The sequence below is a fragment of the Myiozetetes cayanensis genome, unplaced genomic scaffold (assembly GCF_022539395.1).
Source record: "Myiozetetes cayanensis isolate MyiCay16 unplaced genomic scaffold, myiCay2020 scf1, whole genome shotgun sequence".
In the NCBI taxonomy this organism is placed as follows: Eukaryota; Metazoa; Chordata; class Aves; order Passeriformes; family Tyrannidae; genus Myiozetetes; species Myiozetetes cayanensis.
In genome coordinates this window covers 146,586,114-146,708,009 of record NW_026086604.1, presented here as the reverse complement: position 1 = coordinate 146,708,009, position 121,896 = coordinate 146,586,114, and the positions used below count along the sequence as shown (strand labels likewise).

At 46.1% G+C, this 121,896-nt stretch overlaps 3 protein-coding genes across 4 annotated transcripts; 2 read left to right on the top strand and 1 right to left on the bottom strand.

Annotated features, from left to right (window-relative positions):
* The first annotated feature begins 1,650 nt into the window (after positions 1–1,650).
* Positions 1,651–91,779, top strand: OXSR1 (oxidative stress responsive kinase 1). The gene is made up of 18 exons (XM_050319421.1): positions 1,651–1,817; positions 20,646–20,758; positions 30,294–30,402; positions 42,607–42,748; positions 56,445–56,500; positions 65,676–65,785; positions 69,197–69,298; positions 71,905–72,038; positions 73,874–73,922; positions 76,548–76,613; positions 76,855–76,977; positions 81,582–81,617; positions 83,259–83,438; positions 85,924–85,997; positions 86,831–86,883; positions 87,261–87,329; positions 88,222–88,286; positions 89,128–91,779. The coding sequence occupies exons 1-18, from the start codon at positions 1,748–1,750 to the stop codon at positions 89,200–89,202; spliced, it is 1,626 nt and encodes a 541-aa protein (XP_050175378.1). The 5' UTR covers positions 1,651–1,747; the 3' UTR covers positions 89,203–91,779.
* Positions 91,780–93,166: 1,387 nt separating this feature from the next.
* Positions 93,167–100,549, top strand: LOC126642080 (solute carrier family 22 member 13-like). 2 transcript variants are annotated; one of them, XM_050319408.1, is made up of 10 exons: positions 93,167–93,557; positions 94,568–94,671; positions 95,009–95,163; positions 95,742–95,910; positions 96,240–96,360; positions 96,968–97,062; positions 97,363–97,577; positions 98,055–98,163; positions 98,314–98,520; positions 99,001–100,549. In XM_050319408.1, exons 1-10 carry the CDS (start codon positions 93,186–93,188, stop codon positions 99,041–99,043), a joined length of 1,590 nt encoding a protein of 529 aa, XP_050175365.1. In that variant the 5' UTR covers positions 93,167–93,185; the 3' UTR covers positions 99,044–100,549. The 2 variants fall into 2 exon arrangements, with proteins under 2 accessions (XP_050175365.1, XP_050175355.1); XM_050319398.1 differs by having other exon boundaries at positions 98,310–98,520.
* A 2,518-nt stretch (positions 100,550–103,067) lies between these two features.
* LOC126651021 (solute carrier family 22 member 13-like) lies at positions 103,068–112,988 on the bottom strand. Its single transcript, XM_050336533.1, has 10 exons — positions 112,611–112,988; positions 111,481–111,584; positions 110,875–111,029; positions 110,590–110,758; positions 110,128–110,248; positions 105,272–105,366; positions 104,543–104,757; positions 103,652–103,760; positions 103,299–103,509; positions 103,068–103,163 (listed from the first exon to the last, which is right to left on the bottom strand). The coding sequence occupies exons 1-10, from the start codon at positions 112,980–112,982 to the stop codon at positions 103,068–103,070; spliced, it is 1,647 nt and encodes a 548-aa protein (XP_050192490.1). The 5' UTR covers positions 112,983–112,988.
* Positions 112,989–121,896: the final 8,908 nt, after the last annotated feature.

Genomic DNA, 121,896 nt, shown 5'->3' with positions numbered 1-121,896 from the left:
CACTGGCTACCCGAGTGCGTGCTCTGGGGTAAAAGCTGTTTTTAATTGCTATGTAAACTCCTTTTATAACATGGTTATAAGATCACAGAGACAGTTCTGAGCAGTAATTAAAGCATATTTAGCAAATACTAAAAATTGCTCAGCAGGGGAATGTTTAACGCAGACAAGCAGGAAAACAAACAGGTTTTCAGTTGGAATTGCCTTATGACAGAGTTGTGGAGTGCCTGCACAGCAGCGAGTGGGATGGGGCTGTGGGGCTTCTGTAGGACACCAAAAAAAGGGTATGGGAATGAGTTATGTCCTGCATTAGTGCACAAGTGAAAACACTGTGGTCAGACCATGCCTTTGGCAGTGGCCCTCCACAAAGCCTGGTTCACCAGAGGCATCTCAGGAATTTGTCCTAATAGGCTAAAAATACATGTAACTGATGTTCTTTGACTCGCAGAAGTGCCTGACATCGAGCCACACAGGAAGAACGGTGACCAGCAGGGAAGAATGAAATCTGATACTGAGATTCCCAGTCGGTTCTCCTGATGGTTATTGTGGAGCCCGGCGACAGTGACATACTGTGTTATCTCTTTTTATGTTGGGGGAAAAAAGATAGATACTCAACCTGCAAACATTTTAAATGTATATATGTAAGTATATATATATGTATGTACGTATATGTATATATGTAAGTATATATAGATATGTATAGACACACACACACACATCAGCCTTTGTGGGTCCATGGTGCCACTCAGCCTCGTATTCCTCACTCTTTTAATCCCAGTTTGTTCTCCGCAGTGACCACCAGATGTACTCCTGAATGCATCCAGACCACAAAGGTCCAGCTACGGAGCCACGAAACCACAGGGTGAGGGTGCTGGACATCCCCACGAGGGTGCAGGGACGCATCCGCGAACGCTGGAATTGCAGCGTGGAGCAGGCAGAAGGATACACTGGAGAATAGAAAAAGATATTCTCCTCCTCCTCGGAGGCAGCGAGAAGCGCAAACCTCCTGATCCGCCACACCCCAGGGGCTATTTTTAAACACGGAATGCGCGCCTGGGCCCCGCTCCACACCCGCCCTCGGGCTCTGGATCCCCTCAGGGCAGGATCGGGCCCGAGCCCGACGCGAGGCCCCGCGGGCACAGGGACCCTGGAGACGGGCAGCGCTTGATTGACAGCCGCTCCACCAATAGGAGCGGCGGATCGGGCAGGCGGCAGCCAATCACCGCCGGCAGTGCGCCTTAAACCGCCAGCCCCTCCCGCCCCGCGCCTGAGGGAGGGGTCGCTGCGCGCCGCCGCCATCTTGTGTGTGGCATCCCCGCCCTTCCCGTCCTTAAGGACTCCTCCTCCGCCCTGCGCTTTCCATACCTCCCCCTCCCCTCAGTCGCCCGTCCCCCAAGGGCGGTGGTGGCGAACCGAGCCAACCGTGGCGTATCCGCGGTCGTGGCGGCGGGCGGGAGTGTCGCTGAGCCACGCTCAAGATGGCGGCGGGCGGCGCCCCGTCCGCGGCGGGCGGGGCGCGCGCGGGTGACGCGCGGCGCTCCGGGCATGGGCAGGTGGAGGCGGCGGCGGCGGCCGGAGTCGGGCCGGCGGTAGCGGCGGGAGAGGAGGAGGAGGAGGAGGGGGCTCGGCCGGACTTCGGCCGGGGTTCGGGGGGCGCAGCTGGGGCACCCGCGGCGCCTCCTCTCCGCTCCCTCGCCCCCTCGGGGTCGCTCCCCTTCGCGGCGTGGAGGGCGGCGGGCGCGGCGCGGCCATGGCCGAGGAGCCCAGCGCGCTGCCCTGGTCCATCAATAAAGATGACTACGAGCTGCAGGAGGTCATCGGTGAGCGGCCGGGGCGATGAGGGGGTGTTGAGGGGGTGCGCGCAGCCCCTCGCTGAGGGGAGGGGGTGTGCGGGTCTCCGCGGAGGGAAGGGGGGGGTGGCGGTCAGACCCCTCCTGAGCTCAAGGGGATCCTGTCACACACCCCGCGCCGAGGAGTGGGGCTGGGTGATCCTCCACCTCAGCTTTGAGATGGTGTGTCTGTGTGTGTGGGGGGTGTCTGTCTCCCCTGCCCCAAGGGGTCTGGGGGACCCCTGTGCTGAGGGCAGGGTCCTGTCACACACCCCCCCGCGGAGGAGTGTGACTGTGTGACCCCCCCTTCCCGCCCCTCAGCCAGGGTGTGAGGGGTCTGTCCCCCCGCCCCGAGGGCTGTGAAGGTCTGGGGGACCCCTCAGCTGAGGGAGGTCCCTGTCGCGCACCCCGACAAGGAGCGGGACTGTGTTCTGCCCCCACCTTCAGCCTCGGGAGGGTGCGAGAGGCTCTGTCCCCCTGCCCTGAGGGGTGTGAGGGTCTGGGGGGTCCTCTCTGCTGCCCTTCCTGCCGTGTGTGAGGAACCCTCGCCGGAGAACGTGGGGCTGCCCCGTCCCCAGCACAGGGTTGGGGTGGTCGCGGGGTCCCCCCCGCAGTCAGGGTGTTAATCCCTGATCCCTGCCCGCCCCTCTGGGCAGGGTTTGTGTATCATCCTGCCGGGGGGAGCGGGACGGGGTCCGTGCTGGGGTGGGGGCTCTGCTCCCCACCACGGTGTGGTTCGGGGTGTGCTGGGTGTGAGGGGGTCACCAGGAGGGAACTTCGCGGCTTGGCTCGGTCACCCCCATCATTTTGGGGCGGTCACGCCGCTCTCAGCACTTTTGGAGCTCCGCGTTGCTTCGGTCCCTGCGTGGAGGGTCTGGTAGAGCCGCCGAACGAGCCTTTTATCCTGGGATTTTGCTGCTGCTGTGCGTTTTCATTCATTGTCCTCACAGCTCGAGGCCCCAGCCCTTGCTCTCTCCATTAAATGATTTTTTTTTTTTTTTGCTCCTTCCTCACTCTCTCTTGACTTTAAACTGCCCAGTTACCAAAGGCCTCCCGCTGTACTGATTTATTGGCTGTCTCGACCATTTCGTTGGGGTGTGTTTGAGGGATATATTGCTCTGGGGCGAGTGTGTGACACATCAGAGGTGGTGCCACAGGTGACTCTAAGGTCAGTGCCTCCCGTCTCTCTTTCCGGAGGCACAGAATAAAGCAGGAGGTGGCAGGGCAGGCTCCTGGCGAAAGGCTTTTAGGAAGGAGTTTAATTTTTGGAGTAATCTCTCTAAGAGTGCTTTTATTTGAAGTTTCTAAATGACGTAGGGCTGTCATGCCCAGGCTTTCCATCTCTGCCTCGTGGGGAGGCTTGTTTTCTGTTAAGGAAGGTGGGAGAGTTTGTGAGAATGCTGTTTTAAGAGATTAAATACTTGGCATTGTTTAAAAGTAGGAAGGAACTAAAGCTGTGGAGGGGGGGAAATCCTTCTGGAAATCCCTGTTGCTCCGTGGGATCAGGCTTTGTCCTCTCCCTTTGCTTAGAGGGAGCAGCAGTGCTTTAGGAAAGAGACAAACTCTGTAAAGACAGGGAAGGTGTAATCCTGTTGACCAATCCTTTAAACCTTCTCTGGAAAACGTGCCCTGGGGAGGGAGATGTTCGGCCTCCTCGAGGAGCAGGAGATACAGGTGTGGGGAAGAAAGGGCAGAACATGCCACCCATTCACCCATTTCCTGGGGAAGGAGAACTGGATTTGTCCGTGTAGGAAATACTTCCTTTTCTATGGAGAGCCTGCAAAGGGATGCTGTGGTGGCACAAAGTGAGGATTTGGACCTGAGTACCCAAGGACAGGGAGCAAATGGAAAATCTGCCCCTTTGTAGCTGGGGAGCAGGGTGGGATGGGAACAAAAGGGAATGGAAATACACTTCTGCTCTTGGGAGAACTTGCTGCTGGAGACACGTCCCACCTCAGAGTATTAGGAGCACAGAGAGGTGTTGTCTCACTTTAACTGACAGAACTTGGGGAGGAATCAGTAAAAAGTACTTAATTTCTTCCGTATCTTTTCCCTGTCCCTCTGCAAACCGAGTTTCTGGATGTCTCCTGCTCACTGAGGGGTTGTGTTGGCATCCTGGCGGGTGATGGAGCGTACACTGAGATGTGTATATTGCAAACATATGGTTTCTCTTTTTAACTTCCCCGTCCCCCGCCCCCCCTTTACTCATTTCAAACACTGGTGTGTCTGCCAGCGGCCTGGATGGAGATGTGACGCAAGTTTCCTAGCACGTATATGATTTGTGGGACAAAATGTCACTGTGTTAACTGAGCTGGACTGCCTTGCCTCCTGCTTCATGTCTCCTGTAAACCTCAAGGGGTTTTTGGTGGGTTGTTTCTTTTTTTTTTTTTTTTGAGCTCTCTTTACTAACTAGGAGCTGTAAAGGTCTTTCAGCACAGAACAAAGAGGCATCCTAGTGTGGAAGGAGATGAACCTTGCACTGGTGCTTTTAAAGGATTTAACTTGTTTCCTGATGGAAAAAAAAATTACTCTTAAAATTTAGAGTAAATTTTGAGATTACCAGCTCAGCTGTTTTTCCACATCGGAATTAAGGAAATCCTTGTGTATTCTAATTCCTTCATTTGTGCTGATTTTGCCTGAAAATAGCCATATGTGGCTTTTATTGGATGTGGATGGTTCCATACCATCTTGGTGCAGGAATTAAAAGTGCAGGTTTTCTACCTGCAAAGAGAGCTCCTTCTGTAAAACTGCCCTTCTGATTCTGGCTAATACTGTAAAAAAAAAAGGGATTACTCAGCACTGGGGATGACTCATGCCATTAAAAGTATGGATTTAATATCTGTGTTGATTATGCCAGGTTAGTGGTAATAACTGCTGAGTAGCCTCCTTAGGCTTAAATAACTTCTAGTACACTGAATCAAGGAACCTTGATCAGGACGAGAACCTGACTTCAAGTTAAAAAAGGATAAAGTGGAGGTGGGGTAGAAGAAGCAATTTATAAAGCATTTCAGTGACAATGTACCCCCAGAACAGCCATAGTTTTGCAGGTGAATAAGACCTCTGGAGATACTCATATTTTCATGTAAAAAGCAGAATGTAATCTGTGCTGTGCTGGTGGTTGTGAAGGTGGTCAGTCTTCTGAGCGTGGATTGCATATAAATCACTGCACTCTTCTTTTTGAAGCCTGGAAAAAATTCGACCCCATGCTGCTTGTGCTGATCAGATACTCACACACGTGGGTTCCCCTGGATCTCACAATTCCTGTTGGAAATGCTGGTAGCAGTAGTGAAGTTGGTTGGAACTGGGTCATTCTCATTTTGCTACTTTTTTGGAAAGATGAGAGCTGTGCTGGCTGTGGCTGTTTGATTTAGGAGCGTCCCCTCTGCTGCAAACAGCCTGTGCCAGAAGCAGGAGATAAATTAGTGGTGGGAGTGCTCCCATGCTCGGTTCCTGTGCCCTCTCTCCCCTGACAGATTCCTTTGCAGTGAGATGAGGACGGCGCAGGCTGCATGAGCAGATGTGGTGGGAGTTTCTTATCCCCTCAGAAATCAAGCCTAAATTGAAAATTGAAGTTACCATTTACAGAATGATTAGGATTTTTAATGACTGCAGTTCGTGTGGCTTTGGAGTCGGGCTTTGCCTGTGAACACTTTGATGTTTTGGGGTTGAATATATAGGTTTCTAGCCACATTCTTCCCAAGCTCTACATGCAAGCATATGTGGCCTGTGTGGGAGAAATTTTCTTTTGCAGGTACAGAGGAACTTCTTAAAATTAAAATTTCCACTTCCCCAAATTTTGTCAAAATGTCTGTAGTCACCCATCTGGTGCTTGTGGAGTCGTCTCGCGCGCTGAGAAAGCACTGCCATTGAGAAAGAGCAGCCTGTAGGTGCTCACCAGGTACTCACGGGAGTCTGGGGATGTAAAAACCAGGCTGGAATGGGAGGCTCTTGTCCAATGATAACTTTGTAGGTTTCTTTTTTTGGAGCACGGTGTTGATTGCTACCTGTGGTGCCCCTGTGCTGGCTGCACCCAGTTTCACAGGCCTGACTATTTAAAACCCATTCAAGAAAAACGTTACCCTGTATAAAATGTAAGTGCTTGAGCTCTAAATGGAGTGTTTTTGCTTCAGTCTTGGTGCCATATGTTTTGTTTTAGCATTTCCTCGCGGATTCCCACTCCTCCCCCCAGCTTAGCTGAGCAAAATTGATTCCTACACCGTATTCCCAGTATTCAGGCTGCTTAATTCATTTGAAGACTTGCTTTGTGTGCTCATTTTTCCACTTAAAGTTGGTTGAAAATCCGTTGTTATTTTGTATTATGTTAAAGCTTATATAAAATTAATTATTAAATGTAGGTATGTTAAAAACAGTGTGAGTTGTCATTCATAGGATCTTGGACACTGAAGTGGGAGATGCTCAGTGCCAGCTTCTCAGCTTCTTGGATGTAGATGAATATACCTTGTGCGTTCCTGAGTATGAAAGAATACCCAGGCTACTCCTACATCCAGGCTACCTTTCCTTTGGATACTTGGCACATCTCATTCCTGTAGGACCTTTGATACCGTGTCCCTACTAGAACAAGGTTGAAGCGAGTCACTTTTCACCTCTAGGGAGGTGGAAGCAAAAGATGTCTAGTGGTGTGTGTGTGTCTTTGTTTAGTGCTTTTGTTGTTTGTGCCCTGATAGGAAGAAGGATAAAGCAGCAGAGTGAGGACTTACAAAGCCAAGCAGTGGTGAAGGAGCCTGGCTGGGGAAAATATATCCTTGTTAGCCTTGCCTGCTGCTTTGAGGGGAGAGGAGAGAGATCCTGCTGCTTTCAGCTATTCTGGGATATTAAGGCAAAAATCAACGTGGGGTGCTTCATGTGGAAGTAGCTCACACTTTCCTGTGGCTGGTTTCTCTGTAGCAGTTGCACCCAGGACTTTTATGTACTTGTACTGATTGCTGTTTAACACTTTCATTTCTCAATAATCCCATTTAAATAGTTTCAGTGTAATGCAAATCTCTTGGCTGGTGCCTGGACGCTTGGCTGTGCTGTGCTCCTGAGCACACCTGAGGGGTGGATGTGCTGGCTGACAAATGCAAGCCTGGGAGGCTTCTTCCTTCTGCAGCTGATGAAATCTTGAGGACAATCAGCTCTTCCCCAGAACATTTGTCTATTTAAACTTGGCAGCATCTCTCTTCTTTCCGAGTGTTAGCAGCTTGCCCACCAAGCCAGTGTCTAGAGATATAATCTTTTAATAAAAGTTGGAGCTCTCTAAAGTGATGGCAGTAACAGTGGGTCTTATTGCTAATTGTGCTAGTGAGTTGCGAAAAACTGCGTCTTGGTCGAATTTTCTTGGAAGATTTCCCCAGAAATGCACGATATCCGTTGTAAATCTCTGCAGCAGTAAATTTAGTTGTGGACATGCTAATGGAGTGCTTGTAAACTCGGTGTTATTAAACTTTCTTAATAGGGAGAGACAGACTTGAGGGCTTTGTGGGTGTAGAAGAATAGCTGTTGGAGCAGTGGAATTTGGCATTGCAAAATCTTTGAAATATCAGGATGCCGGGACTTTCCAGATGAGTTGAGCCTATTATCCTGCTCTCCCTTTAGAATCAAACAACTGAGACGTAGATATGAAGAACTTGGCTCTCAAAGTTGCTGCAGTTTCCTGTGACTTCACCTAAGGGAGTTCAGCCTTGACATTTCTAAAAAGCACGTGAAACTCTGTCTCTCTTCCTGGCAGCCACACGGGAAAGTCTCGGAGACAGGGTTAGGTCCCTGGCTGACAGGCAGTCCCGGCTCTTTATCAGAAGGTCATCATCGCTCTTGGTGTGTGAGAAGGGATGTGGTGCCTCTGGTATGCAAAATAATGGATATGCTGATAAAGGGAGCTGGGCTAAGAACAAAATCAAACTTGTCTGACTTGAGTAAGACAAGATCACTTCAACAAATGGTGTAAGTACAGCTAAATGACAGCAGGGGTACAGGTACCTGACTGAGTCCGTGGTACTGCTGCAGCATCTCTCATGTTCCTCTCGTGCATGAACATAAAATAAAGAGACTGACCTTGGTGTCGGATTCTGCCAACTGTAGGTTTGATCCCTTAGGTTGTCTGAGAGTGATGTTTGACTTAACACTGCTCATGTGTGGGGTTCTCATGATGATCATCACAGCCTGCATATTCCTTGGTTTTAACCGTATTATGTGGCCCTGTCACACAGTGCAAGAGGTATGGACTTGTGGTCTTCAAGTCTTAAAGGCTTCACAGATCCCACTCGTGAATGAAGCACAGAGTAAATTCAGAGCACTGATTCACTTTCTCACAAAATGACCATTTTACCCAAATCTTCCTTCCACCTCCCATCCATTACAGTTTTATACAGCTTTTACTGTGTGCATGTGAAACAACACCTTAAACTCTTATAACTCAGCCAAATTAAAATGCATTTTTGAGGGAATAAGAAAAGCTTTTCTGAATGAGGTTTTAATTTTCTGCTCTATCCTCTTTGTCTTGAGAGTTTGGGGTGGGGGAGAGAAAAAATTCTTGTTTTGTTTCATTTCACTGTTTCATGCTAAACTGACTTTATAGCATTCTCCCCAATGGGTAGGCAGGAAATGAGCCTATGTAAATTCATTCTAGAAAGAAAAGGCACGAGCAGCTGTTAAAGAATAGTGTGAGTTGAAATACTTCAGTGATCATTTCTTACTGTAGTAAATTCTCCTTGGGTTTTGCCAAAATTTTACTGTTTTATGGTCATGAATGGTAATTTAAGCACAAACTTTACTCTTTTTCCTGCTAGCACCTTGCTATTAATAAAGCTGTGTGGGAGGATGGTGTTCCCTTTTCATCCGTCCACAGAATTAAGTTAAAACTGTGGAGTGAAAATTTGACCTTGAGTACCCACCTCACTTCTGGTGAGATCTGAACTGAGCACGTGGCTTGTCCTGTGGTATCCTCTGCTGACTTGTTGTGTGGAAGAATTGAAGTTGTTTTTCTTCTTGGAGCAAAGTTAATTGACAAAATTTTGCAGTTCATTAGAGGGGAGAGTGTTGTCAGGTAGGAAAACGTCTAAAACAACTAGTTGTGAATGTGGAATTGTATTGAGGTGCTTGTGGTCAGGGTGTGAGATTATTGCATCTTGTGGCAATTTGTGGTATGTTTTGTAAAACTGATGTTTTCCTAAACACTGGATGAAAGCTCCATAGTTACTGTTGGACAGGTTGTGCATTTTCAATTGCAATTGGGTCTGAGTTAGTCTCTTGTTCATTTTCAGTCTTCAGGGTGATTTCCTTCAGTTCCAGGGCTTATTCCAGCTCTTCTGAAAAGAAAGCTTTGAGAACAGTGCAGAGAGTAGTGGAAAATGATGGTATTTGAAAAGTGAGAGAGTGAGTTAATGGCTGTGGGATGCGAGCACTTAGAGAATATTTTTCCTAAGAAAATTAGCTGGTTGTGCTCCAAGCTGGTACCTGTTGAGGGAAGTGGGGCAGCTGAAACTGCAGTTGGGAATTTCAGGCCATCTCCAACTTCAGGCAGGCAACACAATATTAGCTTATCTCGATGGCTTGAAAACTCGTAAATTAAAGACAACGCTTCTTGTCGTGGAGTAAACACCTTTCCTGCAAAATCTACAGGGAGGGATTTCATTATGTCAATTTTCAGAACAAAACCAGAAAGCTACTGTCACTTATTTTGCTGAGACAGTGCTCGAAAGGACTGCCAGGGTCATGGAGCTCAGTTCCGTGCTCCAGCTGATGCCAAATTGTATAATCCCTATCTGAATTAATGGACACTTGTGCTGGGAGGGGCACATGGGGGAATTACCGGCACACGTTCTATTAAACACTGGAACCTCCCTGTGACCCTGTCATCGCTCTGTGAAACAGCTGCCTAATGGATTCCCTACGACAGTGGGAACTAACAATGCCTTGTCTTCTCTAGCACGTGGCTGTGGCCCGGGGGTTTTCTTACAGTGCTCGCTGTACATTCAGGTGTATCTGCAAGGACACTTCCCCGTGAAGGCACAGGAGAGCAGCAGCTTGGTGTCCCTGCTGTTTCCAAACCTTAAAGGTGTTGACTACAAATGTCTCCGATCTGTGATTCCCTAACATCTGTCAGTGGAAATGGAGTCCTTTGGAAACCCGATGTGTTATATGTCTTCATGTCCTAGGCCACTTTTTTGTGAACCTTTCTGACTCTCACCATACAAGGTAGTCGTAAAATTTGTAGAATCATGGGATCATGAAGATTAGAACAGACTTTTAAGATCACCAGGTCCAAGCCTCACCCCAGCACTGCCGTGTTCACCACTAAACCATGTCCCAGAGTGCCACATCCACACTTTTTTTGAACGCTTTCCAGGATGGTGACTCTACCACTTCCCTGGACAGCCTGTTCCAATGCTTGACCACCCTGTCAGTGAAGAAATTCTTCCTGATAACGAACCTGAACCTCTCCTGATACAACTTGAGGCTGTTTCCTTTCATCCTCTCACTTGTTACCCAGGAGAAGAGGCCGACCCTCACCAGGCTGACACCTCCTTACAGGGAGTTGTAGAGAGTGAGAAGGTCCCCTCAGGAGCACCAGGAAAGTTGAAAGGTGAAGCTGTAAGTTCCATCCCTTCACTAAAGTAAAACTTGTCATTGTGGATGCCAAGTGCTGTCTAATAAATAACTTGGTATTAACAGCTAACAAATACCTTGGTATTGACTTCCAGTGAACTGTACTTTGCTGGAAAAAGTATCTTGAGTGTGAATCTTTTTCCTGTTGAAGGACTCACCAATGCAAATCTTATTTGAACACCTGAGGGTCTGATGGAGTGGCAGCTTGAGCACAGTTATTTGTCCAGATCCTAAGGCTCAGGATAGTTCTCATTACTCTTGGTTAAAGAATGTAATTTTGAACCAGTGGGCTAATCTTGTGTGCTGAACAGACTAATAGATGTGGAAAATATTTAGTAGATCAAGATATTCCCTGAAAAGAAAGGATAATAGCCTTCGAGAGAGGACGTATCTGATACTTAAAAGCTTATTTACCTAAAATAACCACGGTACTATCAAACATCTGCACTGTATGCAGACAGATTGTTCTATTAAGTGGAATCCCGGCCAAATAAAATATCCTCTACAGTTGACAATTACATTTGAGACAGAGTTCAGAGATAAAGGTTGGGAAGGAAGAAAGGAGAGTGCTGGCTTGGCTACTGTACCAGCACTATGTTTTGAGCCTTGGTAATACCTGATGACAGACAGCATGATATTTACATTGCTGCATATACCGTAAAGGCAACTGACAGTGATTAAAAGGGAAGGATGAACCTTCTCCGCTAAAATTGCTGTGTTTGGAAATGAGATGTTTGAGCCTGCTTTCCATCGTGTAGAATTAACACTGCATAGCTGCAGTGCCCTTTAAATTAGGCAGGGATGTTGGCACGAAATCAAATAAATATAATTGGTTTCAAACTGAAAATCTAATTTAGGCATGCTAATAGCATCTTAAGTAAATGTGGCAGGTCACGCAGGACTTGTGTAACTGGCCCTTGGAGCTTACTGTAGTTACTGGTGTGGAGAAAATGGTCTCAGAGGTGTTCCCCAAATCACCTGGGCACCTTAGGCAGCTGGAGGGTGTGTCCTTAAAGGCATCACTGAGATGTGTGCTTGTCTGGACTAACTTGGGATATCCTGGGGGCTGCAGGAGGTTGGGCACACCGCCAACAGCAACACCCTTCTGTCCATGCTTCAGTGTTTGCAGTGGAAATGTTGGGGGAGTGTCAGATGGGCTGATACTTGTCCCTGGTAATCCTTCTCTTAGCTGATACCTTCTGTGGCCAGTGGCTTCTCCTCCTGTCTTTTTTTTTCCTTGCATCTCTTTTCTGGTGTGGAGTGTGATGCTGGGGGGCTGCAGTTCTTTGTCGTAGGGAGGCAGTGGAAAGCCTGACTCAGCTGAATGTGCTGTAGGCTGGTGACTGCTGGTTAAATCACACAGCAGAGTGACCCAGTGTCAGCTTGGTCAGATATCTTACTGGCATGCTCTGCGTGGCCAACCCTATTCCTCACCCTCTGTTCTAGTCCTGGCCTGTGTTACATTGACAGGCTGATCATTTGCTCTCCAAACCTGTCACTTCCTTGCTTAGTCTGTGAGGATTCTCAACCGGAGTGTTTGCCAAAGGTGGAAGGCAGATGACGTTTTTCTGTGTTCGGGGCCTAAGAGATATCGAAAGAGTTTTGAGAGAACAATGCGGTGTGGGGTGGGGTGAAAATTTCCATAAAGCTCCCCTTCCTTTCTGCAGAAACCTTGGCATTGAGTCATTTAGATTACAGTAGCTAGATCTCCCTCCAGCTTAGAAATCAGTGTCATTTATTTATTTATAGTTTAGAGTTCAGTGGGGCCATGGGGAGATGTATCCAGCTGTGGGTGTTGCCCATCAGTTGCTGATGGCTCTGCAAATAACATTGGACTTCTTACAAGTGCCTGGATGTGGATTTGTGTTCTTCCTTCTGAGTCTGAGATGCAAGTTAAAGACTTGGGCGATAAGTCTGCAGCATCATCTGTTTCTGTGTTGATGGACCACTGGATGGGAAGCCTGTTCAAACAAGTGCTGGCAGCACTGTGGGATCTTTGCTGGCTTATCATCCCTCTCCACTGTACACAGAGCACTGGGAATCTTGAGAAGTGCATTGTCTTACATGGGCAGAAACCTCCGAGCTCTGGACACAATGTGTGGTTTTCAGTGGTATTGTCAACAGTGAGAGCTCTGTCAAGACGGTGAATAACTCACTGTCATCAAGTTTATGTGCAGTTCAAATATTTTGGCTCTATTTCTAATCAGGCAGTGGAGTTTCAGAAATATGCTTCTCCTTATTTTCTGAAATTCTTTGAACATGCTGGGCTAACACTGGAATATCAGTTGTCTGTTGGACCCTGCTGGTGCTGACATGAATTGAGCAAAGACCCAGGCTTTGGGGAAGACACGAGGGAGACTTAACAGCAGAAATCCCTCGTGTGTGAGCACTGTTTGGAATCCTTGGCCATGCAACTTGCACAGAATCACAAACTGCCTGAGCTCTGGCTGTCCTGGAATAAATGATCAGAAGTCATTGCAAAGATACACCTGCAATTTAAATGAAACAAACAGGAATTCACAAGTGAAAACTATACTTTTCCCTGTTCCTATTTCCAGTTCTCTCAGTAAAAGGCCTAGGCTGTTGCCATCAGATGTGCTGGTGCAAAATAGAAGTAATTTGTACTTACGTCTTAATTCTGTTCTTGAACATGTTACCTCCCAGTCCGTGCCCTTTCTCAGTGTGTTGTCCAGCACATGCCCTGTGTCTCAATGTACCTGCAGCCACCTTTGGCTTGAGCCCAGCTGAATGTTCACAGCCCTGGGCTGTGCTCAAGGTGAGCCTGAACGAGGCATGAACGTGCTGCATTCAGTGGGGTGAGTTGGGCTGTGCTCCAGGGTGGGGTGACATTTTGACATTGACCACATGGAAGTGTGAAGTTTTGAAGGAGTTTATTTAAAATAGGGTTGAGTTGTTCTCCTTAAAGCTTCTTCCTCGGAAATACAAGCATGGCCACTGTCTTGTAAATGTGGGAGTTCAGGTTTTACATCTGCCTGCAGGACTGCTGCACACACATGGTGAGGGTGTCTTCATGTATAGTGTGTACTTATACTGTGATGTGTAGTCAGTGGGGATTGCTGGTTTTCCTCCACCCCCCCATATAGGCTTTAAAATTGGCCCCCTCACAACTTTTCAGTTAAATCTGCTTTCGTTTTCTGGCTTTGCTTATTCTTCTCTGATTTATTTCTTCCCTGCACTGTGCTAGCAGGTATTGCTTTCCCTCTTCTTTACACAGTATCTTCCTGTCTCTGCTGTGGATCAAACACTGTATGACTGGAGTTGAGAGAAGGTGCACAAAGTTAAACCTGGCCTCTTACCACCTCTACCAGTGTTTTAAATAGGGTATTACCATCTTGTGCTGTGGATGTGCCATCCTTCATCTTGTAAAGAAATAAATGTAAAACCCTGGTTCTTCTCTCTGTGGGAAACACTATTCATAGTAAATCCGTATCGGGAATGAGTGGTGGAAAGGTGTCTGGGAGTGAGTGTGGCTGTGTTGGCACAGCTCTGGGAGCTTCCTGGGGGTAGGTGCACATGTGCACTCCCTGTGTTGCTGTGGGAGGGCAGCTCCACTCACTCCTGTGCTTTTGTAGCCTTTTTGTGTCTTGGCCATGAATTCTCTGCTGCTGCTTTAGTTTCCTGCAGATTTCCCAACCAGGCACAGAGCAAAACCAACTGAACTCTGCCCTGCTGGTATCGCTGCTGCTCGCAGTGTCTCTGACAGAGCATTCAGAGCCACCTTGCTGTTTGGGTTTGCTCTGGGCAGTGCTCGAGGCACCTGAGTGACCCTCCTGACTTGAGGCTGTAACTTCACTTCTGGCATTGTTAGCACTCTTCCTGCAGTACCAGGCTGAGTAGGTGACACTTTGCTGTGAAAGCTTTTTGCTCTCCATGGCTGAGCAGATGTTTTTGTCCCCTCTGTGGCAGTACTAGGAATACATCCGAGTCCCATTACGAATTCCCGTTGGTTTTATTGATGCTATTTGTAATTGTTATTGTGAATTGTGTCTTCCATTTTGTAGCACGAATGTGACACGTAGCGGGGAGATGGCTTGAAGAACTACGACCGTATTCAAGGACCATTAACATTGAATTACTTCACTCTTCCTGAATCGTGGGGCTTCTGCCAGCAAGACTTTGACATCCAGTGGACTCTTGTAACCAAGACCTCCTTGGGGAGTGGAGTATTCCCACCCCATACTGAGTTGGCTAGAAATCCGAGAGTAGGCGGTTTTTTGCTGGCTTGTTTTTAGAAGAGCCTCATTGTTTGCGAGAGGACTCTTCTCACCAGAAGCCTCAAATGAGGTGCAGAAAATAGAGGCATCACTTTGCCTTCGTAGCAAATGGACCAAACAATGCAAGATCAGTCAGAGTTTGCAATATGGCATTTAATTTCTAGTTTAATTAGATCTGTATCTGCCCTGTGCTCTGTAAGAACAGTTAAGAAATTCTATTCCCAGTCTTGTAGCTTCTAGTTTTATTACTGTATTGTCCTTGGAACGAGTAACCGCAGAGCAGGGCTCCCACAGCTCTTTGGCTTGAGGCTGTCAAAGAGTCGAGGCATCCAGAGATGGAGGATTCCATCCCCGTGCCTGCAGAGCAGGCATGAACACAGAGTCTGTGTTGTAGAGCTTTAAAGGTCTCCTGGGCTTTGGGGTACCTGGAACCTGACAGCCATTGCTTGGTCCAGAGCAGCCTTGCAGGGAAGTGTTTTGTGTGCATTGTTCATAAGAGGAAAACCCGGGGGCACAATTATAAACAGAGCCTGCGTCACGAGCGGCTTTCTGGCACCGCACTCCAGATAGGGGAGGATGGATTCCAGATCCCGCTTAAAAATAGAGAGGTCGTGTGTGTGCTGGGGAATGGTGGAAAGCAGAGGACAGGGTTGTGCAGAGGGCTTTGGCTGGGCATGGTCTAATGCTGAAGGAGACTTGGGAATATATGACTTGTGGGGAGAGCTGGATTTCTCCAGCCTTAGAAGAGTTGTTGCTGTCCTCAGCTATGCAGGGGGTAAAAAGCTTTACCATGTGGGTGGTCAAACACAGAAACAGCCAAAAAGGTTGCAGAAATATCTCTTGTTAAAGAAAATCCAAACTAGGCTGAGTTTGATGCTGAGGAAACTTAGCTAAGTTAGGATTTGACCCTGTTTTCATCAGGAGAGTGGGCCAGAGGCCACTGGAGGTTCCTGCAAACCTAAGTGGTTTGTAACATTCATTGGACCCTGGCAGAGCATGTTTCCTCTACAGAGGGGTTTTGATATGGCATTAGGATAAGGACTGATGCTCTATAACAGTCTTGGAGCATATCCCCCGTTGATTTTAACAGCTTTGTGAGCAACTGAGTTATCATGAAGGGAAAACTTCACATCTCCCAGGGCACCTGAAGTAGATTTAGAACTTGGGAAACACTGTTTTGTAGAGTCCTCTTTCCATATAACTACTTCAAATTGCCATTGCACGTGGTAGGAGAATTCTGTTCTAGAGCCAGGATTTGGTGTTTGTCTTGTGACCATTTGGCATGACTGTTGCCATTGCTTGAGCAGATCCTTCTGCCAAGAGGATCTCTGGCTTCAGTTGCATTTGCCTGGGAGGAGACATCGGTGCAATTCATCCCACTCTTACTTGGAGAGCTGCAATGTCCTTATGTGGCTGCAGAGATTCAGTTATCTTGGAGACAAAGTGTGTAGGAACATGCTGTGTCCTCTGGTCAGTCCCCTGTCTTTCTGCTCCTCCAATTAGCCTTGAAATAATTGGTTTCCATTAACTCTGACACAAGATCTTGGGCTTGTCTTTATTTTCAGAAATGGAAGCTTTGTGTAAGTTATGCAGCTGCAGAAGAGACGGTGTCCAGCCTCCCTTGAAGGGCTGATGCTGGGCTTTTGTGGGGGGGTTTGTCTCAGCTTAAGGAGAAGTTCAGGCTGGAGCTGTGGATGCTAAAGGTACAGGGAGCAGATCCAGGGGAGCAGAGGAGATAACCTGGAAAAATCAGGCTTCAGTAACTGAGTGCTTGGGGAGTTTTTGGTTTGCGTTGTTTTAATCCTTTCAGAGCTTGGTTTTATTTCAGAAAGAGCCATTTAATCGTAGAAACATGAAAGAAGCAGGGGTTAGAAAGGGTATGTTTTCCTCCTAAGGCGGTGTTTTCTAAAGTAGGTCGTGACCCTCTTATGCAGGAATTTTGCAGCTGCTATCCTAAGGGTTGAAACTATATATGAGAGCCTACAGAGGCGAAAGCAGGAGGTATTAAGCAGATCCTAATACCCATTTGGGGTCTCTTTCCTCCCCCTCCCAGCCTTCAACAAAACCATCTCCTGCTTTTCAGGAATAAAGCAGCAAGCATTTGGCTGTGCCCAGTTTTCATTGTTTTGCTAAGCCGTTATGCTGGAAGAGATTAACTAGGGAGCAAATTTTCTCCGAAAGCTGATCTTGAGAGAGGCGGAGGGAAGAGCCCCAGCACTGACCTTGATCAGAGTGTCTTGAGTGGGGAGTGAGCGTGAACTGAGCACAGGAACATTAACCCAGTGCTGCCCACGCTCTCGGGACTGCATTTGGCTCTGAGCACGGCAGCTCTGGGGCTGCCGAGGGAGTTGATGTGACCATCAGTGCTGCCCTGGCAGGGCACAAATTGCCCTTGGGGTTTTTTCCTCATTGAAGGTGGTTCATGGCAGCCCAGGAAATCTCCTTTCTTCCCACCATCCCCCCGTATATTTGTTACCCGCTCTTAAACTTTACAAAACTTCCTTGATGGGCCTTTTCTTTTTCTCTCTGTTGGTGTCATCATCTCTCTCTATGACTGTTTTCACTCAACAGTGTGTTCAGCATCCTTGCTACAGCTTCTCTCCTTTCCTTTTCTTGCCGTCCTGGCATTCAACAAACAAATTGTGTGGCTGCAAAGCCTGAAGTGCCCGTGTTGCCATGTTTTCTGTGCTCTTCCAAGAAGCATGGAAAGCCGCCTTTGTTTGGTCCCAGGAGCACGGCACGCCGCCGCTGCCACCAAAGAGCAGCTTGCTTGTGGCACATCGTGCTGCAGCTTGGCTTAATCCTTGCCTGATACGCTTTTGAGATTTCATTGTTTCTCTATAATTAGTGCTACAGAGGAGCTGAAAGAAATGACGAATTAGCGGGAGAGGGGGGAGTGGGGAGAGCAGGTGGTGATCGAACTAAACAGAGCTGCCAGAAAAAGTAGGAGCAGCAGGGAATTAAATGGGAGGAGTCTCGAGTTCAGATGATTCTCTGCCATGTGCCCAAAAGGATTTAGTTTGGGATTTCATTACTGTTAAAATAATGCCACACGCTCCTAACAGATCGGGTCCCTGCAGGCTGGGGCATTGTCCAAACACTTAGTGAAAAGCAGTTTTTGCCCTCAAGTCCTACTGACCATTGATCCTGCAGACTCAGGGAGTGGGAGGGAGCTGTAGCATGAGTGGTCCTGCTTTTAATTAGTCTGTATCTATTGTTTCTGGTAGTAACATCTTAAAAGAATAAAACACAAAGCTATTCCTTGTGTAGTCACTTCTATAACCCCCTGGACTTCATCTTGTGAAAGATTTGGCCTTCAGGAGTGGTATTGCAGCTCTGCCAGTCATGCTTACACCAGCTGGCTTTAACTGGCACAAAAATCCTGGGATGTCATGCTGTGGGGGGAAGCTGGAGTGTGCTGACACTGCCGAGCATCTGAGGTAGTCTTTGAGCACAGATACTGTTGTGTCAATGAGGGCTGTGCAGGCAGCTTTAGAGATGAAAATACACACTGAAACACTACCTGACGAGTGAAACAGGTTGTGTGACAGGACAGTCCTCTGAGGTGCACAGCTGTATATTCTTAACAGTGTCTGGCTTGTGTTTTCAGCCTCTATTACTATGCACCCAAACATCCAAAGAAAGAAATCATAATACTGGTGCTTTGAATGTGTCAGCAGCAACATTTCTTCTGGGATCTGACACTTTCCAAAGAAATGATACTGTGTTTGTTGTTTATTCTGACTTCCAAAAGGCGATTGCAGTAGGGAGATCAGCAGTGCTAGGAGGTGCAAACTCACTTCTGCCTTTTGCCAGCACTTCTGTGTGCTCTGCCCTCTTTGTCTTGAGTCTTTATGTGTTTTTAGTGTTTTTCCCCATCAGAGAAGCTGCAGGAAAAAGTTAGGAAAGCAGGTACTGGGTGGAGAGGAGCAGGTCAGTGCAATCCAGGATTCCCAGTGAATGGGAATACAGCTGTGCTGGGACTGCTGCTTTCCTGCTGGATTCCTGCACCTGCTGCTTGCCAGGCAAAGTGACCGCAGGGAGTGTGTGTGCAGGTTTGCTTTTGGCATGTTTGTCCCCTGCTTAATGTTGTGTATCTCAGCCCTGCTCCTCGCAGTGTGGCTAAACTCTGCTGTCAGAACCTCCCCACTTTGCTCTTTCTGAGCTCTTTGTGTTAAATATCTTCACAGACTCCTACATCATCTCCCTTCTTTCTTCAAGACCCTGCTTATAGCACTCAAACTTCATTTTCAACGTCCCCTGTAAATATTTCTGCTGCTATTGCTGTCCTTTTCTTCCACCTACGCTTTGCTTTGCTCCCTGCTCTGAAAAACCTGTGCAAGTAATAAATGACCTCAGTCTTGAACTTCTTAAAAACCCATTTGCTTTGTGAAATAGTTCAGCTTTAGCAACCCTAGCATTTTGTGTTCTGCACATTGTTGCCCTCTGGGATTAAAATGTAAACTCCTGAGTGCAGGGAATCTCTGGCAAGCTGATGCTGTTGTCCAGGGTGCACTGGCAATGCCATATAAAGTGAAGTCAAAGTCCTGTAGCTCCACTGTAGCAGGTTCTGGTTGAAGATTAGAGGAGCACTGTCCCACAATTCAAGACTTTTCAATTTATTTCAGCGTGACTTTGAATGGAGAAGTTTTTCTGTATCTTTCAAGGCTGGATTTCAAGATGTTTCCCCCACCTGGAACTTTATTTGAATTTATCTTGGTGCAAGTTGGTGTGAGAAGAATATTGAGGGTGGTTGTAGGGGGCTTCAGTAGCCTTTGTCTGAAGACGAGATTGAAAACTTTTTGCCCCCAGTTTATGTGAATGTACTAGACAAAAATCACAAAGCTTGCAGAAGTGTGCTTTACCTGAACTTCAGAATCTGGAAGTAGTTTTTACAGTGTTAAGGACAGGAGAATCTGGTAAAATAGGTGTGTTACTGCAAAATGCAGAATAGTTGTTCTTGTCTCTCTCCTCAGTCTGAATGGGCTCATGAGTTTTGCCTGGGATAATAAACAAAATAGCTGTGGGTTTATTTTTATTAACATTTTTAGGTATTGGCAGTAGGAAGCTCTTGAACTATTTTCCACCTATCCTACCCCTTTTTTATTAATTTGGATTTACTCCTTTCTAGTGAAGTGGGTAAATGTGGGGAACCAAGATGAAGGTAGAAAGTAAAGTAACAAGGTATCCTATTGATGAGACATGAATGTTGCAGCAATTTTTGGAGGCCAACAAAAATAGACTTAACATCAACTAGGTCTTAAGTCTCACTGTTGCAATCTCCTTTTGATATCAAAGGATATGATATTGCTGAGCAGTTTAAATCCAGAACTCTTATCCCTGGTTGTAGCAGTTTGAACAACTGTACATTAAAATGCGGTATTTTTTCCCTGTTGGAATTTAAATGTTCTCTGGCTGCGGTTCTCAACCCAGACAGCGAGGCGGTGTGAGAACTGGAGCTGAACCTGCTTGAATGAAACCTACCTCGTGTCTTTGCATGAAATGAGGAGAGATGAGAACAGCAATTTGTACCTAAAAATATTTGAAAAGTCTCATTAGTTTTGGTAGCAAAGACTATGGCTTGTTCTGACACTTTGGGTGAACGCATCAGGTTAAAAGTCTGTGTGACCTCAGTGGCATTGCTTTTAAAAGTACACAAGTAGAATCACTCCTCTGTTATAAGGAAGCTGGAATCTGGATGTTTGTTTTTTTTGTCTGCAGAGCTGTAACGATCCCTGGAAGGGATCATAAAGATCCACTGTTTTCCTTCGGTTTGCCCAGCACTTGGTTGTGAGTGACCAGCTGAGCTGACCCGTGGGGCTGCACAGACCTGAGTGGGGAGTGTCTGGAGAGCCTTCACTGGGTTTCCACCTGGCTCTGCTGTCTTTACTCTCTGGCATTCGCAATTTTGTTGTCTGGCCTCTCTCCCTGCCCGCTGAAGTCCGTAAGATGTTGCTGACTCTCTCTTTTTCACCCCCAGGGAGTGGAGCGACTGCGGTGGTGCAGGCGGCCTTCTGCACTCCGAAGAAGGAGAGGGTGGCCATTAAACGGATCAATCTTGAGAAGTGTCAGACGAGCATGGATGAACTCCTGGTATGCAACCAAAATTGTCTGTCTACAAAAAAAATTGTATTTCAGTTTTCTCTGAATATCTCTTTGCCGAGTGCCTTAAACAGCCTTTCTTGAGGTGGGGTGAAGGTGAGGGGACTCTGCAAGAGGCAGCTCAGTTGTCCTGGTTGTGGGCCATGGTACTTCAAATGTTAAAAAGATCAACTGTTGCAGAACTTCAGACAGTTTGTTTAGAGCTAAGCACTTTGTGTAATCCCTTTGTTTTGAATAGAGTTAATGTGCAAGTGTGAAGCTCAGCTGTACCCACCAGAGCTCTGCGGTTTGAGGGGGATTCAGAGCTGGATGCTTCCAGAAGCTTTACAATTTAAGGGAATGGCAAGAGAATGACTTTGCTTTCTTTTCCTTTCCTGCAGTTCTTTACAATTTTTTTTTCCCTTTACCTGCAAAGAGAAAAACTAAATGAATTAGCTGTTGTTCCTAATCTCTCTCTGGTACTGATGCCAGCTAAAGGGATCACTGACATATTGCAGGCTGCCATATGGAAACCTCTGTAATTCCGAGTTCAGGACAGGAGAGAGTCCTTTGGAGCTGTAGCTCTGTAATTTCCTTCTGCTGTGTGTCTCTTCTCAAGGTTATCTGAATGGAAAACAGATTCTTGCAGAGTTAGCCGTGGTAACTGAAACTGCCCTTTTCTCATCTGGCCCGGATGTTGCTGGGCTTGGTTTTCTCCTCTCCCTGCGTGTGTGACCTGTGCTTCTGCAGTGCTGCAGTTGTCACCTCACACGTGGAAGATCCCTGGATTTGAGACAGGCAGAAATGGACATTCCTGTGAACATTGAGGTGTCTCCACTAAAATGAGAAAGCTCTCTGGGGTCAAACTTTCCACAGTAAATATTGGCATAGTAAAAACTGGGGAGATGAGGCTTTGTACCATCTTCTCTTCTAAAGCAACTCTCTAGGATTTTTATAGTGCTGCCTGTCTGTCCACTTACGTCTCAACAGCTTCTGTAGTGTTAACCCCAGGCACTTGTTTTTGTGGTTGCAGTTAGAAAGTAAAACGGGCAGAATTTGGGAGTCCTGTTGAACTGCACACCTGTATGATCTTCAGCAGATCACCTGAACCATGGTTCCAGCTGCTATTTAGTGACTAATGTTATTTTTATCATTATAGGTATCCGCAAATCTGCCTTTGTAAGGAGGAAAGGCTCCATCCAAGCTGTCACATTTTCATGCTCCTGTGAAGGGTTGCGTGTAGGACTCTTAAGGTGGCCTGTGTGCAAATCCTCTTATGGCTCATGCTGATGTAGGAGTTGAAGATCTCTTCCCTTTTCACAGTTGGTCTTTTTGTCCTGATACCAACCCTTAGCACCCTTTTCAAGCCTTTTCTGTGGCTTGTCCATACTACTCTCAGCTGTATTACTGACTGCATTGTCATTATGTAGTAATTGAGATTGTCAGTCTTGGAATAATTACCAATTCTGGCTAAAAGGGTCGGGTTCAGGAAGAGATGCTGTGCAGACTTGGCATGTAATTTTATATAAGTACTTCTAATTGCATATTTTAAATCCCTGGCTGACCTGGGCCTCACAAGGATTTTTCCTGTTATGGGTAGGATTGCCGTGTCTTGCTGTTGTCAGCTCTCTGGAGCTTTCAGTTTTGTGACCAGGTCACAAAAGGACTAGAGCGAGTCCTTCTCTGGGCTTGGGTATGCAAATATCCTTGAACTTAAAGTCATGGTGGAGGGGAGAGGATGGTTCTGAGCTGCAGCAGCTTCCTGGGGCACTGGCTGCTGAGGTAGAGATGTTGTGTAAAAAGTGTTCTCCCTGGGTTTGTTTTCAACCTGTCAGTTTATTGGATGTTGATTCCCAGTGCAAGAGCCAAAAGGATGGAAGTTCTTGATTTCCCTGCTCTGTGCTCTTATCTTCACTTCTTTTTATCTTGTTACCACATTTGCTTCTTCCTTAAAGTAAATATTCTCAAGTTTTACAATCTTGTAGTCTGCCTTTGTGCCAGTTTCCTCCATTAGTTTAATTAACTTCTTTGAGCAACTACTTCTTACTGAAGGATTGTGTAGTTTTTGGGTTTTTCCCCCAAGGAAGGTAGCTGTGAATCCTTGCAGATTATAGTTGGTTACAGAAGCAAATGCAGAGAGAAAGATGAGGAGTTCATGCTGGGGTGTGTTACACCCCCTCCTTGCTTTCTCCTCTCCCCCTGAGCAGTTAAAACCTGGAGCTGGCCTTTCATTAGCTCCGTTTGCTCTGAAGGCACCTGAACACAATAGGGGAGCTTTGCTGGACTGCCTGGGGTCAGGACAGTGCTCTGGTGTTACAGCACTGCCCATTCAATGGGCAGTGTGGTAGCAAAGGCAAGATTATGCTTAAATGAGTTTTTAATTAATTTTCTACATTGCTTCAGACCTGTAGACTTCTCTTTATTCCCAAGAGGATAAAACAGTTGCTTGGGAGAGGGTAGGGAGAGCAGCAAATAGTTCTGCCGTCCTGATGAGGATGATTTGCTGCTTCTCCATCTCTTTCAGTGTCTGTGCTGCTTTGTGGTTGGCACTTCCACTGCTTAGGATGGAGGAGAAGAGGAAGGTTGATTTGGAGTGGGGTTAGGAAATGCAGAGTAAGTGGCTCTATCACCAGCTGAATGGATGAGTGGCCTTGAGCTTCCTTGAGCCTAGTGTGTTCCCAGAGGCCAGGGAATCCAGGACCACCTTCTGGCTTGTGGAAATGCCATGCTTAGAGTGATTTAAGTGGTATGACTTGACTTGTTAAAGGTATTGATCTTTATCCTTGTATTTCAACATACACTTGAACTGTGTGGGTGGTCAGGGATAACCTGCACGCTTTGCATGCCCCGTATGACATTCTAGGTTAATGAAATGGATTAACTTATTGTTGCTACAGGGTATGGAAAATGCAGGAAGGACTAATTTTTTGAGTTAAGAGCGGGCCAAGTCAAGGGCTTTCAGCTCTTCAGCTGAAGTGCTAATTGCTGTAAAGAATGTAGACAGCAGGAGTAGTGTCATGCAGAGATGTGCTTTTTTCTAGCCCATCTACTGAACTAGGTGATGTTAGCCAGGAATGTATTTCTGTGCTTGATTTTTGTATCTTTTTCCCTGTACATTTTTGAGTGCTCCCAGATCTTTCCTGCATGTGGGATTCAGCTGACAGCAAAATACAATATAACTTGTAATGATTGTTGCTCATGGGTGTGACTGGGAGTGGAGTGTAAGGAGAGGTGGTCAAATACAGTGTGGCCTACAATTCATCTTGGACTTTTTGATTCATTACTGAAGTTCCACTTCTTACTTGTCCTGCAGCCCAGGGTAGTGAACAAGCACACAGCATTTGGTGTGTGTTTGAAAACAGTCTGCCCGATTGTTTTATTTCACAGCTGCACACTGTTCAGTGCTCTGTTTTGCTCTTACTCTTCCACTGTGGGATGCTGGTTGCTTTGCTGCTGTTGCCAATCCTTGAAACACAGTAGTGTAACATCTGCCTCAAAATAACCCTACCTCCAGCTTTTTTCTTTTGTGTTTTTTTTGTTTTAAAGAATTACTAATCTAAAAGGCCCTAAATCTCCCCTTTGTCCCCCAAACTCTGCTTTACTTTCATGCAGTTAAAGCTGAGTTTTCTTTCATCTGGATGGTGGTTTTTTTCCTTCATGAGTAGTAGATGATGTGGATTGTCACCTTAGTAGTTACCAGGAATACTGAACAGCAGAGAGGAGAACATAAACTATGGGATATTTTACACTGGGAGATGTGGTGTTGCTGCTCCTGGGAAGAGATTCGAAGTTCTAATAGGACTGGGCCTGACAGGTCTACTCACAAGAGGAGTGGAGTGACAGTACTGCTCTTCCACTGCTGTGGTCAGAGGGCAGCTGGGGAGGCAGAGAGAACAAGTTGAACTGCAGTAAATCAGAAATGTCCTTTAGAATTTCATGGAATTAACCTGGGGAACTTCTGCCAAAAATACGGAGATCAAACATTGCGTGAGATTAAATAAATCAACCTATAGTTGAGAAGGTTAAATTAGATAGGATTTTAAAAAAGGATTATGAACTCCCCTGGTTTAAAGCATAAGCCAACTGTTAACTGCCCAGGCTTAGTCAGAAGTCTCCCCTCTGGGCAGATAACTGTGTAACTGCTTTTTATAGGGTTTTTACACCTTCTTTTGAAGACTTGGACAGGATATTGAGCTGCCTTTGATCTGACTGAGCAGTTCCTCGAAGTGGATTAAGCGGACTGTAAGGTTGTTGGGAACAAAGCAGCAGCCTGGTGTAGTAGTAGTACAGACCTATCATCCATGTCTGTCATCTGATGGGAATTGCCATTATAATTCCAGTTTCAGGCCTGAGGACCTTTACACTTGCTCCAGGGGAAAACCTCCCCAAGTGTCAGTGCTAGGGAATCTGATGTATAATGTGTGGCTTCTGCATGGTCATTTGATATGCCATGTTATGTGTTTCTTGCATGATGGGATTGCAGCTTTACACAAGACTTAAACCTCTGCTGGGTGCAACTTGATTGTATTGTTTTTCAAAGCAGCAACAACAGAAATAGTAATTACTGGGCTGGTTGAAGTTTTTTTTTTTGGTTGTTGTTAGTTTTGGTGTTGTTTTGTTTTATTTTAGTAAAGTTCAGTATGAACATCAGGATTAATGGTGCATGAAATCCTGAACCTAGAATGTCTTCCCTCACTGGTATTGGATGAGCATGAGATGGTGCATGTAAAGAACTTCAGTGAGTTTGCAGTTGTCTGTGGGGACTAATCACACATTTAAAGCTTTGCTGAGCTGTAAGCACTGGGTGTTGACCTGAACAACTAAGGGTCAGTGATAGGTTAGCTGGTGATGAGGGTAAAGCTGAGTCAGTCACTTGCCCATTTGCTTTGTGGCTGAAACCAATAAAAAATGGCTGTGGATGAGTTGCTACACCACAACAGTCCTAAATGTTTACTTCCCTCAGGAAGTTGTCACTAACACTGCATGAATGAGTGATGCTGAAGGGTAGCCATTGAAATGGGCAACTGCTGAATGACTTACCATGGGAGTGTTTTGTTCCCATCACCTAAGATTAATTAAAGATGAAGTCTCTTTATCCCTTTCAGAATTGTTTCTTTTCCACTATTGTTCTAGGGCTCATTTAACCCCTCTTTACTCGTGCCACTCCAGCTGTTGTAGCCACATCTTGAGGTAAGGGGTTGAATAATCCAAGGAGTGGAAGTTGGATCAGAATCTCTGATTTTAATCTTTTTACTTTTTTCCCACCTCCTTGTAAAAATGTCTCTCAAATTGATTGTGATAGAAGAACATGTTTGGGCTTTTTTTTCTTTGTTGTTATGCTTATGTTTTGAAAAAGGAATGAATTAATATTCTCAATTTTCCAACCTTTTAGCTAAACCATGAGAATTTCAATTAGAGCAAAATTTGAACAGTTATGGCTGCCTGTAGGACTGGAGCTATAAATCCTACTTTAAAAGGATGAAGAGCAGCTTTAATGCCTTATCTCTCAGCTGAAATCTCATGGTTTATGATCTTTGCCAGCCATAGTTGAAGCACTGGTGTTTTCAAGGGGTGATCACATCTGACCTCCTTTGATTTCTCGCCGGGCTGTGCTTTTCCCTCCCCAGTTCTCTTATGGTCGTGATTGCCTTCAAACAGGGCAGCCAAGCTGGCAGCTTTCTGGATTCCTCTGAAGTTGCAGGTAGCCACATGAAAGCATTCTGCTGCTGTGCTGTATCTCTTGAGTTCATGTCAACATGTAGGAAGTAAAACTAAATAAAGCACGATTTTTATCCTCGTATTTGAGAGCCAAGTGCCTTTGAAGCAAACCTCAGGGGCAGATAAACACAAGGAGCAGAAGGGGGTGGTGTGAACAGAAAACCCCATTAAGAAAGTTGAGCTGGTAGCTAAAACAGCCTTAGCTGCTCCTGTTAACTCAAACTTCAGTTCTAAGTCGGTGGGCAAATAAACCCTCTTCCAAAACAGCAGATCTCCAGAAGTATGTCTGACTTACAGGAGACTAATAGGTTTCTTATGATTCTAAATTATACTTCACAGCAGTTTTATTACTGTTTTGCAAGCCTTGAAATGTTTCTTTTATTGCCCGTAGCAGTACTGAAAACATTTGTCAGAACCCTTAGTGGAAGCCATGGAGGCATTTAGAGCTAATCCCAGTCTATTTGCTTTTGGTGTTTGACAATGCAGATATTTTTAATATCTTGCCCAGGGTGAGCGTGTAACCATTTCCAAGCCATTGCCTGTGTCTAGACATGTTGTTGTCGGTAATTCATTCTCCATAGCTGAGCAGAAAGCAGAGCACTTTATGGGAATTGGCAGGAAGGCTTTGTCTCATCACTGGAGCCATGGAGTGTGAGGGGTGTTGGATGGAAGAGCTGCCTGTCACCCACCGGATCTGCACATGGCTTGGGGGGGTCTGTGTCAAGTGACCCATGACTGTTGGCACAGAGGGAATAAAGCAACATTTCCAGCTTAAAACTCGTGTAGAGCAGCCCAAATAAATGCTGATGTTTAGCACTGGTGTAATTACAGAGGTGTGAAAACCGCTGAGATTTTTATTAGGAGTCTTCCAATAGAGTTTTGGTGCTGGGGAAAATGAGGGAAGCAGAGTTGTAGCTCAGTTATCTGGGGACAGCAGTCTTGTTAAAGGGGTGGGGAGAGGAAACCTTTGCCTGCTTTGGCTTTGTTGTGTTTGAAGAGCAGCAAGCTCTCAGAAAAGCTTTGGAAATACATTAAAGCTGTGCTTACTACCCACAGAAGGGCCGTTGCTGCATTCTATCCCCCCTGCTCCCTCTTTCTGTAGGTGTGCATTTGAGCAGAGCTGCCCAGTGATCCTTGACTGGGATTCCTGGTTCCACAGCAGCCCTTCAGCCCTTGCATTTGTGCTGCTGGAGCACAGGCTGTGCATGCACGGCAGAACTGGCTGCGTTTCAGTTATGCCAGGAAGCATTTTAACACAAATCCTGCTGGGATTTGCCACCCTCACTTAAAACAATTGTGTGTGCTGAGCCTTCAGGATGTTGGTACTCTCTTTGGGGTGAAGAGGAACCAAGCTTTGATGTAGGTGTGAGATTAGCCTAGAAAACTGCTGAAAATGAGGTGGGGGTCTGTGGGTGGGAGGAAAAGTCTGCCTGGCTGCTGCTCTTTCTGATTGGTATTAATGTAAAAACATTGAAAATCACGGGCTGTGATGCAGTTAATTATTCAGAGCTGTGCTACACTGTGTGAGAAATGGATTAATCTGCCTGTGTTACACATCCTCTGGCTGACAGAGGTGTTTAATTGCATAGATCGGGTTTGTGATTATTTATTCTCCTTCTTTGTGCACCAAAGCATATGACAGGCTTAAGCTATCTTTTAAAATTTATTTATTTTGCTAACTGAGCCTCCCAGCCTGGGGAGCAGATTGTGGTAGTGAATGAGAGAGGAAGTTCTTGAAAAATAATAAAATAGTAACTAAATATCATGGAATGCCCGAAAAAGGCCACTGTACAGGGTTGTGCAAACAGCAGAGATCTGATACAGGTCTAGATTCTGAAGTAAACTTGGTCCAGACTTTGTCTCATCACCTCCTGAATTGCAGTGGGATACACTGATATATATAAAATATTCAGTTGTGTATATTTCTTGTATTACTCTCTTGATCTTCCAGGGAGCTGCTTCAAAATATTTTGAATGGTCTAGCAAAAAAAAAAAAAGAAAGATAAAACCAGATCCTGTAGATAATTTCTGAGTGGTGGGTTTGGGGCAGGTGTGGCTGATGGGATGGATCACCAGTCCTGCCTGCTGCTTTCTGCCTCAGTTTCCTCTGGTGCCACTTGTGCACATGTGGTATTTTCTAGTTGTCAGAGAGAGAACTGTAGAAAGCCACAGAAAACCCCAAAGCTGCTGATTTATTTCCTTTTTGAAAAATGGCTTGATACAAGAGAATGTTTGCAAGGAAGGGAGCTGGAGCTGTCAGAGTAAGCAGAGGATATTGTTTTAGGCTGTATTTATTTTCACAGAGTGGTTTTTAGTCAAAGAGTATCTACATGGAGATGAATAGCCTATTCCCCACTCTTGAAATATCCTTTCCTGTTTAGAAGGATTCTTCTTTAATCTGCTTGTTGAAGTTTCCTGGAAAGCTGGTGTCTCTTCTGGGGAAGCAGAAAGAGGAACCGATTGCTTTGGATTCCTCAAATGCACCTACTCCCTGAAAAGCAGTATTAAGTGGATAAATCAACACGAGCCTGTTCCTTTGGAGCTGTGATTGCCAGCTAAAGCCTTGCCAAGGGGAAGCAGTTTGTCTTTGCGCTGTGCTCGGCCACAGGCAGAGCTTTGCACGTGAGCAGGAGAATGTGCTGCGTTTGTGGGGTGTCCTAGACACGAGTGAATTCTCCTCAGAGCTCTCTCTTGTACTTCAGTACCAGGGAGGTCTTGTGCCTAGAGGGAGGAAAGGATCAGGGTGTGAAGGACCCTTTCTCCTCTCCTTCTCCATGAGTTTGGGATTATGGGGTTAGCTAAGTCTGTGTTGTGGGGAAGAGGCTGACAGGCAGCAGGGATTGAACCTTTGAAAAGTGAGTGGCATCCATGTGTTCAGTGAAGAAATGTCTTAGCTGAGAGCTGAAGTTTGGGGTATGAGTGTCTGCTCTGGGTGATGCTGGAGGGAACAACTTGACAGGTTGGGGAACTTGGCTGAAGGTACAACCTGGCTAAAGCACAATGGCTCAGCTGGGTGCAGTGCAGGGTGCCAGGCTTGGCTTAAGGGATGGCTTTTGTCTATGGACAGCCAAGAAACTGTGAGGCTTTCTGTCCAAACTGGTGATTCGTGCTTGCATAATGAAATCAGTCAGTGCTTTCTGTGGTGGTGTTCCTGCCCAAGGAACACCTCAACCCTTAACCCATAACCAAATCTAAGACTAAGCATGGTCAAAACTCACACCAATTTAATATCTGAAATATTTCATATTGTCCTCCACCTGTAGTAGCTAATGAGTTTCTAATCTCAAAGTGATTTCCCTCTTCTTCCAGTATGACAAAGGATACAGCTGTCCTTTGTGCCTTCAGCCTGATTGAGCTAAGCCATCTGCTTTCCTGCTGGGAAGAAACATTAGGAATAAGAGGCCTTTTTTTCCCAGAGGCAGATATTTCCTTTCCTGATCCAGATGACAGTCTTCAACAGATTAAGCATCTGTTTTGTAATGTCTTAATGAAAAGAGAAGTCAACAGGAACTTCTTAGGTCAGAGATGCGTGAATTCTTGGGAATATTCTGTTGTGGCTGCATGCAGGTGTTTTGGTTGCCACCACTTTGTTGTCCTTGACAAGGGCTTCTTGGTGAGTTTCTTCTTCCTTCTGGACAGGCAGGCAGAGCACCCTAAAATACCTTTGGAGTCTGAGTGTTTAGAGTATGTCTGGATTTCCTTTGTTGAGCTTCTAGGTATCCTTTTCCTTTGCACCCTCTTTGTGGCTTGAGGAAGATGAAGATAACTTCTGTGCCCGAGGGGTAATAATCACTGGGTCCAACTGCTAATGCTTTATTTTTCTCTACAGAAAGAAATTCAAGCCATGAGTCAGTGCCATCACCCCAACATTGTATCTTACTACACATCGTTCGTGGTGAAAGATGAGCTTTGGCTGGTGATGAAGTTACTTAGTGGAGGTGAGTGGTGCAATTTCTTTATGCTAAAAGGCAACGTAAAAACCTGTCTTCCTGTAGTACCCTTTCCCTTATTTACCTCCTGAGCTTCCCACTTGTGAATTAAGACATTTCACAGACTCATAGAGTTTAGGTTGGAAAAGACCTCTAAGATCATCAAGTCCAACCATTAACCCAGTACTCCCAAGGCCATCACTAAACTGCATCCATAAGTGCCACATCTACATGTCTTTTAAATACCTTCAGGGATGGGGACTCCTGCAGACTGCCTGGGCAGCCTGTTCCAATGTTTAACAACACTTTCCATGAAGAAATTTTTCCTAATATGCATCTAAACCTCCACTGTGCAACTTGGGGCCGTTTCCTCTTGCTCTATTGCTGGTTACCTGGGAGAAGAGCCTGACCTCCACCTGGCTACAACCTCCTTTTAGGTAGTTGTAGAGAGTGGGGTCTCTCCTGAGCCTCCTTTTCTCCAGGCTAAACACCCCCAGCTCTCTCAGCTGCTCCTCATCAGACTTGTGCTCCAGACCTTTTCCAGCTCCACTACCCTTCTCTGGACCTGCTCCAGCACCTCAATGTCTTTCTTCTTGAGAGGGGCCCAGAACTGCACACAGGACTGGAGGTGCCTCACTCAGTGCTGAGTACAGGGGAAGAATCACTTCCCTGCTCCTGCTGGCCACATATTCCTGATACAAGCCAGGATGCCACTGGCCTTCTTGGCCAGCTGGGCACACCTGGCTCATGCTCAGTTACTGTCAACCAGCACTCCCAGGTCCTTTCCCACTGGGCAGCTTTCCAGCCACTCTTTCCCAGCCTGTAGCAGTGCCTGGGGTTGTTGTGACCCAAGGGAAGGACCTGACACTTGGCTTTGTTGAACCTCACACCATTGGCCTCAACCCATCTCTGCAGCCTGTCCAGATTCCTCTGTAGAGTCTTCCTACTCTCCAGTAGATCAGTGCTCCCACCCAACTTTGTGTCATCTGCAAACTGACTGAGGGTGCACCTGATCCCCTTGTCCAGATCATGGATGAAGGTGTTAAACAGGACTGGCCCTGATGATGAGCCCTGAGGGACACACTGGTGACAGGTTGCCAACTGGATGTAGCACCATTCACCACCACTCTTTGACCTTGTCCACCCAGCCTTTTTTTACCCAGCCAGTTTCTCTGGCAGATGCTGTGGGCAATGGTGTCAAGGGCTTGACTAAAATCTAGCAGACAACATCTACAGCCTTTCCTTCATCCACAGGCCGGATCATTTTGTCATAGAAGGAGGTCAGGTTGGTCAAGCAGGACCTGCCCTTCACAAACTCACACTGGCTGGTCCTGATCCCCTGGTTGTCCTGTGTTGTCGTGTGACAGCACTCAAGGTGTTCTGCTCCATGATCGTCCCTGGCACTGAGGTCAGACTGACAGACCTGTAGTTTCCTGGATCCTCCCAGCCCTTCCTGTAGATGGGTGTCATATTTGCTAACCTCCAGTCAACTGGGATCTCCCTGGGGAGCCAGGAATGCTGGTAAATGATGGAAAGTGGCTTGGTGAGCACTTCCACCAGCTCCCTCAGTACTGCTGGGTGAATCCCATCCACACACGGTCTTGTGTGTGTCTAAAGTGGTGTAGCAGGTTGTTAACTTTGGATTTCCCCTTGGATTATCGGGGCTTCTTTCTGCTTCTCCATTCCTGTCTTCCAGCTCAGGGATATGGGTAAATATTAATAGAAGAAATAAATATTTTAAATACATAACAATATTTAACTTGAACCCATTTAGCTCAGAAGTAGCTTCTCATGTTATGTACATCACTAGTAACACTGAAATATGTGACACTGTAGCTTTTAAAAATCACTACACAGTTTACACAGAGCCAGGGAAATTTCCTCTTTCTGGGTTTATTCTCTCAGACACTGGAGAAACAGCTTTTTTTGATAGAGTTTGAAAAGTTCTTATCAGTAATATTTTATTTGATGTCATAATATTTTCCAGGATCCCTGTTTAATTTACAGTTGAGACAAGAAGTGGAATCAAGTTCTGGATAATAACACAAAGCACTGTTGCTAAATCTTAGGCCTGTGTTTAGGAAGACTTCATTTTCCTGGCATCCTAGTAAAAAGGAATTGAAAACTGAAAAAAAAAAAATCTCCTGTTTTCTTGCTTTCAAACAAAAATTTCTTGGCTTCTCTATTCTTGGCTTAAGTTTGAAAATTGTAAAATGCCAGAAGATGATGTGGAAAATTCTGGCTAAACCTGTTGGCTTTTTCCACAAGAGCTCAACAGTGCCCATAAAACATGTGTCTTTGAAGATGTTCTTTAAAGGATTTTAGCAGTTCTCTTGAGGGAAATCTCGTTTCATACCAACTTAAGTCTGTCTTAAAGGGATTTTAGTGTCTCCTGTGCTCATGTGTCAGTAAGCAATACCCTCTCTTTTCTTGGAGGGACATGTAACAGGTCATTAAAGATAGGATGGCTGGTTGTGTGTGCAAAAGAGTCCCCTGCCAGCCTACAGCAAGTTTTGGTGTGTGTATAAAAAGTGTATATATGGGAAAGTTTCCACAGCATGAGGAAATGGCATTTCAGGGGTGCTGGAGAGGCAGCAGTGTTGGGCTTGGCCTTTTCCAGGGGAGTGCACAACTCTTTGAAGAAAATGCACAGCTGCCTCAGTCATTTCACAGCAGTTTTCTCTCAGAATCAAGTCATGAAGAGGTTCATCCTTGAACCTCCAAATGCTATTTCTGTTTTTTCTCAATTTTGTGTAGTGGTGTTTTTTTTTTTTTTTTTTTGTGTGTAATGCTGGGAAAAAGTCAAACTCTATGGACCATCATTTTATTATCAAGGCACCACAGATGTAAAGACTATGCTGGAAAATTTCTGGAAAAATAATCACTGCTTCAGAACCAGCCTCCTGGAGGTGTGAATGAAGACCTGCTTCTCATTTAATATTCCCTTTGAATGGGCTTTTATGTTATACAGCCTGATAATTGACCCTTGTTCAGCTCTGGCATTCAGTGGGAGATTTCCAGTAAAGCAGTGCTAGGAAACATCACTGCTTCTTACTCTGTTGCATATGTTGGAGACCAGGGCCAGTCAATAAAAGACAGACTAGTAACTGTAATTCTTCCCCCTCCCCAACATTTCTGGGAGTCTGTTAAATTTTCTCACTTAAATCAGTCATTTGAGGGCTGGAAGAATTGCTAAAGTAAATGGAAGGAGTTTGAGAATGGCTTGACAGTTTCTAAGCAAGAGGGTACCTTGAGAGGTATTTTTCAGCTGTTTTCACTTTATACTTCTTTTAAGTCTTTGCTTGAGAAATCTCAGATCTCATAGGCAAGTTCTACAGGACAATATTAAGGATGGAGAAAGAAACTTGTGTTTGGAGCTTTCTGACTGAAGAGCTTTTTCATTCACTTTTAATGAGACTATTTTCAGTTGGCTTTAGGCTGAGTGATTTATGTAACAAGAAACACTTTTAAACTGCTTCTCATTCCTTTGAGCTTAGTCCTTATCAGTAATAAAGTGTCTCGTTTTGCTGTCATCTGTCATCCAGTGGGAAAAATAATGACCTGGGGTTTCTCAACAGGAAAAACCTTCGGGGCTGGTTTATAAATCAGAAAGCAAAGAAAACCAAACAAACCAACAACCCAACAATAAGAACAAACAAACAAACAAACCCAAACAAACAAAACCAAAAACAGAGTGCAGCCTAACTCTTTCATTCCATCTAACCACTCAGGAAGTGTGGACTGAGATTTGTACATCCCAGTGAGCGCATGTGAATATGTTTTGATGTCCATTCTGTATCTTGATTGTGGCTTTCATACTTGGGAATTTATTCTGGGTAAAAGTTCAGAATCTAATTGCTTCTTTTCCATCAGTGTATGCTGGTGTGTGCTTTCAGGCTGAAACTAGTTTTAATTTCAGCCTACTTACTCTGACCTTATTACTTTGATAAACAGCCCACAAGACAGCCCAGTCTGTAATGCAAGCCTTTTTTGTTGTTGTTGTAAGTGCAGTTTAATTTATTTTCTGGCTGCAGTCTTTTTGATGAAATCCTAATCTAGCCATACATGCAAGTGTTTCAGAAATGTCTCCAAGGGAAGATACTCTAAATCCATGGAGTGCTCTTGTCTGACAGTGCCTGGCTCCTCTGAGCAGGAAGACAGTGCACTCAAAGCTACCTTAATTACCTGACTGACACTGTCACTGGAACGGAGCTGTTTGTCTCCACAAGTGCTGTGTTGGTGGAAGATACTGTTCTCTATCTTTGGAAGTCGCCAGCAGTGAGGAGGTGACGAGCTGGGGATCAGACCAGAGCTGCTGCTGTGCATCAGAGCCCAGTCAGGCTGGCTGGAGTCGCTGCTGGGAGAGCAGTTTGTGCTGGGCAGGTTTGACACTGAAGCAGGTGTGGAGTTGCTGATGGCAGAAACGTGGCTGTGATGAGATCCAGCTGGCCCTGACAAGAGGTGCTGGTGTGTCCAGTTACTCCCTCACCCTCTTTCAGGATCTGGTGACGTGTGCCTGTGTCGGGTTTGTGAAGTGTCTGCTGTTTCTGTTCCCTTGGGTAGAAATTTCAGGCCCTTTTCTCTAATGCTGGAAGTTTTGTGGGGATCTAAGCTTAGCAGTGTCAACTTGACACCCCAGCCTTTGGGTCCGGTGTTACTCCACACTAAACTCCAACGGCTATTTCTAGACAACTGCTGACCTGCTCTTTGCCTCCCTGGCATTCCCCTGCCATGGATTTTACTCATGCCTTTTTAAAGCCAGCTGAAGCCCAGTCCTGCTCTCAAACTCCTGTGGCTTTTTAGCAGGAAGAGGAGCAGCTGTCCTTTTGTTCTTGTGCTTTTGCTGGCCGTGACCTGCTTGCTCCTCTAAATTCTCGCTGCTTTTAACAGGAGCTCTCATTTCACAGGTGACCCAGGGCTGTAGATAACTCTGTGAAACAGTTGCTGCTATGAAACAGCTGGCTCTGGTGACTTGCTACATCACCCAACAATTTTTACTGTCCTAGCCCACAGCCAATGAGACCTCCAAAATATTTTTTAAACTGTATGCAAATACTTTAAATATTGAAACATTTCCAAGTGGGGCTCTTGGATATATTCTGCCTTCTTGAAGCCTTCTAATTAAATCTGCTAAGGAGATTAGTGTATTGAAATAGTTAAACCTTTTGTTTCCCAAAAGTTTTAAAGATTATCTGTTCAACTTCTTACTTCAACCTTTGATCTCAAGTTCAGCAAGCCAGACCAAAAAGGAGGTAGGCAAGTCTTAGGTCTCCACTGGGAACACAGGACATCATGTTCCATTTCTGCTGTGTTAATCTCTGATCTGGCCTCTCCGAATTCCAGCAGTTATGATCAAAGCATAAGCCACAGGTTCTTAGAAATCCTTGTGTTTATGTTGAATTATTTTCTTAGGAGAGAGCTGTGCTGTTATTAATCCATCCTGAGGGTCTTTAGATTTATTTGTAGAAGCACAACCTAATTTCAAACAATTAAGGATGGGATAAGTCAGAACCAGGAGATGGGACTGTACATGATTACAGAATGTACATGACTGTGTGTAGATACATCACCATTCCCTCCTGTAACAAGAAAAGCATGAAAAAATAGTTTGCCTTCAAATTTTCTCCTATAAATGTTTTGATCTCAACTGCAATAGGCTGTTTTGCTCCCTTTATTGTATTATCTTGTTTTCTGCCTTGATCTTGTCATGTTTCTTTTGCATCAGTGTAGATGCTGTAGAGGGAAGGAGGCAAAAAATGGAATTTTCCTTAACTTTCTCTCAGGAGATTTAACCAGGGTTAAGAAGAAGCTTCAAAACTAGAAACCTCAGCAATCTACTTAAATGTCTTTTCATTTGTTTTGTATAACTTGTTCTTTCCTTTCCTTTGGTGTTTTCTTGCCGGATCTGTATTTCTCAGCCCCAGAAATACCGAATCCAAGCAGCTCTTCCTTTTGCATTTTCTTCATCTGTTTGCCAGAGACTGACAAGGTGCAGATTCACTTCCTGAGTGGTGACACTCAGGCTCAGCAAAACTGCTGGATAATGCAGAGATGTCTTAAAAGAAGCAGCAACAAATCTGCCAACTCCCAGTTGTCAAAGATGCAGCCTGTCCAGCATCAGTGTTCATCAGGTTTGGGGCAGATTCTGGTTATCACAAAGTTGTGTAGTAATTTCCAGCACCATTTTCCAGCCTATTTGTGCCAGGCCTTCAAATGGCAAATCAATGCAGGTACTGTTACCTGCTTTTTTTTTTTAATTAAAGTATTAAATTTTCCTGTTCTGCTTGCCAGAACAAGTTAAAGGAGGAGATTTCTTTGCATTTAACTTATCCTGTATCTTTGCTTTGTCACCTAAGTTATAATATAACATGCAAGATATGGTTCCTACAGCAACCAGCTCTGCTGTACATTTCTTTTGCCTCTGGGGACACATAAAATTCCAGCTGGAATACTCCTGCATTTATCTGTAATCTTGTTCCAAAGCAGCTTTTCTTTCTGCTCAGGTTTTCATGCCCTTCTCTGCTTCAGCCCCACGTGCTGAAACATTAAGCAGTGCCACTGAAGACTGTCATGTGGACACTTTCTTCCTCTCCTGAGGAAGAATGTCAGAAACAGGCTTCCTAAATGCCATTCCACAGGCTTGCTGCAGTAGGTGAGGTCAAAGAAACATGGAAGAGGAAGTGTTGATGTTTGTGGTGGTTTGCTGTCGAAAGTGAATCAGTGGAACAATTAGGACTTCTTGCCCCGAGGGTGCGATTACATGGAAGTTTTCTCCAGCAGCAAAGCTGGTTTAAGGAGTTCCTGGCTGTTTGGTCTCCACCCTGCCTGCAAAACTGGATTATCAGTGACTGCAGTGATCCCTTGTACAGTATGGTTTCATAAGCTGGTGCATGGGCAGAACAGGGAGCTGGTGAACTGTGGGACTCTCATTTTGCTACCATAGAAAACCCCGTGTCTTTGGAGCAGCACACAGTACAGGGTGTTCAGAGACAGTTTTACTGGGTATGTGTATGGGGTGCAAGACAGTCCATTGCAAATGGTCTGTCTGATGTCAATATACAAAAATTGAATGTCTGTCTCTTAAAAATTCAGGATGTTAATCTGCTCGTGGGTTACTTGTGTCTTCATTGTTCAGATACTGCAGTCATGGGTGGAAATCAGCTATACTTGATTCTGGAAAGTTGGAGCTAATCAGGCCTAATCAGATGTTCTCTAGCCTTGCCAAAATGGGAAAAGAGAAGTGTGGGGCTTCTTGCTCTTTACTCCTGGGAGAAACTGGAGGGAGCAGTGGGACACCTGTTCCTACTGTGCAGCTGGACAGACACCAGTCTGTCTGTCTGCAGAGCTGGTGTGGCCAGTAAGGACTCCAGAAAAAGTCACTCACTGCATGTTTGCCTTTGACCTGCAGTAGTCACAGGTGGGGCTCTATCGGGTGAGGGTAAATCTGCGTACTGGGATGTTCCTGGTGACTTGTGCTGTCATTGGGAGCTCCTGCATTGGCAGCTTTCGGAGCAAACTGGCAAACTTGTGAGTTTGAACAGAAAACCACTTACCTTTCAATTGCTGTACAGTTTGCACTGAGAGATGGTGTATTCCATGTAGATGTATTCCATGACCACTGGTGTCAGAGTAGTCATGGAAGTCAGAGTGTTTCATCACTGAGACACTTCAGTGATGAATGACAAACCATGCTAAGTGCTTTATCAGATTGCACAACATCTCACAGGCTTCCTGTTGACGTCCTGCACACTGGATATTTGATGGGCAGGAATTTGTTTATAGCTGCATTTTTTCCCCCATCCATCTCTAAATGTTGTCTCCTTGCTTTTGTCTTCTGTTGGGCTTTGAGATCAGCTGCTCATCACCAGATTTCTTTAAACATCCTTGTTAATGACAGCATTATTTATATTTATGGTTAGACTCCAGTTCTGGCCCTTTTCTCTGTGTCTTGTTTTGTCTTTTCCTGATATGCTTCCCTTCTGGGCTTGGAAGAGCTTTCCAGTCAGCTTCAGCCAGACTTAATTTCTTTTTCTGTCTCTTGCTTAAGGCTGACTGACCCTCCTGTGCTGATGAGTCTGTACTTGCTACTTGTGCATTTTTAATGAAGAAAATCATGAGGGAATTGTTGTAATCAAACCTAATGCCATGTGTGATACACACCAGAGTGCCTCATAATGTTGTCTAAAATGGTGGGTTTATTTTAGGGAGGAATCAAAGATTTTTCTTTTTTCTTTTAGAGGCATTGCAGTGGATTTGTTTTCCCCTTGAAAATCTTGTAACTGTTCTATAATACAGAGCTGGATGCCTTATTTCCAATGGGAACCTCATCTTTGGGCCACTGGATTATGGGAGACTTCTGTCTTACATGGTGAGATAGAAGAGTTTGCACATGGAGCACAAATCCATAGTGAAACTGCATTTAATCAGAGATCCAGCTGCATTCAGATGTACTCTCACTTCCCCAGTTCCTCCTCAGCTGGTTTGGAAGCTGGCTCAGGAGCTGGCAGTGCCTCCTGTCTTGCTGGTGTTTTCAAGCAGCACGGTCAGTTTGTAAAGCACATGCTCTTGTGTGGTTTAGATTGAGGTTCCAGTTCAGCTGGATTCGTTTCCAGTTAAATTTAGCTGTTATTGTATTACTGGACTGGGAACAGCCCCTCTCTGCAAAGCACTCTGGTTTTCCCCTTAGACTCAGGATGGGGCTCTGATCCACTGATCTCTTGTGGAGTTGGTGTGAGTATTTTCCTGCATCCTAAGGCAGAGGAGGCCTTACCCTGGTGACTGTGTCACACGCTTAGCTGGGACCCTTGGGAACAACTCTGCATTGAGTTTATCAGCCTGGTTCTGAAATCCAATCCTGACCCAGCAGAAGGTGTTTTTCTTAACAGCAAAGTTCCCATGACTTCTGCTTTCAAAGTACTTTCTTGTTTGGCTGTGTGTTTCTGTTTGGAGATTCCACTGCTCCATGCCAGGCTTCCTGAGCCAGAATGCTGGAAGATTTCGAACATGGCATGAAGCAGTGTTTGGAAGTGCTGCTTGGCTTCCTTCTTTGTATTCCATGGGGCTGTGCTTTATGAAGTTGCAATTTAGTTGGGAGTCAGGATCAACTCCCAAATGTATTGATTTGTGAGGTGGAAAAATCCCAGCTTCATGGGGTTGTGGTGCCAGTAGCCAAACCCTGAGCAGACAAAGTGGGGATGATCCTAATAACATTTTCTCCAACGGAAAGGTGGCTTTTGGGTTGCTTTTCTGCTGTTTCCTGCACTAAGTGTTTTGCTGATCCCTTTTTGCTGTTCTCCTTTCTGTAGACGCCTGGCAAATTCCCCCACTTCTATGAACATCTCAATGTGAAAGTGGTTTTTTAAAAAAAGTTGTGCTTAAAAAGTGGCAGGCGGGACTGGGAGCAGATATAGCCTGGGTGTGAATCAGCCCTTTCACAACCAAGGCTGGCTCTGTGCGTGCCCTCTTGTCTGTCTGCCCTCCACCCCCTTTTCTGGGTTAAATACAACCTCTGACTTGGCTAAATAGAGGATTTTTTGACCAAATGAATTTGAGCACCATATGATCTGCCTCCTCATGTTCCCTGAGCCCTTTGCAGGAGAAGGGAAGTGCTTGTGAACAAAGTCTGCTAACAGAGCTGTGGGTGGAAAGAGGACAAAATGAGTACGTGAAGAACCACATATTTTCACTGGACTTCCAAAACAAGTGACAGTTTGTTCTCCAGATAAAGGCACATTTGAGAGGAAAGACCTGAACAGTGAAAGTAGAGGGGATTTTGGTGGGTTTTTTCTTGGTGTCACAAAAAATTCCTGTCCAAAATAAGAAGCACTGAGGTTTGTAAGCATGAACTCTTTAAATATGAAAACGTGACAGGCTGAAGTCCAGGCGAGTCCTTGTGACACACAACAGAAGATCCTTCTCTCAGAACATGGAGGTGAGACTTTAGTGAAGGGGAACATGCTCTGGCATCTGGGGTTTTGCAGTTTCCTTCAGTAGAGATAATCTTGCTCTCATGGAGGAAGTCCAGCATATGTGAAAACAACCTGAATTATGTCTGGGTGAAACCTTTGGCTGATATCCGTGTCCAGACTCACTGAACATGAGTGTGCTTCTCCGCTCAGGTGGGGTAAAGGAAGGCTGAAGAATATTCTTGCATAAAATGTTGCGGGGGGGATGTTATATAACTTCATTTCTGTATTTTTTTTTCATTTTCCTTTGTTTCTTTCCTCATTTTTGTTAATATCTGCTGTGTTAAGATTGTATCCTCTTCAAATATCCTGAACCAAGCAAAGGGAAGAGAAAGCTGGAGGTGCCATTCAGGGCAGCCAGGGAGTTGATCTAACCTAACCACTTGCTGCTGACAGATGGGATTTACTCCCCCATTCACAAATGTTTCTCACTCCTTCCTACCTTCATTTTCCTCTTTGTTGACTCCAAAACCTCATCTGTTCACAGGTTATGCTCACTACCAATCAATGTCTCCCTCAGTTTATTTTTCAGTGGATTTAGTGGGTGTCTTGGTGTGCAGTGTGAGGGCTGGTGCTGGAGGGTTAGAGGAGATGGATAGTGGGAATAGTGACTCTCCTGGCTTCAGGAAGCTGTTAGATGAGCTTAGCACACACTGCTTTACACAAAGGGACACTGTACACCCAGGGAATTGTTTCCTGTGCAGTTTGAATTGTGCAAGATGAGCCTTTCCACGTGGTGTTTGTGTTCAAACGTTGCAGCCTTTTTGCTTTTGTCAGAGAATCCAAAAGGAAAATGCTTTCCCAAGTGAAAACGACCTGCATGATTGTTTTGGCCTAGAAATTCAAATAGGATAGTTAATAAAATAAATGTTAAAGGCGGAAGTGGGTTTTGTCTACCTGAACCTGAAGGATGAGAAGAAAATCGAACCAAAAACCTTCAACCTCCATTGTATTTTTCCACTTTCTTCACGCATTTACAGGGTGGAACGTGTAATTCCCCCGTTGACCAAACTCACGAGAGCAAATTTCTGTTCTTCAGATACAAAAAACTTAACGTTTTTTTGATTGTGGATTAGGAAGAATGAACTTTTCTAAACTTTTCTAGAGCTGAACTCAGCTCTTCTAAACTAGCTGAGTTCATACTGGGATGTTCTTTCCCTGTAAGCTGAGTTAGTACTGGGATGTTCTTTCCCTGTCAGCTCCCTGCTCAAAGACAAGCAAAGCTGGAATTTGTGCTGGGCAGTTTTGCCTGCTTTTCTCATTCTTTAAGAACTTCCCAGTACAGCTGACATTGCTTTGTGCCCATAGCTGTAAAAATCCTACTAGTCCCTGTTCAGTCATTAAACCACAGAAACACGAGTTTAAAGGGTCTAAATAGCACAGGCTTTGGAAAAGAGGCTTAGACATCCCATACAGGAGCAATAAAAAGTTCTGAGAAGACTGTCTTTAGTCCAGATGCAAATACAAAGAGTACAGTGCCCAGTGTATCATGGAAACAGGACCTTGCACAAGAGGCATGCAGTGAGTCGTCAGTTCTGCTTATTCCTGGGTGCAATTCAAAGAGGTGGTTTGCTCTGTAAAGTGTGGTTTGTCATGGAAGATGATGTCATTCACACCATGCTTGGGAGAGAGACTAAACATGATGCTTCTAGGGAAGGATCTAAGCCAGTCCAGTTTTGTACACAGTGAAGAAGTGACTAATTGTCAGAATTCAGCCTCATTTGTTCTCTGTTTAATGATTTCCACTTTTTTTCCTGTTAGGGTGGTGTCAGCCCTTTAACAGGTTAGATTTTTCCTGCTATTTCTCTGCCTAGGGTTTGTAGGAGCTGAGAGTTTAATTTTATCAAGCTTGTTGCCTTCGGCTTGTGAGTCCTGGCAGCCCCCTGCTTTTTCCATTTCCCCGCTCCAGCTTCTCCAGTGCTCAGCACTAAACCAGCTGTAGCATCAGGATCTACTTAAAAACCTTCCAAGAGCCCCGTGTATGTACATGTCACATTTTGGCTGTACATGTCACATATTGGCTGTTCCAATAACTTCTCAGTTACTTGTGATCACAGGGGTTCTGGAGCCCACCTTGAGGATCTGCACCCAGGTGTGCATCGTTGCCTCTGCTTTCCTGCAGCAAAGGCTTCAGCTGCTGACTTTGATCCTGAATTCCTTGGACTTGTATATTAAATGATTATAAACTACACTTAACTGGGAATCAGTTCTTCTGGTTTAAACTGAGGTGTTTAACTCTCTTCTCTAGGCTCTGTTTTGGATATTATCAAACACATCGTGGCCAAAGGAGAACACAAGACTGGTGTCCTGGATGAACCCTGTATAGCCACAATCCTTAAGGAGGTGCTGGAGGGGCTGGACTACCTGCATAAAAACGGGCAAATCCACAGGTATTTTACATTTTTCTCACCTTTGTCATAAAATGTTCTTGAGACAGAGTAGCCGAGCACACAGAATCTTATCCCACAACTTACCATGAGGACCTGAAGAGAGGAAAGTAAAGGTGGGAGCTTAATCAAAGTGCAGAGTTCAAATGTCTGTAGTCTATATACTACATCTCTATGCTATGACTAGGCCAAATTTGGGTAAACTTTGGGATACTGAAAGTTCTGACACAGAAAATCTCATTCCAAATGTCAGCAACCAACTGCAAAGTGTGGTTGTTGGAGCTGGGAAACTTCAACTGGTTTTGTTTTCTTGCTGAGCTGCAGATCACCAAGGGCACTGCATAAGCAGTGCTGAGCAGTTTAATAAAGAGCCCTTCAAGCCCTGATTTTTTTTTTTTTAAGGTTAACTGCAAGATCAACTTAATGAAATCTGAATTTGAGTGATTTCATTGAGAAAAGAAAATGGAAAAAAAATTCATGGAAAAACTTCTGTAGGCAAAGCCCAGTTAACTAATGGCCTGTGATTTGACAGATCACTGAAACGTGAGGGTTTCTGTGCTGCTCTCTTGTTTGGGAGATACTTTTAAATCGTATTTTTCTCTCCCCTACTGTCAAGGTGTGGTGTAGTTCAGTAAGAGAAGATGCTAAGTCAGTCTGTTCTGCATTAAAAAGGCTGAGATTTTCAGTACCAAATATGTGCTGAAAATAGAATATACTGCTTGTGGGTAATATTCACCATCCCAGCCACAGACTGCTGCTGGAACAGCCTCTTCTTTCTTGGGAATTTTGTGAGCTTGGCTGTCTTCTGGTACAATGCCATTACAAGCATTGCTGCTGCTGTGCTGGAGTAAGTTTCTGTCCTCTTATAGCTGCACGAGAAGAAGTTACTTTTTGCCAAAATTCTATTTATTTAGAAAACCCAGTAAGTATTTATTTGATATTTATGATCAAACTGACTGGCTTTTGTAGGTTATTTTGGTTTGAAAAAGGAAAAAAATGCAACTCATTGAGGTGGAGTTTTTTCCCCCCCTGAAAGAAGTGTCAAATTTCATTTTCCAGTCTCCATTAAAATCCTTCAACAAGAACTGTTGTCTTGATTGAAGACAGTTTTGATTTCATAGCTGGTTGCTTAACTTTTGTTTTTTAGAGGTAATACTTCAGGCAGCTCTGGGAATTCAGAGAGAAGTGATAAACCAACTTACTTGCCAAGTACTTGGTAACTTTTCCCTGTGCTATAAGTAATCGATAGAACCGTGTCCATCTGTGACTTGCAGTTGGTTTGCTTGGCTGATTTAGTTCATCTTCTGGTCTAGTGAAATTGAAATATATCTGTTAAAGCAGCAGTAACCTGTTAAATTTCAGTTTTTCTGAAGGTATCACATAACTTTTTCTGTACTGAAAAGAGTGGTGGTTCTCCATTTGGCTGGCTGGATTGGAAAAGCAAAACCAGTAAATGTGGTAAAGATTAGAGGGAATATATTCATGTGTGTGGTGTGGGGTTTTTTTACCGCTCTCAGCAAAAATACCACGTTCACAAAGTTCAAACTGCTTGGTCTGAAGAAAATGTGATTCACATTGAATCATTTGGAAGTGAACTGGACCAAACCTGCTGTGACCATTCTCATCTTGCTGGTTGAAGCATCTTGCCCATATTTAGGGAACTTCAGCAAAGAAATCAAAGCTTTGTCACTGATGCAGCAGAAGGTTGTGGTTGTGCATCAGCTGCTTTGCATGTGTTGCATCCCTGTATCTTGGGGCTGCTCCAACAATTGTGTTGTATTTTATCAGGGAAAAGCGTTTGGATTACCTCACTGTGTTGGGCACAGTGGTCTGGGGAATTTGGAGAAGTGGGATACAGAAGGAAAGTTGTGAGGTTTCCTGTCTGGGTTTTAAGTGTTGGCTGAAAGCGAGCTGACATGCCTTTGAGGGATGAAATGTTTCCTTAATGGAGTTCGTCCTGCTGTGTTCCGTTCTATCCAGATGTGCGTGTGCTGCTGAGGAAAACGCAGCTTCAAGATGTAGCACAGATGGGACCTTTCCTCATCCATAGGAATATCTGTATGGTTTTCCCATTTTGCTTAGTGCTAGGTGTCATAATATTGGTCACGCCTGATGGGAAAGGCAGGTGGAAATCTTACAGCCATGCCAGAGATGCTCCGAGAGGAAGTGTTTAAAATAACTAAACTTCAGTCCCCTGGGTCAGCTTAAAGTATCTGGCTCCAAAGGAAACCACATCAGGTGATGGCTGAACTGCTGTATCGTGTCTGCAATGTGGGGCAGCTGTGCTTGGGGTGAACTTGAGGCCAGGGCAAGATCAGCTGTGAAGGATCAAAACTGAAGGGGTTTGGCCAGACCTGGAAGATCCAACCCGAAGCAAGCAGCAGTCCAGCAGACCAAAATGTTCAGCTGGTTGCACTAAATATCCCATCTCTGTTCATGTTACACCTGGGAGAAAACAACTTGATAAAATTAGAGACGTAGTATGAGTGAGTGACTGTAATTAGCACATCCAAAGATGGACAGCCAGGCTGGTGGCAAAGCCCAAAGGGTGAATAGCAGGACCCAAATGTGATTTTGTGGGCACTCCTGACCTGAAGTGGGGCCATAAATCATTGGTGAGATCAGAGAACATATGTCTGACAGCAGAGCTGCGTGATACTTCTGAATTATTCATCGTCTTAAACGGGTAAATGAAGTTAACACATGAAAAACTGGCTTAATGAAACTCTGCTGCTGAATCTTACTCTGCATAAGCCCGCCTTGAACTTAGTGCCACTTCCAATTAAGGTTTGGGGAACTGGGTTGGTGTGGAAGTGTAAATCCCTGCTTTGGACAGGAGAGGAGTTTGACAGTATTCTCTAGAGGAGATTAGAAAGCCAAATATCTAGTGAAGGCTTAAATTATAATTCTTTTTTTGTTTACTTTCCTAATTAACAGGCAGAGCAAGTCCGAGACTTGAATAGGCACCATTGTTCAGCAACAAATGCTGAAGTCTCCCACATTTGCCCAAAGTGATGTTTTTTTTGCTTTCATCTTCTGAGGGCTGTTGGGAAGTGTCTTGAGGCCTTGCGGGAAAGACAAAGGAGAAGGCAAAATCAGTTTTATTTTCAGGAAACACTCTCTACCAAGGTGACGATTACAAATGGTGCCCATCTTCCTCCAGAATCACCACTGCCTCCGTATCACAGAGTTAGCACTCCCTGCCTTCCCTGCCACGTACCCATCCCTGGCCATCTCTCCTGTGCCAGCTGCTGCTGCTGTCCCCATTGTGGCTTCCTGCGTAGCACCGTGATCCCAATGAGGATTTGAAATCCCAGTGATCCGGCTCATGTTGAGTGAGTTAAGTACCTGGGCAGCAGCCAGTGCGCTGAGAATGGAGGAAGCCTGTGGATGAAGCTGCCCTGCAGGAATCTGCTCAGGCACATTTTTTTTTTTATGGAAGTCGAGCAAGACTGACGTGCTGTGAGGGGTCGATGCCGGGCTAATCTTGTCTGGGTGACACTCAGGGTATGTTGTACCTCTTCCCCATTTGGACTCTGATTCCTCTGTGTATTTGGGGATTAGCAGGAGTTTGATGAATGACTTAGAAATAAAACTAAAGGAAAACCAACCCAAGAGGTTTTATTGCTTAAAAAGATTTATTGGAGGGAAGTTCAAGGCTTTTTCAGGTGGCGCTCCGCATGGCAGGCTGACAAATGAATCATGCTGATTAACTGTTACAAGGTCTCTCTGTCTTTCTCCCTATTTTTATCTCAGAGCTTATCTTCTGTTCATGATTAGCTGTTGTGTAACTGAATATTTTAGTTAGTCCAGGTGAAATGATACGCTGCTCAAATATAACCAGATTCTCCTATTGCAGCACAATTAATGTGATACTTGCCCGCTTTTTTTGCGAAAACAAAAAAGCCTGGGAAGTGGTTTAGGGTTGCATGCACTTGAAATATTGGCATGGCAGCGATCCAGCTATTAGTTTGTTCGCTGCTCTACTTCTTACAGGGTGAGAGGTGCAGAAGAACATTTGATATGCTGAGTTAGATCAGCCTGTGCTGCCATACAGAATGTTTTGGGTTTTTTTTGATGACTTTTGAAAATCAAGAGTGTGGGCAGCAGGGTTCTAAGGCGGCTGTTTGAATATTGCTTTGAAGGAGACCCTGGAAACAATATTCTTGCTGTGTTTTTGTGCCATCTATATTCACTTATTGTTTGGACCTTAGGATGGTTTTGACAGAGGATCAGAGTTTGATTGTTTGCCTCTTTACCTATATTAAGAGTAAATAACTTCTGAAAAAAGGATGTGAGTGCATCACCAAGACTTGTGTGTGGGCTTTTGCAAGAGTGCTGCTCCAGTAGCGAGTTTTGTATTTAAGATGAAGGAGCTGATGGATGTATTTCAGCAGAACTTGGCTGTCCTACAGGATTCAAGCTTAATTTTCATGTAGCTGATTAATGCATTGATAGCTGTGCTGGCAGGTCTTGTGGTTAAACTGGATTCCAATATGCCTCTGATTATTTTGATGACTGAGATACTGTACTTTTTTGTTTCTGTAGCAATACTGTGGGAGAACTTCAAGCCCTTCTCTCCACACTGCTGTAATCTTCCTTTGGGGAGTGCATTTGGGAAGTGAAGTTTGGTAGGGGAGGAATGGATAATGGGTGGAGCCTTTCCACCTCTAATTGCCAGTTTGATTTTAAGTCAGGGCACTGGCAATTTGAAAGTTGGCTATTGCTCAGCTGTGGGAAGGGGAATTTTCTTATTCTGAGAGGTGTACTTTGGTCTCTTCTCTTACAGTATGGGAGGGGTAGAAATAACCTCTAGAGATGGTAGTTAAAATAAATTTTGGAGCTTTGATTTGTAAACAGTTCAGTAGTTCATAGAAATGTTACTCTTGGGTGTCTCAGTGGGAAGGAGGACAAGATGCTGCTCTGGGTTGCACTGGGTGATTTGTTGCCCCAACAAACACCTTGCTGTGAAGTGTCAAGGGCAAAAGGACCACCGGATCCTACTATCTATACAGTCAGATGGGAGGGTGTTGTGGTGGTTTGGCAAACCGACATGTTCTTCTGGTGGTTGTTTCTTCCACTGCATCATCCAGAAATTCATTGTTTAAAAAAATAAAAAAAAACCCCACTGTGGTTGTGGAGAGAAAATATGAACCAGATGTAAATCCCAAATCTGCAGACAGCCAGAAACAATAACTCCTGTGGAGACAGTTTTCCTCAAAGTGGATAAAGAACAGTCTCTGTTCTGAAGCCTAAAAACCTGGGATTTAAACCTCTGCTGGTAAATATTGTTGCTGCTGAAATCACAGGGGTGCTGGGGGCCCTGCAGCAGCTGCAGAGGACTCTGTGTGTTCGCAGGGTGATGTCTGGAGGTGTGGCTGTTGCAATCAAGTGTTTGCCCCCTCGTTTTCTCCTCAGACCCAGGTGCTGCCTCTGAACTTTGTCACTCAGTGTGCTGCACTTACTCAAAGCAACTCTGATGTAGTCCAAGGGAAAAGCTACTTTTTGGTAGAAATCCTATGCATCACATTGAAAGGAGGGGAAGTTTTTAGGTTTTTCCTCTGCTGCATGGAGATGAGAAGTGGGAAAAGTACCATGAAAAGCAGGAGGTAGAGGTTGGGGTGATCTCCAAAAGCAGTGACAGGTTTTGGTCAGTGATCCATGACTGAGTTACACACTCAACTAACGTAGTTTCCAGCAGTTCTTGAATTGTCAGGAGCATTTGGGTTCAGTGTGTTTCCAGGGGGAATAGTCATCAGCTGTTGGCAGCATTAAATGTATCAGGTGAAAATGTAACAGATTCTTTTAGCTCTCTGCTCTGCAGAAACCAAGTGCTGTTCACACGTGTGTACAACATTGTTTGTGACATCTGTCTCCTGTCACTGCATTTATCTGGTGTACATTACTGGGACAAATAGGCTGATAGAGGCTCTTGCAGCATCTACCCAGCAGCAGAGTGACTGTTTAAATAATCATGTTCATCTTCTCCACTCTGCTATATGAAGTAAATAACTCCCTTCGAAAAGGTGGCTTTGGGAATTGTCCCCTATTGTGATGCAGCAGATTTTCTGGCCTTTATAGATCCTAAAAGCTGCATTTTTGGAGATGCCTTAAGCATTTATTCAGACCACTTCATATCTTCTGCTAAAGCATGAGAAAAAAGGGTCACTTGCTAAATTTGTGTGGTAACATATTAAGCACTTGAAAATTTTGTAAGGTTGCATCAGAAGTTATTTTTCTATGTTTACTAAAGCAAATTATATCCTGCCTAGTAGAGTTCTAATAAAACTTTGATATTAAAAAGTAAAGTTGATACTTCACAAAAGAAAAAGTGAGACAAAACCCACACACATTCAGGACAACAAATAGGGAACTGCCACAGAGAAATCTATCACTTAGTGGTAGCCTGGAAAGCATCACCAGCTGAGACTGGGAGTTCAGAGAGCACTGTTTTCACTGTACACATACCCAATTTTATAACTGCTTTCTCCATTTTATAGGAATAACTGGATGAAATATGGAGATCTTTCTTCTTCCTAAGCTGATCATGCATAAAACTGTTGTTTCCTTGATTTTGGAGGAGGAAGTCGAGCTGCCAGGGCTCTGGGTGTCTCGAATTTCTCCTCCTGTGCAGATGTGGCTGAGCAGGAGCTGTGGGTGGCTTTGTAGATAGGGACGGCTCTTGGCTGCATTGGGGAATGCCTTGGACCTTGTGTGTGTACAGATATACATGCTGCTTCTCCAGAAGAGGGGTGCTTTTTGCCTTTTGGAAGTACAGACCTTTTTAAGCCACCCTATATAAATTTTTTTTGGCCCTTATTTGATCCAGGTTGGTTCTGTCTTTACTGGAATGACCTTTCATCTTTCCATCATGGCAGGGAGATGTGGGAATCACTGATGTTCCCATGTATTCTACTACCTGCTGCATCTTGTACTCCAGCTAGAGTGATGTACGTGTGGTAATTTCTGGGAAATTCCAGTTTCTGAGGACACTAGGACCATGCAGCTGGTGATGTGCATCCCTGGCACTGCCACGCGGAGCAAACCTGCCCCTTTGCGCGTTAAATCACTTGACATGAAATATTGAAACAAGACCACGTTAGAACTTGACTGTTTTCCTCTGTTACCAATGACTAAGCCAGGCCGTCCCAAAAATATCTGGGCCTCCAGGGGTAGGAACAGACCTTGTGACTCCACAGCTTGCTCTGTGTGTGTTGCTTTTCATGCAGCAGCTGTTAAAGGATCTTTGTGCCTTGTCCCCACTGCAGTCCTTAGGAAGTAGGGTCAGGAAATGGAAGGGCTGAATAGATGAATTTGTGGAAGAAATCCTGGTACATTTTTAGCTGCTGTTCACTGGTACGAAAACTTGATTTTAAAGCCTGATAGGGAGGGTCCTTTCCTTAAACAAGAGAAAAAACCCTGAAGTTCTGATAGACTAGGGACAACTTTAAAAAGTGATATGTGAAGTTGGAGATACAGGTTCTCTCTTGACTGGTGAAGGGTGTCAGAAGCCCTGGCTGATTGGCAAATCCTCCTTGCCATGAGCTGCTGTTACAGCAGTGACTTGCATTGGGGTGAATGTGTGAAGCAACAGAGTCTTTTGCTGGAGGAAGTAGTGGGGCTGTGAAGGTTGGTGTGATTAGATCATCTCCGTGTTGGGAGGTAGGGCTAAATCCAGTGTTTGTAGCACTTTATTTTCTGGCTTAAGGAGCTGATCTGTCTGAAAACTGTTTTTAAAAGTTTTCAGTTTAGCTGGAACAACTTCCCCTCAGTGATGTGCAGGTGAAGTTACTTGAGCACTGATGCTGGGCTGGCTTGGTGATGCATGGGTGGTGGAGTCCAAGGCAGGCAGGATCTGTCCTTGAAGTCACCACCCTTTAACCCTCCTTAGGCTGTAACCACGAGTGAAGTGAAGGAATTAAAGGGAGCGGAAAACATCAAAGGCAAAGTTGGCACAGGAGTGAAAAGTGCAAGTTGGGCGTAATTTGCTGAGATAAAGGGAAGTTGCAGGCGTTGAGATAACGGTGACAGACAAGGGACACAGTGAGGGATGTGACACTTCCTAACAGAGACTCACACTGGGTTAGCCCAAGGTCTGCAACTCTTTCTGTACTGCCTCAGCATCTTCCCTGCCCCCGGAGCTGTTCAGACAAGGAGGATGACAGTGAATTTCAGGCAGATCTCCTGCAGCTTTCCTTAGTGAGTCGTCCTTTGTCTGAGCTGACACAGCTACTTAACCTAAAAGAAATCCAATTCTTGTCATGGTTTCTTGGGCCCCAAACCCTCTACTTAAAGCAGCATTGGAGGGCAAAAAATTAAGAGGGATTGTACCTAGTAAGTGCATCTTGGAGCCTCTTGAAAGGTGTTTTATGATTTAGCTACAATTAAGTGCAATGGGAGATTAATTTCTCATGTAGCCCTTACTGGGGTTTCTGTTTGCCTGTATCAAGAGACAGGATGGAGTTATCTCTCCCAAGTGATCTCTCCACTACACTCAGAGTGGTCTACCTGGATCTTAAGGGTAGGGCATAGAGAAAACAAGTACTTGATGTACTCTTACAGCTCGTTTTGATGGATGCTGACAGTCCTTTCCATTGGGCTTTGTCTGCGCATGACTGTGACAGACTGTGGCTTTGCAAACAGTCACTTCTACCTGCCAAAGCCTTGCTTAAAGAAACACAAAAAGAACCTTTTCAATTCCTGGTAACATTGGATTATTCATCTAACTTTATCCAGCCATTAAAATGACAGTTCAAAAGCTTTTAAGTGTTCCTACCTGTGTAGCCCCCTTGAAGTTGTACCTTTAAAAATGCCTGTCCCATTTGAGCCCTGGGGTGGGGGGGAGTAAATCATGAGTCGCCTTGTGCTGCTGGCATTGAGCTCCTGCACCGAGGCCCTGGTCTTTCAGCACAGCCGAGCAGCTGACAGAGCAGCTCGGGGAGGAGGGAAGCAGCAGTCACTGTGCTTGCCTGCTCCTGAGCAATAAAGCGTGTCCCTGGGCTGGTCCCCTGCTGTAATTTACGGCAGCCTGGCTGCTGCCGCGGGGCCCGGCTGCCAGTGGCCACGAGGGCCTGCTGAGAGGGCTGTGGATGAGCAGGGATGAAGCAAGCTGTGGACTTGGCCCTCTCCTCCCTCTGCTTATGCCTGGCTCAGCAGGGAGGCTGGAGAGGATTATGGAAGCTGCTCTGCCAGCTCTCTGCCATTGGAAAACCTTCAAGCTCTGGGAGATGTCCCCGAGGCGGGCTCTGCAGTGAAGTACAGCACAGTAACAGCCAGTAATTGCACCTCACCCAAGAGTTTGGGACTTAAGGCTCAACTCTGTTGCATGAAAATATTGGTGCACACAGCTTTGCTGAGTTAATGTGTACAGCACTTCCAGTGTTGTCTTGAATGCCTTCTCCTGTGTTGTACTGAACTTACTGACATTTGAGGGTGTAAAAACACTGATCTGCCTGCACGCTCCAAGCCTAGTTTACATTTGGCAGCTCTAAATGGTAAAGCTCTTGCATGTCACCAGCTTTTTATATCTTGGCTTATAAGGCAAAGGGAAGAGGTGACACAGGTAACAGCGTATCATTGAAGGGAAAGGAATGTTTGATGGTAGAGAGAGGATAGTGCTCATTTGGTGCATAATGTCACAGATTGCTTCATATTTAACTGTATATAGAGATATTGTCCAGGGAGCATTTTCTGCATTACTCAGAACAACATCAACTCCAGCAATTGGTTGCATTCAGCATAAATATTTTGAGTTCTTCACTACCATTACCAGAAAATAGTAATTGTTGCATCTTGCACCTTCTCTTTTTTTAAATTAAACTTGGCAGGACCAACCGCTCCTTCCTCATGCCAAATTATGCACTGTGGAGCTCAGTCCATGAAATTTTATTGTTGCAGTTGATGTAAATTGCGTCTAATGGGCAGATGACTCACGGCTGTGCTGACAACCAGCTTTGCATCCTAAAGGCATATGCCAGCAGGTTGGAAGCATAGGCAGAATAAACAGGGTTTATCTCTGTTTTCCCTTTCTGGGATAGTTTTCTTCCCAGTGCTGGCCTGCAGAGCTCCTGGGATGCCACTCTTTGCTCAGGTCCCTTGTATTGTGGCTGCAGTGGCCTTAACAAGGCACTGTATGTTGGTGCCAAGGATTGAGGGCTATGGATGAGGGCAAATCTGATCATTAAGCAGGATTTCAAGGACTCATGTAGGTTTTTATAGTGGGAACAAGCCATCAAGATAGAGTTCCTTTGGTTGCCCGCCCCCTACCCCATTGCAAATTAATTTGTGGAGGATGTGGGAACACAGCACTCAAAACTGGGGGCCATCATCTCATTGCCTTCCTGTGCTCCCAGGTCTCCTGTAGCTGGAGGCGTGGTTGTAATGTTGTTGTCGGGATCACATTTGGTTATACAGCACATGATGCCTCTGGCCCAGCCCCACCCTGAAGGCATTAATGTGATGTAACTGGTACATTAGTGGGAAGCTAAACCAGCTTGGGATGCAGATGAGGAGGAATTTCTACCCTGCTGCAAAACCTCTCAAGGCTGATGTGAAGAATCCAGCTTTGCACTGGAGCGAGTCCAAACCCCTCTTCCCACTCTGGTTGTGAAGTACAAGGTAAATAAAAATGTAATTGTTATTTTGTGGAAGGGCTTCTGAAGGCTTTAGAAGAAGGGAAGGTGACAGCTACAGAGTGGGAATGTTCGGAACTACTGTAGCATTTGTTAAGCTACCGACAAGAAAATTTACTCCAGCCTTCTGTAACTTCATTTAAAACATGGTATAATTACTGTTTATGCTAAAGCCTAAAGCTGCTTCCTGTTTCCAGTGTAGTAATTGTGCCAGAGGCACACCATTTATTCCCAGTGTATCAGCCCAGGATATGGCCATTACCACATTAATAGGAAGTACCTTCAAATTGTTATCCTTGGCAATAACTGTATCCTGGAGTAACAAACTTCTCGCCATTCAGCGTGCGAGTTTATGAGCATCTCCTGAGGAGAATAAACAGGAAAGCACTTGCCCTCTCTCCCCTACCCTGTTGCTTTAAATGCAATTAATTAATCTTAAAGATGATTTTAGAATCTACTGCTTCGAAGATACTGCCAGTGCACCAGTATGTGCTAAAGAAAGGGGTTTGTGCTCTCGCAGTGTCATGGTGTTACGTATAGACTGAGGGCTGAGGAATGGGAAAGCTGGAAGTTGCCTCTATGGTACAGTAACTCCAAAATGGAATTGGTGTCCCCAAACATCTGGGTGCCCCATCAGTTTTGCTGCTCCAGGGTGGAGTGCCCCAGGCTGGGGTGAGTAATGGCCTTTGCAGAGGGCTGGTCACTGTGAGGAAATGCCACATGAAGTGGTGATTCAATTCTGCGGCATGACTTGGGTATTTGGCAGTGGCAGTTTCGGCCTCCTGGATTTGGGATTGTGGCAGTGACTTGTTTTAATTTCTTGAACCAGCTTTAAGCATCGTATTTACCAACTTTTGTTTTCCAACGAGAAAATACGTAAATTTTAATTAATCCAAGCTGAAGTTAAAAAGAAAAAAAGCCTCTGCATTGGTGGGGGAGGTTAAGGGACTGGAGTCCTTTGGCTCTTTTTTCCTATGGGATTCAATCTAAGTGCTTGTTTCACTACTTTTTGCATTCCAAGCCTGTCCAGCTTGCTCTGTTGTGGTGGGGTGGTTTGGTGGTATTGAATGTGTCCTGTTTTCTGGCCACTGTTGCTACACCAGTGAAACCTGATTTGAAATTTTTTTTTTTTTTTTTTTTGCCTCATCCTTAGTTTGGCTTAAAAACTTCCCTGGCACTTCCTTCACTGCTGAGTATGGCCTGCTCTGGGGGCTGAGTGAGCCACACATGCCGTTGTGCCAGAGGGGAGGTTTGGAAAGGCCCTACAATGCTGCATGGCCCAGCTTACTGGGGAAATGCTCCAGCATCCTGGGCTGCCCTGGAGTACAGATGGAAGAGGAAATTACTCTTACTCCAGTAAGAGAAATTATAACTTCAGCAGGCAACCTCAGTGCATCCTATTCCTTTTCCTATAACCTGGAACTGGCAGGCAGCTCTGAAAGGCCCTTGTGCATCCTGGCTGTTGCAGGAGAGTCAGCTACGGATAAACATTTCCAGTAGGATTGGAGAGTTTCTGAACACCCTGTGTTCCCTCTGAATTAGTGCTGGTGCGCAGGGGGATTCCTGGAGGTGGCTGTGCCTGTGCCAAGTACATTTCACACCGTGTGAGCCAGTTCCTCACCTAGGAAGCAGCAGACTTGGGCACTGCACTCCAGTGTCTCCACATGCTTATGCTGTCAGATCCCAAAGGCATCATCTGCCTAACTATTGGCAGGGAGCTTTTCCATTCCTCCCTTGTACGGACTGTGAACGTTTTGTGGGAGTGCAGGGGTCAGTCAGGTTTGGATCTCTCACGACAATTAGCTCTGCAGCTCCAGTTGTATTGAATTTCGCCAGAGGATGCTGAGGAGGGGAGCACAGCTACATGCTTAATTGGGTATTTAATCCCCTCAGGGCCTTTGTCTCTCTGAGAGTCTTCATTCAGTGCAGTGCTAATGCTGTCTGGTCTCCAATTGCTGCAGCTGTTAATTGCAGGAAGAAAACAAAATAATGCTCCTTGGACGGAAAGCAGCTCCTCAATTCTGTCATGTCACAGAATTTCAGTTTCCATATAGGTCTATCCAGCTGCTAGCAGGAGCTGTGCATTTGACAGGGCTCGAAATACTTGATTGAAGGGTCAAGGTGCTGTCAGCTGCAGTTTGCTGTTCATCTTCAGTGGGACTGTCTTATGGACTGTTTTGTTCCACTCTGTGCTGGGGGAAAGCTTTACCATGCCAATATCCTAGACTGGATATTGGGAAGAGTGTGATAAATGCTACTGCTGGAGAGGATGTGTTTAAAATTATCCTGGCCTGGAACTGGCAGTGGCCCAGCCTCCTCTTGAGAAGAGCAAAGCCAGGAAGGAGTTGATTTCCAGGGCCTGACCGGGCTTCTTTGGCCAGACCATCAAACCAGTTCTGTTCTCATGATGCACAAGGGAGGAGGGAAAAAATAGCTTTTGACTTTTTTCTCTATATGAAAGGATTTGGAATAGTTGTCAAAGGCTGTGGAGGGGAAATTTGCTTGTTTTGGTGTTGTTTTCCTCTTTTTGCTCCGGCTCGGTGTGGGTTCCAGGGCAGTGCAGGTTTAGTAGCAGTGCTGGTGAACTCAAGTGTCAACTATAAAGATGCTTCTCTTGGCTGGGTGTGGGGAGCAGCCCATGAAAACAAACTGGAAAACTTCAAAGTGTTTGGAGTGAATGTAGCATTCCCTCAAAGAGGGAGAAGTGCTGCTGTAAACCTAAAAACTTGTAGAGTTTTTTTTTGTCTAGGAAGAGGGCAGTACAAAACTTTCATAGCACATGCTAGATGTTCTTGTGTGTTCATTTTGACTTTGGTAAAAAAAAAATTCAAGGAGAGTTTTTCACTAAAGCTGAGGCTGTCACAACACTATAAATCATACAAAAACTGCTTAGTGTCTGTCTATGAAGTTACAATTGATGTTAAGACCCTACTATTTCTGCATGATTAGAGGCAGGAGGTGCTAATGCAGGAAACAAAATATAAGAAATAATAACTGTTTTGTCTATTTTTGTTGGTTGAAGGAAAGATTTAATGGCTTCCACTTATTGTTGCTTTATCTTTCTGCAGGGACGTGAAAGCAGGAAATATTCTTCTTGGAGAAGATGGCTCAGTGCAAATCGCAGGTAACTTTCCTGGTAGCTTTGAGTAAACTTTAGGCATAACTGCATGTCCACAGAAATTATTTAATGATCAAGGAGAGATCTACAAAAAACTGTTAGCCTCAAAAAGCCCCACAGTTCTTAAAGCAAACAGACAAAACCAACAACTCCAAAAACCCCAACAATAAACAAACCACAAACCAAACCAAGAATCCAACCCAGAATTCATTACATCTTATCTTAAAATACTCTTATTTGGAACAATGACAATAAGCAGGAATAAATCATTTGACTGTCAAGTGCTCAGAATCAATAGATCAGATAAAATTCTTGGCATAAACTAGTCAGATTTTTAACTCAGCAGATTTATAGGCTTGAAAGTGGAGTGCACAGACCTCACTGATTTATCGTCAGCGTGTAAGGTGGTTTTCTAAAGGACTGTGGCAAAGGGTGGATTGATTTGTCAGAAGGAAATGGGTATGTCTGATAGTAAAGGTCCCTTAGAACTTTGCCAGAAAGATCTACTGGTCACACTGCTCGTGTGGCTGTTCCCTGGTCTGCTCCAGTTGAACTGGGTGGCAGAGGGGGTATTTCACTGGCTGCCCTCACCCAGCTCACCCTGGAGTGAGCTGGAAGTCTTGGAAGCAGTCACGCAAGCTTAGGGGTAGGGTAGGGGAACCCATTAAGACAGTTGCTTTAGCTAATACAGATGTGCCTGGAGTTGTGTGTTGTAGTCAGGGCTCTTGTGAGCTGCAGCAACACAGGTGTGTTGGAACAGTCCGTGGTGTGGCTGGACGGTGTGTCTGTGGAAAAGGGTGCTGTGGGGTGTGTGTTGACCCCCCCCCCCAATCTGATATTTTCTTTCATACATGTTCCTACAGACTTCCCTCTTCAGAAACCAAGAATTACACCCCATCCTTGGAAACATTCATTAAGACAGACAAGATTTTTGGAGAGTACATTTAGAACCTGTGATATTTGTTTTTCCTCCTCTTCCCAGGGTGCTGTTTTCCTGCACTGAGTACAGTTCTTCTCCAACTGCCCTTTCTCTCAGGACTCTGTTCTTCCCGTGGATCTTGCAGTGCTTTTCCAGGCCCTGGGCCACCTCTAGCTGGAGGGCAGAGCTCATACCTGGTCCTGCCATCTTGGCAAACATCCCTGTAAATGTTTAACATTTTCAATCCTGTATTTAGTTGGGAAGAGCTGTATCTGTGGATAACAAGTCTCTTCTTTAGTTCCCTGTCCTGCTGGTGGAGGCACAGCAGTGGGTCAAGCCAGTGTGCTGGGGGTTAAGGGACAGGCAGTGACTGTTGTGTCAGGGAGAAGTGCCTGTTGCATTTTTTTTATTCCTTTGGAATATCTGTGCCTGGCTTTGCATCTTGGAATGAAAGCTGTAGATTTTCCACCAGGAAGCAGAACATGTTGCAAGGTGGTTTTTATAGGTAGCTCTCTCCTCTCTTCAAAGGACAATAATCCCTTTTACAGCACATAACACCTATTTCTGTTTAAAACCTGAAGTTGCTGTGTTTTGTTTTCCTTTTTAAGTCTTCCAGTACCCTTAATGCCTGCTGTTATATTTCTAATGAGGTGTAAATCATTAATCTGTGTGGCAGCTGATGGAACGTAGGGAGTGGCTTCTGAAGTGTTCAAAGGAGCAAACTTTTTACAGTAAAATCCTAGATTTTTTTCAATAATGGGGCTGAGATGTAACTTTTTGGATTTTTAATTGCATGGAGCTTTAGATTCCGTTTTGGGAGAGGCTGCAAATAGCTGTTATTCCGAGTGTTTCTGCCAACCTAGAGAAAGCTGCTCATGTTTCTCTTCTGCAAGGGTGCCAGGGCTTGGCTTTTTTTTATACTAAGTCTCACTGGTAATAGGTACCTGTTCGTGTATTTTTTCTGCTGAATAATTTTTAGTTGATAAGTAACTTAAAGGTTGATTGGTCTTAACTGTATGAATTCCAGAGGATTTGTTTTGTCTGTAATCTGTACATGCTCCCCTAGACTGAGCTACTGGTGGTTTGTATGTGCAACATTTAAATGATGAAATCCACCTCTCAGCCTGTCCTGTGAAAGCAGCACTGTGAGATGTGCAAAGTTCCCTCTTTACAAACCCTTCCTTTGAACGTGCAGAAGGTCCAGCTCTGTGACTTTTCATCAGCCACAGCAGGGCCACTAAACTCAACCAAGGTCAGCGAGTTCACCCAGTGGCAGGAAGCACTTTCGTTTCTGTGGAGGCAGCTGATGACTTGAAAGAAATGAAAATAAATTAATGAATAATAGAGAAGAGCCTGACCTGGTCATAACACGAGATTTTGTTTCTGTGGGAATTTCTGACACTTAAGCTTCCTTTCCTCCTGACCCAGGATGAAATAGCAAAATTTCTCGCAAATTCTTTTGGGAGGAAAAAAATGCTGGAAGCAAACCAATCCCAATAAAATGGGATTTGTTTCAGCGAGATCAAAGCACTTGCCTTTGACAATCATATTAATGCATATTATGAATAATTCTGTTGATTGAGTGCTTCAGTTCTGAGCTGAGTGGCGTCACTGCGTTCCCATGAAACAAACATGTTTAAGTTTCGTTGGAAAGTTACACCAGAAGGAAAAAACTGAAAAGATGGTCAGCTGTGGAATGAAGCCTGAGGGTCAGAGTGAATGGGGCACCTCCCTGCAAGGAGCTGGTTTGGTGTACATGAAGAATTTAAATAATGTTGCAGGGAAGAATGGCTTCCCTTCTTTTATAATGACTTCTTTCCCTCTCGCCATTCTTTAATCCAAACTCCCTGTGAACAGTTGTTAAGAAGATCTTATTCAATGTTTGGCCTTTGCAACCTTGTGTTCCTGTGTGTTTCCTACTGCTTGACACAATTCTTGCTTCTTGTCTCAGAAGAAATGTAATATTCTTAAATGTAAATGAGGAGTGTACATCTCAAACTGGAAATCCTTTGAGGAAAAGAACAAAGTTCTTTCAGGGTTTAGGAAAAAATGCTCATCCCTGTAATGGAGGAAACCTCACTGCTGGGCTGTACCTCCACAATGTATCAGTGAAGTTAATTACTGGAAACTTTCACTGTGGTAGAATTCGTGGCAGGAATTTTGCTGCAGGATTCTACAGTTCTAACCAGTGAAAATTAAAGCCTCCTTCTTTGATTTGGGCCACGCAATTCTGTTAAGGCTGAACAGAAAAAGCAACTTGATGAAAGTGTGTCAGGCATTTCTCAGGTTCTGTTTGTAACTCTGAATTGGTGGTTGTGCATCCGGTGTGAAAGCTGCTGTGGGAGCAGGTGAAGAGGTGGAGGAGAAATCTGTGAACTCGGGGGCATTTGCTGGGAGTGGGAATTCTAAAAATTCCTCTAATGGCCCGCACAAATTCCCAGCTTGAAACTCCTCCCCAAGTCTTGGGACTTGGTATTTTTACTCATGGCTCTATTTTTAACTCTGTAGCTCCTTTTGCTTTCAAAATGTGCATCCACTGAACCAAGGAGAAAATTGTCTTTAACAGACCCAGCTGACCAGCAAGAAGTAAACTGAGTTAGGTTGTTTCTATGTTAACATTTTATTCTTTTCCTTCAAGGGCACTGGCTTGGGCTTGAGGCTTGGCACGAAGTTTTCAGAGCCTGTTACAATTCAGTGTCGCTTTCTGAGTTTGAAGTGTTTTCCTGCACATTGAATTAATCTGTTTTCTGGAGAGAGCAGGACTCTTTCCCAGATACCATTGTTCTGGGCTGTGGTTGCAATGTAAATTGAGATAGCCATGTTCTTTTATGTTCCAGCCTCTCCATGGCAGTTATTTCTTTTAATCAGGGCATAAAACCTCCGTGCCCTGGCATTTATTGGCTCCCTGGAGTCTAAAAGCTGTACGGTAAAAGCACTCTTGTCAACATAAACTGCATCAGCAGCAATATTGCTGCATAGACCAGGAGATGACTTCTCGCAGTAAGCAAGGCTTAGCATTTGTCAGTTTACTTAACTTTGCAGGCCCTATAAATTATTGTGAAATTAAGTGAGCGTCTTTATAGATTGGAACCATGGCACGATATCAGCATCCTACTGAGTCAGAATACAGAATCAAGTCTTATTTTTTTCCTTGTTTTTGTCAGCTGGGATATTAAATAATGCTGTTGCCCACCCCTCTGTGATTGGATGTGATGATAGAAGAGCTGGCTGAGGGCACACATCCCTCCATGGGTGGGATTTTTTGGTTGCAGAGCATCTTCAGGATTTGAAACCAGGGAGTTATTAATGCGCACTCCGAGAGGTGCCCGGAGCGCCTGCCATGGCCCGGGATGGCCGCGCTGCCAAGCTGCTGAAGTAGATTGAGATTTCACAAAGTTGTTCAGGACTTGCTAATTGATCCTGGGCAAATTGCCCAACCCCTCTCGCTTTATCTATTTATAAAATGGGGATAGTTAAGGCCAGGCAAAACTTGTGTAACTGAATTTGTGTAACTTTCCACAAATCCATGCCAGCTTGTCACCGGTTCGCTGTGTTCCTGACTGCTCTTAATTCATTGTACGAAAATAGCGCTCTACATAAACATCGAGCTATGGTGCAGGCAGTGTCATTCCCCACTTTCCCTTAGGAAACTCTAACTTTGGGAGATTAAGTGGCTCTAAGAAGGGGCAAGGCACAAATCTAACTTGGGGGAGGGAAGTGTCGATTGCAGCCAGTGTTGTATCACGGACACCAAGATCTTCTTCTCACTTTCAGAAGAAGGGCCAGAAGTATTTTTCTCTGTGACTGGTGGAGATTTTTAGTGCCTCTCCTGCAGCAGCATGATGAGAAGTAACTTTTTTTGTGTCACTTGTACTATCTGCGTTTCCTGAAGAGATGTTGCGCTGTTTTGTTGTTGAAACCACTTCTCCAAGGGCAGTGGGTGGCTTCACCCAGCCCGGGCTTTGTCATCCTGAAGTTACTTTGTGCAGTAGGAGAACAAGTGTGTATTTACAGATCCAATACCACTGTGCATCCACATAGACTTTAAAAGGAAAGAAGATTTTGATTTTTGTCCTCCACTAACCTTCCCTTTTCTGGTGTCCAGTCACCTACTGCTTTCTCAGCAAAAAAATTGCTCTTTGCCACGGCCTTCCTCCTCTTCCTGCCAGGTTTATTCATCTTCAGTGCTCTAAAAGCCATAAGGTTTTCAGGAAAACACTTACCTACAACTGTAGATATTTTCTCCTGGAGAACAGCTGAACAAGAAGGAAAGCGAGTGGTAACAAAACCACTTAGTGCTGTCTTCTGAAATACTTTTTGTTTAAATACAGCTCTGACTGGTTTGAAGTCTGGCCTCAAGCTCTGCCAGGGGAGGTTTAGGTTAGATATTAGGAAGAAATTCTTTACAGAGAGGGTAATCAGGTATTGGAATGGGCTGCCCTGGGAGGTGGTGGATTCTCTGTCCCTGGACATGTTTCAGAAGAGACTGGATGTGGCACTCAGTGCCATGGTCTAGTAACTGTGGTGGTAGTGGGTCAAAGGTTGGACTTGATGATCTCAGAGGTCCTTTCCAACCCATCTGATTCTATGATTTGAAGTCAAGATTGGATTATTCAGTTGTTCAGCCCCTGCTGAAGTTAGGAACTGCTTGAGGGTCTGATCCAAACCCACCAGACTCTGTAGGAGCCCTTCTGGTATCAGCAGGCTTTTGTCCTGTTTCTTAGTGCACATTCCTCTTGTCTTTCCCTTCTATGTACCTTGCAGGCAGCTTCATGCAGTAGCTTTTTAGGATTAAGGTAATGTTACAATATGAGGTGGCCAAGGAGAGATGATTTTAAAAGCTGACTTCTAGATTTGGGTAAAACAATACACAGTGTGGTAGAAATTTATCTTCCTGTGCTAAAACACATTGTGATGTGGTCCTGCCAGAGCATTCTTGCATTGGTGAGTTGTTCAGATGGAGTGTTTCCTTTCAGCTTTTACATTTCTTGAGTGGCCAGAATAGTTTTCAAGTTTGATAACTTGGATACCTTAATAGCAGGAATTGTTGCCTAATGCCATCCTTTTTCAAACACTGGTCTACAACTTCGTTGCCACTGCAGAGTATCCTGTAGGGTATGTGGTTCGAAACGTGATGTTTCTACTGAAAAAGACAACATTTGCCATATTTTTTGCAGAGTCTGCATCAGCAGAATTGACATTCCCATCCTGGACTGATTTTACTGTGATATGAGAGTCTGGAGATATATATAGATATATAGATATATAGATATCTATGTTTTTCTTTTTTTTTTTTTTTTTTTAAGAAGTCTCTGGTTTATATCACTGACACAGCTCCAACAGATGAATATTTTCTACACTGCTGCAGAAAAACGATTAAAAAAAAGATCCTACCACTTTCACTCAGACATCCTGGAGATGTTATTTGCTAACAGACTGCTGGAAGTCTGCAGTATTTGGGCTCCTTTAGAATATCTGACAGTCGGTGGATCCCCAGCAGTGGTGGTTACTGGTATTGCAAGCCAGGTCCAAGCATTTCCAATTCCTCCCTGTTTCTGGTGATTCAGTCCTTTCCAGTTGTCACCATAGTGAACCAATATAAACTCTGAGCTGCCAAGAAAGCTCAGAAGTGTTTACATTTGTGCTCTTTCTTGAATTTCATGGCTTTTCCTACTTTCTAGAGTTAAATTCACTTGCAGTAACCTAGTTCTGTGTGAGAACTGAGACTGAGAATTGTACCAACTGCTCAGAAGTAAGAACTGAACCTGAACTTGTGGTTAGGATTGTATTTTATTGCTTTGGAGATATTTCTTGAGAGCAGGCACATTCTTAATAGCTGGGGCTTGGATAAAGTTAGTAAGGTGACATTTGAGAAGATGGTCTTAAAGTCATTCCTTACAGCAGAGTAGCACAGGCTGGTTGAGCCTGTTTTAGCCCACTGGAAATGAGGGAAATTGATTGGGAAAACATTGAATAAATCAACCATGTAATGAAATAAACTTTAATTCCATTTAAGCTTTTTGCTGACCTCAGATGGCAGATGTAGGGGCCCCGTTTCCATCTGGAATTTATAAACCCATGTTTGATGTGAGATGTGGTGAATATTGTTTAAAGGACTTGTGTTTTTACTGCTGGAGTGCTTTTGCTTTGAATGGCATTTCCTTTCCCCTCAAAATGACTGCATGGAAACTTGAGGTAAGATAATACATGCAAGTTCAAATACAGCACATCACAGTAAAATACTGATGGCACTTGGACAAGTTTCTGTTGGTATTATCTTATTTAAAAGAACTTTTAATTGCTCTTGTGTTTAGAACAATAGATCTTGCAAGACTTCCTGTAATAAGCAGTGAAAGACAAATAACTTGAATCTTTTAGGAAGCTCCTTCAGTTTCTGAGAAAAGCAAGGATAGTGGATACTCACATGGAAGATCTCAAAGCAAAATCAGTGTTGCTAAAAGTGTGTTTCCAGAAAAACAGGGGTTGCAGTGCTGATGGGACAGAGAATCTGTCTAGGAGTGCTGAAACTTCAAGGTTAGAAGGAAGCCAAGATGCCTCTGGGAACAGGGAAGAGAACAGGGCAGCACATCTCTAAAGCTGAATCCTAATGATATGATAGACCTTGGCTAGTTGCTGGTTTTAGCCCAGTGATTGCTGTGAAACTTCCTGCAGTGTCACCTTGCAGTTACCCATGTCCAGTAACTTCAGTGAGCACTGAGTCCCTGTCCTTGGAAGTCTCTAACTGAAGTGAGCTGGAAGCTTTCTGAGTGAGGATTTCAGTGGTGTTTCTCAAACAAGAAAGGACTCATTGCACTGCCTGTGTGATGCAGAGGGAAGCTTGGGATTGTCCTCACAGGCACAACATTCCTTGCAAATTATAAAGAGGGATCTTTTTGTTGCAGTTGATGCCTCACTATAACATCTTTAAGCCATGGAGTAACTCTGGCTCCTCTGTCTAGAGAGGGAAAGGCTTTTGCATTTACAGTTAACTGTCAGCAGAGTTGCAAGAACTTTCAAACCAGTTGTGGTCAATAATGTTCTGGTTTTACGTGAAATAGCCCTGGAATTTCAGAGACTTGCACTCTAAGCCTGTCATCAGCCTGAAAATTGACATTCAAGATTTTGATTGCTTTTAGTGTGTTTTAAAAAAAGAAATGCGTGTGGATAAAGTTGAGTTATGGAGAGTGGCCCATTGCAGGCCTGTAATTCAGTAATACATAAGCAGTGTAGTTTGGAGAAAATTAGGAAGAAATACTTACACAGTTCTGTGTTTACAGTTTCCCCATCACATGATTTTATTTTTTTTTCTCAAGTGCCATCCTCATCTGAATGACTTGATTGCCAAATCTTTTGTAATGCTCTTCTCTCAACAAACATACTGTATCCCATAGCTGTCCCTGCACACTGCTGCTACTGGTAACAGATCCTGTTTTCCATTTAATTCTGAATTGCATAAGACATCAGGGTTACCTTTCACAGCATAGTCTTCACATAAGAGTGATTTACCTTACGAAATACAATTACCAGTGAGTGCAAAGGGCATCCTCGAGCATCCTTCAGGTTGTGAAAGATGTTCCAAGTGGGGGTGATGCAGTCAGGGTGTGAACACCTGTCTGTGGGGCTTGCCTGGGATGGTTGGACTGGCTGGGGACATGTGAATTAATGCTGCTGTGTCACCAGGAACTGGTTCAAGCTCCTGTTAAAGGAGCATTTGGGCTATGGGAGATTATCAAGCAAAGTATGTTCTGGTAATAAATCATCGAGAATAAGGAGCTGACACCTCATCTGCAGTGTGCAGTTAGGGCAGTTCCATGTAATCAAGTAACCTTTTATGCACCCACCTTCCTTGCTGGGAATGTTACCAGGATGCTCAGCGAGGGTCACTTCTCATTATGAATGCATGCAAATTAAATAAACTCTGGCTGGCAGGGGCAGGTTTGTACAGCAGCAGGTCTGCTGGGGGAGCACAGGCAGGCTCTAATGTGGCCAGTGGGCTGTAATGGAAAGTGGAATTTTCCTCTCTGCCGGCCAGGGCTGAAAGCTCTGCTGTCCCCAGGAGCTGAATGGCAGTTCATGTACCAGCACTCTTTGCTAACTGTTGATCATTCGTCCTTTATTAGGAAACTCCTCATGCGTGACTGCATGGTCTGGTACTTAATAGGTGGCTGGGAATAGGAGGGGAAAGATGGGACAGCCCTTCAGTTTGCTCGGGCTGTGTTCTCAATAAATTCTTATTAAATTCTGCTTTTGTTTTCTTTTCAGACTTTGGCGTTAGCGCGTTCCTGGCCACTGGTGGTGACATTACCAGGAATAAAGTCAGGAAAACTTTTGTGGGCACACCTTGCTGGATGGCACCAGAAGTTATGGAGCAGGTGAATTGTTTTTCCTCAGTCCTCTGAGCTGATCTGCATCTGGAATTCCCTGTTATCAGCAATGGGTGTATTTGCTTCAAACTAAGATGATAATTTGGCATCCTGTAAGGTTTTCCTAAAACCACAGGATTTTCTTCAGTCTGCCTGTTGCAGACAAGCTTGTACTGGGGAATACTAATTGTTCAGTAGATTTTTGCCCAATTGCTTCTCCTCAGGCTCCTGCTAAAGGTGAGATTGAGACAGCTCAGCTGTTGCATAAAGAAGATTAACCTGCCCCTCCCTCTTGCATAAATGTGAGGTAGAATATAAATAGTTTCACATGTGGTAAATATGCACCTATACAGCTCAGTAACGTGCTCTTCTGCATTTGCAAACGTGAATTTAGGGTAGTTAATTGGGGCATGTCAAAGTGGGGAGTTATTACAGGAAAATAACATGCATAAAGTTGACTTTATTCAGGTATTTAGCTTCTCTTGGCTTGTAAGTGTGCAGGCTGTAAAGGCTGAGGAATGCTTGCATTTCCCCTTCCTCCACCGCTCTTTTGGCTCACTAAAAGATGTCTTAGTTCTTCCCCCTGGGGGTGTCACTTGTTGTCCTCCTCTGCTTCTGGACTAAACTCAGAAGCATTGTCTGTGTGACCTCTGGCGAAGACCACCTGGAAACTCTTTCCTGTAAAATATCATTGCCCATTTCTGAGCAAGATCCACAAACAAAATTACACCTCAGTCCTGACAGGGCGTTTGCAGTAGGTGTTGATGGCATTGTTGTTCAGTGCCATAGGCATTCTGAAAGCTATCCCTTATTCCCTTAAAATCAGTTTGACAGAGGGCTGGACTCAGGGTTTTTGACAGATGTGCTAAGCAGAAATATAACAGGCTATAAATGTTTTTCTATTTTTCCCTCCAATTTTTTTTTTTTAAACAAAAATATTTTGGGAAAACATTGTTTCATTAAAGTAAACCCACCTTGTTACTTTTCTTCTTGCTGTTGTTCACAATAAAATATTTTGAAGCTTAAGAGGAACTTGAACAATATCCCTGTGTATATCTATAAAATGAAATGGAGGTAAGACCGTGGTAGCACTTTAACGCATCTTTACCTATATCTAAAACTTCTTGAGGAATAGAGATAACTTTGGAGTAGCTTAAATGTATTATTGATTAAAGGCTTTTTCAGTGTTTGGCCTTTCCAGTGGCTCCCCACGGTGGCACTGATGGGCCGGTGCGTTACAGCACTGCTGCAGCATCCTCAGAGTGTAAGTCTAACACTGCAGAATAAAGACACACTTCCCAAGTCAGGATCTGTCTTTGCAAATTTGATTCTGAACTGCTTCACTGTCATATTCTTCTGGATTTTTTAATTTAATGTTGATTTAAAATTAAATGAAAAATGAGTGCTTGGGTGTTTCCAAAGCCAGATCAGAGATGTCCCTTGATATCCTGTGTGTTGTGTCCTGCAGTGCTGCAGCACTACTGATGCTGCTCCAGCCTCTTTGCAGGTGCAATCCTCAGGACAAAATGGAAAAAAATCCTAAGGAGCGAGCTGAAAAGGGGAAATAAAGGTTTCAGTGACAAAGTGGGGGCTGGTCCCCCACAAATATGTTTCCAAAGGAGGCAGGTTGTCTAGGGAGTGCAGTACCTCCATCAAGGCTGTGCACATCTAACTGGATGCAAATATCAGATGTTAAAGCAATATTTTGGATGCTGATGTGAAATCCTTCAATGTCCACTAGATCATCTTGCTGCCTTCCAGCAGGTGTCACCCTGAGCCACTAGATCCAACTGGGAAAAGGGACAAAGGGCTGCTGTAGGTTGGCCTTAGATATGTCGATATTATCAACCCAACTGCACCCGGTTTGCTTCAGCATCGTTAATTTCCTTTACCGTGTTAATACGTGATGGCCCAGCGTTGTCTTTTAATGTATGTTCACTTGACAGATTTATGGCAAACAAAAATTGATGAGAAAAATAGATGTTGATATAAACTAACTGCAGGGTGGTGACTCATGTATTGGACACATGTCAAGATGAACTGCTGCAGACAGTTTTTAACTTAATAGTTTTCAGTTGCGAGCAGGATTATGTGAAATAGTTCAAAACCCCGCACAAAGTTAAAATCCCATTGGGGAATGGGGCTTTGTACAGTGTATTGATGTGCTGCAAGAGTCACTGAAAGATACAGCTAAGAAACGTCCCAAAGTTATTCTTAAAATCTAAAAGTAGTGTGAGGGGAAAAAACCCTGCCCTTACAGCGTATTTCTTCTTGCCCTGTGCTCTTTTAAATTATACTGCATATCTGTGCTTGTGTAGTTAACTGACTTGAAACCTGTTCAAAATCATGGCACCCATAAACTGAGGCACTGCAAAAAACATTTCAGACATTTAAGCCTCATGAAAGTGATGCTTACAGTGTTGGAGGCATTAGTGCAAGATATAAATTCATGTTGCTGTGATAAGTTTCAGTTCACCTATCGTATTACATAACAAATAGTGCAGGAGGGTTTTTTGTTTGTTTGCCAAAATTAAAGATTATCCTAAAGGTAGTTTGTCGGAATGTTGTTTGGTTTCCTCACAATGAGTGTCTTTCTTAAGCTTGTTAGGTTAGCTGAGCGCAATGTCCCTGTTAGCTTTGCTCTGATTCAGTTCTCATTTTTCCATAGTCTAGTGAGAAGGAATACAAACCATCCTGAGCAACCAAAACACTTCGATTTTCGTGGCTGCTCTTGAAGTTAGTACATAATGTCTCTCCCCTGCAGCGGAGAAAGCAAGTGCCAAAATATTACCTAATAATAATGAGGAAGTAACTGCTTTGGCATATGAAATATTTTTTCCTGTGCAGGAGGGGAAGTAAATGCTATAAATTTTCCTGAACGAGCCTGTGTTTAATGTCAAGTGCAGAAGCTGCTGTTAATTAGTGGAGGGAAATATTAGTCTGCATGCAGGAGCAAGGGGCTTTCACTGAGCTGGTGTGTCCTGGAGTTGCAGGATGGAGCGTGTTTGCAGTCAGATTGATTAAGCGGCTGACTAAAAGTGTAGTGAGCTGTGTGTCCCGAGGGGTAACAGCCCATCTATTAACTATGAGAGTTTCATTACGCTGTTTAATGACTCTCTGTGTCTTTGTGTAGAAGTCAGAGCCTGGTTTAACCTAGTGCCCCTTTATGTTCTGCTCATGTAGAGGTTTACAGCAGAGCAGTCCTAGTTGTACAGTCCACAGCCACGATTTTCTTCAGACTGTCACTTCTAAAACAGCTCCTCAAGGTACAAGCAGCTGGGGGAGAGGAGGGAGAAAGCCTTCCTTCCATCTCTGTGGTGCTGGTCTCTCCAAATTTGAGGGGAACGGAAGGAAAGGGTGAAAGGATTGTAGTGTAGGACAGTAAGGGGCACAGGCTAACGTCCTCTTCGTGTTTTTCAGGTCAGAGGATACGATTTCAAGGCAGACATCTGGAGCTTTGGGATCACTGCTATCGAGCTGGCTACAGGGGCAGCTCCTTACCACAAATACCCCCCAATGAAGGTGAGCAGGTCTCCAGATACCTGAGCAAGATAAAGGATCAGTGTGTTCTGTGGGTGTTCCCAAGAATTTGGCTGGCATGTTGTGTAGAAGAGTTTGTCCTCTCAACTTGCACCTGTGGATCATGATGTTTTTGGATTTATCTGAAGTCACCTTTTAAAAGTATGCCACTTAATCAGCATTATCTAAAACTGCACAGCTTTTGCTTAGATCCTGAGTCTCACCATTACTGAGGAAAGTGCTGTGTGTTCTAATCCTGGAACCTCTGAAGGCAGCAGATGTTTTTAGGGCTATAAATAATGATCCAGAACGTGTTATCTGGCATCCATTGACACTGGGATGGTGAGCCATTCTTTTTCCTGCACTGATAATCCTTCTTGACACCTCTCAGAAATTCTCTTGATACCTCTCGTGTTCCCAGTTATCCAAAAAAATTTCTAATTTTGTTTAACACTGACACAGTCTTGTGCAGTGCAAAGTACCACATCAGTGTGAAATGGTGTGGTAGTGGCAACACTAGTGTTTTATTAAGATTGAAGTGAAGGAAATGCTTTTGCTGACACTTCAAATATCTTTGTCAAATATCTTGAACTTCAGAGTGCCCTATGGTTTGGCTAACTTTCCCTATTTTCTGACTGTGGAATGAGGAGTTAATTCCAACGTGCTGCTCTTTCAGGAGGAGTTAAGAGCTGACACCCAGCAGTTGAGGTCTGAAGCATCCTGTCCTTCTACTGAGCTTTTTCCATACCTCCTTTGTGATATCTGATGAGGCCTTGTCTCAGTCACAAAACATTAAGCCCTTTTGGCCCACCCTCTTGAAGGCCACTTTGCTTCTATTATTGGGGTGAATTCTCCCTTGGATCAAACACAAGGGGGTGGAGACCCCTTTTGGTACCCCCCCAGCTTAGGGTTACAGTCATTACCTGGGATATGAGGCCTAGGGATGTCAAGTCCCTCCATTTTTGCCATGGGGAGAGGGACTTTTTACACGGACAGGACAAGGGGGAACAGCTTTAAACTAAAAGAGGAAAGATTTAGATTAGATGTGAGGAAGAAATTCTTTCCTGTGAGGGTGATGAGGCACTGGAACAGGTTGCCCAGAGGAATTGTGGATGCTGCATCCTTGGAAGTGCTCAAGGCCAGGCTGGAAGAAGCTTGAAGCAACCTGGGCTAGTGGAAGGTGTCCCTGCCCACGTCAGGGGGGTTGGAATTAAATGAGCTTTGAAGTCCCTTCCAACCCAAACCATTCAATGATACCATGAGACAAACTTTCCTTTTCCAAGTCCTACCTGCTGGAGTGCTGTGTGAGTTGTGTGTCACCTCTTCAGGACCTGGGTGAGTCCCCTCCCACCCCACAATTACAGTAGCATTTGGAAATCCAGTAACTCCCAACTCGGAACAGGCACATCCATATATCTCTTTAAATGCCAGGATTTTGCCCAAGTTTAACTCTTACAGAATTAATTTTAAGGCTTGTCATGTCCATGCAGGGTCTGTTGTGTAGCTGAGTGGTTCAGAAACGCCATTAAAGTTCCTACAATGTCAGTGACTGTGGCAGAGCTGGGAGGAGTTGAGGGAAATGTGTTGCTGGTTTAGCTGTTGCTGCTTTCATTGATATTTTCTTCTGTGCTGTGATTATTGGCAGCATTTTTCAGCAGCTTCTGCAAGTTGGACTTCTGTTCATTGTGGTTTGAATGCCTGGGATGAAGCTTTGAATACCAACATCACCTATTTAGTATCATGTGCCATATCTACCATTTAGTTTATGGTAGATAGAACTGAGTCCCTAATTCTGTTAGGTTTGGGTTCCATTTGTGCAGCCTACAAAGAAGACTTCTCTCTTTTACTTATTGAGTGTAATTGTACTGCACTGCAGATTAATTTTGTTATGTAGCAGAATTACCCATGCATTAACTGACCCTCCAAGGAGTGCTGAAAAAAAGCAGGGAATTCTGTCATGGACTGTATAATTCCAGCTAGATTGGTGGGCTTTTGCAGCCCTAAGCAGTGTAGCTGTTGAAAGCTGTTTAAATATGCTATGTGCTGCTTCCTTTTCTAAAAATAGATATTCATCTGTATGTAGGTGACAAGTGGAAATGGAAATGAGTAATTTTCTTCCTTTCCTTCAGAATATCTAAGTGATGTGAAGGAAATAATCAGTTTGCCTTGATGGGTGCTTATGTGAGAAATGTCTTCACCTGCTGTTGCACTGGTACAGGGAAGTAAACCTTTGTGGTTTTTTGAGGTTGCCTTTCTGCCTTTACATTAATTTGATTTCTAGCTAAGAAATACCTGCAGGGAGGTGCATTGAATCAAATGCCTTGCACAACTGCTCATCTCAAAGGAGGAAAGCTGGCAGAAGTTCTGCTCTGCTTGTACCTTTAATCACACTAAACAGGCCTGAAATCACATCCCAACCTTGTGTTTGGCCCACAGGCTCCCCTGTGGGCCAGGATAATGGGATGAAAAAGAGTAACTTAAATTGCTAACACATCCTGGTGGACTCAGATGCTTGATGAAAATGCTTGTCTAAAAATACATTTTTCCCAAGATCTGTCTCTAACAAAGGCCAAGAAAAATCTCATTGCCAATAGACATAATTCTTTCAGGTTTTAATGCTGACACTACAAAATGATCCCCCATCTTTGGAAACTGGTGTGCAAGATAAGGAGATGCTGAAGAAGTATGGGAAATCATTTAGGAAGATGATTTCATCGTGCCTACAAAAAGACCCTGAAAAAAGGTAAGAAAGGGTGACACCGAAGAAAATAAAAATAAACCCCAACAGACTCACAAACCTCATTGTATTCCCTATTTTTTTGAAGTTAATGCACTCTCTGCCCCTCCAGCCTTTCAGTCACAATGAACACAGCAATCTTGCTGTGTGGCAGCAGATTCTCTTGGCTGTCCTTATTTTTATGGATAAATGTCTGGCGTGGTGCCTGGCTGGGGCACACATCCCCCATTTGGGTTAATGAGAGTTCATCCCAGTCCACTGTGTGGGCAGGGCTGTTCTCCCCTTGCCACCTCCAGCAGGTGACTGCAGTTCATGTTTTGTTCCCAGTCAGAACTGCTCTGTGTTTATAAATTAGAAATTGCAGGTTAGGCAATGTGTGTTTACTTACAAAACTGCGTAAATAAACATTTTTAAAACTTGCCAGTGCAAAGAAGGCTTTCAGCGTAGTTTTTGACTTGTTTAATTACAAGTAATATTTGGTTTGGAGGGGAAATGAGGAAAAACACTGGCAAATTTTACCAGCCTGTTTTCATCAATGCAGATTGTTTAAGTGACCTGATGACACTTTCAGCCTTCCTTGAGCAGTATCTTGACTACTCAGTGTTGTAGGAAATAGTACTGAGGGGGTGGTGTGTGTGTTGTGTCATTTTTAATACCTCTTAGGGTGTGTTTTTCCCCCCTCCTTTTCCTCCTCAGTAAGCAAACTTAATTCTGGAAAGGAAGAAGTGCTTTCATAAAATAGTAATAATGAAGACATTTTTCAGTTCCCTCTTGTGTCAGATCCAGGAGCACAGGCTTCTCATGCATCGTGTGATGCACTTGAAATGCTTAATGAATCCAGTGGAGTGCTTGATAAATGCTGATAGCTGGGGCTTTTTCACAGCATGATATTTTTTCACCTTCCTAAAGCATATCCTATCCCTGCAGGTTAGGATGTGTGCTGATCAGATTATACATAATCGCTCTGGGTCGTGGCACACCCCTTCTCTCTCCCCAAGCACCGCTAACAGCCACTGGCATCATCCTGACTCTGGGAGCAGGAGGCATATTCCATGGGTTCTCAAAGAGGAGAATTGAGTGAAGTTGCTTTTTAGTTATTGTAGGGATTCCCTTGCTATAGGATGAATGTTTTTTGTTAGAGTAGTCTGAGATGAAACAAACCCTGAGATGAATGGCCTTTGCAGGTTACTGATTAAACTCTGTTACTGTTTAAGCACCGTTTGCAGTGTGGGAAATGCTCTAAGCTGCTACTTTCTCATTTAGGCCTGAGTCTTTAGAAAACTCCTCCTAAACTGACCAAGGGATGTCTCTTACTTTCCAATATTTATTCTAAAGCCTGACTTCAAGGGGAAAATAGTTTTTAATTGTTCCTTTTCTATTAGACAAAGATTGTTCATCCTGCCTGTGTTTAATAGAACTAATTACACACATTTAATCAGGTATCTCTGAAATAGCTGTTACTTGCACACAGTGAGTGCTGCACTCCTGTGGTAGGTGATGATTCTGTGATTTCAATTTTGAGCAAATTGTTTCTGTGATCCTGTTCTTAAGTAAGAGTCTCAAGCGCAGCATCAAAAAGGAGGCAACTTCTCCCCCCAGCCCCAAGTAATTCACTGCTTTGGAACAGAATAGGCTTTGGTCAGAATACACTGAGTGTTTAAAAGACTGCTGGTGGTATAAAATTCACTTGGAATGCATTGACTAATTTTTAGGGAATTGTGCAGGAGAAGCTGATGCCCTTAAGAGATGCCATGTTACCAGAAGCTGCAGCAGCGTGGAAGACCGTTGTGTTGAAAGGGAGCACTTATAACTGTCTTTTCTGCATCTGTTTTTATTGACAGACCGACAGCTGCAGAACTCTTAAGACACAAATTTTTCACGAAAGCAAAGGTAAGGACACACTTCCTAAACTGATCTGTGCAGAGGCTGTGGAGAGGACTTTTCAGAAGCATGATAGGTGTGGTGACAGCTTTACTGGCAGGAGTGTGGGCTGTTCCACTCGGGGCCAGCATAGCTGAGTGAGTTGAATGGGTCATTGTGAAGGAACAGAATGAAACCCCTTTTCTGTACCTCCTGTCTGTGCTGTCATTAAGAGAAATTATCTAGAAATTCTTGAGCATTTAAATGTCTTTCAGTGTGCCTTTTGGGTTTGTTCTTCTCTTGTAATGGTTCCATTCTGGCTGCCTGTCCAACCATAAAGGTCTCTGTGGCAGTGAATGTAACTTATATTTTAATAAACTCTATAATTAGTCTGTATGCAAAGGGGTGAATGAGGCCCACTGTGCCAGGACTACCTAAATCTATTTCACCCTGTGTTGCCATATGGCGAGTGAGGATCCTGTGATACAAAACAGTAGGAAACTCCCATTTCTAGCCTTGAAGTGAACTGCCAGCAAGCATTATGTAATTACTGCCTGGAGATTACTGCATGTGCAACGTGCAGGGTCTTATTGAGGGAGACAGGAATAATACAAGGGAGAATTTGTATTTCCACAGGCATGAGGAAATGTTTTCTGTTTCCTTATTTTTTCTGTGGCATGTTTGTGATCAAAATGCATGGGGTTTGTAGCAGAATACAGATTAAACTGTCAAAAAGAGATTCGGTGCTTGGGATAGCACAGCTGCATCACCCATTAATCTGGGAGCTGAAAACTACTTTGCTTAAGATGCTTAAATGGAAGTGGCCACATCCAGGTATCTGTTGAGGAGCTGGATGTTCTGTTAAAGGTGACAGAAATCCAACAGGTGCAACCAAGGGGAGGTTGTACTTCCTCCTCATGAGAGGAAATGGAGAGGTAGGCACTGATCTCCTCTCTGATGACCAGTGACAGGACCCAAGGGAAGAGCATGGAGCTGCATCAGGGGAGGTTTAGATTGGGTATTAGGAAAAGGTTCTTCACCCAGAGGGTGGCTGGACGTTGGAACAGGCTCCCCAGGGCAGTAGTCATGGCACCAAGCCTGACAGAGGTCAAGAAGTCTTTGGACAACACTCTCAGGCACGTGGAGGGATTGTGGGGGCTGTCCTGTGCAGGGCCAGGAGTTGCACTCAGTGATCCCTGTGGGTCCCTTCAGTCTCAGGGTATTCTGTGATTTAATAACTCTGTGAACCAAGGAAGTCTAGAGAGTGATCCAGTTTATGAAATGTAGCAGTTTAGCTTTAGGGCATGTTTAATTGATGTCTGGGCTCTTGACAGTATTAACTGGGTTTTCACTGTCAGTGGTGGGATTTTGGGCATCTGTATGCTGGATGCAGACTTGGTATCCAAAGTGACAGGATGGCTTACACATTTGCTGACCTTTCTCCATTTGGTTCTGCGAGTTCTGGATCATGTTACACTTCACTGTATGTTAAATCTCCTTTGTGCTTTCGTTAAGCTGCCGTGGAGTAACATATTAGCATGTGTGGTGATAGAAAATTAACATTATTGTAAATGAGGCAATACTTAACCCGGCATCTGAAGTGAAAACGTGTTCCAGTTCACACTCAGGGTTCAATTACTGTCATACATCAGCCACTGCCAAACTGACAGCTGGAACATGAGGGCTGAAGAATCCGACTTCTACACGTCTGTATTGAGTCATAAATTTAAATGCATTTATGTTATGTAAAAGTATGGTTTGATAATGCTGAGAGCCACTATCAGGAATGACAGCATGTGTCTTGAGACTCCCCATCCTGTCTGCAAGCAACCACTGCAGGGGAGTTCTGGGAGCACTGCATGGCCAGAGACAACAGGGCTTTCCAGCCTCACTCGTGTGCTGTGGAATACCCAGCTAAATCCCAGTGCCAATGCCACGGTGCATACCCAGCTTGTCCTGCCTCCTCTCCAGCCAGAAGTTTGACCCTGCAGTCCAGCAGCCAGAAAATTATACTACCAGGAGCCCACATTCCAGTCTAGAGCATCTTGTTGAAAGGAAATTTTATACTTTAAAGCATCCCAGCAGTTTCCCAATATTTAATCTGTCGTGATGCTGCGTTTACTTCCTCTCTAAACATAAATGCTGTACATTTTTTCAGCCACTTTCCATCTTGCTGCCCTAATTCCTCGATCTTGTTACTCCAGCATAGAGGGAGTCCTGCGTCCCAGCCTGCCTGACATCTGAGGTTTGCCTTTGACAGTTGGACAGGCATAAATTTAGGAGTAAGATAAAGCAAAGGGGTTGGATCCAGGTGGTGTAGTATCTGCTGATGGAAGAATGCCAAATGCCTCAGCAGGGTGTCAGATGCTGCAGTATAACAAGTGTATTTCCCAGTAAATTGTAATGATATCCAACTCTTCAGTTGTTAATTCCATATCACTTTGCAAGGGGAAAGTGTCACTGCTAACTGAAAAGGTAATTTAGGATGAAACTTCATATCCTGTGGTTCAGAGTAAGGAAGGAGTTAGTATGGGGGTTTAAACATTTAAACCACTTTCTCCTAGAAATAGCTTAACAGTTACTTTATCAAAGACACTGAAGGAATCAAAAGGCACTTTCAGCAAAGCAAATGTTTGGTGTTTTTTTCTTTTGCAGAATAAAGAATTTTTGCAAGAGAAGATGTTGCAGAGAGCACCAACAATCACTGAAAGATCCAAAAAGGTACTGAAAACCTCCCGGGCTCTTGCTGTTACTGTTGTACTGTTTAGGTTTGTGTTCACATTTTTAATGATAATTAGTGTAGTACAGCAATTTCTAGACACAGAACTAGACATTTCAATAAAATACTCAGGTACTCTGGCAGGTGGTGCAACAAGAAGATGCTCTGGTGCAGTTCCTCCTAAAAAGAGACCAACTGTACAAACTGTTTGCTTGATCCAAGCCCTGTCTTTGTTCTGAGCAGGTCCGGAGGGTCCCAGGCTCCAGTGGGCGTCTTCATAAGACTGAAGATGGTGGCTGGGAATGGAGTGATGATGAACTAGATGAAGAAAGTGAGGAAGGCAGAGCAGCAATTTCACAGCTCAGGGTGAGTCCTCAAACTTCACTGTCTCGGTTTCGTTTTCCACTTGTCGTATGTCTAAATATATTTGGGAAGCACGAGGTCTGAAGTGTGATACACAACAAGTTCTAATCCCTGCCATGGAGTTTGGAGCTGAGGCAAAGAAAGCAGACTGAAGGTTGAAGAAATTGTATTGATCTCTTCTGTCATTGTTATGGGGCACAGCTGGTCTCATCCAGGGATGTTGAACATAATTGGGAATGTGAATTCTCACATTGCTCTGCTCCCAGCTCAGCATACTAATTCACTGGGGCTAGGATATTCCCTTTAAGGGTGCTGACTTTTTGAGATGCTTTCTTGTGGAAATATCAGGAGAGGTTTTGTCCTGCTGCCCTCTCCAGGATGGAGCTGAAATCAATAGGCCCTGTGCTTACGGCACACAGGGTTCTGTCCCCTCAGTTCCACTGAGATCGATTAGTCCTGATAGAAAACCATACAGCATCCCTGAAGTCACAGGAGTGATTGGTCAAGCACTTGAAAATACTCAAAAAATCACCACTTTCCCCTCTCCCAACACATGCACAAAGCCCCTCAAAGCCAGACTAATCCCCAGGAACACAGAGGAGTAATGCATAATGATCAGCTGAAAGATTGCAATTAATTTTCAGGCTGTCTTCCCCCAGCAGTCGGCAGCGTGGGTTTTGACTGTAATGGTTTGCCTGGTCCCTTTTCACTACAGCAGGTGGCTTGAAGTAAACCTTGTGTTTTAATCATCCTGTAATTGAATTAGTGAGACAGTGAAGGATTTTTAGAGGAAGCTTTTCAATGTGAAAGGGAAAAACCCAACAAAACAGTATTGGTTTGAAGCATTTATTCCTCTACAAATTTTTTCATTTCTCTTTCATTAGCCTTCCTTCTGCTAGTGTTTTGAATAGGCACTTACATATTAAATGCAGGCTTTTGCATCTTTTTAGCATCTTTTGAAATGCTTGGGTTTTTTAAAGCCACTACTGATATAGTAATTCCATTCTTTGTGACAACAATTATCGTGACTTTTTAAAGAGCTTACTGTATCCAGCTTCATATTACACAGTCAGGGAAGATCTTGGTACCAGGTGGCTACTGCTTTGATGCTTTATAAACTGAATTATTCTAAGTTCCTTTTGTAGGTTTAAATATGATCAAATTTTAGGAGGCAGCATTGTAAGAGACCCTAATTCTCTTTCAGAGATTACTTAGAACTTGTTGTATTTTGTCTCTAAGCTCAGGGTACCATGACTTAACCCTGTTTACTGTGTTTTGAACAGTACTTCCTTGTTTCATTCCTCTTAGGCAGAAAGAAGCAGAATGGCACACATGTTTACAAGCTCCTTTTCAAGCTGGTTTTTTCTTGACGCTCTGGCATATTTCCTTGTGCTGCTGTCTGTCCTCCTTGCTCTAATTTGGGCTGTGCTTGCCCTTTTTACTTGTGGGTCTCCTGTTCAGGAAACCTTTAGGGGGGTGTTGGGGTAGGAAGTCTTAACTGAGTTACCTAAATGCAGATATATATTACCATCCTGAAGGCACCCCATGTATATACACCACCAGAACTTTGGGAATCCCACATGTTACAGGATGTCAGGAAGGGCACTGTGGCATCTTAGACCTCACTGCATGTCTGCCTGGGTACTTGAATTTGATCCCTTTTTAAGCAGTTTGAAGACCTGTATCCAGACTTCCGATTTTTGCCATGAATATGGTGGTGCTGTTGAGGACTATGTTTATCCTGTGTTTTTGGCCATATTTCAAACACAGCCTGTAAATTCCACCTGTCTGTAAATCCCTCTGCAATTTTAACGAAGTTGTTGGATAGAATAACTTGTGTTAAGTGGGTGTCACCTTTTATTCCTGCCCATTGCAATAGGGGTGGAGTAGATAATCTTTAAAAGTCTTTTCCAACCCAAACCATTTTGTGACTCCGTGATTCCATCTGTACCTCTATTTTGTTGCTGTCAGCCATAAAGTAAAATGAGGCCTTGCAGACTGACTTAACTTGCCAAAATACTGAAGTACTAACGTGCATAAAAGCAGCTACATAAATGAAAGGCGTTTGTATTTTTTACTTGTTTCCACTATACAGAAAAATTAGGGTGAATTTAATGTGTACAAACATGTATTTTACAAGCCTCTTGCTAGGACTGCACCTGAAAGTAGGCAAATATTTACTATACCCAGAGCCAGAAGTATCTCTTCACTTCATTGAATATGGTGGCTTGTTGGCTCAACATTACCTTTTGGATAGAAAGACTTACTGAACTTCCTTCCTCTCTGCATTTAAAGCCTTGAATTCAAATTAAAGCAGTTGTGTTCTCCAGGCTCTTAAATCGTTCACCTCGTGTTGCCCAGTAAATCTGTGCACTGGTGAGTTGTGTGATCCCATTTCACTGCTTACTCACATCATTGATTACACAAGCAAAAATTAGTCAGAACTAACCTCCCAGGTCATCCTATTTGTGCCTTAGGTAAATGTCTTTTAATGTTTGTTTTCTTTCTGTCCATGTTTTTCATAAAATCATGGAGTTGTTAAGGTTGGAAAAGACCTCCAGGGTTGTCAAGTCCAACTGTTAACCCAGAACTACCATGTTCATCTCTAAACTCTGTCCCCAGGTGCCACATGTACATGTTTTCTGAACGCTTCCAAGGATGGTGACTCCACCACTTCCCTTGGCAGCCTGTCCCAATGTCTGGCCACCTTATCAGTGAAGAAATATTTCCTAATACCCAATTTAAACCTCCCCTGGTGTAACTTGAGGTCGTTTCCTTTGTGTTATCTCCTGTTACCTGGGAGAAGACATCGACCCTCACTTGGCTACAGCTTCCTTTCAGGCCGTTGTAGAGAACAATAAAGTCTCTTTTGATCCTCCTTTTCCCCAGGCTAAACACCCCCAGCTCCCTCAGCTGCTTCTCACAGGGCATGTGCTCCAGACCCTTCCCTAGCTCTGTTGCCCTTCTCTGGACCTGCTCCAGCACCTCACTGTCCTTCTTCTCTTGAGAGGCCCAAAACTGAACACAGGAATCAAGGTGCAGCCTCACCAGTGCCCAGCACAGGGGGACAATCACTGCCCTCATCCTGCTGGGCACACTGTTGCTGACACAGGCCAGGTGCCATTGGCTTTCTTGGGCACACAGCTGGCTCATGTTCAACCAGCTCTCAACACTGCTGTTTGTCATTTATCTGGGTTAGCTGTTAGCTGAGGGACAGGGCCAGTGTTTCCTTACTTGTCTGTACAGTGTTTAGCACACTGTGATCTCTCAGATGAGAGACATCCAGGTACTCTTGGATATGAGCTTTGTGCCTGAGAGAACAGTGCAGCAGCTGTGGCCTGCAGATGTGGAGCATGGCTGTTTCTCTGGGAGCAATGCCACGTTTTTCATCTTGCCTGGTAACTGTCAAGTCAAGGCTGAGCACATTGAGATGGATTTCAGGCTTTACCTTTCCAGCTGTATGGCTTTTTTCCTGACACTGCCTGCACACAGTCATCGTGAGGGAAATGTTCCTTCTCCTCCCATCCAGAGGGCTTTTTGCAACTTGCTATTCTGAAAATAAGACTTTTTAACCTTTTCTCATGGGAAGCTTCTTAGTAATATGTTACAGATTGTTCTGATCTGCACTTGGTAAGGTCGTGGCTTTGGTTGCTGCATAGACTGGCTCACGATAGTGGCATGATGAGACTTAATGTTCTGCTGCTGAGCTTCTACTGTCCAAATAGCAACCTGTCTGTTAGACCATTGTGTGGAGAAGGAACATCAATTTTATTAATCCCAGCGTGGACCAAACCATCCTGTGTATCTCCATATAGTAACTAGACCTGTCGGAAGCCTAAGCGTCTCTTAATTGCAGAGCTTCCCTACTTGGCAGTTCGTTACTGCTCAGGTGAAACAGCTAATGTTGTTATCTTTGTTTTACTGATAAGCAAAGGTTGGTCACGTTACTCTGCACTTTCCCCTTTGTTCCACTGATCTCTTTGTTTCACTCCTGAACTCTCTACACCTGTCAGTTCTCTGCTTTCTCTCACAAAGAGCACAGCATAATAATGCAGAGTCCAAGGGCAGGGAGAGCAGGCCAGGGATTCCTTCTATAAAGTAGTATAACCAAGGCTGATTCCCCCCTCCCACCTCACAAAGGTTTTATATATCTTAAGCAAGTTGGTTTGCAAACTACTTCTCTAAGTGTACAAAGAGGATTTGTTTTCTAGCAGAATTCTACCAGGCAGATTTGTGTGGCTTATTGTTTTCTGCCAGGCTTGGGTAGCTTAAAATGGATTTTGCCATCTTGGTGCATAAGTAATTTGATCCAATCTGAGTGATCTTCCAGAGTCCTGGATTTTGCTAATGGGTAACAATGATAGCAGCTTAGGGTGTCGTGTGCCAGTGTGGAAGCATCGACTGCAAATTCTGAAACACTGATTATGTTTCTGGCTGGTACAACATCACAACAAATTGTGTGATATTCCTTTTACTGTGCATCCTAATACACATATGTAACCTGAAACAGTTCTGTAGGTTTCTCACGTGCAGTATGGTTCTCACAAGTCCTAGTCAATAAGTTTCACTTTCATTGAAGCACTGACAGCTTTTTCTCTGTTTTTCAGTCTCCCAGAGTGAAAGAACCTGTACAGAATTCCGAGGTAAGTTCTAATAGACAGTGGCTTCCTGAAACAATGACTCCTAGTTATTGTTGGTGTTTCAAGGAACGTACTTTAATTGGGCTTTGAAAGCAATATTGTGTGAGGGAGAAGTTAGGGTATCTAGCTGAGCTCTGTTTGAAGAGCTCCCCACAAAAGGAATTCTTGGCTGTGTAATGCCAAGAGCTCTTCCTGGAGTAAGTTTGGTGTATGTCTTGTCTACTTCACTTGCTAAGGCAAAACTCTGTATATTGTAAGGTAATGAACTGGTCACAGGAATAATTTAAGCAAAACAGCTGTGTTTCCATTTCCTCTTTTGAAAAAACCCAACACAAACTCAACAGAACACAACTCTGAGATGTCTGGTTTGCGTAGTCAGATTCTCTGGTTTGGAACCAGAGAACTCAGAATCTGCTCAGAACTGTGAAAGGAATCTGTAGTAATATTTGATAGCAAACAAGGCTTCAGTTGCAATTTGTAGTCTTCCTTCAGTTCTGAACTGTTTCTTACATTAGGGATATTGGTATATCTTAATCTCTCAGTGATAGGGACTGCTTATCTTCCAGAGACTGTGCTGTGTCTGTCTTTTCCCTACCTGTGTGGAAAGATAAACAGAGCTGTCTCCTAGAAATTCGCCTTGGGTTGGGCTCTCCTGTTCTTCCTTCGTTTCCCAGAAATGCTTATAGAGGAGATCTTAAGAAAGACTATGGTTCTGGCACTGTAATTTGACATAAATTCTAAATTCAAAGAAAAAGCTGAAAACCAGGATGCCTTTGGGATGAATTTTCCCATTGTAACACATCCTTTAATATATATTGTGATCTGGAGGTCTCCTGCCAAGGTTTTCAATAATCAAGGTGATTTATATTTCTTACAACCCATCAGAGTAAGCTGGAGGGCACACTGAAGTGCCATCAAACTGACAGTTTTTTGGCTCCAGTGCCATGATCAGTTTCTCTGTTCTGAATAACAAGAGATAAAAAAGATTGAACTTTCATTTACCTCTTTTCCCCACCCTCAAATTACTTTTTTTTAATTTATCTTTTTCCCCCCAAGAGGCTAACTTAATATTTAAGTCCAATCCTAAACCTTGTCTGGTGTGTTTTGAAGAACCGTGAATTCACTTTTCATTGAATATCCAGATTGCTCTGACTCTGACTTTTCTGAATGGATCAGTTGTCGATAGTTATCTCACTGCTTTGCTAGGTTTTGTTCTCTGAAGGGAAAGACAAGTTAAAGCAGGGTTGCTCTGCTGTGACAGCATGGCTGCTTGGAACTGTAAGTAGGACTCGGATTCCGAGAAAGAGGGAAACTGGAGGATAGGGTGTTCTCATCCAACCTGGGATGCGATCTGTGTGCACCAGCCTTGCCACAGAGTGGAATGTTTGTCCAAGATCCACACTCATGCTGGTATCTTGGCTTCTTATCCTTCTTTACCGATGGGTAAAGCTTGCGAATGTCAGGACACGTTAAACCCCTTGAATGCCAACTTGGGATCAGTGTCAGCATCCTGGAGGCCTTGGAATGCCCCGGCATTGAACTTCTCTAAGTGATTATGTGGCAAACAAGCACTTCTGGGAAAGCTGGTGCTTGAGTCAGAACTCTTGAGTTCCTTTTCTCATTAAAACTCCTTTTTACTTGCAGCTCTTTCCGTCAGCTGAGCCTCCAGGTCCTTCACTCCCTGCTCCAGCACAGGCACCTACTCAACTACCTCAGGCTGCAGGACAAGCACCTGCACAACCTCAAACTGCTGTACCTCCACCTAGTCAGGCTCCTCCAGCAGCCCCAGCAGCAGCCCCAGCAGCAGCTCCAGCAGCAGCCCAGGTAAGAGCAGAAATCCTTCCTACCAGCTTTCAGGTGCACTTAGCTGTTCTGTTCCAGACATGCTAGAGTGATCTGAAACCGTGGAATTTTCTTGTCTGGAGTTGATTTAGTGCTGTAGTTTTCTGCACAAGGACAGCTAGTGCTTGCAAAAGAAGATGGTCAGTGTGGGTGTGGCAGTTTTTCATTATTCTTCTGTGGGTGAGCAGTGACTTTTTGTGCCGTTCAGGGATGAGACTGTGGCTTGAGGCGAGGTCAAAGGTAAGAAAAAAAGTCCCATTTAAGTGGTAGCTGCTTTTTCCTGGTATTTAAGGTGAAGCACAAACAGGCTCAGACTGTGTCTCAGCATCACTGGCATCTGTGGGGAAAAGTGGAGAGAAAAGTGAGAGAGAAACCAGAACCTCAGTTTTCCAAATGTCAGACTAAAATGGTCAACCCCAATCATTACTGAGACAGTTGGAACATGTCTTGTGGTTTGCTTGAGTAAAGCACTGCAGAGCTTGCTAGGCTGCTGAGTGATGGCACAGGTTTTATAAAAGACACTGATGTTCATATTTGTTGGAGTTGTTTGTTCATTTTTTGTGGGCAGAGTCTGTCACTGTTGGGGGCGGGGGGCACCATCAGCCTTTGGCAGACCCAAAGGGAAGAGACTTGGCAGTGCTGATCTGAAAAATAAATCTTAGACTTATTTCTTCCTATGTTTCATTAACTTTATTTTAAAGAATGTAGAAAGTGTCAAATAACACTGCAGTCAGCTCTGTTAGGAAGAAATTCTTTACTGAGAGAGTGGTGAGGTGATGGCGCAGGTTGCCCAGAGAGGTTGTGGCCTCTGTATCCCTGGAATTGTTCAAGACCAGATTGGAGGGGTTTGGGCTTGGAGCAGCCTGGTCTATTGGAATGTGTCCCTGCCCATGGCAAGGGGGTTGGAACTGAATGATCTTCAAGGTCCCTTTAAACCCAAACCACTCTGTGATTCTGTGTTCCCAATTACAAACCCATTAAAGACAATCCATTAGTCATTACACAAAACCAGTGGAGTTGTGGTCTGACATATTCTTGGCTACATTAGATAATGTAGCCAAGCTTTAATACTTAAATAAAGCCCTTCAGATATCTTGAAAAAGGTCCAGTGTTTAATCCCTGATTTTTTGCAACAGTTGAAACACCAGGAGCAGTGAAGGCTGGGACTTCCCTTTCAGTAAAATGAAGCAGCAGTGTTGGTCTTGGTGACAGTGTTTTGGTTTGCATTAGCAGAGTATCTTCCTCCCTGCCACTGGTGCCCAATAGCTTAGTTGTTGGTAGCTTGTCTTAAGATGAACTTCATGAACTTGTATCAGTGTGTTTTTCCTTATAGCTCTTAGTGTCACTATGCTTTTTTTATACCTCTTTATTGTCAATTTGTTCTTTACAGCTCTTCGTGTCTGTGTGTTATTCTTTATGGCTCCTCTGGTTCTTGTCACTTGCTGGTTACTGTTTTGCAGAGCTCTGGGCTTCTCCTTGAACCCTTGTTTGTTTTCAGTGACCTGGTAAAGCTTCAACAGCAATCAGGTTGTGATCAGAAGCCCTGAGCTGCATTGCTGGCCCAAGAGCACTGGGGAGCAAAATACTTGTCTTAAACAAAGGGTTATTTTTTTTTTCCTCTCATGAAAAAGCAAGTGACCTAGATAAAAAAAATCTTGGTCAAGACTTCTATGCTTAAATTATCAGCCTAGTGTTGTGTCTGTCTTGTTGCTACAGTTGTAAAATCCCTGCCTCAGAGTGTGCAGGTGACTTGTACAGTTGGGAAAGAGACCAACCCTTCTCTGTTTTGTTTCACTTTTTTCATGGATGTTGATTAACAATTAGTCCTTTACTGGAACTGTCACGAGTTCTGCAAAGATGGGCAACTCCTGCATCTTTCATACTGCTGCTGACCAATATAAAATGCTTTGATTACACATTCCAGATGTAATTATTCAGATGTAATTTAGAAGTGAGAATAGGCAGCTATAAAAATGGTTGTTAGATGCTCTTAAAGCCTTTGATTTCACCAAAAAAAAAGTAACCTAGAGTTATGCTAATCTGGCAATTAAATTATTTCCTAGGTACTCTTCACAATTATATCAGATTTTTAAATCAGCTGTTTGGGGCAGGGTTTAAAACACAGGAGGTCTTGAATACCCAAAAGCCTTTTAAAACCCAAAGTTTTAATGCAAAGCAAGCAGTCTTTTTACAGTTAGCACTTCTGTAGTCTCCTGCCCTTTTGTCATTTCTCAAAGTTTAGTAGCTTTTAATCTTTTCAAGACAATTGCAGAGACTCTCCTTGGATACTATTTAAGTGTGAAGTTCTCCCGTTTCATTAGTCCCATCTCTTTTTTCACTGTAGGTGATTCCAAGTTAAGCTAGTTAAACTTTTATTTGTATCTATAGTTGATCAAAGTTATCTCTAGTTTTAAAACCAGAACAAGGAATTATTAATCTGCTTTAAAATGATGTAATTATATTGCAGGCCCCACCTGCAGCTGCTGCAGCTCCGGTACAGGAAGACACGAAAGTCCCCATCAGCCTTGTACTAAGGTTAAGGTAAGGACACAAAACTGGCCTGTTCTGTCAAAGTGAGCCTGTGTGCAGAGGGACACTGGCAGACTTTTCTACCTCCTAACTGATAGGGTGGTGGTCATATGTTGTCTCAGCTTGGATTTCAACCACTCTTCTGAAGCCAGGACCCAGAAAAGCAGTTTATCCCAGCCACTTCAGTTTGGCAAAACCTGTAGCGTGGAAGAGGTTTTGATATTTGTTATAAACATTGCTAAACTCTAATGGGGTGGGAAGGAGGGATTAACTGGGTTCCCTAAGGGGGATCAGGGATCCAGGGGTTCTTGCCTTGTGCTTGGATCATATGGCAAAGCTTCAGATTTCAGTCAGTTCAGCTTTTACACAGTTCAAGGAGTGGATTCTGGTTTGTGTCCCTACAAATAGGCAAAATCTTTCTACACTCATTTCACACACTGACATTTCTCATTGGAGGAACGTGGCTCTCACCCCTGGAGGCATCCTCTTGGCCTGGGGCCTCTGGGCATCACCTCCCAGTCCATTCTGTAATGGGTGTGCATCTGCAGACAGTGGGTGTTTCCCTCCTCTGAAGCACGTGCTCCAAGGATATGCATCTGCTGATGGATATGAGTTGCTGAGACAGTGGAACAACGAGGCCTTACACCTGAGAGGTGGCACTTAGCTATCCTGGTTGGAGGTGGGCTGAGCTGCTTCCATATGCAAACCCAAGTGATTAGTTTCTTCCTTTGAGGGGGAAGGATGCCATGAGTTCATTTCACAAACTGATTATTCAATGACAGCACTTTCTTTTGGGCACTGATCATACAATGGCCTCTCTATATAAAATTCTCTTCTCTCCCCAGGAATTCAAAAAAAGAGCTCAATGACATTCGATTTGAATTCACCCCAGGGAGAGGTGAGCTGGTGGGACATTGCAGTGTGCGGGAAGGGGAAGTTCTGTGTTTGGTGTTGTGCAGTTGTGTGTATGGAACCCCTGTGTGAGTGTCTGTCCATGGTGCCTTCCTAAAGGGCTCCCTGTGGCTGAGCTTGGAGCTCTGCTGTTGAGAAGACCCTTCCTGTAAAACTGTTCATGGATTCCAGTGAATTCCAGTGAATTCACAGCTTAGCTCAGAGCTGTCTGACTGCACCTGGTGTGCACCCTATTATCTGTCTTTTGTAAAGAACACTTTTGCTGTCAGGTTTGTACCAGCTCCTTTAGGTTTGTGTGTGATGCCTCCATCAGCTGAGCCATCTCTGCTCTGTGGTGACGGCCCTTGGGTTTCTCCCCAACAGATACTGCGGACGGCGTGTCCCAGGAGCTCATTTCAGCAGGGCTTGTTGATGGCAGAGATCTGGTAATAGGTAATAACATGTTATTTTTTCTGCTCTAACCATTTCAGGTCCTTTTTTGCATGTTTAAAATGACCAGATTAGTGGGTGCTAGGAGAGTTTGCTGTGGCCTTGAGTCTGTACCCCAGAGTCTCTACACAACTGCTGTCAGTTCCAGTGGTGACAGTTCTGTGCCAGTACATGTGGGCAACCCCCAGTTCACAACAACATGATTTAATTGGAAACATTATGAAGCAAATGTTCCTTGTAATGCAGAATGAAGTCTAATTGATGCATTAGCTAAATCATTATCATCTGACACAGATGCATTGCCAAATCGCTGCACAAGCCTGTCCTGCTCACGGGTCCTGCTCAAGACAGGTCTGAGACTGGCCTCAGCCAGGCCTTGGGGTTTTGATTAGGGCTGGGGCGGGAAGTGCGAGGTGCACGTGCACTGGGGCAGCAGCACGAGTCGTGTGGGGGTGAACAGTTACCTCAGACAGCAGTTTGCTAAACAAACCTGTCCTTCTCTGCAGCAGTTGAGGCTTTTGAACTGTCAGCACTGCCAGTGTATTTCAGCTACAGCAAGCAAAAGTGTTCCTTATGCACAGGCAGCAGGATGTGGAAAGGCTGGTAGTGCAAAATTAACTGGATTTCCAGGTGCAGCTGGGCAGCTTAGTACTACTAATCCCACCACATCCTGGGAAAAATAAATACCTCTGAAAAAGTAGCAGCGTAATAATGGCAGCATTTTCACAGTTTACAGCTTTAGACTTAAGGAGATTGAGTCTAGTTGAGACCTAAACATTTTTTAATAATTGTAAAAATTTAAAGTTTGCTAAGAGGGCTGATGAGTTCGGGATGCTTTTCTCTAGCCTGTCCTAATATTTGCCCATTTTCTTTGTGTGTGTGTGTGTGATTTCAGTTGCAGCTAATTTGCAGAAAATTGTGGAAGAGCCCCAAGCAAACAGATCCGTCACTTTCAAACTGGTATTTATTCCTGTTCCCTAATTGAGCAAGTTGTCCCTTGCAAGGAGAAGGCATTGCATGTAGATGTCTACTGCAGGCATCTGATGTATGCACTCTAAATCCTCCTTCTCTCCCAGAGCTTCCTACTGGTTGTCTGACTGTGGGCAGTACAGGCTCCCTGCTCTCCTTCCTTACCTGGGTTAAATAAGTGTGAGATGATGTGCTAATAAAAGCATTGCTTTATCCTGGCTGATAAACGTATCAAAATGTTACAAAGGGGTGTTCTGGGGGCTTGGAATATACACTTACAGAAATATTTCAGGGCTAAGAATTGCAGGAACTCCTTTCTTGGAGGAGGAGAATGAGGAGGGTCCAGATGACATTGTTCCTGAGGAGGAAATGAGGGAATGAAGAAGAAAAAAGGAAAACAAAGAAGTGTGAGGCAAAACTGAGAGCAGATAGGCTTGGAGAGCTGAGAGAACTGCAGGTGAATCTTTGAGAGGAAATGAAATTCAGAGGTAGTTACAGTGGCTAAGGTTACTGGGAGTGAAGCAGTAAGTACCGTTACCTTTTGCTCTTTCTGTAGGGAGTTTTCACTTGTTTTGCCCCAGTTATTGCAGGTAGCCCCAGTCAGAGTAGACATTGGCAAAACTTCAGTCCCAGCCCTTTGTAACTTCAAAAAAAAAAAAAAGGCAAGAAAATGAAAGCTCTCAGTTTTAACTTCAGGCAGTGTGAGCTGCTGAATACAGTGCAAAGCTGCCCCGTGTCTCCTCCCTCCCCACACCCTGACACACCTTCTTGTGGTTTGCACTGGAGGGTAGAGCACGTGTGTTGCTATTTGGATCTCTCTTCCTTGTTTCAGGCGTCTGGCGTCGAAGGCTCGGAGATCCCCGATGATGGCAAACTTATAGGATTTGCACAGCTCAGCATCAGCTAAACAATGGTCCCAGGAGATGTTTCCCAACTGAGAACCCACATGTGCATATTCGTAATGCTTCTGTTAGCCTAAAAAAAAAAAAAACCACTACTGCCAAAGAATTGAACTACAGCCCCCTTCCTAGAAGCTTTAACATTTTCCTTAATAGGATCACAAACCTTCCTGAAATTACCGATGACGTTTACACCTTTTGTAAACAACTCTCATGTTTTTGTATCTGTCATCTCAAACATGCAGACCCAACACGTCATTGCCTGCATGTTCATTTTATTATTGCCTTACTTTAAAGAAAAATACTACTGAGTACGAAGCAGGGGGTTCCACTGCTCTGATGATCTTGCCTAAATGTTTGCTTACATGTGGTTTCATTTTTTTTTCCACTTGCTATTTTTGCACAAGTTTTAATACTGAACGGATCTTTTTTTTTTTTTGTTCTTTACCTGCTTCTCCTTCTATCTGAAACACCAATGTACATGTTGTTTGGGTCACCTGGAGTGCTGAGAAATCTGCTTCTCTTTGGCTGTGTGTTCTAAAACTGCTGGTTTGAATGCTTGCACCTGAGAAAGCAAGCTGAGTCTTAACCCACAGGAGGGAGAGCCGCCTTCCCTTGTGTTTGTGTTTTTGAGAAGTTCCTTGACTTTTGAGGTGTTAGAAGTCAGCTTCCCTTTGTAAACTGCCTTAATTTTTTTTTGTTTTTTTTACCATTTTGGTTCTCTCCACATGAGTGCCAGGCGTGGCATGAGGGCTGAACCTTTTAATTTACATTAAGCAGTCCTTCCTCAAAACTTCTTTCATCCTGCATCTTAGATGTAGTCTATTCTTGAAGCAGGCCAGTGAGGCATTGCTGCTGGTCTTTCAGATGATGAACACACAATACCCGTGGTCAGAGGGAGAGGAGATCTGTGTCACCCTGCGTTTGGAAAACATGCACTTCAGACTGTTCCTCCAGCCCAGTTCCGCCATGCCTGGCTGCGCAGCGAGTCCTCCCGAGGTGTTTTCCCAGTCCTTCGCAAAGTGGTACCCGTGGAACCGTCCCTGTCGTGTTTCACAGCAATAAAGAATCGCCAGCAGAGTGGTTGTACTGGGCAAGCGGGCGCCGGGCTGTGCCCTCCTGCACTGACGGCCTGGGCCGGCACCTCCTCGTTTGATCAGGATGTCACTGAAACCCCGTCACACACGTATTTAGCTTTTCTTTCTATGTGGTGTTGGAGTTGAGTTTCTACATGAATAATATAAATTATGCTCTGAGTTTGATAAGAGACACTTGTAATGCAATATGTGAATAATAAATAGTGTTGACTCTTTTTTTTTTTTCTTTTTTCTTTTTTTTCCTACTGTTTCACAGTTGGCCTTTGTAACTGCTCTTGGCTCTGGAGTGTTTTCTACACAGAAATTGTTAAGTCTGTAATTTACCACGCAGATGGAAACGCGTTTTGTTTCCATCAGCCACAAACAATGCAGAAACAGAGTGGAATGACTAGGTTCAATTAGGACTTTTTTTCATTTCCAAGTCTTCAGATGAACAATCTGTATTTATATCTTATTCTCTATGAGCAGCTGTGGAAGCTTCCGGAATGGTGCATGTTCTTTTTGTACCGCCCCTGTTGCTTTTAGCCTTGGGTGGATATTGGGTGTGTCCCCATGGGCTCTTTGCAGCCCCCTGGCTGGTGAGCGTGAAGGGGAGGGAGAGGAGGAAGAGGATTTGGGAGCGAGGGCATCCCAGGTTGTTGAGCAGATGCTCTCAAGAGCCCAGGAGGTGAGTGCCTGATACCAGGGAGTTGGTGATAGCTGGGTTTGGCCAAGTGCATGTGGCACCTCTGGCACTATTCCCTGTTGTGTGACACAAAGCACTCCCCACAGCATCCCCCGCCGAGCTGCTTGGCTTGGGAAGAGCAGGCTGGCACTGTGATTTTCGTGTCACCCTGTGCTCAGTATGGATTTACTGGAAACCTTTAGGATACAGAGACGAGGTAGTCGTGGTACAGTATTATTTCCCCCTCTGCCTGCATGCCATGGGGACCTCCTTGTTCATTTGTGTACTGGTGCTGAGGAAGGTAGGACTCAAACTGCTCAAATGGAACAATGCAGCATCTATTTATTGTTATTCCCCACCTTCCCAAAGCCAGGACTTAGAGAGCTTGAGCTCACACTAACCCAAGGCTCCGTAGTTCTTTAATGGAGAAAATAAGTCAGGAAGAAATGGATGGGTTTTGCTCTATAGATCTCCAGATCTTTTGGGTAGGGATCCAAAGTATTTACTTGGGCTATTACAGTGCTAGACAACTGTCTTTTCTGATGTTGTTCCAGTAAGTGCCAATGCTGTTCATAATTGTTTTCCGGTGTCATTAAGAATTTGGTTTTTGTGCAAATCTGAACCTGGAAGCAGGTGGTAATTTTAAGTTAGTTCCTACTTTTAAGGACAATGCTCTGTTAATGAAAACGGATCCTCTTCACAACTTTGGTGTATTGTAGATTATAATGAAAGATGTAAAATATTCAGGCTTTTTTTCCTTTTTTGGACTTTGTATTTTACTGCATGTCTCTAATTTTTAATCAATAAAGAACAAATTGTCCATTGCCAGGTGTTTGGTGTGTGGCTTTTATGTCACTGGGTTGGATGGTGTGTCTTGGGGAAGGGGTTTGTCCGAGAGGTGTCTGCAACCCCTTGGGCATTTCTGTTTGGGGTGGTGGGAGGTTTGACAACCCCCAGGAAGACTTGGTGGGGAAAGGGAGATAAGACCAGGCTGGATGGGGCTCTGGGTAATGTGATCTAGAGGAAGAGGGGTTGGAACTGGATGATTTTTAAGGTCCATTTCAACTCTTAACCTGGATGATTCTGTGCTCTGCAGGAGTTGTGTGCAGAAGTGGAGCCAGGAGGGCTCTTAAGATGTTGTTCTGAGGGCTTGTCTGCAGTTGAGAGATTTGCTCCAAGGTCTGCATGCCTTGTGCCAGCTGGGAATGAGCTTCCTCTGTCCAGAAACACCTCAAGGTGACACAGTCTTGTTTTAAAGTGGGATGATTTACACCCTGAGAAGCATTTGGAGCATGAACTGCATTCCCTCCTCTCCACCTCCACAATAATTGTTCTGTCTGAATTTGAGGCTTGGGGGCAGACGTGATCCAGAGGTATCTTCCTTTGTTTTCCTTCAGTATTTCTTGTTCACCTTCCACAAATTTTTAGAAGTGAAGGGAAATGTTGCCTGAGAAGTAAAAAAATCCCTAGTATTTCTCACAGGAGGTCCTTTTGGAAATTTTTCCTTAATGTATTTCCTAATACATGGAAACCTGTCTCCTCTTACGAACATCTCAAAGGGGTCCCAGGCAAATGCTGTTCCTCCATCAGGGAATGACCTGAACAGTGCTTGACTCGTGTTCTCCATTATGAGTTTAAGGCATTTGAGCTGAGATTTGTGAAACCTGCCTCAGGCAGCGTTGCCCTGTGTCAAATTTCTCCAATCCCTGTACTTCTTCAAGTCTTCCTGCATATAACCCTCACCATTCTGTGGGGTGGGCCAGAACTGGTGGGAAGGGTGGACTTGCCATGCCTGACTTGCTTGTGGTTGCACGGGGAAGTTGCAAAAATGAAGGAAAAGGCAACTTCCATCACCTGGGACCACAGTGAACTGACTGCCCTTCCTTGTCTGAGGCTCTGCCCATCCCTTTATTCCTCTGGGCTTTTGGTCCCTCTGGTCCTTGCTTTTCTAAATGGTTCAGCAAATGCAGCCTTTGCAGTCACTGTGGAGAAGAGCCTGTTCCCCTGTCAATGCCACTTGGCAGAGGGGGTGGCCCAAGTTCTCTGAAACGGGGTCTTTCTTCCCCAGCCAGCCCTGGATGTTCGTGGGTGGCAGAGGGATGATTAATATATTACATGGTGTACTTGTGGTGACAGCCTACGACTGCAGAGCTTATCTGAGGTTTAAACATTAATTCCCGCCCTCTGGGAAGTCTGTCCCAGCACTGTCCTGCTCCAGACACAGTTACCAATGTCGGGCGTCGGGGAAATTTTGAAAGCAATTGGCGATTTTGGGCCATTTCAGAAATGCCTGGTGCTGCTCACCTTGATCCCCTGCCTCAGCGTGGCTTTCCACCAGTTCTGCCAGCTTTTCATGGTTTTGGATGTGCCCCACCACTGTGACACCAGCTGGATCCTCGCTGTGGGCCCCAACCTGACGCAGGAAGAGCAGCTGAACCTCACCCTGCCCCGGGATGCGGACGGGCAGTACGAGCAGTGCTCCATGTACTCCCCAGTGGACTGGGACCTGGACTCCATCGTGGCACACGGCCTGAACACCACGCAGAAGTGCAGCAGTGGCTGGGTGTACCCCTCAGCAGAGCCACCATCCCTGCTGACCGAGGTCTGTAGTCCCTTTTTGAGGTGATGGGGACGTGGAAGGGATGGGACACCCAAACCGCTGCCCTGTCCTGCGGTTTCCCCAAAAGCTGCTGCCTGACCATGGTGCGGCTGGGCTGGGCTGGGCTGAGGTTTGCATCACATGTATTTTGGGGAAATTGGCTCCACCATCCAGCCCCGGGTGTGGTCCTCCTGGAGAGGCTGCAGGCAAAGCAGGCTGTGATAGAGGGGCCAGTGTCAGAGCCAGTGGAGAGATGAATCACTCCTAGTGCGACCTTCTGGGTTTCCCTACCCCTCTGCACACAAGGGGTAACCTTCTAACTTAAAATCATAGAATGGTTTGGCTTGGAAGGGACCTTTAAAAATCATCTAGTCCAACCCCCAGCATGGAAGCTGGTAGCTGAGGAAGAAGCTAATTTAAGATGAGGAGGGTAGATTTAGATTAGATATTAGGAAAATATTCTTTCTTGTGAGTGTGGCAAGGCACTGGCACAAGTTGCCCAGGGAAACTGTGAATGTCCCATCCCTGGAAGTGCTCAAGGCCAGATTGGATGGGGCTCTGAGCAACCTGGTCTAGTGGAAAGTGTCCCTGCCCATGGCAGGGGGTTGGAATTAGGTGATTTTTAAGGTTCCTTCCAACCCAAACCATTCTATGATTCTATGATCCCCCCTGTGTTACCCTTTCTATAGATGCCCTATGGTCACTGGCAGTTGCTGAACTGCTTGTCCCAGGAATCCTTTCTCCTCTGCGAGGGCAGGAGGCCTGGGAGGAATCAAACTGCTGGGACTTCTGTCCCCAGTCCCACCTGAAGCAAAATTTGCTAATCAGGAGGTTCCCCTGGGGAAGCCTGGACTGGGTAGGGGGGACTCCTGCAGGTCCCAGTGCCTGGGAGAGGGGCACCACTGAGTACCCCAGGGACTTGTCCCACCTCTGACTTGTCTGCCCTGTGCATACTGTGGAGATCACATCCTGGGAGGGGGAGATCCAAAAGCATCTGTTTGTCCTTTCTCCAGTTTGACCTGGTGTGTGACAGGAAGGACCTGAACGACATTGCCCAGTCCATCTACATGGTGGGGCTGTTCCTGGGATCCATGATCTTTGGGCCGCTGAGTGACAGGTGAGGAGACACAACCACCCACCCAAGGTGTGTGCAAAGCCAGCACTCTGGTCTGAGCCTCTCTGGACGCTGCACCCTGTGCATTTTGTCAGTGCTCCTCACTCACAGGGACCCTGACCAAAGTCCTCGGGTCCCATGAGGACATGGCCACATAGGGAAGGGAAGGGAAGGGAGGGGGACACAGCATGTGTGCACAGCGTCCTTCACTTCTCAACCCAGAGTGTAGTCTGAACCTTATCACCCTCCAGGATGATAAAATCACTTGCATAACCTGCTGGGCTCCTCCCCATCCCCACAGGGTCTCTGCAGATACCGACTGTGTCTTCCTTCTCCGCAGGATCGGCCGCCGGCCAGTCATTCTGATCTCCATCTTCCTCCAGGGCTTGTTTGGTCTGGCAATTGCCTTTGTGCCCCATTTCTATGTGTACATGGCCTTCAGGTGTGTCGTGGGGGCTTCAGTGTCGGGGATCACCATGACATTACTGACCTTAGGTGAGTGGGATGCCCTTGTCCCGAGGCAGACGGATGTGGCCTGTCAAGGTGCAATAGGAAATGTCTATGAAGAAATAAAAATCATCATGTGTGACTAGAAAAAACACTGCAGCAAGGACAGGTTGTGCTCTGCACTGTTTTTTGGCACTTTGGCATCTCCTCAACCCTGAGTGAGAACCACAGGGAGCATCTCTCCCCTGCCTGTGCTCAGAGGAGGGAAAAGGGACAATGTCCCAGCTCAGGAGGCCAGTGCAGAGAGAGAACCCAGTGGCTCTGGGACATGATCAATTTGGGTTCCAGCTCTGCCCCAGTCAGGGATTCTGTGGACTCTGAGATCAAAGATGTGACATATTTGAGCTTAACATCCTCCTGAAGAGGACCAGGACACTCTGGCAGTATGGAGAGGTGATGCATCCCATGTAACACTGGTGACTTGCATGTGTGACTGATGCCAGAGCTCCAGCTGCTGGTCTCTAATCCTCACCTCCAGGAGGGCTCTTCTCCAGGGGAAACACCATGTTTTTTTACAGGGGAAATCATTTATATTGATGACTCTGAGCCTTTGTTCTTCTTTGCAGCCACAGAATGGATTGGCGTCTCCTCCCGGCCTAAGGCAGTGCTTACCTCTCACTGCTGTTTCGCCATTGGACAGATGATTTTGGCTGGCTTGAGTTACGGGATTCGCAACTGGAGGCTGCTGGAGATTGCAGGATGCGCTCCTATATTTGCCTTTTTCTTCTTCATTGGGTAAGTGGGATGTGGACAGAGCTCCTGCAGTGTGAAGGGTGGGAGTGAGGAGGCAGCAGCAGCTCAGCACCAGGATGGGTCTTTCCCATCACAGTGCAGATGCTACAGGAGATTCTGCAGAGCTCAGCACATCTCCCTGGGCCACTGGACTGCTGAGAGCAGCAGCTGCTTTGCTTCATAACATCAAATGTGGCCTTTGGAGCCCAAATGTAGGGCATTTAGACCCGCCCCTCCCATGGGACGCCCACTGCTTGTGGGTGTGGTGGCAAAGGGCTGTGGGGGAGCTCCGCGGGTCAGAGCAGCGTGTGCTGAGCTCCCCTCCTCGGCAGGGTGCTCCCAGAGTCAGCTCGGTGGCTGGTGACCAAAGGCAGGATGGAGGAAGCCAAGAAGCTCCTTCAGAAGGCGGCGGCCACCAACAAGTGCAGCCTCCCGGCAGGACTCCTGGAGCAGGTACCTGTCCGGGCACAGGAACCGCTGCGTGTCCGCAGAGACTTCCCCTGCACTTGGGCTTGCACAGCCCCTGCAGCTCAGCCCAGCCCATCAGCACCTTTCCATGCCCGCTGGGGAGGAGCTGGGGATCACTGGGGGACTCCAGCTCCGGCTGCCATGGACACAGACGAGGGCAGGGAAGAGGCACAGCTTCTGCTGAGGCTCAGCCTGGAGCTTCCTGCAGTCCACTCTGGGCTGTGCAAAGGACTGAAATGCTTCCCTGGCTTTTGTCCTGGGAGGACTGCAGGAGTGTGGGTCATGAGCATGTGGTCTCTGTTTAGTCTGTGCGTTTCCATGCATAAATGCCAGAAGGGGAGTTACCTCCTGGCCCACCCCAAAGCTCCCACATTGGGGAAATGTTCCTCCTGAGGAACCTCTTGGTCACCAACCCCTTGCTGGACACCCAGAGCACAGAGGCAGGAGCCCCCCATGGGGCTGCCCTTCCTCCCAGAGCTGTGAGGGTCAGCAGCCTGACTTGCTGAGGCTTTCCATTGACTGCGGATGGAAAAGCAGCTGGCCATGGGTTACCTTTGCCTGCTTTGACTCTTTGACTTCCTTTATTTTGAAGTTGAAGCCTGAGAAACAGATCAAGTCTGGAAGTGTTCTGGATCTCTTTCGGAAGAGGCACCTCCGGAAGGTGACTTTGATCATGTCATGTGCCTGGTAAGACATTCCCTGCTCCCCTCTTTCCATACTTCAAGGTGAAGAAAAGAAGGGATTGATAGTCATTCACCTTGTGGTTTTTGAGTGTTATTGATGGTTGTTTCTGTTTCTGGCTGTTTAAGGCGCTTTGTGGTTTGTGGGATAGGTTATAGCACTTCCACCTTTGGCGGTCCCTTGGTATTCCTCTGGTTTTACATCCCCTTAGAAGTGCTGTGGCTTGGTCAAAATGTCACTGGAGATCAATATTGCATTTCCTCATGGCTAATAGATGTGCTCAGAGCCACTCTGCCTTGATTTCAGGTTTGTGAACAGCTTTGTCTACTACGGGCTGAGTCTGAATGTGACAAATTTTGGCCTGGACATCTACCTGACCCAGCTGGCCTTTGGAGCAGTGGAAATCCCAGCCCGTGTTGGTTGTATCTTCACTCTGCAGTGGTTCGGGAGGAGGAAGACCCAGACTGTTCTCCTGCTGCTGAGTGGCCTGGTGTGTCTGATCATCACTGGCATCCCTGAAGGTGAACAGCCTCATTCCCTACTGAGAGGGCACTCTCTGGGACAGGGAGCCACAGAGCCCCATCCCTTTCCTTGCTGGTGCAGGTCCTGTTCTCCCAGCCAGGCTGGATTCATTCCTCAGGGCCTGAGCTGTCCCTGGTGCCATGGCCATGTTGGACTTGGTTAATCCCCTAGGGACCATTCCAATCAGCAAACCTGAGCTTGCCAGTCATTAAAGCAGAGGGTAGAGTTGAGCCCAGTAGGCCACCTGTCAGCAGAGCTGTCCTCTGGGAAAATTAATACCTGGGGAGGTGAGATGTTGGATGCAGAGTGTGCTGAAGGTGCCACTAGGCCCGAGCTGCTCAGTCCATGCTCAGGCACTGTCGGAGGTGATGGTGCCTGCAGGTGACACGGTTGTCACTGTGCATCCCCATGGCCAGCTGTGAGCGGTGCTGAGCCCTCCCTCATCCCATAGCAGTGGTCTCTCCTCCTCCCCTCAGACCAGCCCGTGGCAACCACTGTCCTGGCTACCATTGGCAAGTTTGCTGCCTCAGCCTCCTTCTCCACCTCCTACGTCTACACGGCAGAGCTCTTCCCCACGGTTGTCAGGTGAGGTCTCCCCACACACCGGGGCTTCCCTCTGCCATGGCCGGTGGTGCTGACGGCTCAGGTCGTCCCCCATGGCCACGTTCAGTCCCACAGTGGCCCGGGGTGGCTGGTCCCTGCCCAGCCCCCCGCTGCCCCTCGCTCCCCAGGCAGACCGGCGTGGGGCTGTGCTCGATGTCGGCGCGGCTGGCCGGGGTCCTGGCCCCGCTGGTCCGGCTCCTGGGGCAGTTCCACGGGGCCATCCCCATGGCCATCTTCGGGAGTGCCCCCGTGCTGGGGGGGCTGCTCTGTGTCCTGCTGCCTGAGACCCGCGACACGGAGCTGCCGGATGACACGGGGGACGGACAAACCCCCACTGAGGTGGGCTCCTGTTGCGGGGACACGGGGTGCCAGCACATTGCGTGGGCTGGGAGGTTCTCAGGGGGTTACAGTGGTGGGAGGGCAGGCAGTGGGACTTCCCCACTGTGGAGGTAGGCGAGGAGACCCCATAACCGTGCCCATGGTTGTCATCCCTTCGTTCCTGTCCATGGGATAGAATGGCTGGTGCTCCACTTGCCTCACTCTGCCCTCCTCAGGGAAGGGCTGGTGCCTCGTTGTCATGCCCTCTGGATTTCAGCCTCTCATAACTCCCACCCCCATTTCCCATGGGATCAGGTGGAATTGCACTCCAAAGCAATTTGCTGCCCTGCTGGGAGAAGGGTGTCCACAGGCACCCGGAGAACAAGGCGGGATTAGGATCCAGGTTGCTGAAGGCTGCTTGTCTCGGGGACGGCTGCCATCAGCTCACAGGGCATCTTTCTGAGCTTTTACACCATTTTACACCCTTTTTCCTTTCATTAGGTCTGCGAAAGTGGCACCAGAAGCTCTGAGAACGGACAGGTGAAAGGAAAGGATGGTGTCCAAGTCAATGAGTGCACGAAGACCACTTACTTCTAGCTGGGTCTGCAGGTGTCTGTAGCTGAAGGCAGCCGGGTGCTGTGTGGGCACTGAGGACAGGCAGGGTCTCCACCACAGGACACCACCACCACTCAGGCCATCACTGCCAATTCTTGGCTCTCCTTGTCTTTTTTTGCCTTCCTGTATCTCCCTCTATAGCTGGTCCTCAGGCACTGCATCCTGTCACTGGTGTCCAGCAGTGCTCCCGCTGGAGAAAATCGGGTGCATTTCGTATAGGGGAAAAAACCCAAAGAAATCAAAAACCAGGATGGGGACGTTTTCTCTTCATTCTTCCTGTCTTGTCTCCAGGAAGGTGAGACTGTAAACTCTGTCCAGTGAGACACCTGCACTGAATAGAGTTGCAAGAGAGAACTGTGCTCACTAACAAGAGAGCTGGAGCAGATGCAGCACTGAGAACATTCTCACTCTCGCAAAAAGGAGTGATTTATCTTGTCTGTCTAGCAAGATCTCTCTCATAAAAACACTCCTTTTTATTCTTTAAAATTTGAGATACTCAGCTGAGAAAAAAAAAAAAAAGATGTGATGGAAGAAACAGCAAGCAGGGAACAAGGACATCTAACAGGCAGATGAATTTTCACCTTTATGCTGATGGCTTTAAATTGATGCCTGTTGTGGTGCTTTGGGCACGGGCAATGGTGCTGTTGGGCTGCAGTGTAGGACCAAATTAATCGGTCCATTTCAGGAAACTGAGATGTTGTGGCAGCTGGGCTCTCAGAAGAAAGTGCAAATCTTTCTGGGAAATATCAGGTTTTTCTACTCTGTTTTAGTCTATTCCTTCTTGGCTTATCCATTTCTGTCTTTAAATGATTTAGGAGCACTTTTCCTTATATTGTGAAAAAAAAACCACAGGTGTATTTCCTGTGCTTACCTTTCTCTTATCTCCTGTCCCTCAAGATAACAGTCTTTTTCCATTAGTTTGGTACAGACCAAGCATGGAAGTTGCACGTGGTGGTGCTCCATCTTTGTTGTACAGCTCAAAGGCTATTTTCTGATAATGTCAAGAAGCTTTTAAAACAGAATATTCCTTCTCTCTGTTGTGATGCCCGCGTGTTTTCCACGGACCAAAGTACCTCATGGATATGCAGTTTGATGAAAAGAGAGTTTTGTATAAAATCGGTGCCACGTGACAATGTCCTGCCAGGGGGGACTGGCTGTGGTGCCCTCTTCTCTCTGGGACTGCTTTTCAGAGGATGTGCTGTGGTTCTCCTCTGCAGTGCCCTGAGGACAGAGGAGCTCAGTCCTTTGCCCAAGGGCACTCTTTCCTTGGAAAAGGCTGTGGGCTGCCTCCTTCAGGCTTTTATGGAAAACAAGGCGTGGAAGGTAAAGGCTGGGGGAAGAGCTTGGAGCCAAATGTACAGTTACTGAGGGAACCACGTCTTCTTTTGGGAATTGTGCTCTGAGACTCTCTCTTTTTGCTCATTTCGTAAATAAAGGTGCCCAAGCAGAGCTGAGGTACTTCTGCTTCCATCTCATTCATGCCTCCAGTAGGCTGAAGATCCATTTCATAGAATCCCAGAGTGGTTTGGGTTGGTGGGGACCTTAAAGACCATCCAGTTGTCAAAGCTTTGTCCAACCAAGCCGTGGCTGGAGGGCTGTGGGATGGTGCTGAAGGTCCCAGTGGTGAGCCCATGCCAGAGACTCCATGAGGTGTTTGCTAAGACATACCAATTAATGTCCAAGCCTTTCTTAGGACACTCCTATGTCAGAAATGGGAGTGAGGCCCTGCTCCTGCTCTTACACCCTCACTTAGGCCTGTCTGTATTTCAGGTCACAACCTTTTGGCCTCCATTTCCCCTTTGGAGGAGACCCCAATTCATGTATCAGAGCCTTCCCACTGCTGAGGAAGCTGGATAGGCAAACCCAGAGGTATCTCAGGCATGGAGGGGCAGCAGAGCCTGGCCTGGCCCTGTTCCCTGATGGAAGCTCTGGGCTGAAGCAGCTGCTGTTGCCAGAGGAGCCCCACAGGCACCACAGAGACAATTGGGACACCTTTGGTGTCAGTGACACCAACCAACTGTGAGGCAACCCTGACTCCTGGCTGTGGGGCAGAAGTGCTAGGATCCTTGAACTTCCCTTTTATCTGGAGGACATTGCCCTCTCCTATCACCTGATCCCATGCTGGGAAAGCCCAGGTCTGTGAGCAGAGAAAAGTTTGCAGAAAGGGACCCAGCAGGGAACGGCTGAGGAGGTGAGGAGATAAGCATTAAAGCTGCTCTCCTGAGTCTGGGCAAGGAGTCACAGAATCATAGGTTCCTTCATGTTGGAAAAGACCTTTAAGGCCATTGAGACCAGCCATCAACCCAGCACTGCCAGATCCACCACTAAACCACATCCCCAAGTGATACATCTACGTGTCTTTTAGATACCTCTAGGGTTTTTGACTCCCCATTGCCCTGGACAGCCTGGTCCAGTGCTTGACAACCCTTTTGGAGAAGAAATTTTTCCTAATATCCCATCTAAACCTCCCTTGACACAACTTGAGACCATTTCCTCTTGTCCTTTTACTTGGGAGAAGTGACTGACCCTGGCCTTGCTACACCCTCTTTCAGGTAGTTGTAGGGAGCAATAAGGTGCCCTCTGAGCATCCTTTTCTCCAGGCTGAGGCTCCCCCCAGCTCCCTCAGCTGCTTCTCATCAGATTTGTGCTCTAAACCCTTCCCAGCTCTGTTGCCCTTCAGTGCCAGAGCTCAGATCTTGGAAACGCCCCCTCTCCAGCCGTGACCAGGTTCCATGTGACTGTGGGGTGATTCTGTGCACCAGAGCCAAGGCACAAAATGAAAATCACCTTCAGGCACATCTGGCCTGTACTTGGGACCCCCTGGCCTTCAAAACACCACTTACTACATCACAAAGTGATAGAAACAAAAGGATGCATCAAACCTGTGTGACAAGACTCCTTCTGCAACCAAGAGTAGTGATGTTGTTTGGGCAGATGACTTCATGAAAAGACTCCAAATATGTTCTCTGCTTGCAAACAAGTTAGTTCAGGAGAGGAGCTCACCCTTCTCTTTCTTTTCATGACAACAGATGACACTAAAAAGTCATGACTCAGCTGTCATCAGCCAACCAATTATTAAAGGCTGACCATGATGAGAAAAGCTGCCCAGATGCCCACAGAGTTTAATTGACATTGAATTGCAGCGTACTCCACACAATTCAGAAAGCTTCCACAGCTGCTATTAGAGAAAATAAATACAAGTTGTTAGTCAGAAGACTTTGAAAAAAGAAAAAACTCCTTAGTGGACTAGTCATTCTGCTTTAACACTCTGCTTCTGCATTGTTTGTGTCTGATGGAAACAAAACGCGTTTCCATCTGCGTGGTAAATTACAGACTTAACGATTTCTGTGTAGAAAACACTCCAGAGCCAAGAGCAGCTACAAAGGCCAACTGTGAAACAGTAGGAAAAGAAAAAAGAAAAAAAAAAAGAGTCAACACTATTTATTATTCACATATTGCATTACAAGTGTCTCTTATCAAACTCAGAGCATAATTTATATTATTCATGTAGAAACTCAACTCCAACACCACATAGAAAGAAAAGCTAAATACGTGTGTGACGGGGTTTCAGTGACATCCTGATCAAACGAGGAGGTGCCGGCCCAGGCCGTCAGTGCAGGAGGGCACAGCCTGGCGCCCGCTTGCCCAGTACAACCACTCTGCTGGCGATTCTTTATTGCTGTGAAACACGACAGGGACGGTTCCACGGGTACCACTTTGCGAAGGACTGGGAAAACACCTCGGGAGGACTCGCTGCGCAGCCAGGCATGGCGGAACTGGGCTGGAGGAACAGTCTGAAGTGCATGTTTTCCAAACGCAGGGTGACACAGATCTCCTCTCCTTCTGACCACGGGTATTGTGTGTTCATCATCTGAAAGACCAGCAGCAATGCCTCACTGGCCTGCTTCAAGAAAGGCTGAATCCGACTAGACCTTTAGCATGCACCTGCCCAATCACAGATTGCACTCTGAGCTTCTGCAGTTGCCCTTCTCCAAGTCTGCTTCATCCTCTTTGGTGTCCCTCTTAGAAAACTCTACAGTCTTCTCATTCTGAAGACAAGAAGGAAAGAAGAAGAGTTGGTACGGTTTTCATCCTGGTTTCTGGTATTTTTTTTTAACTTTACTTTAAATTTGCATCTTTGGATGTGTTTTTCTTTCCTTAAATTCAGAGCTCCTTGTGCCCACCTCAGCTGGGGTTTGGCCCGCCCCTGTGTCATCCGGCAGGTCCACGTCGCGGGTCTCGGGCAGCAGGATGCAGGACAGCGACACCAGCACGGGGATGCTCCCGAAGATGGCCATGGGGATGGCCCGGTGGTACTTGTCCAGGGGGATGATCAGCGGGGCCAGGATCCCGGCCACCCTCGCCAAGGTGGAGCACAGCCCCATGCTGGTCTGCCTGGGGGAGCGAGGGGCAGATGTGGGCAGAGATCAGCATCCTCTGGGACTGAGGGCGGCCATGGGGACAACTGGGCTCTTGTCCCTTCCCCACCACCACGAGCCACGGCGGAGGGAAGCTGTGATGTCTGGGGAGACCTCACCTGACGACTGTGGGGAAGAGCTCTGCGGTGTAGATGTAGGAGGCGGAGAAAGCGGCCGTGGCTGTGAACTTGCCGATGGTGGCCAGGACAGTGATGGCCACGGGCTGGTCTGAGGGGAGGAGGAGACACCACCACTGTGACCTCCACGGACATGGTTCACTTGGGACCCAAACTCTCTCCTTTCTAGTGGACTTACCAAGCAAACCTTGGCAAGTCAAGGACACAACCTAACCCTTTGGAATTTGTCCCTAGCATGCCATTACCTGGAAAATATCCTCTGGAAAGCTGGCAAAGAGAACCCAGATTACTCCTGTGGTCTTGGGCACTCCCTAAATCTGCAGCTGAAATGAGCTACTGAGCCACCACAGGTGTCTGGGGGAGTGCTCGGTTGGAAATACCACACCCCTGAGCTTCAAAGCATCGTGCAGCCCCTCTCTTTGCTTCCCAGCCTTACTCCCAGCAAGCAGGGGTGAGGGTGTGGACTGCAGCAATGTGGCACAAACAGATGTGGGGGGTGGGCATCGGGGTTTTTTTTTCTGTTCATCTAAAGAAGGGAGAAGCAGTGGATTTTAAAACACCTCTTCTGCTACACCTTTCTGCAAGGAGGTGCTGGAGGTGGTGGTGAACAGTGGGTGGTGGTGTCTGATGGGCACTGCCTGCTAAGGGCCAGGAGCTTTGGGAAGATCAGGCACAGCCCTGAAGGAGAAGACACTGAAGCTGAGGGGGAGCCAGCACGTTGGGAATGCGGTGCCCTGGGCTGTGGCACTCAAGGCAGCTCAGCCCCTGAGAGAGAGGTGTGCCCAGGCGGGCTGGGAGGGTGGGTCTGAACAAGGATAGGGATCACTGGGGCTCTGTCCAGCTCTGCTCATGGGTTGGGAAGAGGTTATTCACCTTCAGGAATGCCGGTGAGGATGAGGCACATCAGGCCAGCCAGCATCAGCAGTATGGCCTGCACTTTCTTCCTCCCAAACCACTCCAGCAGGAAAATGAGGCAAAGTCGAGCTGGAAGCTCCACGGCCCCAAAGGCCAGCTGTGTCAGGTAGATGTCCAGACCAAAATTTGTCACGCTAAGGCCCAGTCCATAGTAGACAATGCTGTCTGCAAACCTGAAATTCAAGTCAAGTGGAATAAAACATGTCACCAGATGGTTTTATGGGGGCTTATCATCAAAAATTAGCATGGTTATACCACACACGGCTTATTTAAACTCCCAACAATCTCTGTTCTGCTTCTTGTCACCACCTGTGACAGTTCTGTGGGATGTAGTTACATGAGATAAAGCAGAATGGATCCCCATATGGTCAGCAACTTCTAGACTGAGCCCAAAACTTCTAGGTAGGCATAACACTTCTCCAAGGCATAGGGATCACCAAAATCTGGAATTACTCAAGCCTTTCTAACAAACCCCACAAATTTATAATGAGTAATCATCTCCTCCCCATGGCCAGGCAAGGTAAATCCGATCCAGTATGGGGAGACAGAATGACAGCAGACGAAAAAAATACACATATATATGACCACCACAATAACATGAAGTGAATTTACAGTTCTTGTCAACTATCAATGCCTCATTTTCTTTCACCCAGAAGTTTGGAAAGAGGGGAGCAGGGAATGTCTTACCAGACGCACAACATGAGCAAAGTCACCTTCCGGAGGTGCTTCTTCCGAAAGAGATCCAGAACACTTCCAGACTTGATCTGTTTCTCAGGCTTCAACTTCAAAATAAAGGAAGTCAAAGAGTCAAAGCAGGCAAAGGTAACCCATGGCCAGCTGCTTTTCCATCCGCAGTCAATGGAAAGCCTCAGCAAGTCAGGCTGCTGACCCTCACAGCTCTGAGAGGAAGGGCAGCCCCATGGGGGGCTCCTGCCTCTGTGCTCTGGGTGTCCAGCAAGGGGGTTGGTGACCAAGAGGTTCCTCAGGAGGAACATTTCCCCAATGTGGGAGCTTTGGGGCGGGCCAGGAGGTAACTCCCCTTCTGGCATTTATGCATGGAAACCCACAGACTAAACAGAGACCACATGCTCATGACCCACACTCCTGCAGTCCTCCCAGGACAAAAGCCAGGGAAGCATTTCAGTCCTTTGCACAGCCCAGAGTGGACTGCAGGAAGCTCCAGGCTGAGCCTCAGCAGAAGCTGTGCCTCTTCCCTGCCCTCGTCTGTGTCCATGGCAGCCGGAGCTGGAGTCCCCCAGTGATCCCCAGCTCCTCCCCAGCGGGCATGGAAAGGTGCTGATGGGCTGAGCTGAGCTGCAGGGGCTGTGCAAGCCCAAGTGCAGGGGAAGTCTCTGCGGACAGGCAGCGGTTCCTGTGCCCGGACAGGTACCTGCTCCAGGAGTCCTGCCGGGAGGCTGCACTTGTTGGTGGCCGCCGCCTTCTGAAGGAGCTTCTTGGCTTCCTCCATCCTGCCTTTGGTCACCAGCCACCGAGCTGACTCTGGGAGCACCCTGCCGAGGAGGGGAGCTCAGCACACGCTGCTCTGGCCCGCGGAGCTCCCCCACAGCCCTTTGCCACCACACCCGCAAGCAGTGGGTGTCCCATGGGAGGGACGGGTCTAAATGCCCTGCATTTGGGCTCCAAAGGCCACATTTGATGACCTGAAGCAAAGCAGCTGCTGCTCTCAGCAGTCCAGTGGCCCAGGGAGATGTGCTGAGCTCTGCAGAATCTCCTGCAGCATGTGCACTGTGATGGGAAAGACCCATCCTGGTGCTGAGCTGCTGCTGCCTCCTCACTCCCACCCCTACCCTGCTGTTGTGTCTTACAGAAGCTCTGCCCAACTCCTGCTTACCAGATGTAGAAGAAAAGAGCAAACATAGGAGCGGATCCTGCAATCTCCAGCAGCCTCCAGTTGCGGATTCCGTAGCTCAGCCCAGCCACCATCATCTGCCCGATGGCAAAAGCGGTGTGAGCAATAAGCACTGACTTTGGCCGGAAGGAGATCCCAACCCATTCTGTAGCTGCAAAGAAGAACAAAACTTCGGGGTCACCCTTCCAAAACATGTCAAGCTCTTGTTTGTTACTATATCTTGTGAGGCCACAACTGCTGCCTCAGGGCTAGGGCATCCTACTCACCCAGGGACACGACAGTAATCATAATTCCTGACACTGCAGCCCCCACGACACACCTGATGGCCATGTAGACATAAAAATGGGGCACAAAGGCAACTGCTAGACCAAACACGCCCTGGAGGAGCATGCAGATAAGAAAGACTGGCCGGCGGCCGATCCTGTGCGAGAAGAGAGAAGATGCAGTCAGTATCTAGAGAAACTTCATGGGGATAGGAAAGATCCCAGGTGGAATAGTAAGTGATTTGAAAACCAGAGGAGATTTTACATCCCTGTGTACGTAGCTGTATATCCCTATACAGCCCAAGAAATAACGTGCACAAAAAGCAGCGTCTCCACTTTTGAGCTGTCGCTCAATGGCTGAGACACCAGTCAGGGCTGGACTTGTGATTCCTAGAGGACCTCCCCACAAGGCTGTGTGTGCCCCTCTCTCTTTTCAACCATCAGACACCTACAGACATGTCAGGTGGCCCCAGATGCCCTTACTCAGTCAAGGGGATGGAGTCTGTGGAGGGAGTATTTCATCACCAGTGCGAGGACAGCCCGCACCCTCAGCTGGGCTGTCCCTGAGTGCTGGGCAATGACTCTGGAAAGGTGACCGGGTTTCCTCACCTGTCACTTAGCATCCCAAAGAGCATGGCTCCTACGAGAAGCCCAGCCATGTAGATGGACTGGGAGATGTCGTTCAGGACCGTCCTGTCACACACCAGGTCAAACTGGAGGAGGGAAACACAGATGCTGTTGCTTTCGACAGACCCCAGCTGCTTTCTGAGGATCAGAGCTGTAGCAGCTCCACTTCTCTGGCTGCAAAGGCAGGACGGGGTGGAAGGAGGAGGAGAGAAGGAGAGCTGTGTTTTCTCTGGTAAAGGAGGACCAGCACAGGAATGGCAAGGGATGCAGCAGCTGCTGACAATCCTATGGAGAAACTGCCTGTGAAATGGGCATGGTGCTACAGGGACACCAAAGAGCACTTGCCAGAGGCTGGATCCTCTCCTCTGGCTGCAGCTCAGAGAAAGGTACTTGAGAGAAAGTGCTGGAGCTGGAAGGGGAAAAAAGGAGGGAGAGAAGGAAGAAAGGATGGAGGAATGAGGCAAAGTGAGAGAGGAACAGAGGTCTGGAAAGGGAGAATCACAGAATAATTCAGATTGGAAAAGACCTCCAAGATCATTGAATTTACCCTTTGACTGATCACCCCCTTGTCAACTAGAAGGTGGGGGATAAAGCAGAATGGAGAAGTTGGGAATGCTGACAGACAAAGCCTTTGCTCAGCTGCATAGCCCATGGAACATCTTGTTGAAAACCACAGCCCTGAAAGACTGGAGGCCCCAGAAATATCAATGATCCCTAGCATGCCATTACCTGGAAAATATCCTCTGGAAAGCTGGCAAAGAGAACCCAGATTACTCCTGAGGTCTTGGGCACTCCCTAAATCTGCAGCTGAAATGAGCTACTGAGCCACTGCGGGTGTCTGGGGGAGTGCTCGGTTGGAAATACCACACCCCTGAGCTTCAAAGCATCGTGCAGCCCCTCTCTTTGCTTCCCAGCCTTACTCCCAGCAAGCAGGGGCGAGGTGTGGACTGCAGCAATGTGGCACAAACAGATGGGGGGTGGGCATCGGGGTTTTTTTTCTGTTCATCTAAAGAAGGGAGAAGCAGTGGATTTTAAAACACCTCTTCTGCTACACCTTTCTGCAAGGAGGTGCTGGAGGTGGTGGTGAACAGTGGGTGGTGGTGTCTGATGGGCACTGCCTGCTAAGGGCCAGGAGCTTTGGGAAGATCAGGCACAGCCCTGAAGGAGAAGACACTGAAGCTGAGGGGAGCCAGCACGTTGGGAATGCAGTGCCCTGGGCTGTGGCACTCAAGGCAGCTCAGCCCCTGAGAGAGAGGTGTGCCCAGGTGGGCTGGGAGGGTGGGTCTGAACAAGGATAGGGATCACTGGGGCTCTGTCCAGCTCTGCTCATGGGTTGGGAAGAGGTTATTCACCTTCAGGAATGCCGGTGAGGATGAGGCACATCAGGCCAGCCAGCATCAGCAGTATGGCCTGCACTCTTCCTCCCAAACCACTCCAGCAGGAAAATGAGGCAAAGTCGAGCTGGAAGCTCCACGGCCCCAAAGGCCAGCTGTGTCAGGTAGATGTCCAGACCAAAATTTGTCACGCTAAGGCCCAGTCCATAGTAGACAATGCTGTCTGCAAACCTGAAATTCAAGTCAAGTGGAATAAAACATGTCACCAGATGGTTTTATGGGGGTTTATCATCAAAAATTAGCATGGTTATACCACACACGGCTTATTTAAACTCCCAACAATCTCTGTTCTGCTTCTTGTCACCACCTGTGACAGTTCTGTGGGATGTAGTTACATGAGATAAAGCAGAATGGATCCCCATATGGTCAGCAACTTCTAGACTGAGCCCAAAACTTCTAGGTAGGCATAACACTTCTCCAAGGCATAGGGATCACCAAAATCTGGAATTACTCAAGCCTTTCTAACAAACCCCACAAATTTATAATGAGTAATCATCTCCTCCCCATGGCCAGGCAAGGTAAATCCGATCCAGTATGGGGAGACAGAATGACAGCAGACGAAAAAATACACATATATATGACCACCACAATAACATGAAGTGAATTTACAGTTGTTGTCAACTATCAATGCCTCATTTTCTTTCACCCAGAAGTTTGGAAAGAGGGGAGCAGGGAATGTCTTACCAGACGCACAACATGAGCAAAGTCACCTTCCGGAGGTGCTTCTTCGAAAGAGATCCAGAACACTTCCAGACTTGATCTGTTTCTCAGGCTTCAACTTCAAAAATAAAGGAAGTCAAAGAGTCAAAGCAGGCAAAGGTAACCCATGGCCAGCTGCTTTTCCATCCGCAGTCAATGGAAAGCCTCAGCAAGTCAGGCTGCTGACCCTCACAGCTCTGGGAGGAAGGGCAGCCCCATGGGGGGCTCCTGCCTCTGTGCTCTGGGTGTCCAGCAAGGGGGTTGGTGACCAAGAGGTTCCTCAGGAGGAACATTTCCCCAGTGTGGGAGCTTTGGGGTGGGCAAGGAAGTAACTCCCCTTCTGGCATTTATGCATGGAAACCCACAGACTAAACAGAGACCACATGCTCGTGACCCACACTCCTGCAGTCCTCCCAGGACAAAAGCCAGGGAAGCATTTCAGTCCTTTGTACAGCCCCGAGTGGACTGCAGGAAGCTCCAGGCTGAGCCTCAGCAGAAGCTGTGCCTCTTCCCTGCCCTCGTCTGTGTCCATGGCAGCCGGAGCTGGAGTCCCCCCCAGTGATCCCCAGCTCCTCCCCAGTGGGCATGGAAAGGTGCTGATGGGCTGGGCTGAGCTGCAGGGGCTGTGCAAGCCCAAGTGCAGGGGAAGTCTCTGCGGACAGGCAGCGGTTCCTGTGCCCGGACAGGTACCTGCTCCAGGAGTCCTGCCGGGAGGCTGCACTTGTTGGTGGCCGCCGCCTTCTGAAGGAGCTTCTTGGCTTCCTCCATCCTGCCTTTGGTCACCAGCCACCGAGCTGACTCTGGGAGCACCCTGCCGAGGAGGGGAGCTCAGCACACGCTGCTCTGACCCGCGGAGCTCCCCCACAGCCCTTTGCCACCACACCCACAAGCAGTGGGCGTCCCATGGGAGGGACGGGTCTAAATGCCCTGCATTTGGGCTCCAAAGGCCACATTTGATGTTATGAAGCAAAGCAGCTGCTGCTCTCAGCAGTCCAGTGGCCCAGGGAGATGTGCTGAGCTCTGCAGAATCTCCTGCAGCATCTGCACTGTGATGGGAAAGACCCATCCTGGTGCTGAGCTGCTGCTGCCTCCTCACTCCCACCCCTACCCTGCTGTTGTGTCTTACAGAAGCTCTGCCCAACTCCTGCTTACCAGATGTAGAAGAAAAGAGCAAACATAGGAGCGGATCCTGCAATCTCCAGCAGCCTCCAGTTGCGGATTCCGTAGCTCAGCCCAGCCACCATCATCTGCCCGATGGCAAAAGCGGTGTGAGCAATAAGCACTGACTTTGGCCGGAAGGAGATCCCAACCCATTCTGTAGCTGCAAAGAAGAACAAAACTTCGGGGTCACCCCTTCCAAAACATGTCAAGCTCTTGTTTGCTACTATTTCTTGTGAGGCCACAACTGCTGCCTCAGGGCTAGGGCATCCTACTCACCCAGGGACACGACAGTAATCATAATTCCTGACACTGCAGCCCCCACGACACACCTGATGGCCATGTAGACATAAAAATGGGGCACAAAGGCAACTGCTAGACCAAACACGCCCTGGAGGAGCATGCAGATAAGAAAGACTGGCCGGCGGCCGATCCTGTGCGAGAAGAGAGAAGATGCAGTCGGTATCTGGAGAAACTCCATGGGGATAGGAAAGATCCCAGGTGGAATAATAAGTGATTTTAAAACCAGAGGAGATTTTACATCCCTGTGTACGTAGCTGTATATCCCTATACAGCCCAAGAAATAACGTGCACAAAAAGCAGCGTCTCCACTTTTGAGCTGTCGCTCAATGGCTGAGACACCAGTTGGGGCTGGACTTGTGAGTCCTGGAGGACCTCCCCACAAGGCTGTGTGTGCCCCTCTCTCTCTTCAACCATCAGACATCTACAGACACGTCAGGTGGCCCCAGATGCCCCTACTCAGTCAAGGGGATGGAGCCTGTGGAGGGAGTATTTCATGACCAGTGCGAGCACAGCCCGCACCCTCAGCTGGGCTGTCCCTGAGTGCTGGGCAATGACTCTGGAAAGGTGACCGGGTTTCCTCACCTGTCGCTTAGCATCCCAAAGAGCATGGCTCCTACGAGAAGCCCAGCCATGTAGATGGACTGGGAGATGTCGTTCAGGACCGTCCTGTCACACACCAGGTCAAACTGGAGGAGGGAAACACAGATGCTGTTGCTTTCAACAGACCCCAGCTGCTTTCTGAGGATCAGAGCTGTAGCAGCTCCACTTGTCTGGCTGCAAAGGCAGGACGGGGTGGAAGGAGGAGGAGAGAAGGAGAGCTGTGTTTTCTCTGGTAAAGGAGGACCAGCATAGGAATGACAAGGGATGCAGCAGCTGCTGACAATCCTATGGAGAAACTGCCTGTGAAATGGGCATGGTGCTACAGGGACACCAAAGAGCACTTACCAGAGGCTGGACTCTCTCCTCTGGTTGCAGCTCAGAGAAAGGTACTTGAGAGAAAGTGCTGGAGCTGGAAGGGAAAAAGGAGGGAGAGAGGGAGGAAAGGATGGAGGAATGAGGCAAAGTGAGAGAGGAACAGAGGTCCTGGAAAGGGAGAATCACAGAATAATTCAGATTGGAAAAGACCTCCAAGATCATTGAATTTACCCTTTGACTGATCACCCCCTTGTCAACTAGAAGGTGGGGGATAAAGCAGAATGGAGAAGTTGGGAATGCTGACAGACAAAGCCTTTCCACAGCTGCATAGCCCATGGAACATCTTGTTGAAAACCACAGCCCTGAAAGACTCTGGAGGTCCCAGAAATATCAATGACAAGCCATTGGAAGGTAAGGGTCTTTCACAGAGAAGGTGATGTGAGTACAGCTAGGCTGAAGAATACGGGAAACTGTGGGAGGAACACTCAAAAGGTCCCTCCTGGTAGGATTGTAGGTTCAAGGGTCTGGATACTGGAAAGGGAAGAGATGGTGGGCAGAGCTTGTGCTGGACTCACACTCCCATCTGTGCCCTCCCTGGGCATCTATATCACAGTCTAACTGCAACAACCTCCCAAGGATTACAGCTGTGATCTGTGTGATGGAGGCAAAATCCTCCAGTGCCTGGTAAATCTCAGCCTGACCGCACCACAGCTGGCACTGTCTGACCAAACCACAGGACAGGACATACCCATCCCTCCCCTTCCACGTCCCCCTCTCGTTAAAAGGTGATTACAGACCTCGGTCAGCAGGGATGGTGGCTGTGCTGAGGGGTACACCCAGCCACTGCTGCACTTCTGCGTGGCGTTCAGGCCGTGTGCCACGATGGAGTCCAGGTCCCAGTCCACTGGGGAGTACATGGAGCACTGCTCGTACTGCCCGTCCGCATCCCGGGGCAGGGTGAGGTTCAGCTGCTCTTCCTGCGTCAGGTTGGGGCTGACAGTGAGGATCCAGCTGGTGTCACAGTGGTGGGGCACATCCACAACCATGAACACTTGGCCAATCATTTGGAAAGGATTAAGAAGGAGCGGGAGGGAGAGCAACAGTATCAGGAGTTTCTGGTACAGCCCAAACTCCCCCAGAGCAGTTATGACATCTCCAAACTCAGCCATGGTGATTACTTCTGTGGCCAGGCTGTGCTAGTGCCTATGGCTTAAATAGGCAAATATTAATGTTTAAACTATGCCAGCACTAAACCCCTAATCCAGTGTGATAAAACGAGCACCTGTACCAGCATGTTCATCATTATGATGATATGGTGCTGTCCTCCAGGGCGTACTTTGTCACCAGCCATTCCCTCCCTGTTCTCGGGAGCAGAACAAAGAGCATTGCCACTCTTGGAGATGATAGCATGGCAACAGCTTGTCTTTTTCCAGCCTGGAATGTCTCACAAAGCCTCCTGAAAGCAACTGTGCTGCAGTGCAAGGTTTTTGTCTGAGACCTGAAGTTGTGACCCTACAAACGAGGGGTAGTTTTTCTGAGAGGGGTGAAACAAAAGGAATGAATTTGCTGCTCCCATTCATGGCTGTATAACCCATCCTGGAGACTATAGGAAAGAGAAGCAGAAAACCACTTCTCCTCTGGGCCAGGGAATATGGCTGGTAGTCAAGTAGACTTGGTCTTGACAGCTGTGTCCCAAGCTGTCTGTTTTAATTTGCCCCATGTAGAAATCCTGGTTAGTCACAAAACCAGATCCAAACTGCAGCATCTTGGGGAGAATCCTAAAATAGATTTGGCTCAGAGAGCACCCTTAGGGAAAACAGCACGTTACACACACAGACATACAGAGCACACAGGACCTGGGAAACAACACCAGCTTGGCTTTGCCCGAGGTTCTGATGTCACTTGAAAAGCAGACTGGCCTGATTTCTGCTGCGCATCTGAGTCCCTTGCTGGGCAAACTCCCTGAGTGGTTTGTGTCTTTATTCCTGCAAACTGGATAGCTGGATTGCACCCAGCGTATGAAATTTGGTGTTTACTTTGGAAAGCTCTCCTGGCTGCTTTCACCAGAGCGATAAGGACAGGTCACTGACTTGCTCACTTCAAGTCTCCTCTCAAATTCTTTGTCCTTCCCTCTCAATGCAGACAGTAGGCATGAGCCTCCAGCAAAGTTACTGAGGGGTCACACGAGCCTGGATTGGTGTTCCATGAGTGGGAATGGCATTGTTGTGCTGACTGCTCATGGAAGTGGGAAGAGGGGTAGAATACTGGATTTTTGAGCATGACCTCTCACCAGGAGAGGGGGAGTGAGATCATACTGGTTAGTGCTACTAGCAAAGGAAGAGAAGAGTAAATGCTGGTTATGGGGTTGAGTAAATTCACAGCAGTGGTATTTGTGCATCATCTGCACACACCACACTGTTATGTGTGGCTCATGGTGTCCCCTCCCATTCCTCAGCCACCAGCATCTCATGTGTCAAAGAGGTCAGATTTTGCCTATGAAAACTCCTTGAGGGTGATCCAGACCTGACTGCAGTCTCATGTGCTAATGCAGATGTGACTCCTTAAGGCTGCTCTTCCCAACACCACCAGTCAGGCACTCTTGTAAACTCTGTCACCCTCAGATGTCATCTCTTATAGAAAGACACTGTTCCTGTCATCTGGGGCCAAGTGGGTCAATGCCTACATGGTGGAGATCTCTCAGGGGCAAAAGCTGGAGCAGCCCTACAAACCTCTGCTTCCTGGACCCCCACTGATAAGGACTCTGTGCTTATTCCTCTGTGTTCAGCACTTTTGCTCATGTGCATTACTAAGGCTTGCAAAGCCTCTTGAAAATGGAGAAGCCTCTGCCAGAGAAACCACAAGAATCCCACAAGTCTCAGGGAAGACCTGGGATGGGAAGCTGGAAAACCTGAATATCCATGTCAAGGACTAGGGAAGGGAGGGGGACCATCCAAGGAAGTAGTTCAGAAAGAGAAACCACTGCCTGGGGAGGAAGCCTGGTGCAGGCAGTAGGGCACTGATGCACTAATTCATGGACTTGTCTTTTCCCATTCACAGCTCTGAACACCAGGAGTGACTGTAGCTGGAGACCCATTTGGACACCTATATTGGGGTGAATTCTGGCCAGAATGGATTCATACCCACCACCTGTGATGCTCCTGCATTTTCCCTCTTCCTCTTAGGGCTGACAGGGAGAGACCAGGTTTATGGGTGTCACCTGGCAGTGACAGCTTGGTCTGGGCATCACTCTGAGCATCTTTTGCACAGGTAACAGGGCCACCCACTTCCCACTGCTCCAGTGGAAGGTGCTTGATCTCTGCAAACCTCTCCATCTCTAAGCACAGCTTGACCAGGTTTCAGGCAGGGCTGTGAGATGTCAGTGCCTGTATCCCAAACCTCTTGCCCCATCCTAGGGTGAGACCAACTTCAGCATCTAATGATTCATCTAATTTTCAAGGACATCCCTCTTTTCCCTGATCTATGTTGATTGAGCACTGACACTGCTTTGCAGCAGATGCACTCACTAAGCAGCTTTATTCCTCCAGCAGACCTGACAGAGCTGGGGTTATTTTGGCACTGATGAGGCAGGGAGGGTTGTTTTTTTCATTTTTTTAAAATTATCTTTATTTTAAAAATTAATTATTTTAACATCTTTATCTTTTTTTTCTTCTCTTTTTTACAGAGAGCTGATTAAAACACGTGCAGTCGCACGATCTACAACCCTTTCCGTAAGGCACGTTGTTCTCGCTTTGACCCTCTGAGGTTTCTGGTGAGCTTGTTTATCTTTAATATAATTGTTAACTCCTCTAACATTTATGTTATGTAATATATATGCAAAGGGCAGTGAGGGAGGATCAGAGTGCAATCACACAGGAAGAGCAGATGTAGCAATGTTCCCACACCCTTCAAGACCTAAAGACACCCGGGGTTCCTTTTCCCCCTCTGCCCCTCTGATCTTGGCAAGGTAATTTCACTTATCTTTGCTCATCCCTGTACAGCGAGGCTGATGGTGGTGACCTCCTGTGTGGAGCAAGTTTGCAGTTTACAGAAGGAAAAACGCAGTGAGGGGGGTGAGATATCATCGTAGTTAAGTGCAGGCAAGTCACACGGTGAAAAGGTGTACGACGTTTTGGGTTGGGTTCATCTCGGGACGTCTCAGTGGAGTTGTCCATATGTGAAGCAGACCCCTAGGGCTGCACTGTGGTGAGTGGAGATGGATTGGCACAGTTCACAGAGTCCAGAGGGCCGATCTGATCCCTTTTCAAGAGCAGTTCTCAGGTTTAGGGTGGGCTGAATCACTCCCCAGACTGTACTTGCTGATTCTCCATTGACTCTGATGCGGGCTTAAGCATCTGCTTTGCCTTGAAATATTGATACTGCAGACACCCAAACCTGAACTTTCACCTTGTCCTTCTCAGCTTTGTCTTTGCCCACTGCATTTTACTTGTACACTTGTGGCCAAGGATTCAGTTCTTCCCTGAGACATTATCTCTTCTTGTTTGAGTTTCTAGTTCTTACTGGCTTGTTGTTCATGGCTGTGTGCTGGTTGGACCTTTTTGGTCCTGTGTCTTCCCTTCTCCCTGCAGAAATCCTTTGAGGGACCTTGGCAGCAGAAGATCCCTTCTGCAGAAGCCCCCTGGCTGCAGAGAACAGGGGGTGTTGCTTGGTCTCTACTTGGAGGTTCCTCATGCTGAACCCAGTTCCTGCAATGTTCTTTTTTGGGAACTGACCACTGATCCAGTCTGGCCAGGACAGAGAACTTAAATTTAGCTCCTTCAGGCATTAATAGATCCGTCTGTGCACAACTGAATTTGTCTTGTGCCAGAGGAGCGGGGCATTTCTAAACTGATTTCATGAATCTCTTTTGGTCCCATATCAGCTAACTTGTGCTGCAGGGCTGGGTGCTTTTCACCGTTTTTCTTCAACTATATAAAGAACTCCTTCTCTGAAAGGTCATCATTTAACTCATCCCAGTCTTCAGAAGAGAGACTTTCATAATCTTCTTCAGCTCCTAAAGTTTTTCTGCTCCTGTTCATTTTTTCAGGAGCCTCCTGGCCTGGATCAAAGACATCCTGATTAAAGGTTTCAGAAGCATGGCAGGTGGACATGTATGTTAAGGGGAAATTGTCTTCCTGTGTAGAGGGATGCTTGTTTGTTGAGCCTTCAGCACTGAGACCCAATCCAAACATTTCTTCTGCTGCCTTGGGAGCCTGGCACTGTGGATCCAGCTCCTGCAGCATTGCACAGTTCTGAATCCCTTCCAGTTCTCTAATATTAATCTCATCCTGACCATCAAGAAGCGAGAGACTGGAGGTGTCCCACAGCTCCAGTGGGGCATTTGTTTCTGCTGGGATTTCCTGGAGTAATTCTGAAGTGTTTGGATCAAAGAAAGGGGGATTTTCTGCCTCTGAGTTTTGCAAGTCTGAATTTAGGGTTTTACTTGCTATGCTGGGAAAATCTTGCCCTCCAGAAAAGAACAAGTTGTTGTCCTCCAGAAAACCCATGCTGCCAAACTGCAGCTCAGCTTTCTTGGATAATTTTTCTGAATCGCCTGGTGAAAAAATCATCCCACCTTTTATCACTGTGTCCTGGACATCCAAACCCAACAGGTTCTGGGCTTCTGGCAGGTGAGCACCATGATGATTTCCTACCCTGGTGGGATTTTTGCAGTTGTCAGCTGCAGGAGCAAGCTCTGGAGGAGGATGTAGAGGGTTTGTTCCACCCTCTGAGATTTCTGCAGCTTGTTTCTGATTTTCCTTTGCTGCTATGAGAGGGGGCCAACAGCTGTCCCACTGCTGCCAAACCTGGCTATTTAAAGACAGTTGGTCATGAATGTCAGGTTCAATTTTCTTGTGTTCATCATCATGTGACGTGCTTTTGCCAGGAGCCAACAACAGGACGTCTATCTCCTTGCCCTCAGCAAACTCTGAGAAACCTCCAGGGCTCTCCTGGATTTCCTTAGGGAAGACCTTCATCTTTCCTGTCTGTGGCAGCTGATCACTCTTGCAGGCCTTTTGTTTTGCTTGGCTGGAGGAGCTGAGGAGGCCCTGGGGCTTCTCTGTCCCGTCATCAACATTTGTTTGCTCTGAGGATCCTGCAGGTTTTTCTCGGGGGCTCTGCTTCTTCTCTGAGGAGTCACCAAACAGAGTGACAAGGGCTGACTGGGGCTTCATGGGTTTCCTTTGGGTTGTTGTTTCTTTCTTGGGAGCGCTGCCTTTGTCCTCAGAGCCAAAAAGTGTAACGAAGGGATTTTTCCCGAACCTGAAACCTCTCCCTGGTGCCTCTCTGCAGGCTTGAATGCTTCTGGCCTCCTTGCTCTGGGCACCACTCTGTGACACAGGCACAGTGCTTTCCTCTGGGAGTTTCAGATCCGCTTTTCCCTCACCCACTGGGTGGCCTCCAGATGTGTCCAAGGATATATTTGGTTTGGAATATTCTGATGTCTTGGCTGGTTGCTCAGAAATGCGCAGGATGTTTTCACCGAGAACTTCCCTGTAATCTTCTGACTTGGAGTTGATGACTCCATCATGTGAGGGGCGAGTGGCACAAGTTCCTTTCGGAGGTGGGTCTGTTGATCCTGGAAAATCCTTGCCAGGTGATTTAATGTCACATCTCAAAATATCCTCATGAGTGTTAGTTTTCAGTGGGCCACTTGTGTCCTGAAGTTCTGTTTCTTGCAGACAGGACAGACCGTGACCATCTGTCGTCTCTGGCAAACCAGGTGGAGAATCTCTGCTCTTTTCTGCTTTGCTTTCCTGAGATGTGTGCTCAGCACCAGGCTCTTCCAGAGACCCTGACATACTTACTGCTTTCTCTTCTTTTGTCTTCTCAAACTCTGCCCCTTTGCTCTCAGTTCCAGGCAAATCACTCACGCTGGATGGCTGCCTACTTTCCACCAAAGTCACTGGCATCTGTTTCACAGGGAGCTCCTTGGTGTTTGCCTTTGATTTCTCATTCAACGTTCCAGTGATCTCAGGTAAAACGCTCAGCCCTCCCAGCTCCAGGGAACCAGAAGATGCATAAGAGGTTCTTGATATACCAGAGGGGGAAAGGGCTTCTTCAGCTGCACTTTCAAGGGTATCAGTACCCTCAGCTTCACATTTTAGTTCAGTACATGTAGAGTTTCTGATTTTGGGCTCTCCTGGCACAGGGGTGGGCTGTGTGCTGTTCATTCCCTCTCCAAGATGATGTTATCTCCTGCCGTATCTGGGAGGATTGGGGTCAGTTTAGGCTTGTTATTTATCATGGCAGGTGTCATGTTTCCTTCACTGGGTGTGCTCAGAGACCCACAGACCTTGTTTTCCTTCGTTTGGACCTCTGTAGCAGGGAGGGTGCAGCCCCCTGTGCCCCCCAGGCCCACCCATTTGGTGGGTTTAGCGCTTTGAGGTGTGGTGTGGGGGACAAGTGAGCCACGAGGCAGGGGCTTCACAGGCTCCAGGACTGCAGGGAAGGGGGCAGAGGCAGGTCCTCTCTTCAGCTGGGCTTGGCCCTGCTGGATTGCAGCCACTCGCTGGGACACCTTTCCCCCTCTCTTCCCTGCAGGCACATCCCCATCCCCAACCTTTTCACTGCCTCTGTGTCCTCCCTTCTTGGGCCAGGAACACACTTGCTCTCTGTCCTTGGTGCAGGCGATGCCGGGTAAGAATCTTCCCTTCTCCACCTCTGCCTCTGATGCTGTTTTTCCCTGCTGCCCCCCGAGCACCATCCTGCCTGCCCTGCTGCCCACAGCCTGGTAGGTTTGCAGGCTCAGGGCAGGCTTTTTCCAGGAACACGCTCCGTTTCCACCATTTCCATCCACAGCCAGCAAGGCTGTTCCTGACGGTGGCCAGACTGCTCTGAGCTTGTTCCCCGAGAGGACAGACCTGCTGTTCAGCTCTTGCCTGTGCTCAGCCAGCTGCAGATGACGCTGTGCACCGAAGGACGTGGGATTCTCTCTTGTTTCGCTGTTTTTGTTGCTGTCACACCAGTCCTGGGGCTGTGGTCCTCCCGGTCGGTGCTCCAGCCTTTCCGTCCCACTTCTGCTTCCTGCTCCAGCCGTCTGCTTGGAGTGGACTTGGCAGTAAAACACCCCATGGAGGGCAGCATAGTTTTGCAAGCTGGAAGACACACATTGGCATGGCTGTCAGTGGCTGTGTGGGAGGGAAGCTGGAGCACTGGTGGAGGGGTTTTCAGCAAAATTTCAGTGGGGAAGGGAGGAGGGGGTTGAAGAATGAAACCTTTCAGAAGTGGTGCCAGCTTTCTGAGCAAGCGTTTGATTTTTCTTTCAAAAACCAAAACATGTGAGAAATTAAACATTTTCCTGCGATACCTCTGGGAGCTGTAGCCCAGGTTATGTGCAATCCCTTTCTCATTTACAGGCCAGGCTTCACGCCAGCACTTCATCTCTCCCCCTGTATGCACAGCGTGGACCTTATGGATAAAACTGCACAAGGGCAAGCACTAGCAAGAGCCTGCCAATGGGTCAAAAGAAGTGACCATTCCTCTACATTTGCCATTTGTAGGACCCCACGTGGGGCACTTTGTCCAGTTTTGGGCTTCTCAGTGCAAGAAAGCCATTGACACACTGCAAGGAATCCAGCAAAGCACCAGCAAGGTGGTCAGGGACCTGGAACCGTCAGAGACTGAAGTGGTTGATGGCTTAAATATTGTTAAGATCACTTTTGTCCACCCTAGCAAACTGCAAAGAAACAACTGCTCATCCAGCAACTCCTCCCTCCTGAATATGCCTCCTAATTTGGACTGTGAAAGGACCTTGAGATGAGATGAGATATGAGATAACATAAGGGGGTGCCATTGTCCAACTATCCCAGGTACAGAAGGACGTGCCTACTCAAAGCTACAAAACATATCTCCAGATAAGAGGAAAGGCTGATAAGAGGCAAATCCTTCTTATCATGCCAATGTCCTCCCTTACATGAGGACTGAAGCTGTGGAAACTGTGACACTCACACCTAGCCTCAGCTATTCCTCTCAGATGATGGACCATAATCATAAATGATGGACCATAATCATGGCCATGATTGATGCTATAACATCTTAGGAGGTGTCAAAAGCTCATGACATGTCCTGTGATCCAAACCCCACTGCCCCAAGGGAGTTACAAGGCACTCCTACCTGATCCTGAGTGTATAAAACTCATGAAATCTTTGAGTTTTGTGGGCTTCCCCCATCCCTCATGGAACAAGACCATGATTTCAACCAACAGACACTGAAGCTGCAACTACCAAGTTTCATCACTGGATCCAGCTGGTGGTGAGTCTATATCTTCCTACCTTTATATTTTCTTTCTCTTTCCTTATACATTTTCCTAATTGTTATTTTTTAAAATGCTTCTGTATTGGTGTTTTACTACAGATAATAACAACCAAAGCAGCTACACACCTGTTTTCCTTTGAAACCAAGCTGTTCTAAAATAAACCCCACATACCTGTATTTACAAACACCAACCATTCAGTGCCGTTTCACTCTAATCTGCCCCAAGGGAGCTATTAACAAGAACCAGGGTTACCCTCACCTTCTAAGGCCGGTTGTGAGAGGAGTTGTGGAGTGCTCTTGGAGGTGGACAGTGATAGGATGAGAGGCAGTGGGAACAAGTTGGAACATGGGAAATGGTGATGAGATACAAGAAAAAACATTTTCACTGGTGGTTAATTCTTCAAAGAGGGGCCCCAGCTGAACTAACTGTGTAACCTCCATCCTTGGAGCCATTCACAACTCTCCTGGACATGTTCCTGAGCTACCTGGCTTCCTTGGACCTGCAGAAGGCTGGGTGGAGACTTCCAGAGGTACTCTCCAACCTACCTGGCTCTATGTGTTCCTTAGGGACGTGGTTTAGTGGTGGACCTGTCAGTGTTAAGTTAACGATTGGACTCGATGACCTTACAGGTCTTTTCCAATCTTAATGCTTCTATGACTCTAAGAACACGAGGCACCCAAATGATTCCTCCAATTAAATCTCATATCAGTATTCCCAAACTGTAAATATTTATTGCAGTTTCAGCTCACCTTTGGCCCCACCAGCCATGCAGATTCCTGATGCACAGGTGTCTACAATCTTGAGGTAAGCAGTCTTTAGACTAGTGA

Bases quoted from the DNA above. Each gene is read 5' to 3' on its own strand.
- LOC126642080 (XM_050319398.1), top strand. From the start codon at position 93,186: ATGTCGGGCGTCGGGGAAATTTTGAAAGCAATTGGCGATTTTGGGCCA. The intron at 97,063-97,362 runs GTAAGACATTCC...CCTTGATTTCAG, and splicing joins TTGATCATGTCATGTGCCTG to GTTTGTGAACAGCTTTGTCT. The intron at 98,164-98,309 runs GTGAGGTCTCCC...CTCGCTCCCCAG, and splicing joins CTCTTCCCCACGGTTGTCAG to GCAGACCGGCGTGGGGCTGT.
- LOC126651021 (XM_050336533.1), bottom strand. From the start codon at position 112,982: ATGGCTGAGTTTGGAGATGTCATAACTGCTCTGGGGGAGTTTGGGCTG. The intron at 111,030-111,480 runs GTGAGGAAACCC...CTTCTCGCACAG, and splicing joins TTTGGGATGCTAAGCGACAG to GATCGGCCGCCGGCCAGTCT. The intron at 110,249-110,589 runs GTAAGCAGGAGT...CCTCCTCGGCAG, and splicing joins GCTCTTTTCTTCTACATCTG to GGTGCTCCCAGAGTCAGCTC.
- OXSR1 (XM_050319421.1), top strand. From the start codon at position 1,748: ATGGCCGAGGAGCCCAGCGCGCTGCCCTGGTCCATCAATAAAGATGAC. The intron at 65,786-69,196 runs GTGAATTGTTTT...CGTGTTTTTCAG, and splicing joins CACCAGAAGTTATGGAGCAG to GTCAGAGGATACGATTTCAA. The intron at 88,287-89,127 runs GTATTTATTCCT...TCCTTGTTTCAG, and splicing joins GATCCGTCACTTTCAAACTG to GCGTCTGGCGTCGAAGGCTC.